The following is a 142,554-nucleotide window of genomic DNA, read 5'->3' as shown; positions in this document are numbered from 1 at the left end:
TCACATAATTATGGAGGCAGACAAGTCCCAAGATTGGTGGATAGCAAGCTGGAGACTCAGGGCAGTCAGTGGTGTACATTCCAGCCCAAAGGCCAGCAGCTCCAGACCCAAGGAGAGCTGACGTTTCAAGTCGAAGTCTGGAGGCTGGACAAGCCCAGGGTGCCGCCAGCAGGCAGCCAGGAGCTCCCTCTTACTCTGCCTTTCCCCTCTGATCAGGTCTCCCACTGATTACAGACAAGCCACCCCATTAGGGAGGGCCACCTGCTTCACTCAGTCCAGATTCAAATGCTAATCTCATCTAGAAAAACGCCCACAGACACACCCAAGGTAAGGTTTGACCAAATGTCTAGGCACCAGGTGGCTAGTCAAGTTGACACCGAAGGCCCTGACTGGGTGGCTCAGTTGGTTAGAGCATCATCTCAGTATGCCAAGGTCACAGGTTCAATCCCCAGTCAGGGCACATACAAGAATCAATCATTAAATGCATCAATAAGCAGAACAGCAAATCCATGTTTCTCTCTCTCTCCCTTCCTCTCTCTCTAAAATCAATCAATCAATAAAAATGTTGAAAAAATTTACATAAAATTACTCATCATAAGATCCAAGAACAGATTCCGGGAGCTCCCTGAGATTTGGGGAGCTCTTTACCTCAGTTGCTCCTTCCTCTGCAGGTCCTCAGGTCTAATCAACTCAGTCTCCCTGAACTCCAGTCTCTGCCTCCAGGACTGCCTGCAGGATTTACAGGTCCAGTGCAAAGAGAAAACCCACGCCCTTTTTGGATATTAAGAATCTCAGGATGGTAACAGCAGAGCATTAACCCAAAGCTCAAGGCCCTTCTACACTCAAGACCCTCTGCAGCTGCGCAGGGCACACACCACAGGCAACAGGCTGGGTGAGCACAGAGCACACAGGTCGCTGCCTTGCTCTCAGAAACCACAGCAGTCAGGATGCTGGTTGTGCAGTGTCTGAAAATAGTTGTTTCTTAGTTTATTCAGTTTCCTAGTTGTTTACAGCAGAAAGGCCAGGCCAGTATGAGCTGCTTCACCATGGCTGGAAGTACAGTTACCTTTTGTGTATTCTTGTGTATTCTTGTGTATTTCATATTCCTGTGCCAGGTACCACGTTAGGCGATTTAATTATTTTTAAAATTATATTTCACAGTAATACAAGAGTGTGTTTGTCTTCTAAAAAATTCAAAATATTACAGCTAATGCTATGGTCCAATCCGATAACCATTCCCCATTCTAGCTCTATGACTGCTTCCCCACTACCTTTCGGGAAGTAACTAACAATGTCAGCTTGATCATCACTGGATCAGGGCCCTTTCTCGGCATTTATCTGCATGTCTCCAAACCCATTAGAATCTCAAAGCCATTCGGCCTACCCAGGACCCAGACGAAAAATGAAGACATGCCCATAAAGAGAGATGTACAATAATGCTCTCTCGGCTTTGCTCATAATCGCCCCAAGCTGAAAACAACCCAAATGCCCATTAACAGGAGGTGAATATATGAATTGTGGATACCTATACAACGGAATTCTGCACGACCATCAAGAAGGGTAAGCTACCACTTGGTACCAGAGCATGTGTGGATCTCACAGACGCGATGACACAGCTAAGGAAGCCAGAAGTATATACCGAGGAGTTAAAGTTCAAGAACAGGTGAAATGAATCAATGGTGGTAGAAGTCTGAATAGTGGTGTACTTATTTGGGTGGGCTGAATGAACTGGAAAGGGCAGGGGACCTGCAGCGGTAATGGAATGTTCCAGATTTTCATCTGGGTGCTGGTTACAAGGGCGAATTCACTCTGTGAATGTTGATTGAGCTGTACACTTAAGATGTGCTTATACAGCCCGGCTTGTGTGGCTCAGTGGTCATGGTTAGATTCCCTGTCAGGGCATGTGCCAGGTTGCAGGCTCGATCCTCAGTGGGGGCGCGTACAGGAGGCAGCCAATGGACAATTCTCTTTCATTATTGATGCTTCTATCTATCACCCCTCTCCCTTCCTCTCTGGAATCAATAAAAATATATTTTTTAAAAAGATGCAGCTATATAAAATAGTATTGAATGTCCATTGGGATTGAAAATTTTAAATAAATAAATGAATAAGAATAATGGTTTTTGACATATTTGAGGATCTAAGATGGATTGTTGTAAACATCCACAGAAAGGGGGTTGCGAGGGCATTCCCCCTCCAGGTAGGCAGTTTCCTTCTTTGTGAATGGGACAATAGCAGATCTCCATAAGAATGTTCCATTAGGACAGCAGTGAGCAGATGCCTGGGAGTGGGAAGGAAGCCCGGTTTACAAATACAATAGAATCCTGGATGGTTTGTTATTTTGTGTCTACTGGGGTAGGCCTCCAGGGGTTCTCTCATCCCCTCCCGCCCGCACCCCCACCCGCACCCCCACTCACACCCCACCTTCAGACTTGCGTGTCTCTTATTTGTCTGCAGGGAAATGGAAGGTGTCCTGAAAAGAAACCCAGCAAGTTCTGGAGGACAGGGTCTGCCTCTGCACCTCTGGTCATGGAGGGAGAGAGGAGGGGCAGGGAGAAGTGGTGGCCAGCGTCCCAGTGTTAACACCCTACAGACCGAGCACTGAGCACTGACCAGACTTCCAGGCCCCAAGGCATGTCCTGACCCTTCAGGACCTTTTACAATCTCTACCCCTCTCCCCCCAAAGTTTTCCCTGTTGATGGGAGTTGGGGGAGGAGGTACTGGGAGTTGATGGAGCAGGTGAAACCAGGGAGATTTGGTGCCAAATTCCACCAGGAAGGTCTTCAACCAGATAACAGAGGAGCGAGGGAGGGGCTGTGGCGGGGACAAGAGCTGAAACCTTCATTGGGTGCTGTGTCCCAGGCCATGGTCACTTGATGAGTTTTTTTTTTTAAGACATTCTTTTTATTTTAATATTTAAAAAAATTTTTTTTAATCCTCACCCAAGGATATTTTTTCCCATTGATTTTTATTTATTTATTTATTTATTTTAAATATATTTTATTGATTTTTTTTTTTTTTACAGAGAGGAAGGGAGAGGGATAGAGAGTCAGAAACATCGATGAGAGAGAAACATTGATCGGCTGCCTCCTGCACAGCCCCCACTGGAGATGTGCCCGCAACCAAGGTACATGCCCTTGACTGGAATCGAACCTGGGACCCTTGAGTCCGCAGGCCGATGCTCTATCCACTGAGCCAAACCAGTCAGGGCTCCCATTGATTTTTAGAGAGAGTGGAAGAGAGAGGGAAAGACAGAAAGAAACATCAATGTGAGAGAAACACATTGATCAGTTGCCTCCTGCACTAGCCCTGACCAGGACCCATGCCAGAGAGGAGCTTGCAACCGAGGTACGTGCCCTTCACCAGAATTGAACCCGGGACCCGTTGGTCCGAAAGTCGACGCTCTATCCACTGAGCCAAACTGGCTAGGGCTCACTTGGTGATTTCTGAACACTGATATAATTTCACCTTCCTGTTTCTTGAGACAGGAACCCTGACCACGCCTATGTCACCAATAAGGACTTCAGTGTTCAGAGAGGGCTGCCCCAGGCCCCAGGTCCAGGACACTGGGTGGAAGCAGAACATGGCATCTTGTATCCAGGATTTGGTACTAACCACTACACTCTCCTGCTTCCTGGGGAAGGGAAGGGCCTCCTGGATGTTCATCCTAACCAATAATAAGCATCAATGAAAGACCCACTGCCTTGGTGCCCATGTGGCTTGGTACGGGCTCTGCAGAGAGGACAGAGTGCTGATGGCCAACCTTGCGTGGCACTGACTATGTCTGTCCCGGGCACTGCCTGTGTATGGCCTCACGGAGCCTCACAGTGGCCCTGTGAGATGGGTCCTGTTAATACCCCACTTACACATGAGGAAAAGGGCTCAGGGTAGTAAGGAGGGAGGTCGGGGCTCGGTCAATGTCAGCTTGCAAATGCTGAGTGCCACCTGGACCAAGGTAGTTGACCCACATGATGAACAGAGCTGTTCAAGTGTGTGGGGCATGTGGTCCCACGGCTCTGGGTTCAAATCCCATCTTCATCCGTCACTAGCAAGTTACATGACCTCTCCATGCCTCAGTTTCTACACATCTCAACACGTGACATCCTCACCCTCTTGGGCTGGGGGAGGGGAAGTGAGGAGCAGAGTCTGCAAAGCCCTTGCTGGGAGCCTGACTTTAAAGGCCGCTTTGTGGTATGTTCAGTGTCCACATGTTTCTGTGGGCACCTGGGAAGGCCTGACTAACTGGTCCCCTCCTGGACGGCCTGTTGGCCACACAGGTCATCTTCTCAAACTGGCCTTCCCAGTCCCCCGGGTCCACAGCGGCCCTCCACCCTGAGACGCTCCGTCTCTGCCCTGACTTGTCTCTTTTGCACCATTCATTCCACAGGTATTTATGGAGGCCTCACCTGTGCCTGGCCCTGTGCTGGGAGCTCAGGGTCAATCAAAACGGCCCAAACCTGCCACCACTAGTGGCTGACAAACCTGGGCAAACAACTACCCCAACACTTACAGAGGCGAAGCTATGAAGAAACAGGGTGTCGTGGGTACAAGGCGGCCTGGCCTCGTCTCGGGGAGCCACAGGTTCCCAGAGGAGGTGACGCTGGAATCATGAGTGCCCTGAAGGACAGAGAGTAGGTCTTTAGAGGAAGCAGAGGGAAGGGGAAGGAGTTCAAGGCCCTGGGGCGTCATGAGCTGGAGCCTAGCCTGGAATTGGAAGTGAAGGTGGAGTCAGGAGCTCAGCCATTCAGTTAATGAACATGCCTCCTGTTACCTAGTGTTTACAAACCAGGGGCCACTCACCTGCAAGGGATGGTGGCATTAGTACATTATAATGAGTAAGAGCGCCCTAGCTTCTCCCCAGAACTAACAGCAAGTAAGTCAGGTAAGTATCCTTGGAGTCCTTTTTCTGTATATTTAAGTTCATATTTTTGCACACAACTTTTATAAATGTTTTAAAAGGAAGATATTAGCCCTAACTAGTTTGGCTCAGTGGATAGAGCATCAGCCTGTAGACTCAAGGGTCCCAGGTTCGATTCCGGTCAAGGGCATGTACCTTGGTTGCGGGCACATTCCCAGTAGGGAGTGTGCAGGAGGCAGCTGATCTATGTTTGTCTCTCATCGATGTTTCTAACTCTCTGTCCCTCTCCCTTCCTCTCTGTAAAAAATCAATAAAATATATTTTAAAAAATAAAAGAAGATAATATTCTTTGCCATCTTGCAGAATTTACCATGTACCAATATTCTTGGCTGCTCTACATTATTCTCTGCAGCTACATCTTTTTTAGAGTCTTCATTGTCTGATGGTGGAGACAGTATGTGATCCGCCACGTCTCCCACACTTTTTGGCCTCTTGGATTTCTTCCCCCGGGAACTGCCGGTTCCTGCCATCCGCCCATGTTCGTGCCGCACTATCTCTTCACTGTCTGTGTCAAGCGATCTTACAGAATTCGTTTTCCAGTTCGGGTCTTGAACCCGCATGGAATTGAAATGTGTGTTTGCATGTGCTTGAGGCTGGAGGGGGAAGACTCAGGTCACAGTTTCCACATGGACAGACTTCCAGCTGATTTCCCCAACAGTTATTTATTTGTTTGTTTGTTTGTTTGTTTGTTTATTTTTAGGAAAAGAAAGGGAGGAGGGGAGAAAAACATGGATCTGTTGTTCCACTTATTTATTCATTCATTGGTTGCTTCTTGTGTGGGCCCTGACCAGGGATCAAACCCACAGCCTTGGCATATCAGAATGATGCTCTAACCAACTGAGCTACCCGGCCAGGGCCCCAACAGCATTTATTTAAAAAACCCTCCCAGGTTGAAGTGCTGCCTTTATCATTTCTTAGATTCCCTGACAGGCATGATGAGTCTGGGACGATTCTCTGATCTGCCTGATAGCTCAACAGACTTTCCTCCGCCAGTACCAGATGGATCGGGAAAAGCTTTCAGCCTTGTTCCCACATGGAACTCCTCTCATTGCCCTGGTCCTTCCCCCAGAGGGAGAGCCTCAGAAGGACAGGGCCTCACCTGTCCCCAGGGGCCTGGTGAGGCCTGCGGAATGGCGGGCTCTCACTGTTGGAGAGAGGACTCCAAGGAGCTGCCCCTCGTAGCTACAAGACCCAGAGCGAAGAAAAGTGGGTGAGTCCACGCCACTGCGGCCTCTGCAGTAGATAGGGAGCCTCAAACGTGAGTCACCCACAGCTTCATTAAGCTGGCAGTTTGGTTTCTGTGGGTCTGGACGGGGGTCTTGAATCTCTAACAAGCTCCCCCAGAGACTCCTTAAACGCCTTTTGGCCTTTGCCAACTTTTCAAAGCTTGCCCGCTCTTCCTCTGGTCTGACTTAAATTCACACAAACACAGAATTGAAAAGGCACCGGTTATTACATGGTGAGACATTATTATTAACTTCCGTTGGGAGTGATAGTCATGTTGCGGTTTAGAGGGTCAGAATAACAAACAAGCATAAAGAGTCTTTATCCGCTAAGGTAGAGACACACTGAAGTATTTCTGTGGGACTGAAAAGCCTAGGGTTCCTTTTAACATGTTGGGCCTGAAAGTGGACAGAGGGATGGGGGAAGCACAGGTGACAGCAAGGGGTTGCTGTTAACCTGGTGCTGGGTCCAGGGAGAAGGGTGGACCCTTGGACCATTCGCTGCTGCTGGGTGTGTTTGAAAGGTTCTGTAATAATAATAACAAATAAAGTGGAAATACAATGGGAGCCTGATTTTCAAGAGAGAAGGCCATTAAGCTAGAGTGGAAGCGGGGTCAAGCACACAATGGCTGCTAGTATTATTCTAATTTACATCATTGTTATTTAAGAGACTGGCAGTCAACAGTTGTGTCTATGTAATGTCCACAATGCATAGGAGATCAGCTTTCAGGAAGGTGTTCATTTTGTGGGCTCCTTCCTTCCTTTTTATTTTTTAGGGGGAGATATGCCTGTTTTGTTCCCATGCTAGTTGGCATTCAATATTATTTTCTATTAGTGGAATATAGGATTTAATTCCTTTCTCCTCCAATGGCCATGCCGAACCACCCAACTTTACTGTAGAAAACTGCTATTAACCTTGTTTCTTACCATGAATGTGCACTGACAAAGGAACAATGACAGGTCCAAGGCACGCAGTGTGTGGTGCTACCTGGAGGGAGGAGGGCAGCTGAGTGGGTGGGGACAGGGCTCTGCATTTTCCCTATTTTATAAATTCCTGTTGGTTGCCTGTTTTAATGTACTTTTCAAAAATTACCCAGTAATGCATGGATCTATTCTGGTTATAACATATTGTGGAAATATGTAAAAATGTACACCTACAGAACACATAGCTGTAGCTTTTCCCCAAAAAGGTAACTTCCTTCCGGAGGTAACCCAGGGGTTTTTCTCTTTGGTAACCCAGGTATTCCTGCCAGGCTCCTTCCTGTGCGGTGGCCTTGCTGCTAGGATGAGTGGAACCCTCGCTCTGCCCAGCAGCCACCGTGATTGCGATGGTTAGATCCTTGGAGTCCCTGTTCTGCACAGTCAAGTAAATACATCTCTGCACACAGCTTTTTGCCATTTCACACAAATCTACCACTAGCAATATTCTTGGCTACTCTGCACCGTGCTCTATTGCCATATCTCATTAAAAATATAGGAGATCAGCTTTAAAAATATCTTTAGACTAGTCCCTTTTATGGGATTTAAATTATCCAATAAGTACAATCGATCATTTTCTTCTGAGGTGGAGGAGGACCAGGAGTTGAAGGGTTGGTTATCCTAGCAGCTGAGAAAATATTCCAGGAGAATCTAGAACTTTTATTGGTGGCAGTGAATCTCTGAGACACCTCCGCCCTAGAAGCATGGTGATTAAGGAAAAGCCTGGGTGGCCCAGCCAGGAGCCCGGTAGGCAAACCACACGGCACCTGAGCCCCGTCTGAGGAGCCCAGTGCGTGGTGGTTTCTCTCCAATCCAGGCGCTAGCTGACCGTGTGAAAGGTGGCTTGTTACTAAAGTTTAGATACAAGCAGCCAAAATGATGAACGCTCTGTTACTCACAGACTCACTGCTACTCTAGACCCAGGATTGGGGCCCCTCCACAGATGAATGGTGGAGACAGGCGTGTCTGTCACTGACACGCAACCATGTTGCCGGAATTTGGAACACACTTAGAAGATTCTCTATGAACCACGTGGAGCTTGTGTCTCTCAGTACATAAAAGCTCTCTCAGTGTAGTTATTAGCATGTCTTAATAATTTTAGGCTCCAAGCAGTAGAATAAGCATTACCCTGTTAATCCACAAATATCTGCTGACCACCTACTATGTGCCTCCCATGATTATAGGCATTGGGCATAGAGCAGTGACTAAACAGCCCTCGTGTCTGCCCCACGGAGCTTCCGGTCTATTGGGGGAGACAGCCTCAGTCAAATACACGGAGCACGTGTGATGTAGGAGGGAAGCTATTCCAGACAAAAGAAACAGGCCACGTCCTGCTATGCGGCGCTAACCTGAAGAATTTCACCTGCCCACTGGCCGCACGACTTTGAACAACAAAACTAACCAATCACTCATCACATGTTTGTCATCTGTAAAGTAGTATCAGTCACAGATCACTTTCAGGGAATGAATGGGGACCACCAAGGCTGGCCAGATGACTGAAACCCCGCTGCCAGCCACAGCCTGGCATGGCTGCCTTTGAAATGCGGACACCCCTTCCCTAATCCTGGGCTCCCATTCCTAAGCCTGCCACAAACCCTAACCCAGACCTTTCTTTCTGGGAGGTGGGATTGGTGATGGTGGCAAATTACACCTATCTGTGCTGTTCCAACATTGGTTACCATAAACGTGTTATTTTTATAAAAATACCAATTTAATTTTGTATTAAATCATCTGTCGTTGGTACAGAGGCAATCAGAAAACATAATAGGGCTAAATAAAGCTTTTGATACCCTGCCCCTATGTGCATATACATGGGGACTTAGCAAATGGTGTAAGGTACAATCTCACATCAGTGAAGAAAGAACATATGATTCAATAAGTGACCTTAAGGAGAGGGAAACATAACTTCTTGTGCCTGAAAGAGTGCACTTATAACAAAAAGCTAGAGGTATAAAGTGATAAAGTAATAAAAAAGGCATAATGTACATGACTTTCACACCAAGCGATGAAGAAAAAACGTTGACAAAATTACTACCTAAAATTTTCAAATGAGATATTTCAGATATTAAAATCCCTCCCAGTGTAGGAAGGAACACATTATAGCAAGTGGCCACCTCAGGCCAACAGAGGCTGGAGAAATTGGGGTTTCCTTATTGCTGACGTAGGATCCATGGGCCCTATGCAGGTCCCAGGCTTGATATAAATTCCAGCTCACTGTTGGCATCCTTCTGCTACTGCGTTCCCCTTCAAGGAGATCCACCCTTGAGGTCCCCCTGTGCTGACACAGGTGCTCTGCTCAGGAAAATGCAAAACTGCTGACGGAGTTGTGGGGGCCCAGCCCTATGCTATATTCTCCACAGCTACCTTTCATTCCTGCCTCCACCCAACCATGTTGGGAGTTCAATTTCCTACCCATTCTACAGATGCGGTCACTGAGGCCCAGGAGAGCCCACGGTGTGGCTCGGAAGCAGGACCCTGGAGAACCGAGAGTAAGAGGAAAAGCCAGATGCTGGCCCAAGTCCTGACCTCAGCAGGCAGGCTCCTCAGGTGGGAGACTGTAAAGGCAGACCCCCTGTGGGAATAACAGAGGGCTGCCTCAGCCCAGGAAAGAGCCAAAGAGCAGGCTGTGCCCCCTGAAAAGTCCTTCCCCTTTCCTGCTGGGAGTTCGCCCATTTACCCTAATTGGCCATCTTCCTAAACTCTAGAACAGTGGTTCTCAAAGCAAGATCCCCCACAGGCGGCCTCTGCAGCAGCTGAGAAGACGTTAGAAATGCAAATGGTTGGTCCCACCCTGGAACTCCGGAATGGAAGCAGCGTGGGTGGTGTGGTGGGTCCCAGCAGCCCTCCCTAGACGCCTTTGCAAGGTCAAGCTCAGGGTCCCTGCTCTGTCTGAAATATAAGGTCTGTAGGCCTCCTCCCCCTCAGCCAGCACTCAGCAGGGGATGGCATACACAGGCTCCTATGAATTAGTCATCATGAGAGGAACCAGCAGTAGGTGCTCCATGACCATGGCTCACAGCTAGCACTGGTGTACCTCGCAGGGGCTGCAGGTTGGGTTCCAGGCCTCCGCGATAAAGCGGTATCACCAAAAAATGAGTTGAATTGTTTTTGCTGTCAGAGGATCTTGCCTTGACTTTGTAAAAACGCAACATCTGTGAAGTGCAGTAGAACGAGGTATGCCTGTAATTCCTCAAATGAACATTTCCTATGTGCTAGGGGTTCCTCAGGGGGGCCCGTCTCCTGCACACCTCAAGGTCAGGCCCCGGGGAGCCTGTAAGGAAAGAAGCCCCCCAGGAGCCTAGGTCAGACAGTGGGAACTTGACCCTGGCTGAGTACAACTGGGGTGTAGGAAGCAAGAGGTGGGGGTGGGTAGGCAAGTGGGCAGTGGGAGACCTAGACGTGAAGTTTCTGCTAAAATAGGTCTGAAAGGCCTATGCTAATATATTTGCACTGATGCATAACAAAACAAGTCGTTTTTATTTTTATTTATTTATTTTAAAAATATATTTTATTGATTTTTTTACAGAGAGGAAGGGAGAGAGATAGAGAGTTAGAAACATCGATGAGAGAGAAACATCGACCAGCTGCCTCCTACACATCTCCTACTGGGGATGTGCCCGCAACCCAGGTACATGCCCTTGACCGGAATCGAACCTGGGACCTTTCAGTCCGCAGACCGACGCTCTATCCACTGAGCCAAACCGGTTTCGGCACAAGTCGTTTTTAATCATAAAAACAAAACATATGTGTGGCCCAGAAAAACAAGAGAATAGAACAGAAGGGCAGAAAATAAAGAGTCGGCTTCTCCATTTCCCAAGCCATTCACTTCCTAATTTTTACATAACTTTACAGTTTTTCAAGTACAGTCATGCGACAGGGATAAGGCCTGAGAAATGCGTCACGAAGCAATTTCATTGTTGTGCGAACATCACGGGGTGCACTTACACCAGCCTCCGTGGGCTAGCCCAGGACACACCGAGGCTGTCCAGCACGGCCTGTTGCTCCTGGGCTACAAGCCTGTGCAGCATGTCACTGCTCAAAACAACACGAGATTAAATCAGGCCCGAGAGACAGTGATGCAATCAAGAGACACGGTAAATGAGATATATGAGGCTGCTGTTGGCGTACAGGACCTAGGGTTATACAGCAAGCTTTTTTCTTTTTAATGAGTAGAAAGAGTACACGCTAATAATAACAAAAGGTATGGTATAGCAAATACATGAACCAACAACATATTTATTATCTTCATCAAGGACTATGTACTATATACATAACTAGATCACCACAAACATGTGAGTCATGTGTTGCAGTGGTATTATGACAGCTAGGATGTCACTAGGCGATAGGAATTTTTCAGCTCCATTACAATCTTATGGGACCAACATCTTTTAAATGTGTGTGTATGTGTGTGTGTATTTAATTGATTTCAGAGAGGAAGGGAAAGGGAGAGACAGATAGAAACATCAATGATGAAAGAGAATCATTGATTGGCTGCCTCCTGTACTCCCCACACTGGGGATCGAGCTTGCAACCCAGGCATGTGCCCTGGCTGGGAATTGAACCGTGACCTCCTGGTTCATAGATTGACTCTCAACCACTGAGCCATGCTGCTGGGCAGGACCACCATCTTATATGCTGCTGGGCTTTGACCAAACATTTATGTGGCACATGACTGTCTTTTATTAATGTGCAAAACCAATGGCCCACTCACTCTAGCATTCTTGTGGCTGGAAGGTCTTCAGAACTGTGTCAAGATGGCTCTGTTCACCAACCATATTTCAGTACAATTTAGTACAAAGGAAGGTACAATGTCCTTCTTTAGAGCTTCAAATAGGGATGAGCTCCTGGGCTCTGAGTCCAAGCAAACCTACGACATTTAGCCCTCACCTTGCACCCTCTTTTCCTGTCTCCTTGGCACCCTCCTAATGAACACTAATCCTCCTACCTCAGTCACTCCCCAACTAAAGAGGCTTCTTTGGACAGCCCCCATGCACTACCCCCTTCATCCCTCTTCTCCCCATCCCTACCCCCCATGAGTGTCCAACCCACCATTTCTTGGCCATCGATTTTTGTCCACACACAGTCCCACTGCCTAGTCCAGCAGCTCCCTGCCCCTTCCCTGTCACTTTCTGTCTGCATTGTTTAAAGTTTTCCTCTGTGTACCTTTAACCTTTCAGAAGCTAATGTCATAGCCACTGATTCATTGAAAGACAATGCAGGGCATATCCACACAAGACTGAGCGAGGCTGGAGGAACATGAGCAGAGTTTGGGTAAATTAAATGAGCACTTACTTACTGGGCAACTGTCCTGTGCCAGACACTGTTGCTAGAATTGGGGGTGGGGGGTGGGCATCGTCTCACAAACATTCCTTTCTCAATCAGCCTGTCTAAAATAGTCTCTTCACGGCCGTTGTCATATCTTACAGCATAGCCATATTCTGAATTGATCTTATGAATGTATTTGTATCATTTACAATCTCAGTAAGAATTTCCACTTCCCCACCTCCTCACCAGCAGTTGAGATCTTCAGACTCATTAATTTGTGCCAATCTGATGAGTGGAAAACAGAATCAGGTTTTAATTTGCATTTCCCCTCATCGTTAGCAAGATTGAGCACCTTCATTACTTTATAGGTCACTTGGTTTTCTTTTCTGTGAACTGCCTGTTCACATCTTTTGTCTGTTCTACTTTCTATTGTCTGTGTCTTATCCCAATGGATAGGTGGTCTTTTCACTTAGGGCACTTTTTTTGCCATTAGGAAACTTTTCTTTTTAATTTTTTTATTTATTGATTTTGAGAGAGAGAGAGAGAGAGAGAGAGAGAGAGAGAAACATTGCTTTGTTTTTCTACTTATTTATGTATTCGTTGATTACTTCTCGTATGTGCCCTGACTGGGGATTGAACCCACAACCTTGGTGTATTGGGCTGATGCTCTAACGAGCTACCTGGCCAGGGCAGGAAACTTTTTTTTTTAATGCAATAAATGCAACATTTTTCTTTTATGGTTTTAGTTATTTTATCTTGATTCAAGAATCTTCCCTACTCTGATATCATGGTGATATTTCCTGTATTCAAGAAGTTTTCAGTTAGCTCTTTAATCCATCTGAAATTTATTTTGTGAAAGACTCATAACAGGAATCTAATTTGTCTTCTTGCAATAGAGCCGGTTTGCAGAACCATTTGTCAATTGATCCATTTCTTCCCTACCGCATACACGTTTCCACAGAAGTGTGGGCCTACTCTGAGCTCTATTCTAGGCCACTAGCCTGACACCACACTGCTTCACTTAGCACAGTGTTAGGGAAGGATGGAAATCTCTTAAGGAAGTTCTCTTTTGTAAAACTTTTTTTTTGGCACTTCTTGATCAAAATAACAAACTTCCAAAGTCTAGAACCCAGACTCTGGAGTCTAAAATCCATAGAGAACAGATGAATGCTAAAATCACCATTACCAAATTTTTCAATCAATATATTAGGCTGTTTGTTTTTTTATTGGCTTCCATTAAATTGAGAGATTAAATTTGAGGAAAATTGACCTTCATGTAAAATGTCCTACTAGTTTTTTAATACATCATTATAAACTTCTCCCCCACATTTTTTGCATCTTTTATTAGATTTATTCCTAATCATTTTTGTTGCTATTGTATAGTATGTCTTTATTTTAACTATATGTCTAGTTCTTATATCCTTATGTACAGAAACTCTATTGATTATTATATCTTTTGATTTTTAAATATTAATCTTTTTGCCCTGATCAATGTGGCTCAGTTGGTTGGAGCTCCTCCCACACACTGGCAGATCTTGGGTTCGATTACCGGTTAGGCACAGAGCTAGGTTTCGGGTTTGATCCCAGGTTGGGGTGCGTGTGGGAGGCAACCAATCAATGTTTCTTTCTCACATTGTTGTGTTTTTCTCTGTTTCAAAAAAAATATCAATGAACATGTCCTCAGGTAAGGATTAATATATATGTAAAATTTTTCACTAGTAATCTTACTGAACTCCTTCACTTGTAATAGTTTGCTCAATCTCCTGGATTTTGGATGTAGTCAGTCATACTACTATTGCATTTTTCATTTCTTTCTTTTTAATCCTTATGCTCTTTCCTTCCTTTTTCTCAGCAGGGATGGGCTTGGCTTAGAAATGGTAAGTGGGGAGCTCTGAGGCTTTTATTAAGGCTGTTTCTATTGGACTTTTGTGCCTTTGCTTGTGTGTTTGGTCTTAGCTATAATAATAAAAGCATAATATGCTAATTAGACCGGACAGCTGAACGATCTTCCAGATGAAGCCGCAGCGGCAGGGGCTGAGGCAGAGGTGGTTAGGGGTGATCAGGCAGGCAGGCAAGAGAGCAGTTAGGGGCAATCAGGCAGGCAGGCAAGAGAGCAGTTAGGGGCAATCAGGCAGGCAGACGAGCAGTTAGAGGCGATCAGACAGGCAGGCGAGCTGTTAGAGGTGATCAGACAGGCAGGCAGAGGCAGTTAAGGGCAATCAGGCAGGCAGGCAAGTCCTTAGGGGTGATCAGTCTGGCAAGCAGGCGAGTGGTTAGGAGCCAGCGGTTCCAGATTGTGAGAGGGATGTCCGAGGGGTCCCAGATTGCAAGAGGGTACAGGCCAGGCTAAGGGTCCCCCTCCCATGCATGAATTTTATGTACTGGGCCTCTAGTTTTTAATAAAATAACTGGTGTTTTTTTCATTATAAAAACAAAATGTGCACATGATCCAAATAAATCCATGTGTTAGGACAAGAAAAGACAGTCTCTGGTCACTGGCCAGGAACTCCAGTGTCACGTTGAATAAAAGCAGCAACAGAGTGAGTTTCAATCTCATTCCTAGATTTAGTGAAACAGTTTCACCATCAAGAATGAAGTTGACTGCATATTGGTGGTGGATACTCTTTGTCAGTTTCAGTTGCTCTTATAGAAGAGATTGTTGATTTGTTTAAACTTGAGTGTGTATGGAATTTTATCAAATGCCTTTTCTGTACCTACTGATAGAATCAAGGAGCCTAAACATGTTTGTTGAATGATTGTCTGTTTTCATCTTCAAAACAACCCAATGAGCCAGGTATTGGTTTCCTCATCTATGAAATGGGCAGATAAGACCCAGGGAGGTTGAGCTTTCGCAAGAACAACCTGCCTGGAGATGTCAGCTCGGAGTCCGAGGGCCCCAGCGTCTGTGATCTGTCTGTCAGCTCTTCATGCGGGCCTGCGACTGAAAGTCAGCGAGCACCAGGCGAGCTCCAAGTATGCGCAGGGTGGAGAGGCGAACGGAAGGGGCCAGAGACACCAGGCCGTTGACTCCTTGCGGACAAAGGTCAGTTTGGATTTTGCATTTCCAGGGCCTGATGTGTTGGGTTCCAAACCTGGCCGCGGAGAGATTTGGAAGTCACCATGGTAACCCGGGGGTCAGTAACTGGTCCACAGAGAGACCCCGTGAAATAGACAGACAGCAGCCTTATGGTTTTAACAGGGTGGCCAGATAAAATGTGGTTAAGTTTGAACTTTGGATAAACGATTAATATCATTCTTAGTAGGAGTAGGTTATACAAATACTGCGTGGGACATAACTTATACTAAAAGAGTGCATTATTTGTCTGACATTCAAATGTAGGGTACCCTATATATTGATTTGCTGTATCTATCCATCTTACCTACGAAGGGTTTTTGACCAAAAAAAAAAAGTTTAACCTGAATCTAATTAAGCCCATAAAGCCCACCTCCAGTTTCTGGAAATAGATAGTGAGTTAAAGGCACCACTAGGGCCCTAGCCGGTTTGGCTCAGTGGATAAAGTGTCAGCCTATGGACGGAAGGTTCCCAGGTTCGATTCCGGTCAAGGGCACATGCCTGGATTGCGAGCTCAATCCCCAGTGTGGGGTGTGCAGGAGGCAGCTGAACAATGAGTTTCTCGAGTCATTGATGTTTCTATCTCTCTCTCCCTCTCCCTTCCTCTCTGAAATAAATAAAAATATATTAAAATAAAATAAAAAGACACCACCAGGGAAGGACAGAGAGACGGGTGCTGGCTGGCACAGGAACGTGTCACCGGCACTGCAGGTGCCCACCGTTGGCCAGTGCCCACCCACCTCAGGAGCAGGTCATGCTGAGGACAGGGTCGAGGCCGCATCTGCTCTCCCCAAATCTCTGTGATTAAAAAATATATGAAAGATAAGCCTACACACAAATTAAGACCAAGTCTTTAGTTTCAGTGCAGTTTTGAGGAGAAAAACGATGAGCAAGGTGTCAGTGGCTGAGGTTGCCTCTTAGTCAGGACTTTCCAGATTGGTGCCTCGGTCGCCTCACCAGCCAAGTGGGGTGACTACCGTGCCCAGAGCTGGTGTGACCAGTGAGTGGAAGGATTCCTGTAGGGAGCTTGGTGAGGGCAGGGCACTGATGTGCCACCCTGTGGGCTACTTGGAGGCCATGGGGAGGGAAAGTTCTCCTCACCCTCCTAGATCTCGGCCTGGGCCTACGAATTAACCTGACGCAAGACAGGTGAGCAGGAGAAACGCGTGCAAGTTCTGTTCAGTTTCCCAGGTACATGGGGCCTTTGTAAGAGAGTGCAGACCCCAAAAGTGACCCTAATAGGGGGCTTTTACCCTTTTCAGACAGAAATGATACCTCGGTGAAGAAATGACGAGACACAGGGTTAGCGTGAGTACCTGTGGAGAAGCGATGAGGAGCCATGGGGAAGGGCTAGTGGGAGATAAAGGCGAAGTCAGCAGGTTTGTTTGTGCTGATTTATTTCAGCGTCTGCTTCCAGTTTCTGGAACATTCTCTTCCTGATGCAGGGAATGTTCTTTCTCATGGGAAATTTTATGGCCTGGTTTTAGGTAGAGACGGGAGGTCAGGCAGCCCTTCCTGTACCTGTCTCTCAGGTGCCTTCAGCTCAAAATAACGAATATGGCACAGCGGCCATTTTAGGGTGGAATGTCCTAAACCCCTTAAAGGATTCACATGTTTCTGTGGGAAGCCACGTGTGCCAATAAAGATATTGTTAAAGAAAGTCATTGCTAAGAAGCTTTCAGAACTTTTCACACACACCCTGGATGGTTATAATGGAAACAACCCAAATGTCCCTCAGCAGATAAATAAACAAATGTGGTCCAGCCATGCAGTGGAATAGTACTGAAAAAGGAAGGGTGGCTCCCGGCTGCAATGCAGATGGACCCCAAAACCATCATATTAAGTGAAAAAGGCCAGTTACAAAAGAGCACATACTATATGATCCCGTGTATATGAAATACCCAGAGTAGGCAAATGCACAGAGTGACTGCCTAATGGGCCCAGGGTTCCCCTTCCAGGTGATGAGCATGTTTCGGAACTAAATAGAAGTGATGGTTGTACCGCATTGTGAATGTACCAAATGCCACTGAATCGTACACTTTAAAATGGTGAATTAAAAAAAAGGTTAAAAAATGGTGAATTTTATGTTATATGAATTTACCTCAATTTAAAAAATGGTATATCAATATAATATATTTATATCGATTTTAAGAACCTGCAAAAGAGGTATCAATAACTCCACAGGAAATAAAAGAATAAAAATATGAAAGGGAAGAAAAACTTTAAATTCAAGACCATTTATCTGTGGGGAGGATGTGGCGGGGGGGCATTCATTGGTGGAGATGCACCCAGGGCTTCTCCTGTGTCCTCTTAAAGATTATCATAATAATAATAATAATTATATAGATAGATAGATATAGATACCTATATAACTATATCTATATCTATATCTATCTATCTATCTATCTATCTATCTATCTATCTATCTATCTAAATCTATATCTATATAAATTGATTAAGAGAGAAAGGAAAAGGGAGATTCTGTTGTGCCACTTATTATGCGTCCGTTGGTTGTTTCTTGTATGTGCCCTGTCAGGGATAGGACCTGCAGCCTTGGTGTAGCTGGATGACGCTCTAACCAATGAGCTGCCCGGCCAGGGCTCTCCTCTCCTGTGTCCTCTTATGAGCTGGGGGCTGAGCACACAGGAGGTCGTGGTGTCTAATGTGCCCCTTTCTGGCTTCATGCCTGAAACATTTCACATTTGCAATTCTTATGCAGGGAAATGTACCAGCCTTTCCCTTTAAATGAGGTGTCACTTAAAAAATGTCTTTGACTAATATTATTTTGAATAATTCTTTCTCTGCTATTTCCCGGAGCCCCCTTGAGCTGTCTGCTTTTCCTTTTGCTAGTACCAGATGATTGTACTTTTTGGTCAAAAATTGGAAGAATTATTACAAAAAATATATATGTTTATAGTAAACAAAGTTGAAACAACAAATAAAGGGTGCGATTTCTCACTCCCTACCTAATCCCACTTCCCAGAGGTCTGGGTCAGGGTTCACAGAGGGATTAGGGAACAAGAGGCTGGCGGAGGGCCAGCATTTCAAAGGCAGCCTGGGCTGCCCGCAATTCCATGGAGCTTCTGGGTGGTCCTGACCCTTTCACCGGAGAGGAGGACCTGCCAGACTGGCTGCTTCCGCCAACCTGAATGCCACGCCTCGTGCTCCCTTCGTCCATTCCATGGGCGTCCGTGCACACTCCCCTCGGCCAGGCCAGGGCTTGGTCAGTGTCAGAGCCAGTGAGATGCTGAGCTGGACCTGGATGGAGGCAGTCGGCCCTCATGCCTGGGACTGTCCACGTGTGTATGGGGATGGGGGTGGGGACCATGGGGTCCCACTGCCTTGCATTCAAATCGCATCTTCATCCCACACTAGCAAGCTACATAACCTCGCCATGCCTCAGTTTCCACACATCTAACAGAAATGACATTCTCAGGCTCTTGGTCGGGGAGGGCGAGTGAGAAGCAAAGCCCTTGGTGGGAGCCCTGACCCTAAAAGGTCACTTCGTGGTGTGCTCAGTGCCCCCGAGCTCCTGGGCATCAGCATGGGAGAAGCCCAGATTAGTGGCCCATCTCCTATGAGCTTGGGTGACCCGTGTCACCTTCTCAAACTGGCCTCCCCAGCCACCCGCTCCCCATCGTCCTCCACCCTGTGACCCCCACTTCCACCCCAGCTGTCTCTCCGCATCCTCATTCCACGAGCATTCATGGCGCACGTGTTACGTGCCAGAGCTATTCCAGGCATTAGGGACAGACACAACAGTATGCAACGCGCACTCACATTTCCGTCCTCCTGAAAGGCCCTAACACATAAGCGAGTCAGATATTCACAGCCTCAGAAGACATGGGGCCAAGGAGAAAATGAGGACTAATCAGGCAGGTGAGAGGGTGGGGACAGTCGCCAGCTAGAGCCAGAGGTGGCCAGGAGGACCTCCCACTAGGGATGTGAGCTGTCACAATTTTTGGTGCATCCCTGATTTCTCATTTTCTTATTTATTTCGTGTTGGTCGATGTCAACACCTCCACTGCCTACCACAGAAAGGAGCCCAGGAGGTGGGGGCCCTGGCGTTGGTCAGCCCTATCCCCAGGAATTACCTCAGTCCCCAAACTCAATCCCACCACTCTGTATTTATTCACAGGATTGTATGGGAAGTCCCCACTCTCTAGAACTCAGATTTAAAAAAAAAAAAAAGATGGTAAAGTTGAAAAATTTGGAAACTTGCTGATACCCACTCAGGAGAACTTCATTCAAATAACCTACAGCACCGTGCGCATGTCCTCAGCGCCCCTACTTTGGCCTCAGGAAGAACAAGTGGACTGTGGCAGTCAGGAGGGCGGGTGCCCGGATTTCAGGGATGGTGACAATTAGCTAATGCACCCGATTGAGGCTCATGGTGCTGTTACCTGTGTGAGTATCTTTACGGTCCACGGGACCCGGATGCCAGCCATCTGTCTGGACAATGATGCCGTAGCATAGGTGCTCCTTTCTGGAGAGAAGGGTAATTGTATACTTTATCAGACAAGGCACAAGGCATTTTTGAGAATGAAAGGGGGTGATGTTAGTCATTTCCTCAGCTCCGGAGAGGAGACCTGGTCACCGGCCACCCGAGGCCAGTGGTCGGCAAACTCATTAGTCAACAGAGCCAAATATCAACAGTACAACGATTGAAATTTCTTTTGAGAGCCAAATTTTTTAAACTTAAACTATATAGGTAGGTACATTGTTATTAACTTAATTAGGGTACTCCTAAGGCTTAGGAAGAGCCACACTCAAGGGGCCAAAGAGCCGCATGTGGCTCGGGAGCCGCAGTTTGCCGACCATGGCCCTAGGCCATGGCTCAGGCAGGGGTGGGGGTGGGGCGATTCTGCCTCCAGGGGACAAATAGCAGTCAGTGTCCAGAGACATTTTGGTTGTCTCATCTAGGGAGAGGGGTTGCTGCAGACACCAAGTGGGGAGTCTAGGCCATGCTGCCCAACATGCCAGGAGCACAGGCTGACCCGCCTATGACCAGGAGTTACCCGGTCCCCGGCGTCAGCAGTGGCGAGGCTGGGAAACTGGCCTTCGGTTTCTCAACCTGGTTTCAGACCTTGCAGGGAGCTCTGGCCAAACAGCAACGCTTGTTTTGCTGTCTCCTGCCCAGTCCCTGATGTCATCTTCCACTGTCTCGTTACTTTCTGAGAAGGGAGGCATTCCTTTGTATGATACCCTGATGTGTGTGCGTCATGGCCCCTCCCCCCCTTAATGGACCCTTCGGTTATTCCAGTTCTTCCTGCTGTTCCCGAGAGAGATAAAAGCTCGTGCACCTGTTGGCCCCATGTGTCTCAGAGGATGAGGTTCCAGGAATTGAAACTGCTGAGTCATGGGATCTGCTGGGATTGTCTTAAACTTTCCTATCAGGGCAGAAGTTTTAATACCGGGACCACCTGTGACCGTCCTCTAAATATATACTATCTGTGGGTTTAGTTCCTCATGGGACACCCCTGTCAGGAAGACCAAGGCAGAAAGCATTCCTTAATCTGTTGCATTAACAGCAGGCGCTATTTTATCGGGGCCAAGAAATCCCACCTGATTGGATGGTGATAATCTTGTAAAGGCCAAGCCCGAAGTATGGTAATTACAGAAGAAAATCCAGTTTGTTGGGGACATTTGTGGTGAGGCCTCGCCCACGGTATAAACCACACCTGAGCGCCCCCTGCCTGCGCACAGTCCATCTCACTTCCTGTGTCCCCAGCTGCCGAAGGGGGTGCTCCTCAAAGCTGCTTCTGGGGGAGACAATGAAGAATGCCATTTCTCCCCAAGTCCTAGGCGTCTCCAGGGACCCGTGATGAGGGTGGAAGCAGGTATTGTCGGTCCCTGACTGCACGCCTGCGGGCTGGGGCGAGGGGCCCTTCCAGACTTTGGGGTGGCACATTTGAGGCTGAGTCTCGGAAAAGCTGCCTTGCACGCAGACACCCCCTTTCCTGAACACATACACGGGGGCAGGCTGAGCATGTGTGTAAACGACCCTGACCTCCCCACTGTCCGAGGCACTGCTGTCCAGCCATGACTGAGACTGACCTCGTTTGGAGTCCCATGGGACCCCCGGTCTAATGGGACAAGGGCTGAATTTTTAAAATCACACCAACATATAGTTACAGAGTGTAGCACTGTGTGGGGGTGGGGTGGGGGCCACTCCAGGCAGGAGGAATAGCACTGGGCCTGCTGAGCACTTTAACCTGGAGCACTCCCTCCTCAGCAGTGTGGCCTGAGCCGGCCACCTAACCCTCTGAGCCTCCCCGTCTCCCACAGAGAAATTATAACCGCAGTTTCACTGCTTTACACTACGCCTGTATAATGTATCATCTACAGAAGGACCCCTTTGAGGATAATAAAAGGGCACTGTTAATAAAGATTCCGAGAGGGCAGGCGAGGACCAGGTCTGCTGTGGGCAAAAGGATCCTCTCCACCCGCCTCCACCGCAGGGTATGAAGCGTTGTCCTGATTTTACAGCTGAAGAAACAGGCCCTGCTCCTGAGTTTACCTGCCTGCCTTCACCCAGGAAGTAGGTGGGGGAGCCAGGACTTTTATGGGGGAACTTTTTAAAAAATATATATTTATTGATTTCAGAGAGGAAGGGAGAGGGAGAGAGAGAAACATCAATGATGAGAGAGAATCATTGATTGGCTGCCTCCTGCGCACCCCCAACTGGGGATCGAGCCTGCAACCCAGGCATGTGCCCGTGACCAGAATCAAACCTGGGACCCTTCGGTCCGCAGTCCGATGCTCTATCCACTAAGCCAAACCAGCTAGGGCATATAGGGGAACTTTTGACTCCTAAATGGAAGAGGGGAATTATTAGGCTATACTACTGTTGGGTTGAAATACTTGCCTTTAGGGTTGTTGGAACTGCCAAAATGTATTCAACTCGTCTGGCCTGTAGGAGGCACTAAAAAAAGGGGAACTATTATTACTGTAACTGTGAGAACTCAGACCAACATAATCGCCCTGTTAAGCAATACAGTCCCGGGATCTGGCAAAAGTCACCTCTGCTGTTCCAGGAAATACCTGCCTCTGGAAGATAAGATTATGCATCAGCTCTCACTTCAAAACCTCACTCCCTGGGCCCACCATTCCAAAGCTCTTAGGTCAGAAGCTGTCCAGTCCTGACCAGTTCCTGACCAGTTCCTGGCCTGACATGACCTGCTTTTAAATCACCGGGTAGGCCCTAAAACCCTACACACAGCATTCCCTCGTCCCTCTAATGACCTTTCTCGAGGAAGGCCTAATAAACCCAGCTTCGATGGATCAACAGGTTTTTCTGGGGGCGTCAAATCAATGGAATTAAGGCCTGGGAAGGCATTCAGAAATGATGTTTGTAATTCTACAAACTGGAAATCACCAAGTGTGGTAGATCTAGGAACGGCCTCCAAAAGTTGTCTGCGCCCAAACCCCGGGGGCCTGTGCATGTGACCTGACGTGGCGCAAGGGGCTTGCAGGTGTGAGTAAGTGAAGCCTGAGGCAGGGTGAGTATCCTGGATTAGCCAGGTGGGTCCAATGTCATGGATCCTAAGGGCCCATGTCAGAGAAAGGCAAGAGGGCCAGAGTCTGGTGGCAGCGGCAGCTCTGCAGATGGAGGAAGGGGCCCCAAGCCAAGGAATGCGGGCCCCCAGAAGCTGGACATGGCAAGAAAATGGGTATTCCTTGGAAGCTTCAGAAGGAACACAGCCCTGCCCACCCATTTCAGACTCTGCCTTCCAGAGCTGTAAGAGAATACATCCGTGTTGTTTTAAGTCGCTGTTGTTTACGTTGCAGGGATCAAACCCGCAACCCTGGCCTATTGGGACAATGCCCTAACCAACTGAGCTACCTGGCCAGGGCCTGACAGTTCATGTATTAATTCACACAACCGGTTGCATATACTGCAAAAGTGATTTCCATGAAGTACATTGCATGTTTGTCTAAGTGGCTGTATCTATATATGGTCTGTTTTGCATGAGCATGAAGCAAGGTGCAGAAGGACACAGGCCAGGCAGAGAGGAAGAGAGGGTCTGGGTGGTTAGTTTTCCTTCCCTCCCCAGCTTCTGCCCCCCCCCCCGCCTCCCCCATCCTGCCCCCCCTCCCCAGCTCCTGCCCCTCCCCCTCCTCAGCTCCTGGCCCCCCTCCCCAGCTCCTGCCCCTCCCTTCCTTCCCCTCCCCTTCCTCCTCCTTTTGCATTACTCCACGGGATTGCATAAAATACCTCCGAGAAGGAGAAAGGCAGTCCAGTTAGCAACAGGAACAACAAGAAAGTTCATGGGGGGGAGGGGTAGGAAGGGTGGGTAAGGAAAAGGGGTTTGAAACCCAAGTTCCATGTCTTAATAGAAAAAGAAGGAAATTCTATAAAGTAGGTCTGGACAGGAGATTCTCCAGTAAGTTACACTGCATCTCTCTCTCTCTCTCTCTCTCTCTCTCTCTCTCTCTCTCTCTCTCTCTCTCTCCAGGCACACACGCACGCAAGCAGCCCTGTTTCTAGGTACAATTTCTAAACCTAGATCCTGGGAAGATGGGTTGCAGGAGGCTGTGAAGGCCGGGACACTGTGGGCCAAACATGCTGTTCCTGGGTTCCTGGTTCCTCTTGAGGAGCGACCAGCATTTCCATCAGATCTTCCTTAGGAGGGTCTGACCCCCACCACCCCTCGCCCCCCACCCCCGCCCCTGGCCTCAGATCTGGAAGGTCCTGAGGCAGCTGAAGCCCCAGGGTCCCCATCTTCTCCGACTCTCACTATTTCCTCTCAGATGCGGACTCCCGCTTGGTCTAGGCATCATTGCTGCTTCTCAGATGGGGATGGGTCACCCAGCCAGTTATACCTTTTTCTTTTGTCAGATCGGCAAAGAATATATATATATATATATATATTGGTGTGCCACAGGACTTTAGTAGTTTGTGTGTGCCAGGAGGCGGAAAGGGTTGAAAATCGTTGCATTGCAGTGTAAAGAAGAGCTCTCTCCTCCTCTTATTTATGTCAGTGTGACTCAAGAACTCCTATTTGACTCAGCGGGTTGTAATTCATTTCTGTCATTCCTTATTTTGAAGTTCAAGGTGACCCAGATTTGGAAGTGGGAGTCCATTCAAACTGAGTTCAGTGGCTTTTGTATTACTGTATTAGTCTTGAAGACCTTTCTTACTTGGTTGCATAAAAAGAAGTTCCAGGAGCATCTTGTTCTTTTCTGCCCTAGCCCTACAACCATACAGGACTCTGCAGTCCTGGTTTCTTTTAGTGCAGAGTGGTATTTAGAAATTTAGACACCAAGATCTGGGTGCTAGGTGTGCTCATTGCTACTGGGATGGCTGCTCCCAGGCCATCTTCGTAACAAGATAGGAAATTGTGTGTGTATTTGCATACTTATTTGCATATTTATTTCTATATTTACATTGAAAAACATGTATTCATATCAACCCTTCCAATGCTAATTCAGTTTCATTTTTTAACTTGGTTTTTAGAGAGAGGAAGCGAGAGAGAGAGAGAGAGAGAGAGAGAGAGAGAGAGAGAGAGAGAGAGAAGAGAGAGAGAGAAATATTGATGAGAGAGAGAAACATCAATTGGTTGCCTCCTGCATATACCCCAACCAGGGATCAAACCCACAACCTAAGTATGTGTCCTGACCGGGAATTGAACTTACAACCTTTTGGTGTATGGGACGAGGCTCCAAACAATGGAAGCATCTGGCCAGGCTGTTGTTCAACTTATTCATGCATTCATTGGTTGCTTCTCCAATGTACCCTGATTAGGGATCGAACTTGCAACCTTAGTGTATGGGACTGACACTCTGAGTTACCTGGCCAGGGCCCCTCCTTTCATGTTTGGATCTCCTTTCTCTAATGGTAAGAAACATGGATCATGTTATTCTCAATATAGCTACATATTTTCTTGATCCTTTGTGTACAGGAAACCCAAATCACTAGGCTTCTGTTCTCACACATCCTCCTCAGGTGAACATCAACTGCTGGCTGTTACTCCACCATGTCCAAGGGCCTCCACACCAGGGCTCCATCCTCATGGATACTCTACATATTTAGTTCCATTGGACTTGGTGACACTTGATGTAAGATTTTTAAAAAATTTATCTTTATTATTGACAGTATTACAGATGTCCCCCCTTATTTCCCTATTGACCCCTTCTCCTCCCCACTCCGGCCCCCTCCCCAGGCCTTCACCACACTATTGTCTGCATCCATGGGTTATATATTCTTTGGTAGATCTCTTCCCACCCCCACCCCCTTCCCTCTGAGAATCCTTAGTCTGTTGCATGCTTCCATGTCTCTAGATCTATTTTGTTTCTCAGTTTCTTTTGTTCATTAGATTTCTTCATGTATGGTTTTTGAATCTATGTTCATAAGTTATATTGGCCATTTTTTTTTTTGCTGTTGTAGCCAAGAATGAGTTTATTAGTCAAGGAGATGGCGCTATGCCCGGAGTCAGCGGTGAGCAAATGCTCAAAGACCTGGCTGTTGGCCATGGTTTTTGGTTTTGGTTTTGGTTTTGGTTTTGGAGAATTTCTATGAGTTTATTTGAGCCAAACTGCTGACATATGCTGGGAAGCAAGATCACAAATGTTCCTGGCCATGGTTTTAATTTCTCACAGGTTCTTCTCTGATATTATACCAAGGCCAGTCTAGCCTCATAAAATGAGCTGGGCAGCTTTTTTTCATTTTTTTATCCTCCAGAACAATGTAAGGGTTAGCTGAGTTTTGGTAGAAGTTTCTTATGAAATCACTAGGGTCCTATGGGTCTCTGGATGTTGAACTACTGATACAACCAAATGGAGACAGGCCTGTTGTAGTCCTCGCAAGTGATTTTGAAAGGTTATGTTTTTCCAGAAATTCGTCAGTTTCTTCTAATTCTTCAACCTTATTGGTATAAAGCTGCTTCCAGGGTTATCTTATTTTATAACCTCTATAGTATCTGTATGTAACTCTTTTCATTACTAAAATTTATATTTTCTTTTCCCCCCATCTGTATAATAAAAGCTTAAGTGACCATTAAGGTGGAACGACCAGAATGACTGGTCGCCATGACGTGCAATGACCAGCAAGGGGCAGATGCTCAATGCAGGAGCTGCCCCCTGGTAGTCAGTGTGCTCCCACAGGGGGAGCGCTGCTCAGCCAGAAGCCAGGCTCATGGCTCATGACTGGTGAGCACAGTGGCGGTGGCGGGAGCCTTTCCCACCTCCACAGCTGCACTAAGGAGCAGCGAGCCAAGTGGTAAGGAGCAGTGAGCAGGCGGGAAGTAAGGAGTGAGGGGTCCCAGACTGCGAGAGGGATGTCCGACTGCCGGCTCCCCAGTGGGCCTAAGCAAGCCTGCAGTCAGACATCACCTGAGGGATCCCGGACTGTGAGAGGGTCTAGGGTGGGCTGAGGGACACCTCCCCCCCGCCCCCCAGTGTATGAATTTCATGCACTGGGCCTCTAGTAAGTAATATAATCAGGGTTTTATCTATCGGCTTTTATTTTTGAATACCAATTTTTAGTTTGTTGATATCTGAGTTGATTCTAATTCATTTTTATTATTTTACTAGAGGCCCAGTGCACAAAATTCATGCACACTGGGTGGGAGGAAGTCCCTCAGCCCGGCCTGCACCTTCTTGCAATTCAGGATCTCTCGGGAGATGTCCAACTGCTGGTCCTAAACTGGCAGTCAGACATCCCTCTTGCAATCCAGGACCGCTGGCTCCTAACCACTCGCCTGCTTGCCTTCCTGATCGCCCCTAACCACCTCTGCCTCAGCTCCCACTGCTGCAGCTTCGTCTGGAAGGACATCGGAATGATGTCCGGAAGGTCGTTTAGCTGTCTGGTCTAATTAGCATATTACACTTTTATTATTATAGATCATTCTCTTTCTCCCAATTTCTTTGAGTTTACTCTGATGTCTTTCTCTAATTTGTTGCATTGGACACTTGGCTCATTAATTTTAGTCTCCTTTCCTCATTATATATGTTCATTTAAAGACATGTTTCCCTTTAGGCACTACCTTTTAACAAGGTAGGGTTTTCATTGTTGTTCAGTTATATTTTCTCATTTATATTGTGATTTCCTCTTCAAGTCATGAATTATTTAGGAATTTGTCTTTAAATTTCCAAGCATATAGAATGTTTTGGTTTTCATTATGTGTTGCATATAAAAATACTAAAATCTGATCACAAGGACAAAGTAAATAATTTGTTCCTAGCAAAATTCAATTGTAAAATCCTTTTTCATTTATACCAAATAAAATGTTTTTATTTATTTTTTAAAATATATTTTTATTGATTTCAGAGAGGAAGGGACAAGGAGAGAGAGATAGAAGCATCAATGATGAGAGAGAATCATTGCTCTGCTGCCTCCTTCACGCCCCACACTGGGGAATCAAGCCCGCAACTGGGCATGTGTCCTGACCAGGAATCAAATTGTGAACTCCTGGTTCATAGGTTGACGCTCAACCACTGAGCCATGCCAGCTGGGCCCCAATAAAATATTTTTAATGTGTGCAGTGGATGCATTTTTATATGATTTATAGTTTGTGAGGTGGCACTAACTAGCATGTGAATACCTGAGCCCTACAAACACCTTCAGCTGGACTCTGGAGATGGACAGACAGCTGAGACTGACAGGAGGTGCTGTGGGAAGTGAAAGATGACCCCTGGTTCCAAGGGACCTAGAGACAGTGGGCACCAGGAAGAAAGCACCCAAAGTTATCATCCCTCATCCGCATTTTTCACCATTGGCAGACTTCCTCCGGGCCCAGCCCGTTCTGTCTGTTCTCCAGGCTTAGTTAGAAAACTTCCGAGGAAACATAAAACAATGGCAGAATCAAATGGGGACTTTCCTGTCCATGGGGTTGAGGACACAGTGAGCAGATGACCCAAGGTACAGTCTCTGAGTGGACAGCAGGTAACCGGCAGCTGGAAGGTCAGGGAAGGTCAGCTTGTGGTTTGAGACCTGCCTCTGTTGGGAGGTTCAGGACCAAGGAGCCTCAGACGGCGTCTGCCCCCCGGCCATGCCCTCCCGGGCTCTCCAGGACTCCTGGGCAGGCTTTTGTTTCCCATTAAATGAGTGGTTGCCATGTCCCTCAGGGATTGGGGTATTTCCAACAAGGGATGTCCCTGCCCCTCTTCCCACGGGTGTACTGTTAGGGGGAGGAAGAAACCCCCAGAGGCCCTCACTGTCACTCCTTCCCAGCCCTAGAGGCCTCGTTCCTTGGATCCTAAGTAGGTGGGTGCCAGCAGCTGAGTGTGGGTGGGACAGAGGGGGCCTCCCTGCGTGTCAGCCCTGGGGCAGGAGCATATGGCTGCCATTTGTATCATTTATTCCATTTCTCAAAAAGCGATGAGTGAGGATAATCGATTTGCTCCAGATCCCAGAGTAAATCTAAGTAAACTCTGGAGACAGGCCCCTTAGGAGAACACGTCCTCCTCACCAGCTCTTTGTAGCACCCCCTCCCCAGAGGCCAAAGCTGCTGGTGGCGCTGGGCCCTGTGGTGGCCGTGAACCAGTCGCTAGAGTTGAGTGGAGATGGTTCAACTCTAGACCCAGCACTCACTAGCCTGGTGCACTCCCATCATCTCCCTGTGCCTCGGTCTCCTCGTCTGTGAAATGGAAAGATGCCATTGCAAGGCTGCTGGGAAGAGGAAACGGATGATGAGCAAGGGCATGGCCCATGATCCTCCGGGGAGAGTAGGTATTCGGTCCTGATGAGACAAAGGGCCGAGATAGCAGCTGCACAGTTTGCTGGGATGGAACAGCCGCTGGCAGCGGTGAGGGGCCTGGGCAGGCCCCATCCTCTATCCCTGCACCTCAGTGTCTGCTTCTGTGGAGTGGCAGGATGTTGGGCACAGTCTCCACGCAATGCCAGCAACTCGGCACACCTGGGCGCTGCCGGGGGCACTGAGTCCCACTCGCAGGTTCTCGGGGTACCTCTCCATCCACCTGAAGAAGGACTTGGCTTGCAAAGGGCCATTCCTGAACCCCATGTGGGGTGCCCACCTGGGACCCTCTGCCCTGCAGAGTCCTCCCCTGAGGGCAGAGCTCTGGGCTCACTGCCGGACCTGCTGAACGAGGAGCGGCAAGTCGCACTCTGCCACCTGAGCCTTGAAAACTCTGACTCCTCGTTTCTTCTCCCTAAGTTCCAGCTTCTTCTCCTCTGAAAATAGGAGGTCCCACCTGCTGACCCCCACAGCCCTTCCAGTGCTAAACATCCAAACCACCCAGGCCCCTCACTTTCTTGTTTTAGGCTAACACTGAAGAAAAGTGCTCTTATATCAATGTCAGAAAACAAAACCCGTCAGCCACACTCAGGAGACCTGGCCAGCCTGTGACCGCCTCAGGCTCCTTTCTCACCGGGTCTTTACCCGGAGAGATGAGAGCATTGCTCCGTCCACAATTCAGAGAAGAAAACGAAGTACTGACCAGTGAATAGAGCCAGTGGACTAAAGGGTCCTGGGTTTGATTCTGGTCAAGGACAGGTACCTCAGTTGAGAGTTGAGGCAACCAATTGATGTGTCTCTCTCACATCGATGTTTCTCTCTCTGTCTCTCTCTCTTCCTTCCACTCTCTTTAAAAATTAATGGAGTCCTAGCTGGTTTGGCTCAGTGGATAGAGCACTGGCCTGCAGACTGAAGGGTCCAGGATTCGATTCCGGCCAAGGTCACATGCCCAGGTTGTGGGCTCAGTCCCTAGTAAGGGGTGTGTAGGAGGCAGCCGGTCCATGAATATCTCTCATTATTGATGTTTCTATCTCTCTCTCCCTCTTCCTTCCTCTCTGAATCAATAAAAATATATTTAAAAATAAATAAATGGAAAAATATCCTGGGATGAGGATTAACAAAAAGAAAAAAAAGTAAACAGAGTTCTCTTTGATCATGGCTGGGAGTGGTCAAACCAGGACTTGAACGAGGCCTTTAGACCCCAGACTCTGGTGGGACAACAGACTGGGGTCCAAACCCTGGTTCCACCGCTGTGGGAGCACTGGAAACCAAGGTGGGAAGGACATAGTCCCCAGGTTTGACCACAAGATGGCGAGCCGACTCTGGGCCCTGCCATTAGCGGGGAGCAGGGCTCAGTTGGTGTCACAAATATGTGTTGACACTGACACCTTACTTTCTCCAGTTCCCAATCTGGTTCTCCAGAGGTTTGCTGTGATCTTTAAAACAAACAAACAAACAAACAAACAAACAAACAAACAAACAAACAGGCAATCAAAGCAGGTGGGGTGTTTTAAGAACTTCTCACCTTACTGACCCCTACTTTCTTCCATCCTGAGGGTAGTCTGCCTACTCGTGACCACTGCCCGTGAGCAAGGGCTCAGCTGGACCCACTGAGAGGCTCAGAAGAGGAGCCCTGGGTGCTCTAGGAACTCTGCCATCTGGTCAACCTACGGTCCATGATTCACAGAGTGAAGCTGTGCCTGGTCTATGGGTGCTGATAAAATTAACCCCTGGAGACTAGAACATGAAACGTAGACTCTGGTTTGAGAGTAATTTCATTCATGCCTTCATTCATCAATATTGATCCAGCCCCTACACTCGGTTACAACCAATAGTGATGCCACAGGGTGTCAAAAATATGCTATAGTGCTCTGGCAGGGTAGCACAGTTAGAGTATTGTCCCAATTTGCCAAGGTTGTGGGTTCAATCCCTGGTCAGGCACTTCCAAGAATCAGCCAATGAATGCATAAACAAGTGGAACAACAAATTGATGCTTCTCTCTTTCTCTCTGCCTTCCTCTCTCTCTCTAAAATCAATACATTTTTAAAAACACTATAGCCTGCCTCCTACCCACTAGAGCCCTCAAGCCATCCAAAATAACAATAATAATAATAATATAAATAAAACAAAATTAGCCAAGGGTGTGTTTAAAATTCCAGAAGGTGGTGTTTTAATATGTGAAAGGCAGTAACCAATTCTTTAATTTGTCATTGGAATAATGGACCACCCATTAGGAAGAAAAAAGAATGGTTTCTATAAAAACCCAGTGAAGTATCTCTCTTTGGATGCTGTCCTCAACACGTCTGTTTATCTGTAACGAAGATGAAAAATAGAAAGAGGACGTGCCTGCCATGCAGACACGGCTTTCCTAATCCCTCCTCAGGGAAGAAAGGAGCTATGACTCAGCTTTTTTGATCTGATTTGATTTTGTTTTGTTTTGTGGAGAATGAGTCAGGGAAGGCTTTCTGGAGGAAGTGACATCTAAACTAAGCCAAGGGTAGAAGGATTAGCAGTAGCCAACCAGAACTGGGGAGTAGGGGAGGGGAGGGCTCCCCAAGAGGGAGCAGCAAGTGCAAAGGCCTGGAAGGGAAAGAACGATCTGGGACCTGAGAGCCTGTCAGTGACTGGAGACCGAGTGGGCGCTCACTAGCCCGTGGGGGCGGCACTGCAGGCTGGAGAGGCGGGGAGCAGCCAGGGCTGAAGGGCTGTGTAACCGAGTGAAGTGCATTAGACTTCTTGGGAGCAGTGGAGAGCATGAGATGGTTTTCAGCAAGAGATCTGATTCAGTTTTCCTTCTAGAAAAATCTCAACAGCAGCAATATGAGAAACAAGGGCTAGTGATTACTTAGGAGGTCTTCAGAGCGCCCAGGTGGGAGATGACGGTGGCCTAGCCTAGGGTATAAAAGTGATGATGAAGAAAGTGAGATCTGAAGACAGAGAAACAGCAATCAGACTATTAATCCCCAGAGGAAAAGTAGGGAGGGAAGGGGTAAGGGGAAGAGATCAACCAAAGGACTGGTATGCATGCATATAAGCCAAACCAATGGACATAGACAACGGGGGGATGAGAGCATGAGTGGGGGGGAGGAAGGATGGGGGTTAATGGGGGGGGGGGAATGAGGACACATTTGTAATTCCTTAACTAACAAAGATTTTAAAGATTAAAAAAAAGTGAGATCTTTGTTAACAAACATCACCCTGATAAATTCAATATTTTTTTTTTAAAAAAGAACAAAAAGAAAGAGGAGACTGAGATCTGAGGACATCTGGGAGCAGAGTTGACCGTGGGTGGCTACCTGGGTGGGAGGGTCAAAGGAGGAGAATGAAGGGACTGAGGGTGAGGACTTGGGGGTCTGTGTTGAGGGGCGCAGACTGCCATTTCCATAGCTGGAGACTGGGGGGACGTAGGTAGGGAGACAATGTAAAGTTTCATTATGCACACGTTCAGTATGGAATGCCCAAGCGACGTTCTAATGAGGGCGTCGTGCAGCAATGGAACCGTGAGGTGACCACGAGACTGGAGGCCTAAAGGGGAGGGTCCTCAGCCGCCTGATGGTGTTTGAAACCACGGTGATGAAGGAGACCACCCTGTGAGCATCCGGCTACGAAAGGTACCATGCTGGGCCCGACAGTTAGAGGCAGGAAGAGCGAGGATGAGGACAGGAGTGGCGGGGACGAGGCAAGAAGACCATGAGCATGTCACCGAAGGAGAGCGAGGAGAGTGGTCAGCTGTGTCAAGTACAGCTAAGAAGCCCCATCACATGAAGACTTGAACATGTCATGTCCGTGACCATGACCTTGGCAAGAGCAAATTCAGGGGGGCACCGAAGCCAGACTGAAGTGGGCTAGAGAATGGGAGTGCAGGCAATGGAGAAGTTTGTCTCTGAAGGGCGGCGGAGAAAGGAGGGTGGGAGGGAGGGCACTGGTGTCCCCCGCAGGAGTCAGAGGGTGTCTGTTCTTGTTCCAACATAGGAGCAGTCCTGTGGGCTGATGAGAAGCGACGGTGGGGAGAAAGGGAAATTCAGGACTTGAAGTCCTTGAGAAGGTAAAACAGTGGAGACGGGCCTCTGTGAAAGCAGGTTTGTGTCTCCTTAAACCAGGGAGATGAAGAGCAGAAGGGAGCACAAGGGGAGGAGCGAGCTGCGGCGACAGCGGGACCGCACCCTTGGGCACTGGGATGGGGAACAGAAGTCTCTTGGCAAGATGTGGCTTGTCTCCAAGGTCTGAGGCAACTGGCCCAAGAGGTGAGTCGTCTTGGCCTGGAACGGAGACCCCACCCATACAAATGCCCTGGCTCAAAGCTCACATTGGCAGCCTGGCTCACTTCCTGGTGGAGGCTGCACACAGCGGGAGCTCCACCCAGCCAGAGGCGATCCAAAAGAGCCCGGAGAAAGTTGTTACCAAGGGAATTCTTTAGCAAGACTTCAGGTCTTGTTTCTGCAGAGAGGAGATGAGAAATTGACAAAGGGCCTTAATCCTCCCTTAATCCTGCCCAATGCCAGCCCTGCTCACACGCCTGCCCTGCTCAGTTAGGTGCTTATGCAAAGACAGCACTGACTCAGGTGTCTAAAGAAGACAGGGAGGGAAGAAAGAGGAAGATTCCTTAATGTCAAGGTGTTTCAAGGGGAGAAGCTTCCAGAGTGACTGTCCCATCCTTCCACGTATAGCCACGCTCTGTGCAGGCTGAGGCTCGGGTGGCACTGCCGGCATGGCCCCTTGGCCTCAGCTGGGCTCAGCAATGCCTGAATCCTGGCACAATGCCCCTTGAACTCCACATCGGCAATAAGTATTACAACTTCCATCTTTTAAGCACCAAGGTCAGGAGCTTGAATGCTTCCCAACAACTCTAGAATTGCCTCTTGTGTTGGGTGGACCTTCAGGGGAAAGAGTGGGCTGAGCTAACATTAGGTTCAGGGTGGTATGGTGGCTACGCGAGTCCTGCTAGCTGTCGCTCTTAGTGAAGGACCTACCTCCTAGGATTGTTATGAGGTAGAAATGAGTTCATGCTCAAAAGTACACAGAGCGCACCAGCACTGCGCTGTGTTCTATTTGGTTATTGTTATTTGGGGGTCACCTCTCTACCTCTCCATCTCCATCAGCACCCCCATATCAAGCCACCCACATAGGCATAAAAAGAAAGTGCTTTCTAAGACAACACTGCTTTATGGTAATTTCCTATATTCCTTGTTTGTTACTCACCACTCCTATCCCCTCCTGCTCTTACCCATAGAATTTCAGGAACTATCAGTCTGGTTTTTGTTTTTGCTGTTATCATTATATTAAATTAAAATAATGTTGAGTCAAAGCAAGAGCTATTAGATTCCCAGTCAGGGCACATACCCAGGTTGCAGGTTTGATCCCCAGGTTTGTGGTGCATACAGGAGGTAACTGATAGATGTTTCTCTCTCCCTTCCTCTCTCTCTCTCTCTCTCTCTCTCTCTCTCTCTCAAAAAAAAAAAAAAAAAAAGACATATCACTTCTGTGATTCCAAGGGGTTAGAAGCTATGTGCCTAGAACTTGGATAGAGACCAAATATATATTTTTTATTACATCACAGCATCTTAAAATGAGTAAGGAGGTATTTGGAAGAATCATTTATGTACCCAGAATGCTGTAGGCAGGAGGCATATTGGTATTCTCTCTACTTGCCTCTTCCATGTGACCCAAGCTGAGCCAATCATAGCGCTTCGCTGGGATTTGCCAACTTGAAATCTTGTAGTTCCAACCTTCTACCCTTCAGGGAAAAAGCCTTATAAATCTGACTGGGTTAAATTCTAAGGCGCTGAACAAATATGATTTACTAATGGGCCAGATCACTGTCACTTGAAATGGCAGCTCCTGACCCCAGCATGGGGTTTTCATGGTCTGCATCCTTGCTTTTCATCTTTTGACATAATTCATCCCCGGTGGCCAGGTGAAGGCTGAAGGGCAGTTGGCAATTTCCTTATTTGTAAACTAGTGGCCCGGTGCACAAAATTTGTGCCTGGGGGTGGGGTGTTTCTCATCCTGGCCTGAACCCTCTCCAATCTGGGATCCCTCTCTCAATCCGCGGGACTTCTGGATCCTAACAGCTCACCTGCCTGCCTGCCTGATCACCCCTAACCACTCTGCCTGCTGGCCTGATTGTCCCCAACTGCCCTCCCCCACTGGCCTGCTAGCCCCCAACTGCCCCCCCTGCTGGCCTGCTTGCCCTCAACTGCCTCCCATGCTGGCCTGATCACCCCTAACTGCCTCTACCACCATGGCTTTGTCCAGAAGGATGTCCGGAAGGTCTCCCAGTCTAATTACCATATTACCCTTTTATTAGTATAGATACTCTGTATTAGAGCTCTGCCCAAAGCTCCATTAATACCAATGAAGCTGACTTTTAATTTGCTTTTGCCTCTGGTGTTGGGTGGACCTTAAAGGGAAAGAGTGGGCTGAGCTAAAATAAGATTCAGGTGTTCCTAAAATGACATTCTCAACATGCTCCCTGCAAATTCCTTTGGGGAGAAACACTGCTCCCTGAATCCATCATTTGATTCAGCATAGCTGTCAATCACAGCAGCCCATACTCTTGGCCACTGAGAAGTACATAACCCAGAACTGGCCAATCACAGTGCCTCACTTCACTAACCACAGTGATTAGTCAAGGAGTGGGACATGTGACTCAAGGGGAGCCAATCAGAGTCCTTGGAATTGGAGGAGAAAGAGATTTGCCTTTGAGGCAGAGGCACTGGAAGACGCTTCCCAGATGAGAGCAACTGAATCGGAACTTCGGGTGAGGAAGCAGGCGGAAATCTATGTTTTTTCATCAGCAGCCTTGGTGGTTCTCATGTGCCTTGCCTGGGCCGCCCCCAGAACCAGGAGCCACTGATTGATGATACAGAGAAGCCTACTTATAAAATGAGGAATTCCATCAGCTGCCAGAATCTTTCTCTTATAAGGTACTGAACAGCCATGTATTCCAGGATTGCTTGACTTTCCTTCTTGTTCTCTTTCTACTGAACAAATAATTTTTTAAAGCTTGCACGGCAGTTGCATTATGTATTTCTCCGTGTATATTTTGCTATGACAAAAAACAATATTTCAGCTGTTTTTAATGGCTCTGGGGTGGCTCTGGGTCTTCGAACGCACCTCACATGGAGAATGGCTGATGAGGCCCAGGGTTGTGTTCAGTTGTGTGCTCATGCGGAGGAGGTGAAAGTGGCCCCGCTTGCAGCCAGAGCAGTGAAGATGGCTTTGCTGAAAACCAGACAAAAACGTTCTCAACTGAACAGGAGGGGGGCCCGGAGAGGGCACAGGCAAGGCCACACAATGACGTGAAAATAAACACCCTCTTTCCTAACACGAGTGCTTGCTGACTTGCCAATGTCAGTTCCCACCTGCTTCACTCCAGTCCAGTCCTGCTTGAATCACCGGGAAGACAGTCGATGGTCAAATTGTTCCACTTCTTGACAGTGTCCTTCCAGAACTGGTCCCGTGTCTCCCATCTCTCCCAATCACCCAGCACAAGCTCATGTTCCCTCCGTCCTCCCCTCCCAAGACTCTCCCAAAGGCATCTCTGGGTGCTTGCCCCTCGGCCTTGCCGCCACAGCCGACCAAGCTCACCTCTATGCAGATCTGGTTGGTGGGCTTCAACACAGAACATACACTAACTATTCAGTGTCATTACAGTAACAGACTCACAACTCAAATTGGCTTAAAATCTGGGGATGTCTCCTGACACAAGAAGTGCAGAGGCAGGGCAGGCACGAGGCACGGGGCTCCTGCTCTATTCCTGACTCTCTGGGCTCCACCCTCTGCCCCACATCTGTCTCCTCTTCAGGTCCCAGGCATCCTTTCTGGTCAGCAGGAAGAACAGCCGGGGCCTCTTGTGCTGAGAGTCTCATTTAGGAGGAAGGAAACCTTCCCAGAAGTCCCTTAGCCAACATCTGCCCCCTTATCTCATTGCCCATAACTGTATTCGTGCTCGGGTCTGAGAGGGAAAGGAGGTGACATAGCAACCTCAGGTTGGCCAAGCTTCAGTCCCTCACGGCACCTGCTCCGAAAGGGGGCCAGGGCAAAATCGGGGGCTCTTAGGAAAGGGGAAGAGAAGGAACGCATACTGAGTAGCACCCTATGGTGCCTGTTACTCTACTAACGAGGGTTGGAAAAGTGGGTCCTGCAATGTTATTCGTGTTTACGTCCCTGGACGTGGGCGGTGGCTGTGGTTTGTTGGCCCCGTCTAAGAGTTCTCAATTATTCTCAATGACCACAGATCATTTTATGATAAAAAATAAAATTGCAAATGTTTAAAAACACACACCAAAGTCCCCCCAAAATTCTCAAAGGTGATGCTATGAATGTGGAAAATGAGCGAACCATGGCCTCTGCTTTTTCGGGCTTTATCAGCTCATCTGAAAGTCGGGCGGGAGGTGCCATCTGCACGTGGGGTGCTTGACATGACACATGCAGGGGCCTAACCGGCTGGAGAAGTTTTGCTTTCACACCTGGCTACATTTGCAATGTGATTTTTTATTGTAAAATGATCTACGGTCATTAGAGAATAATTGGAAAATCTTAGACTGGACAAACCAACCAACCGGTACGAGAAACACTCTCATGGCTCAGGAGGAGAAAGGCTCACATTTATCAAGTGCAAATGCTACCTAGAAGCTTGGCAGAAGCCCAAGGTTATGGAGCACAGAGATTGTAAGACCTCTTTTATAGAAAAAGAAAAGCCGAAGAGGCAACACTTTCTAAACAATGGACTTCCCCACGGGCCCCCAAGGGATTTGAGGTGACAAAGAGCCCGTGTCATTTGCAAATCCAAGAAGAGTTTCTACCTAAGAATAGTACAGCAGGGAGACCAGGAGAGCTCCTGGAAACCAGAAAAACTGGCCTCCGGGTGTTGAGTCCTCCTCCCTACCTTGTTGATTCTGCAGGAAGACCCCTCCCCCTAGTCCAGCTTGATGTATAATGACCCCAGGCAAGGAGGGCGCCTTTGCTCCCAATAGGCCCAGCTGTAAACTGTAATTAAGGGGGGGGGGGGAGATTTCAAGGAGCTGAAAAATAGCTCAATGTGGATGGGACCCGGTTGCAGGGACTATCTCAGGACAGGCTCAACGAGATTCCTCAGCAGGTGGCCTGCTAATTTATGGGTTTGCAAAGCTTCGAGATCTTGGGTCAGGAAAAATGATTTAGAAAATATTTTTTAGCCTCTCAGAGCTTAGAGAGCAGGGCTGGGCTGGGAGAGCAGCCAGGGAGGCTTTGGGGACACGTCCCATTGCTCCCCAAATTCAGAAGGTGTCTTCCCCTGGCAAACTCAGTTTCACGGACATTTGCCAGGGAAATGAGTGCCCTCCGTGGAGCAGCTTTGGAAACGCTGGTGGGAGAGAAGCCACGTGCAGTCATTGAAAATGGTGGTAAGGGAGGGTTTTAAGGGCTCACGAGAGAGAGATGTTCTTGGTACATGATGGGGTTGGCAAACGTTTTCTGGAAAGGGCCAGATAGAAATTTTAGGCTTTGCGGTTTATATGATCTCAGAAGCAGCCACTGGCAATATGCAAATATATGGCTGCTGTCGCTACTAAATCAGAACTGAGTCGTTGTGGCAGAGACCAGACGGCCCGCAAAGCCCAAAATGTTTACTACTTCTGGGCAACTCCAGAAAAGGCGCGTGGACCTCTGAGTATGTTGGGTGGATTACAAGGAACTCAGGACGAGCAGCCTCCTTGGAGAATCCCTACCCTGTAATTATTGTCAAGACGAGAGAATCGACTCAGAGATCAAACCACCAGCCACCACCACTTGGACCAGGGGTCCTGGCAGGTGTCCTTTCAGGGGACACGCGGAGACCTGGGGCCGGGAGACCGTGGATGTGCCGTGCGCGCCCTGAGATGTTGGTTCACGTCCCCCTGCTGTAGCTAAGCTCTAAGCTTGTCTCCCTTGGGGCCCTCCCTGACCTGGTCCCACCTATATCTGAGCCTGAACCCCATGCTCCAGGCTTTCACCTCACATCCCCACAAGGGCCCTCACTTCCCTTCTCCAAGTCCAGGGCCCCAAGTTGACCCACCCTGGCCAAGGGTGGGTCATGTGACTGACACCTAAGCCAGTCAGCACTCTGCTCTACCATAGCCATAGCGATTGATAGGATGAGCGGATGCTCTAGAAAGAGCCAGTCACAGGCTGTGAGACCATCGACAAGGAAGCTGAAGGAAGATCGCCAAGCTCCCCAGAGCATCTCGCAAACACAGGGAAGCCGGCCGTGGAGAGAGACCAGATCCCGAGGACAGCACGGGGTGACCTGTGTCCTCAGCACCACTCTCCCCACTTTGAACTTCCAGTTATTTGAGACGATGAAATTTTCATTCTGTTTGGTCATATTTGGGTTGCAGCTAAGAGTTTGAACCAATATGCTTTGCCTTCAGTTCTCGAAACATCACATGCAATTCTTTCTGCCCAGAACGCCCTTCCCAGCGTGAGTCACTTGGCTCGCCCCTGCTCCTTCTCTAGGGCTGAGCTCAGATGGCAGCCACCTCCTCCAGGAAGCTCTCCTGACCCCCCGACCACCGTGCCCGGCTTGTTTGGCCTCTCCATCTTGGTGTTGGCATGAAACAGTCTGTGTACTGGTTTCTAACTGTGTTCAGGTAGTGACACCCATTTATGTCTCTGTACCCCCTACTGTCCTGGAGTAGTCACAGGACAGTGACACAGACACAGACACAGACTTTTTTTTTTTCTTTTTTAATTGATGTCAGAGAGGAAGGGAAAGGGAGAGAGAGAAAGAAACATCAATGATGAGAGAGAATTCTTGATCGGCTGCCTCCGGCACACCCTACACTGGGGATTGAGCCCGTAACCCAGGCATGTGACAGGGAACAGAACCATGACCTCCTGGTTCACAGGTGGGTGCCCAACCACTGGGCCACGCTGCTGGGCCACAGACAGACTTTGGAGACCGACAGACACGGGTTCAAATCCTAGTGTTGCAGCTCACCAGCGGTTTGGCTCCAGGCAAAGTAACAGCCAGCTGCTTCCTCCTCTGTGAAAACGGACAGGGATGCTAACAACGTCCTCATCACAGCTGTCATGTCACTGTGCAAAGTGCTTAAGACGGTAGGAGATTTTTAGTTGTTGTTGTTTTTTTATTCACCTAGAGTACTTTGTAAGTAGAGATGGTCTGTAGCTAATTTAGGCCAGAAAGGAATATATTTGGGAAGACTAAAAATGTCAAAGGAAAAGGAAGACCTCCCTAACCGGCCTCAGACAGGACACAGGCCAGGTATCGCCAGGTGAGGAGCGATCTTGTCAGGGGCTCATAGAGCTGCCGGTGGGTTTGCCTGGGCTCAAGAGTCAGACCTGAAGAGGAGCAGGACCACGGCCAAAAACCCCACCAAGAGGAGGGCAGTGGCCCTGGCCGGACAGCTCAGTTGGTTGGAGCATCATCCTGATAGGCCAAGGTTGCAGGTTTGAGCCTCAGTTAGGGCACATACAAGAAGCAACCAATGAATGCATACATAAATGGACCAACAAATTGATCTCTCTCTCTCTCTCTCTCTCTCTCTCTCTCAAATCAATTTAAAAAAAAAGAGGGCAGTGCAGGTGATGGAGAGGGAAGGGGAGAGAGGAGGCTCAGAAGAAGTGTTTGGCTGCTCTTAGAAAATAGATACCTGCAAACAAAAACCCAATGTCAGTGCCTCCCCCTCTCAGCAGCAGCCAGAGGCCCCCGGGGTGCCCTCCGGGACCCGGTCTGTGTCTCCCCTTCAGGCCTGGCTTCCAGGGCCACCCACGCCATCAGGCTCTCACCTCTTCGCTTTGGCATGAACTTAAATTTTTTTTTTACGGAAGCCAAGACATAGAAACAGCCTCAGTGTCCACTGCTGGATGAGTGGATGAAGGAAGGTGGGATGTATAGTCGATGGAATACTACTCAGTCTTCAAAAGGGAGGAAACCCTGCCTTAGCGACATGGGTGGACCTTGGGGGCATTGTGCTAAGTGAAGAAGTCAGAGAGAGAAAGACAAGTACCAAGCGACCTCACTTAGATGGGAATCTGAAAACACGGAACTCAGACACAGAGCTCAGATGGTGGGGGAGGCACACGGGGGAGGGGTCAAAAGGTACAAACTTCTAGTTATAAGATCAGTAAGTTCCGGGGGTATAACGTACAGCACACTGACTATAGTTAACGTATTTGTATTGTATATTTGAAAGTTGTCAAGAGAGCAGACCTTAAAAGTTCACATTACAAGAAAAAAATTGTAAGTGTGTAGAGGTGATGGATATTAACCAACCTTACTGTGGTGATCATTGTGCAATCTTTACTGACATCAGATCATTCTGTTGCAATGAATACAAAGTCCTATGTCAGCTCATCTTAACAAAATGGGACAAAAGTAGGGATCATGTTTTTAAGTTGCTCCAGACAGAGTCGGGTCCCGGCCGCAGCTGCAGCGGCTCCCTCTTCTCAGGCTCTCACGCTGTCTCCTTGGCTTCCGGAAGCATGGCCTCCGGTGTGGCTGCCTCTGCCGGCGTCACCGAGTGTTCAGTGACATGAAGGTGCGCGCGTCCCTGGCACAGGGAGGTGAAGACGAGCGAGAAGGGCTGCTCTCCTGCCCGAGTGAAGACGGGAAGGACGTCATTCCGGAGGAGGCATGGAGATCCTGGTGGGTGATGTGGGCCAGACAGGAGACCCCGATGCCACCTTCGTCAAGACGCTGCCGGACAAAGACTGTCACTTGCGCCCTGTATGACACGACCCATGAGACTGAGGAGAGCAAGGGGACCTGGGGTTTACCTCCTGGGCCCCCGAGTCTGCACCCCTTAAGAGCAAAATTACCTATGCCAGTCCCAAGGCTGCCACCAAGGAGAAGCTGACTGGATCAAGCAGGAGTCACAGGCTCCGAGGTCAAAGATGCTGCCCTCTGGCAGAGAAACTGGGGGGCAGTGCTGTCACCTCCCTGAAGGGCAAGCCTTCTTGAGACCCCAGCCCCTGCCTGGAGCATCTGGCAGCCCCAGGCCTGCCTGTGTGTGGGGGTGCAGGCTGCCTCCCTCTTGCCAGACCCCAGGGCTGGGGGGATCCCAGCAGGGGGAGGGCAATCCCTTCACCCAGTTACCAAACAGCCGCCACCCCCTAGACCTCCCTCCTCCCTCCACCCCTGAGGGTTCTGGCCTCCCAAATAGCTCTGATCTTCTGATTCCTCTTGGGTTGAAGCAGACCAAGTCCCCCCACCCCAGGCACCAGGAGGGCCTGTATTTTTTTTTAATGACACCCCTACTTCCCTCCTGTTTCCCCCCGCCACCCCTTTCCATGCTGCCAACTTCTAACCACAATGGTGACTCTGTGCTTGTCTGTTTAGTTCTGTATGTAGATGGAATGTTGTGGAGATGAGCCCTCCCTGGGCTGCCTGGTTCCTCCCCTTTCTACCTGGGCGTGGCCACTTCTGGAAGCAGGACCAGTGAGGGGCCCTTCATTTAAAAAAAGAAAATAAAAAGAAAAGAAAAGAAAGAAAAACAATAAAAAGCCTCACTTAACTAAAGGGGGGGGAAAGTTTCTCTGGACACATAGAACAAGTACATAATGTAAATATAAATACTAGTATAAATATAAATATACAAAGTCACATAATGTATAGTGACTGTATCCTATGATTTTGGATCTTTTGGAGTCATTTTTCATTCTTTTTTGGCTTGGGTGCCTTCACCTCTTCTCTCCTCTTCCCTTTTTGTTAACTCCCCACCCTAACAAGTCGCCCAGGTTAACCAGCTAACATTCTGTATTTTCCTGTGAACACAGATACCTGTGTGAATGGCCCTTTCTGCATTGTGTTCTAACTTGGGATTCCATTACACATTCTTGCATCTTTCCCCCACTTAACACTACGTTGTGGAAATAGCTCAGGGTCAGTTGATAGCTCCCCTTCATTCTGCTTGTGAGCTGCAGAGTATTCCAAGACGCCACATTCTGTTTATAGAGTTCTGTCCCTGCAAAACCCCCAAATGCCTACACTAGCTGTTAAAAGCACACTCCCTCGGTTCCAGAAAAACACAAAGCAACACCTTCCCTATACCCTAGCAATAAACACCTAGGAATAAAAATAAGAAAAAATGTTCATTCACAACAGCGACTGAAACAATAAAATAGAAATAAATGTAATTAAGAAAGGCAGGGTGCTTTATGAGGAAAACAGTGATCTCTTCCTAAATGACATGACACAGAACCAGCAGGAGAATACCATGTCCTTCAGTGAGAGAAAGGAAAAATTATGATAGAAACGGAGTACAATTCTAATTCCAATCCCAGGAAGACTTCCTTCTCGGAGGGAGATGCTGCGAGTTGAACTGTATCTTTTAAGAAGATCCGCGGAGTCCTATTCCCCAGCATTTGCAAATCTGACCTTATTTGGGAATGGGTCTTGAGGTCATATGCAGCGGGCCGGCCTTACTCCAGGACCACGGTGTCCTTATGAGAAAAGGAGGGAGCAAGAGGGGAGCCCCAGGAGGACAGGGCCAAGGCTCTCTGGCAGCCCCCCCCCCCCCCCCCAGCAGGCTGGAGAAAGATGGACCACCCCAGCCTGCAGGGGTGTGGCTCTCCAGAAGCCCTTGCTTTAAGAAGCATGAGAGCCTGAGCCGGTTTGGCTCAGTGGATAGAGCCTTGGCCTGTGGACTGAAGGGTCCTGGGTTTGATTCCAGTCAAGGGCACATGTGCAGGTTGCAGGCTCGTCCCCAGTAGGAGCGATTCTCATCATTGATGTTTCTATCTCTCTCTTCCTCTCCCTTCCTCTCTGAAATCAATAAAAATATATTAAAAAAAAAAAAAGAAGTGTGAGAGAATAAAAGGCTGTTGTTTTGGCCACCCAGGTTGGGGTACTTTGTGATGAATGGAACACAGGTGGAATTAAAGAACTGCCCAATGAATAAAGTCCTGACTCAGATGAGCAGATAAAAGTGTCCTTTGCCAGAAGAGAGGAATGCTTGTAAAAGTCTCCCAAACTGCAAAAATAAGAACCAGCGAGCAGAAGGGTTCACGGGTGCACCCCGCGGGGCTGGGAGGGCGTCTTGGCGGAACCAGCGAGTTTGGAGAAGAGGCTCCCCCCTCCAGTACCCCATTCCCCCACCTGCGCCAACCTCTCCTTTTTACGCGAAAGATTCAGAGGGCGACAAGGTTGGTCGCGCGGACGCTCAAAACACAGACCGCTGTGGCCAAGAGGAGCGGGCATCTCGGGCACCACTTGGGGTTTCCTCCCTGGAAAAGACGAGAACTCCCCTCTCCCTCCCCCTCCGCGCGGGGGGCCCGGGTCCCAGGGCCCCGACTCAGCGGCAGCAGGGCCGCCCCAGCCACTCCTCCATCTGCTGCCCCATGTGCAGCGGAGATTCCCATAAAGCGGCGCCCTCGGAGCGCACGCAGGGGAGGCAGAGGGAGCAGGCGCGCGCACGGAGGGGACCAGAGCGCTGCGGGGCGCAGGCAGGAAGCGGGGCGATGGGACCGCCAGCCCCTGGGAGGGAGCCAGGAGATGCACACCACCCGAAGCCCCTCCATGGCCACGTGCATACACACGGTGGTCTGTCCCACGAGGGATCATCGCTCAGCTGTAGGAAGGAATGGAGCCCTGCCACAGACACAAAAGGCCGCACCCCTAGGATTTCCTTTATAGAAAATGCCTGGAAGAGGCAAATCTACAGAGACTAGAGTAGGTGAGTGGTGGTCAGGGGCTGGAGATGGGGATGGGAGTGATTGCTGATGGGTACGAGGCTTCTATCTGAGGTGATGAAAACGCTTAAAATGGCCTGGTCAGGTAGCTCAGTGGTTGGAGCGTCCTCCCCAGACACCAAGGTTGATCCCTGGTCGGGGCACATACAAGAATCAACCAGTGAGTGGATACATAAGTGGAACAACAAATCAACGTCTCTCTCTCTCTCTCTCTCTCTCTCTCTCTCTCTCTCTCTCTCTCTCTCCCCCTCTCTCTCCCTCTAAAAAGCCATCAATAAATAAACATTTTAAATTCACTGTGAATGTATAAAACATATCGCTGATTTGCACACTGCGAGTGAATTGCATGGTGTGCGAATTGTATCTGGATGAAGTTGTTACAAAGAGCAGGTGGGAGCTGAGAGGTTCAGACAAGGCCTCCTGTGGAGATGACCCTTATTCAGACCGAGTGACAGCAAGTACGGCTTCCAGGATGTTCTAGTTCTCCTTTGCCAAGGTGGTGTCTGTGTCCACCCAACAGCGGGCAGAGGCAGGCGGGCTGCCAGACAACATGCCAGGTGGCAGATGAATCTGAATTTCAGACGAGGACGAATACATTTTTAGTGTAAGGACATCTCAAACATGGCATGGGATATACCGACTCCAAAAATTAGTCATTGTCTGCCTGAAATTCAAACCTAAGTGGGCATCCTGTATTTTTTGTGGCTAAAGTCCCAAAACTGGAACTAGCAGAATCTAGAACAGCAGTTCTCAACCTGTGGGTCGCGACCACTTTGGCGGTCGAACGACCCTTTCACAGGGGTCGCCTAAGACCATCCTGCATATCAGATATTTACATTACGATTCATAACAGTAGCAACATGACAGTTATGAAGTAGCAACGAAAACAATTTTATGGTTGGGTCACAACATGAGGAACTGTATTTAAAGGGCCAGAAGGTTGAGAACCACTGATCTAGAATGAGCTTTGGATTCGAAGCCTCATCCAAATGTGCTTCAGGTGTGTGACCTCAGACGCCCTAGTCACCCTCTGTGGCCGGTCACCGGTAGCTCTGTGACTGGGTGACCCGCCCGGGTGTCTGGATTTTCACCCCACAGCCGGGGCAAACAGTGGCTGGTGCTGGGACATCGTGTCCCTCCAGGGCCTATTAGGAGAGACTGCTGACCAATACGTGGACCGTGATTCCGACACCTCTCACAGTCTCCCCAGAGACCCAAGACCCAGTGGTCTGGATAGTGAGTGTTGGGGTACATGCAGCCAAGCGAGCATTGCTGTTTGATTTCTAAATACAGGCAGGCTTTGGGCTGTGAGGGAGTTTTTGCATTTTAAGTAATGACCCGGTGTCTTCAGAAAAGATTACAAGATGATCAGTTGACTGTCTGAAGGCAGGAAAATATGTCATATGTAGCACTCATAAGATTCAAAATTTTTAACCCTTTATCAAGGGACATTGTTTCCTTGGGCATCCACAGCGCAGCTTTTTGTTTTGTTTTTTTAAAATATATTTTATTGATTTTTTACAGAGAGGAAGGGGGAGGAATAGAGAATTGAAATCATCGATGAGAGAGAAACATCCATCAGCTGCCTCCTGCACACCCGCTACTGGGGATGTGCCCACAACCAAGGCACATGCCCTTGACCGGAATCGAACCAGGGACCCTTCAGTCCGCAGGCCGACCCTCCATCCACTGAGCCAAACCGGTTAGGGCCACAGCGCAGTTTTCAGTGTAATAATAGTGTTATTGCTAAGCGCCTACTGTGTGCCAGGCATTGTGCTAGGGCTTCCTGGTGATACTTGGTTGACTCTTTCCAGTGACCCTGCTCTGTCACCCCTTTGCAAACCCACTGTCGAGATTCAGAGGTTAAGGAACCTGTCCAGCGTAACACAGCTGGCTAGAGGCAGCGCCGGGTTTAGGAAGGCAGGACCCCCAGATTCTAACTTCTGTGCCCATAACCACTGCCCCACACAGCCACAGCAACAGCCCACTTCCTGTCTGTCCTGTGGCGAAGCCTTGTGCCTCCGTGACGCTGGCCTGGGGGGGAGCTGCGTCCATCACTCCTCACCCCTGGGTGGCACGTCTCTCCCACAGTGCACAGGGGGTACCCCCAACCCCCCTGCACAGTGGCTGTCGCTACCTCCTGTGTAGGCCCCTCTCACCCACACCAGAGAGGTGTTCCCGGACAGCCCCCGAGTCAGTGGGAGAGGCTGTCCCCAACCTCGGTCCTTGTCTTCTCATATAAATTAATTTATACGAGAGACCTTGACTGCGTTGTGAAAGCCAATTTACTAAAGCAATGAAAGCATGCCCCTTTATTGGAAAAAGCAAAGCAAGCAAACCCATGCATCTGGCTTATGAAGCACAGGCGAGCTCTCAGCTCATCTGGAGAGCAGGTTGGGGGGTCTGAGGCGTTATATGCCCACCCCCCCCTCCCGTCTACAGGTCTCACAGTTCCTCTGCTGAATAGTTTGGTGGAGATTAGTTCTAAGGCCCCTTTTTTGCTTTGTTGTGGCCTTCCCAGGACTCACCTGGCAGCTTTATCTCACCCAGCCTCGGGACTGCTGACTTCTCTTTCCCCTTCTCTTTCTGCATCCCCTCATTAGGGAGGTGTTTTTGTTTGCTTGCCTTTTGTTTTTAAATATTTTTTTTATTGATTTCAGAGAGAAAGACAGAAACATCCATGATGAGAGAGAATTCTTGATCGGCTGCCTCCTGCACGCCCCCTCCAGGGGATTGAGCCTGAAATCTGGGCATGTGCGTTGACCGGAAATTGAACCATGACCTCCTGGTTCATAGGTTGACACTCAACCACTGAGCCACGCCTGGGAGGTTTCCTAACCATTTGCTCTTGTGTCCCTGGCTGGGGAAGAGAATGGTTTGTTAGTTACAAGCTGGCTGCAAATTGCCCACACTCTTCGGCCTTTATTTAACTTCCCTGTCTCAGTTTTCCTGTTCCTCCTGCCCTGGAATCCTGTAACACCTAGTCCCTCCTCTGCGGATCCTCCCAGCTCCACCCAGGGCAGGAACCAGGGGCTGAGAGGGTGATGGGAGACCATGGGGCCGGGAGAAGGGAATCTCCCTTCCCCCACCCACTGTCATCCTGTGACATCAGGCCTCTGCACGGAACTGTCCCGCTTGCTGTCCTGTTGGGTGAGGGACTTGAGAATATGCCTGTTAAACAGCAGGTGACATACGGGGTTATGTCGTAACCTGGGAGACAGACACGGAACTTGAAGGACAGGCCTGGTGTCGCCACACAGGCCCCTGTGCTCAGATGTTATGTTTGTGAAATGCATGGATTTTGAATAAGAGGCCCCAGATATGCAGCTTGTCCTCCTGGAAGGAATGAGGAACCTTCTGTCCTTTTAAAATTGTCACTGAAGCTGCAGATAAGATAAAACCTGCAGGGAAAGAATGTGGCCTTCCCCCTTTCCTGGCTGCTAACTCCTGGTTTGGCAACACTGGCTGCTGGCTGGCCCTCTCTCGAATTTGGGGCATTGAAGGATACAAAGAGTAGTTATGAGGTGGAAGGCAGATTCTCTGGCCCCCCATGTCACCTCCATTTCACTGATGACGAAATGGAAATTCAAGAAGGTGGGTCACTAGTTCTGGTTCTCATGGCAGGAAGCAAGAGAGCCAGTGACCCCTGCCTGACTCTGGAGCCCAAAGCTCTTTGCCAGAACAGCTGTAAGTTTAATTCACAGGCCCCATGCACTGCACCTAACAGGGTAGCAGAGAAGTTTTTCCTCTGCAACAGGAATCAGGCCATAGTTGGTCTTTTGCATTTCGCTTCTTTCACTGAGCATCCTATATAATAAAGCCCTAATATGCAAATCAACTGAATGGCGGAATGACAGGTCACTATGACATGCACTGATCACCAGGGGGCAGACCCTCAACGCAGGAGCTGCCCCTGGTGATCAGTGCACTCCCACAGGGGTAGCACCGCTCAGCCAGAAGCCGGGCTCACAGCTGGCGAGCGCAGTGGCAGTGGAGGGAGCTTCTCTGCCTCTGTGGCAGCGTTAAGGATTCCTTGGGGGATGTCAGCCTGCCCACTTAGGCTCCTGGAATGGGCTTAAGCCAGCAGGCGGACATCCCCCAAGGGGTCCTGGACTGCAAGAGGGCACTGGCTAATGTCGTGCACCAGGCCTCTGGTAATAAAGGTTCAATCAGTTTGTAGTATAAGCCAGCCTCCATTCCTTTTTATGGCTTAATAATATTCCAATGTGTGGACACACCACTTTTATCCATCTATCAGCTGATGGACATTGGGCTTGTTTCCACTTTGTGCTACTATGAACAACAGTACTATGAACATTCATGTGCAAGTTTTGTGTGGACACGTTTCATTTTTCGTGGGTAAACACCTAGGAGTGGAATATGGTGACTGTATGTTCAACATTCTGAGGAAATGCTGGAACCTTTTTCAAAAGCAACTGCATAATTTCACATTCACACTAGCGACGTGTGGGGGTCCCAATGTCCCCACATCCTCACCAACACCTGCTGTTGTCTGTCCTTATGGTTCCAGCCATGCTAGTGAGGGTGAGCAGGTCTTGGGGCTTTGATTTGCATTTCCCTCTTGGCATCTTTCACACACTATTGGCCATCTGTGTATCTACTCTGAAGTGTCTACTTAAGTCTTTTATCCATCTTTAATTGGGTTACTTGCCTTTTTATTGTTGAGCTGTAAGTTTCTGTATGTTCTTTATATGTTCTTGGTGTGGGCCTCTTTGGGTTCCTCTTGTTTGGGAACTCTGTGTGCTTCTTGGATTTGTAAGTCTATTTCTTTCACCAGGTAGGGGAAGTTTTCGGTCATTGTTTCTTTTTAAATATATTTTTATTGATTTCAGAGAGGAAGGCAAAAGGAGAGAGAGAGAGAACATCAATGATGAGAGAGAACCATTGATTGGCTGCCTCCAGCAGGCCCCACACTGGATGTCAAGCCCACAACCCAGGCATATGCCCTGACCAGGAATTGAACCATGACCTCTGGTTCATAGGTCAATGCTCAATCACTGAGCCACGCCAGTTGGGCCTGTCATTATTTATTCAAATAGGTTTTCTTTTCTTATATTTAAAAAAAAATTTATATTCTTTATTGTTGAAAGTATTACATATGTCCCCCCTTTTCCCCATTGACCTCCTCCAGCCTCCCACCTCCCACCCCAGGCCTTCAGCACCCTATTGTCTGTGTCCATGAGTTATGTACATATGCATATAAGGTCTTCAGTTGATGTCTCAAACAGGTTTTCAATATCTTGCTCCCTCTCTTCTCCTTCTGGCGCCCCCATAATGAGAATGTTGGTATGCTTAAAATTGCCCCAGAGGCTCCTTACATTATCTTTATATTTTTGGATTCTTTTTTTCATTTTGCTCTTCTGATTGGGTGTTTTTGCTTGCTCATATTCCAACTCGTTGATTTGATTCTCAGAATCCTCTCCTCTACTGTTGAATCCCAGGCTCAATGTGCTTTCTTCTTTACTTCTCTAGTTGTGGGACTTCCATTTCAACCAGCTTTCAGGCGGTTCTGAGTGATGGCTGTTGTAGATTTTAGTTGTAATTTTGAGGTGGTTGTGGGAGGTGTTGCGTACTGGTGTTTACCCAGGTCGCCATGTTGGTTCCCACTGTGCCGGGTATTTTTAAGGCTGAGTAATATTCCACTGCATGTGTCGAGCACATTTTGTTTGTCGAGTCACCATCTGTGGGCAGCTGGGTTGCTTCTACTTCTTGGCTGTTGTGAGTCATGCCAGGTATAAGCACATCTCTTTGAGACCGTTTTTAACTCTCTTGGGTCTGTACCCAAATGTGGCATTGTTGGGTCTAGCAGTAATTCTGGCTTTAAGTTTTTGAGGAAGCTCCATACTTCTTCATAGTGGCTCCACCATTTTGCATTCCCACTGAGTCCACCAGGTCCCAGTACTCCACATCCCCGCCCACACTTGGTATTTTCTGTTTTTGTGATAGTCGTCTCTTGTGGGCGTGAGAGGGTATCACAGTGCGGTGCACGTTTGCATCGACTCCCACCACATGCTCATGGAGTAATGCCTGCTGGGTATGGGCCGAGCGATGAGCAGATAAATGGCCCAATGGAGGAAGAATGAATGAGTCAGTGGGAGATGGTGTTTCTGGAAAAACAAGGTCAGGTGAGGTGGCTGCTGACAGCACTGGTCGAAGTGAGATCAAAACGCCAGGAGTGTCTGCCTGGCGTCTGGAACCACACACACACCTGGGAGGGCACTGATCCGGAAGTTGCCCCCCACCCCCCCCCCCCCCCCCCCCGGGCAGGGCTGCTTCCTGAGTGCCAGGAGTGGGCTCGGGTGGGGAAGCCTCAGTCCCCAGAGCCCTCACCCTGGAGGGGAGCAAGGGAGGGGCTGGCGTGGTGAGCGCAGCCTTGAAGGAGTTGAAGGAGGGGGTGCAGGAGGCGTGAGAGGGAGAGGGGCGCAAGGTGATAATGGGGCTGGCTGTGGTGGGGGACACGGCCCTGGCCCTGCCCTCAGGAAGCTGAGTCTCTCATTTGCTGCCTCCCAAATCCCCCTCCCATTCACCCACCTCTGCTCATGGCCAGGTCGCTGTCAACTTTCGGGCAGGTCACCCTGGGCGCCTGTGATGGCGCGGAGATGCCCCAGAAGGAGCCTGCCTCCGCCCCAGTCCTGCCCCCACCACGGCCCCTTCTTTCTCATCCGATTTCCTTTTTATAGGTTTTCAAAATGGAGCTACAGCTAATTTAAAAACAATTGTTATTGATTTTTTTAAGAGAGAAAAGAAAGAGAGAGAGAGAGAGAGAGAGAGAGAAACATCGATGTGAGAGAGAAACATTGACGTTTGCCTTCTGCACACACCAGGACCAGGAAACGAACCTACAGCCTGTGCACGTGCCCTGACCAGGAATCAAACCAGTGACCTTTTGGTGAATGAACAACTGAGCCACGAGCCAGGGCACATCTAATTCTTTATGTCCTGAGTAACATGTGGGACTGCACTCGCTCTGAGGAAGACTGCAGCCTGTGAAAGGGAAACTCTTAAGAGGGCAGGATCACGGCTCTCATTCAACACAAAATGATTATGTGTCGCAGATTCTATAACTTCAACTGCCACCTTCTTTTTCTCAAGGGCCCCTGAAGCAAAATCTTTTTCAAAACTCATTGTTCTTTGTGATGGGCTGTGCCTGCCACCTAGTGGCAATCTCTGGTCACTGCAAGCTACACTTTTTTTTTAATATATATTTTATTGATTTTTTACAGAGAGGAAGGGAGAGAGATAGAGAGTTAGAAACATCGATGAGAGAGAAACACCGATCAGCCGCCTCCTGCACATCTCCTACTGGGGATGTGCCCGCAACCAGGTACATGCCCTTGACCGGAATCGAACCTGGGACCTTTCAGTCTGCAGGCCGACGCTCTATCCACTGAGCCAAACCGGCTTCGGCAGCTACACCTTTTAAGATAGATGTATCCCGCCATCTCTCCACACATGGGTTTGGAGATCTGTTTTGGTTTCCTGGTGAGAATGCAAATTGGTGTAGCCCTTTGAAGTGTGGCAACACTAACAAAAGTACATGTGCACGTGCCTTTCCACCTAGGAGTCCCACCTCTAGGCCTCTGCCCTGAGAATAACACTGACCACACAAAAATTCTTATGCACAAGGTTATACTCATTACTAGAGCCAGGTGAACGAATTCGTGCATGGAGAGGGGGCAGAGAGGGACCGCGGGAGGTTGGCTGCTGGCTCTGAGGAGGGAGCTGGCCCTCGGTTTTCCTGGGAAAGGGGCCACATCTGCCTCCACCCACTCTCGGTTCCCCTTCCCAGCCCAGGGCCCAAAGGCCCCAGTGGGGTTGGAAGAGGAGGCCAATGGTCACCAGGCTGGGCACAGAAGGAACAGATGCCAGACACCAACGCTGCCCCACCACTGTGTGCTTCCCCGCCTCAACCCCCCCGCCCCCCCCCCATCCTTCCCTCGCCACTGTGTCTCCACCTTGGTGGGCAGGCGGCCCTGGGGAAGGGAGAGGACTGGAGTGAGACAAACCCTTTGTCGAAGGCTGGCTTTCAATAGATTGCAGCGAGGGAGCTGCTCTGCTGTGTATGAAACTCCAACCCAGAAGCAGATGGCCTACAAATGGTTTAGCAACAGGGGCCGATGGGGGCTGGCCGGCTGGGGGGAGGGACCGCAGGTGGTTGGCTATGGTAGCGGACTCATCACCAGGGGAAGCTTCTGTGTTGAGTGTCTGCCCCCTGGTGGTCAGTGCACGTCATAGCGACCGGTCAACCGGTCGTTCTGTCATTCTGGTCATTCTGGTTGTTCTGGTCCTAACGGTTGCTTAAGCTTTTCTGTATATAGATGTGCCATTTCAAACTATTGGAAACTTCCTGAATGTCTGCGCAGAAGAGAGTCCATTCACCCAGTGGAGTCTCTGTGGCCAGAAGAAAGAAAAAAATTCAGGGAGGATGAAACAGAAGGCTCGAGGGGCAGAGGTGGAGGAGGAAGGGACAGGGGGGGCGCGGGACCTGTGGGCCAGGGGGGCGCTGCCTGCCACCCAAGGTCAGCGGGAAGGCACAGGCTGAAGCCTAGGACAGTCACTCACATTGTGGTTTCCTGCAAGTTACACACACTCCTCGGTTCACTGTGTCTCCCTCACTGGACTCTACGTGAATCTCATTGTGAAACGTTGGCCACGAATCCAAAATCTAAAAAAAATTACTGGGAGCGGCAGTTATGTAAGATGTGACCCCTGGGGGAACTGGGGGAAGTGGGGAAACTGGGGGAATTGAGGGAACTGGGGGGAACTGGGGGAACTAGAGCAGTGGTCGGCAAACTCATTAGTCAGCAGAGCCAAATATCAACAGTACAACGATTGAAATGTCTTTTGAGAGCCAAATTTTTTAAACTTAAGCTATATAGGTAGGTACATTGCTATTAACTTAATTAGGGTACCCCTAAGCTGGCCTTTGCTGAAAACGTCCTCAATCTGATTGAGGTACATTCCCTGAGGTCGACTCCTTCCAACTCTCCCATCCACACTCGTCTTTTTTTTTTTTTTTTTTTTTTGGCTGGGTGCAGTGAACTTTATTGATGGTGCACGACAGAGCAGGGCTCCCTGGGCCCCTCCCCTTCTCCGGGGGTCTGGGATGGAAACGGTGGTCAGGAGATTCTCAGTGTGTCAGGGGTTCGATCTGGGGTGGGGACTCCCCAGCAGCGGAGGGCCTCTCTTCCTCTCGCTGGGGCTGGTGGTCCGGGGGACTCTTACTCCTTGGAGGCCATGTGGACCATAAGGTCCACCACCCTGTTGCTGTAGCCGAATTCATTGTCATACCAGGAAACAAGCTTGACAAAGTGGTCATTGAGGGCAATGCCAGCCCCAGCATCAAAGGTGGAGAAGTGGGTGTCACTGTTAAAGTCGCAGGAGACCACCTGGTCCTCAGTATAGCCCAGGATGCCCTTGAGGGGGCCCTCTGATGCCTGCTTCACTACCTTCTTGATATCATCGTAGTTGGCAGCTTTCTCCAGACGGCAAGTCAGATCCACCACTGACACATTGGGGGTGGGGACGCGGAAGGCCATGCCAGTGAGCTTCCCATTCAGCTCAGGGATGACCTTGCCCACAGCCTTGGCAGCGCCAGTAGAAGCAGGGATGATGTTCTGGGCAGCCCCTCGGCCACCACGCCACAGCTTCCCAGAGGGGCCATCCACGGTCTTCTGGGTGGCGGTGATGGCATGGACTGTGGTCATGAGTCCCTCCACGATGCCAAAGTTGTCATGGATGACCTTGGCCAGGGGGGCCAAGCAGTTGGTGGTGCAGGAGGCATTGCTGACAATCTTGAGGGAGTTGTCATACTTGCCATGGTTCACACCCATCACAAACATGGGGGCGTCCGCAGAAGGGGCAGAGATGATGACCCTCTTGGCCCCGCCCTTCAAGTGAGCCCCAGCCTTCTCCATGGTAGTGAAGACACCGGTGGACTCCACAACATACTCGGCACCAGCATCACCCCATTTGATGTTGGCGGGATCTCGCTCCTGGAAGATGGAGATGGACTTCCCGTTGATGACCAGCTTCCCGTTCTCAGCCTTGACTGTGCCCTTGAACTTGCCATGAGTAGAGTCATACTGGAACATGTAGACCATGTAGTTGAGGTCAATGAAGGGGTCATTGATGGCGACAATATCCACTTTGCCAGAGTTAAAAGCAGCCCTGGTGACCAGGCGCCCAATGCGGCCAAATCCGTTCACTCCGACCTTCACCATCGTGTCTCAGGGTTGTGGCTGCTGGCCCAGCGAGGAGGAGAGGCTGTCTGACGCACAGGGGAGCAGAGAGCCCACACTCGTCTTGTATACTTGTTTCAGATAGACGAGTGTGGATGGGAGACTTGGAAGGGGTTGGCCTCAGCGAACGTACCTCAAAACATTGTACCTCCCCGCGCTGTGTATCCCAAGGCCTCACTGCGCCGATATCCCCGTCGCCTGACCAACCGACACCCCCCACGTCTTCTAACGCCACTTCTTCAAATTAGACTCACCCAGACTGAAATCCGACTTCTGCGCATGGGCCACGAAGTTTCAATCGCACTGTACGTGCGCCGCACGTGGTATTCTGTAGAAGAGCCACACTCAAGGGGCCAAAGAGCCGCATGTGGCTCGTGAACCAGTTTTCCAAACACTGAACTAGGGGAACTGGGGGAATTGGGGGAACTGGGGGAACTGGGGGCAACAGGGGGAATTGGGGGAAGTGGGGGAGGGTACAAGGAGGTTCTCTCTGTCTTAGCCCCTTACCTGTGGACAATGTGACCAGAAACCCGTGGATGCCTGACACCATGGATAGTGCCGAACCCTATTCGTACTGTCCTTTTCCCATGCATAAGACCCGTGATGAAGTTTAATTTATAAATTAGTCACAGAGGCTACAAAATAGAGCCTCTGCTAAGAAAATAGAGCAATTATCACAATTCACTGTGATGAGTCCATTGAGATATCTCTCTCTCTCACTCTCTCTCTCTCTCTCTCTCTCTCTCTCTCTCTCTCTCTCTCTCTCTCTCTGTATCTACTGTCCTGCGCTCACCCTGCTTCTTGGTGAGGTGATAACGTGCCCAGGTGGGGAGAGGTGTTTGCAATTTGAGGTGCGACAGCAACACCAGCGCTGATTCCTTTGTCCGTCACAGTCTCAGGCAGGGCTAGAGGCCCGTTCTGGCGTAGAGCTTAGCAACCTCAGCCTGCGAGGCTTCTCCTCATTAGGTCGAGAACTTTCCTCTTTTCACTGAGAGCAGCTCTTCCTGGCTTCTCTGTGGCATCTTTGGGGCCGTTAGCAAGTAAAACGAGGGTGACGAACCCGGGCACCTCCAAGGCCCACAGTGGGCCTGACACCCAGGTGGCGGCCGCGTGGCTGATGCGGGAGTGACCACAGCGTGGACACGGGGCACAGGACGAGTCACGTGGACATCATGCGACTTCATCACAGCTGCTCAGAGCAGCCGCAACTTAAAACTAACGACTTGTTCATTTCTGGAGTTTTCCATTCGGTGTTTTTACACGGCTCCGGATCGTCTAAAACCATGGGAAGCAGAAGTGTACTATGTTTGCCACTTTGCATGACTCTATTTCAGAATAAAAAGTGAAATAAATGACGTGGGCCTAGTAACCACGGGAGGGGAGGTGTGGTCACAGAGCCAGCGGCCTGGGAGCTCTGGTTGGAAGGAACTGGCGCTCCCCTTGATTCAAGGCCGCCCGCCCTGTGGTCCACCTCCTGGCCTGAGGCCCCGAGACCAGGGAAGAGGGGGATGGGCGTGGCCCGGGCCTGGGGACAGCGGTGGGCAGGCTGTGTGTGTGTGTGGCAGGGGGGCAGGGGGAGGAAGGGGGGGGGACGTGTCTGCATGCTGCACCCATTTCTATTGCTGTATAATAAATACCACAAACTCAGTGGCTGAAATGACACCCACTTATGGTCTCAGTTCCTGTGGGTCAGGAGACAAGCAGGTCAGGGGTCAATCCAGGGGTCAGCTGGGGCTGGGCCCACCTCCTGGGGCCTCCTCCAGGCCACTGGTTTGGGTGGGTGCCTGGTTTTCCTAGATGCTGACGGGAGACCACTCTCAGGTCCCAAAGGTGGCCCTCACGTCCTTGCCCTGTGACCCTCCCCCTCAAAAGTGGCATCTGCTTCTTCCCGGCCACCAGGAGGCTGTCTTGGCCCCGAGGGAGCCCCTTGTAATGCAATGTAATCACTGGAGTGGCCATCCCTTCAGTCACAGCAGCTGCCCACACTCAGGGGAGAGACAGACAAGGCCTGTGGCCCTGGGGCCATCTGAGAAGTTTGCCCCCACCCTCACCCAGGTATGTGTCACCGTCCTCCATGCTGCTTCGGTAGGGTCCCCATGAAGCCCCATCCCCTTCGTCTCTCCAGCTGGGTCTGCCTCAGGTTTCCGTCCTCAGGCCCTGGGGTCTCGCCCTGAGGTGCCCCCCCCCCCCCCCCCCCGAGAGCAGAGCGTGGCGGAGGTGATGGAGAAGCGGGACTCCATGGCCCTATAGCGCGAGGAAGCATTCTGCCAACTGCCTGAGTGAGCCCCTCGGGGACACGTCCGCGTGGCCACTGCAGTGACCGCTGGAACCAGGAGCGTGGGGCATTCGGAGTTGCATTTATGCTCTGACAGCAGAAGTGGGGAGCTTTGTGGCGCTCTAGCTCCTGAGCCTCCTCTCATGCATTTTTGTGTGAAAACATCGCGTGACACTGACTGGGCTGAGAGCAGGACTTCCCAGGCGGAGTGTGTCCTGCAGAGCGGAGTATTAGGCTAGAGAGCGTGGGGTCACTCTGTCACTCCTCACCCGAGGGCATTTCCCACTGATGTTTAGAGGGAGCAGAAGGGAGGGGGAGAGACAGAGAGAGAAAGAGACACATCGATTGGTTGCCTCCTGCACGTGCCCCAACTGGGGCTGGGGATCAAGCCAGCAACTGAGGTATGAATCGAACCCAGGACCCTTCAGTCTGCAGGCCGGTGCTTTTCCTGGTTGCGAACATAATACATGAGGGTAGCATGTGCAAGGGGGTGGCAAGCTTCTCCTGTAAAGGGCTGGTTAGTAAATATTTTCAGCTTCCGGGTCATGCGATTTCTGTGCAATAATTGAATCCATCACTTAGTGCGAAAGCAGCACAAGCGATATGTGGATGATGCGAGTGGCGTGTGCTTATGACCACTCAAATTTGAATTTCATATCCTGAAATATTACTCATTCTTTAATTTTTTCCCCCCAACCATTAAAAACTATAAAAACCATTTTTATCTTCAGGGCCCTAAAAAAGCAACCCGCAGGCTGGCTTTGGCCTGTGAGCCATGCTTTTTTGGTGACCACTGACTTTTAATTCTTATTATTTTTTATTAAAAAATATTTTTATTGATTTCAGGGAGGAAGGGAGAGGGAGAGACATAGGAACATCAATGATGAGAGAGAATCATTGATCAGCTGCCTCCTGCATGCCCCACACTGGGGATTGAGCCTGCAACCCAGGCATGTGCCCTGACGGGAATTGAACCGTGACCTCCTGGTTTACAGGCCGATGCTTAACCACTGAGCAACACCAGCTGGGCACCACTGGCTTTTTAGATGGTCTCTATTCTAATCTAAAATCTGTCCCATGTTGAATTCACAGGCTAAAACCAAAGTATTGTGTGCTTACTTGAGTTTCTTCAGAGTGTCCTGTGAAAATAACTCACAGGAGTCTCATTCGCTTGAAAACAGTAAGAACCCAGAAATAATCTCAGTTCCTTCCGTTCTCCCCTATCCTGTAATCGAGGTCAAGTGTTCAGGGACCACTTTTCAAAGACGAGTAACATTGACACGAGGGAGCAGACAGGCAGCTTTCATTAGAGGCCTAACTCCTACACTCACGTGGGACAGATGCTGAAGACGTTGTTCAAACAGTGGGAATGAACTTTTTTGGGGGTAAAATATGTTTTTATTGATTATTAGAGAGAGAGAGGAAGAGAGACGGGGAGAGAGAGAGAAAAACATTGATGAGAGAGAAACACCTTTAAATGGCTGCCAACCAGGGACCAAACCCACAACCTGGGAACATGCCCTGACCAGGAACGGACCTGGGGACCTTTGGGTGCATGGGAGGACGCCCGACCAAGCCACACCAGCCAGGGCGGGACTTAGCCTTCTGTAGTGGGAAGGAAGGTGGAAGGAAGGGAATTGCCCTGGGTCCTCAGCTGCTCCTCTGGCCCTGCACGGCGCATCTATAAATAGTCAGGGTGGCCTGCAGAAGGGGTCATAAGCCAACTTAACAGCTGTATTAAGCACATGTACTTCCCATTAGCCATAGTAACATGCCAAAACATCCATATTTTAATAGGTACTATAAAGAACATTCATAGCAAGTAATTGACAGAGCCCTGGTTAGTATGAATCAATTCTCCATTTTCTTAATTCAATTGGACATATGTAACTGCTAATTGGTAGAAGACAGTCAATGCTTCATGAGCTAAAATGAATAAGACTTTTGGGGGTAAGAAAATCAAGTGATTCTAGAAACCATCATCCGCCACACACACACACACACACAAATTCAATCATTTTATTACACCCATCATTAGAGTTGTCCTTTATAATGTAATCAATTATAAGATAATCAGTTCCATCATTTGCACAAATAGCTAATATAAAGACAGCAAGTATGGAAATGATATTAACACCCCAAATTTCCTAAACCTTGTTCTCCGGCCCTGGCCCCTTGGCCAAGCGTCTCACCACCACAACCCTGGAGGAAGCAAGAAAGGCCAAAAAACAAAACCTTCATGGCCACGCCCATGGCTACTGGCCTCACATTTATTTTTTCAGGTTTAAGCGAAGAGGGGAAAATATCTCAGATTTGAGATTTTTCTTCAGAACAGTTTTATTAGTTTGCATATGGTGTGTCTACCCTCGACTTTCCTGTCCTACTTTGACACACAAATCCAGTTATTCGTAGTCTTCTTCGCCCCATATTTCGTAGATGGTAACATTGTTATGTGGGTCTGCAGGCCTCTCAAAGTTCTGCCCCTTGTAGTCACCGGCAGTTGCCACGGCGACTTTCAGATTCCGCACCTTGGACATGAACTGCACGAGGTCCATCTCGAGCTGGTTTAAGGTCTGCAGTGCGTAGTCTTTGCTGGGGTTAGCACACTGGTTCTTCTTCGGTGCAGCACGAACCAAAGAGCCTCGAGGGCCAGGAGGGGTCTTTTCCTGTCAACAAAGATGTGCGGAGTGAATAACACCGTCGGCTTTGGGGACTTGGGACACAGGTCCAGGAGACGTGGGCTCACGTAACAGAAGGTCCTAGCGTTGCTCTAGTCCAGAGACTGGCAAACTATTGCCCAAGGGCCAATGTGGCCCACCATCTGTTATCATAAATAAAGTTTTATTGGAACACAGCCCTGCTCATTCACACACATACTGTCTAGGGCCGTGGTCAGCAAACTGCGGCTCACGAGCCACATGAGGCTCTTTGGCCCCTTGAGTGTGGCTCTTCCTAAGCCTTAGGAGTACCCTAATTAATAACAATGTACCTACCTATATAGTTTAAGTTAAAAAAATTTGGCTCTCAAAAGAAATTTCAATTGTTGTACTGTTGATATTTGGCTCTGCTGACTAATGAGTTTGCCGACCACTGGCTAGGGCTGCTTTCAGACTAAAGTGGCAGAGTTGAGTCACTCACTGCAACGCTGAAAACATCTAGTGTCTGGGCCTCTACAGAGAGGCTTGCCAGCCCCTCTGGTCGGTTTGGACACAGCCCAGGGAGGTGTGGGGGTCCGTCTGGTAGAGAATAAGCGGCCATTTTCTGTCTCGTTCCCCATCATGGAGATGATTGGCTGCTGCAGGCAGGGGCTATCACCTTTTCACACCTCTATCCCTTTACAAAGTTCTCTACCTTTACTGGGGATAATGCTATCAACTGCATTCGACTCAGCAACTTGTAAGAAGTCAACCGCTAGGGAAATTAAACCTCGGGCGGCGAATCTGGCTCTGGGAATGATTTCGACCCCAAACACACCAAGTTCTTGAATCTATCCTCATTGAACAAACTCATTGAACAGGCTAAATAACAAGCCAAGGTTTCCTTCAACCAGTAACCAGAAGCTGGTCTCCAATGTACTCCCAGCCGTGGTGGGTCTGGGCTCCATCAGGAAAGGACTGGCCAGCGTCTCCCAGGACCACGGTGGTTACTTTGCATTAAAATCCCTTCTACTCTACCATCCTGCCTGGACCACCCCCATGTCTCGGAGTCGGAGATTTCTGAGGGGGCAGCAACCTGGGATAAAGCATGGAGCCGTCCTTACCTTCATCTTTTCACGGTCTCTTCGAAACTTGAGAATTAGATACAGTATAACAATAAAAAAGAACCAGAGCCACTTGCTGACGAGCCAGCCTGGGGTGTGCTCTGGTAGGTTCTGCCTAATTCGGAAGTGCCCTCCGCAAGGCACCTTTCCGGGGGGTGCTTTGACATTCTCCCTCAGAGAAGAAAACATAAAGGCGTAGCCGCAAGATAGGCATATGGGCAGGAACAGGGTCCATTTCAGGGTCCGCATGGTGAGCAGGGGTGGGGGAGGAGGCTGCTCATGGTGGGTCTGTCTGCCCTCGCACCTGGACTCTGAGTGCTGGGGCTGAGCCGGGTTGATGTCACAGAGGCCCCGGCCAGGAGCGGCTCCGGCCATTGTGATGGCAGCAGGGAGGCCAGTGAGGCCAGGGCCTGGAAGGAGGATGTAGGGGGCTGGAGGCATTCCGAGCAGGCCGTCAACAAGAGAGGGTGGATGGTGCTTGCCATGTCCTTGCTAGCCTTTCTGACGCCCTGGTGCTGTGTTGGCCGAGGCCTGCCTGCCTTTGTGTTTCGTTTGTTGAGTTCAGATGCCGTGTCACATGTGGGGCATGTGCCCTGTGGAGCTGAGCCCAGTGAGAAAGACATTAAACCAGAGGCACCCAGGCCAGAGCCTCAGTGGTTGGAGGTCGTCCCGTAACCAAAGGTTGTGGGTTTAATTCCTGGTCAGGGCACATACCTAGGTTGTGGGTTCGAGCCCTGGTCGGGGTGCGTACGGGAGGCAACTGATGGATGTTTCTGTCACACATTGATGTTTCTCTCTCTCAAATCAATAAAAACATATCCTCAGGTGAGGACTAAAAACAAAAATTAAACATTAGGAACCATTGGCTTACATTGTTTCTAAAAATAATTATTTGCAGGATTTAATGTTGGGGTTGGGGGGAGGGTCTTTTTAAAACTTGGATTTCTGGCTCCTTTTGAAAACGTTAGATCTGAAAACACTGGTCCTAGTAGGAATGCCTTCTAGGTGGTCACGCTCTCTCCAGCCCCCGCCAGTCCCCACCGCCTCACTCACTGCTTTCACCTGGGTGCAGGCCTTGGGCGAATACGGGTGTAATTTATTAAACGGTGATTGGAGCAGGGAGTGTTGACTAGAGCAGGGTCAGGTGACACAGGAAGGCTTTCCTGAAAAAGGCATTTGGGTTGAGTTTGAAGACTGATCAGGAGGGAACTGGCACCTGACAGGGGCAAGGGCCGAGGTGAGCACACAGCCTGAAGGTAGCGAGGCCGATGCGTGGAGTATAGCTGGGGCTCTTTGGCCAGTGAATGACACGAAACAGGAAAGCCGTTAACAGTACACAAGGCTTGTCCCTGTCCCCTGGTCACCTGGCTCACTTATTCCCCAGAAACCAACCTTCTGCTGAGTATGATCAAAGGTCCACTGGGAACTTCAAGCTGTGCTGAGCTCTGGGCAGCGGCAAAGGTTCTGTGAGACAGTCTGGCACCAGAGGGGTCAGAGAGCAAGGCTGTGCCCTCACTGCTCCCCCAGGGGCAGCGTGCTGTCTGCAGGGGTGGGCCTTCCTGCAGGCGACACCTGGCAGCAGGGAAGCAGCTGGCCTGGTCTCTATGGCTGTGGCTGGAGGGTGTGCCGTGACCCTCAGGGGCTCATCCTTGCCACCTTGTCTGTTCCTAGTCCCTCCTCACATGGCACCTGTGGGAGAGGCATCCCTGTGCTCTGGGCCACACCTGCGGAGTATTCTGAGGTGCCCCCAGGGGTGTGTGCCCCATGTTATAGCTCTAATATTTGGTGGTTAGGGGGACTGCAGGAAGGGACAAACAGCCTTGATTTAGAGATGACCTCAAACCACAGAAACACTGAGGAAGTTCTGTCCCACGTGAGTTTTGTTACCAGGAAATGTTTATGAATAGTATTTAAAGACAGGAATTGACACCACCATGGCGTGAGTCCTGGCGCTCAACTTTCTTACAAAACATGAGTGGGAGACAGAACAGAAATACAGACCGAGGAGAGGAAAGGCAGACTTGCTCTACTTTTGTATCAAATGCCAGGTGCCCAACTTGATCTCTTCTATCTTCAAAGAAGCGATAAACTAGGGACGCCCCTCCCCCAGTTCTCGGCCAGGGTCCCAGCCTCTCAGTGCTCCTGCAAACACCTGTGGGCAGAGTGCGGCCGCAGCTCCTTCCTTCTATTTAATTCACTGCTGGCAGCAAAACCTTGGATTTTAGTCAAAATGAGCCAAGCACACACCCATGAGGCATCTGGAATCTTTAATGGTTTCGAGCCTGGGAAGTACAGCCAGCACGGCTTGGGGGCCAGGACGGAGAACTGAGCCGGGAGAGGGTGGCGCGGTCACTGGGTGCGAGTCACCTACATGCCTCAGGCAGGAGTGGCCACTGGCACCAAGGTCTGGGGGACACCTTGATGACACGGTGCAGGCCCCCTGCACAGCCAGCGCCCACACGCCGGCCTCCAGGAGCCGGACGCAGCCTGCGCGGGGCGCAGTCGGGGCTCAGAAGCAGTAGGATGTGTGGGTGACCCAGTGGGCCGACTCCTCCTTGGAGCGCTTGGCGGAGCTGTGGGTCGTGAAGAGGGACTTGTAAGCCTCGGACTCCTCGCTGTGGGCGATGGACCTCTTCGTGGCGCCGCAGGGAGGCTTCCCCGCTTTCCCAGAAGAGCTCCCATTAGCTGTTGGGAAAAGGAAAAGCCAGGTACTTTATGGCTGGAACTAAAGATCATTCCAAACAGCACGTTCTCGAAGGGAGAAAAGTAAGCCTGCTCCTTCCGGGAATTTCCCTCCTCCTCCCTTTATCACAGGGGTCCTCAAACTTTTTAAACAGGGGGCCAGTTCACTGTCCCTCAGACCGTTGGAGGGCCGGACTATAGTTTAAAAAAAAACTATGAACAAATTCCTACGCACACTGCACAGATCTTATTTTGAAGTAAAAAAGCAAAATGGGAACAAATACAATATTTGTATTTGCAGGTGGCCCGCGGGCCGTAGTTTGAGGACCCCTGCTTTATCATCTCAGTCACCGCCTCCTAGAGACAGACGAAGCTACGGCGTTTAAAATCACACTAACCACTCAACTTCTTGCCTCGAGCCCACACTGACCCCTGCCCACGAGGGTGTGGGATGGCCTGTTTGACGGCTGAATCAGAGGCAGTGGGAGGCTCAGTGAGCTCCCCCCCTCCCCCCGGGGCTACTACATGGAGAGCAGGGGTCAAACCCATAACCACTGTGGCTGCTACTTACAACGCGAGGTCAGACATGCTCGTACCTAACCAGTCTGTATTTTCCTTTTTGTGAAATAAATAGTGTTTTGCTTTTTAGTTAAAGGTAGCAGGTTTCAGGAGAAATGCGTTGAATTCTGGACTATTTGCTGAATGGCTTTCAGAACTTGGCCGAAAGGCAGGTGGGGGAGGGAGGCTCTGAGCGCTGGGTGGGGTGCACACAAACCCAGCCCCCGCCCCACGCTGAACCCCAGCCCTCTACCCAGTCTCTGGGATTCCAGGCCCAGGTCGGGCAGCCTCGTGAGCCTGGCACCAAGCGCACGCTCCACAGGTCAAGTGAACATCAGCAATTGTGCCCAGACCCGTCCATCCCGACAGGCTCCTGCTCTGGGGTCTGGAAGTGTTTCTAGTCCCCAAGAGAGCTCAGCGCATGACCGAGACAGGACTTGGGATGAACCTTAGTTTTTGAGTTCAGGCCAATAAAGCTGTGACGTGACCCCAGGGCCCAGCTTTCTGAGCAGCCGCTGCGGCTCCGTGGGACCCACCTGTGCTTCTGGGAGCTGGGCTGACTTTCTTCTCCCGGGAGTCAAGGCTGGAGGCCTCAGGCTTTCCCGTGTTCATTCCGGACGGCCCTGCGGACTCTGTAAGAGAAGCAAAGTAAGAGAAGCAGACCTCCCAGGGCGCAAAGACCGCCCCGCCGCCTGCTTTGCGAGCAGCACCTACCTTCACTGGCCGCCGGGTGCGAGACAGACTCTGCCGCCTTGGCCTTCTTTGTTTTCTGCAGGGAGAGGAAGTGGAGATCAAGCCATGCGGTGCACTAAGGGCGGGTCTCATTTGAAGACAACCCCAGGCGCCATTTATTCCAGACCCGGACCCCCTGCGCGTGGCCCAGTCATGTCCTCTGCCTCACTCAAGAACATCTCTATAGAGAGCTGCTTACGTTCACGTTCCAGAAATCACATTCGCAACATTTTGGCAGTTTTCAGTGGTAAGTCAACGTGACTGGTGACTGCTGTCCACAAAGGAGCAGCTAACTGAACGATCCAGCCCGCACAAGCACCCAGTGGGCTTCTCCGGGCGCTCACACCGCCTTCCTGTTTGCTCGCTGATCCACGAGGGCTGAGGCTGTGCTGAAGGACACTGGGCCGGTCCTCCCGCCTCGGGATTACTGCCATTAAGATGTCCAGGCACTAGGATTCTGTCGCTCCTAATTTTTAAAATGCAACGAACCACTCTAAAACCGCATGGCTGTGCTAGAACCGACTCAATCACAGGAGAAATAGGACTTTGTTCATTCAGAGAATTTCCTTTAAAAATGCCATTTTCCTAAGTAGCCAAAAGATGGCGCTACAGACACACAGCCTAACCATCCAGAAGGTTCCGCTCACTAGACAACGTGGGAGAAGGAACTTTCTCGGGCAGGAGCCCTGAACTTACAATGCACACGTGCACGTGACCTGTAACACTCGTATACGACGTAAAAACCCGAGACAAGAGCGAGCCCTTCAAAACAGAGAGAGGCAGCTGCTGAGCTCTGAGCCCTCGGCTCACGCAGAGCTCATGTGAAAGGACAGCACTGGGTCGGGAGGAGCTGCCAGCCGCCTCCTGCTGGAGTGTCTGAGGAAGTGTCCGGTGTCCGGTAGCAGCAACCAGAGCTCCGGTGAGCACCTCTCGGAGAGGGCGGAGAGGGCATGGGCGTCCCGGGAAGCCTGGGACAGACGCGACAACTCACTGAAGTCAAGTGTCCGCCACCACGCGGACATCTCCGGAGCTCGGGTACCTTCTGGAGCCCCGAGGGCGGGGAAGGCTAGGGGGCAGCTCCAGGTGCTCCAGGTGCTGTTGGAGGGGCTGCACCTGGTGGCCGGGGGTGGGCACAGGCTCCTGGGGGCCCAGGTGTCCAGGCGACTCCTGGACACTCAGGTCTGGGCAGCGGGCTCTTCGGATGTGCTGGGGTAATGGCGATTTTCCTTGATTTCACAAGTTATGAACCCTGGTTCCAGGACCCTCATGGGGCCCCAAATCCAAGGATACTCAAGTCCTTTATGCAAAATGGCATTTACATAGAGAGCATTTACGCGTGACCTACATGAGCACAGACGCTACGGCAGGGTGTGCCTACACATCACTTCATTCCTGTGGATCCAGCACAGCGCTCAGCGTGTGGCAAATTTAAGTTTTGTTTTTTGGAACTTTCTGGGATCACCCCCCACCCCCAAATAATTTTGATTCCTGGTTGGTTGAATCCCCTGATGAAAACCCGCTGATACGGAGGGTTGATGGGTCTCTTCTAAAATCAGTGAGAGCAGCAACTGTGATGGCTCAGCTTGTGGTGCTGTCACCCTCCTGACAACGCTTGTCCCTGACAGGCCCTGCTCCCACCCACCCACCCCACCCCACCCCACCCCACCCACCCACCCACCCAGACAGGCCCTGCTTCCACCCTGTGCAGTCACTGAAGACGCTGAGCGAGGAAGAGAAGCGCTGTGCCCACCCCACAGCAAGGGTGCAGCAGAGCCAGGCTGGACTGTCCAGTGCCCAGGCCCTGCCAGGTTGTAAACAGGCCTCAGACCCTGCCAACCCCCAGCAGCCACTGCAAGGCAGGGAGAGGAGCAGCAGGGGAGGGACACAGGACCCTTACCTTCCCCAGCCTCGCTCTCAGCCTCCTCTCCTCCATTCTGCTCCTGAGTGTGTCCACGTCCTCCTTGGTGCCATTAAGCACGATGACGTCATCTTCCTGGAAGGCGGCCCCACACTGGAGAGAGCAAGACAGACAGAGTCCATGACCAGGGGGCAGCCGCCCCTCCGCCCCCTCAGCCCAGCCACAGCCCCTGGGGCCGTGGGGAGATTCCCGCGGTCCCACCTGCACCTTTGGCTTAGCCAGCTCCGACCACTGGCTATTTACTGTGTTCTGTCTCCGAAACCCATCACTCTGGGGTCAGCTCCTGCTCTAGGGCGGGTCTCATGACTGAAGAGACCGTCCTTTGACCCACAAATCCTGAGGTCGGTGCCACAGAGAAGGTATAAGAACGACAGCCCTAGCTGGTTTGCTCAGTGGATAGAGCGTCAGCCTGCGGACTGAAGGGTCCCAGGTTCAATTTCGGTCAGGGCACATGCCCTGGTTGGGGGCTCGATCACCAGTGGGGGGCGTGCAGGTAGCAGCCTATCAGTGATTCTCATCATTGATGTTTCTATCTCTCTCTCCCTCTCCCTTCCTCTCTAAAATCAATAAAGTATATATTTTTAAAAAAGAATGATGAGAGGTCCCAATACAGCATCCAGCCAGGACTGCCTGGACGAAAAGGAGCCTTTTCTGGCCATCACGCAGGGAGGCCTGCGGGGGAGGGGCAGCCCGTTCTGCGGGAGGAGGCCTGGGACACCCCATGCTGAGGGAGACAGGGGCAAAGCCTTCTGCTGGGGGGGGGGGGGTGTCCTCCTTGGAGGGGAACGAAAGGGACCCGCAGGAACAGAGTCAGGGGGTAGCTAAGGCCCCGGGGCTGGGCTGGGTGCAGGAAGCCGCAGAGGCAGGTGCCCCTTGGTTCCAGCAGCCCGCACTCGCCCTCCCTGGCACTCGGCTTCCTGTGGCTTCTTCCCGCTCCGAGCTGCCCCTTTCCTGGCTGAGTAATGAGGGCAGTGGTGGGCTGTGAAACAACGCCCTCAAAGCACTTCACCCTGAATAGAGTTACAATGTGAACCAATTCTATTCTGAGGACCATCCCTGGACAGCACTTCTGCTACTGAAGATTCTAGCACCTTAAAAAGGAACGGGTGTGAACCCCACCCTAAGGCAACTCTGGTGACTGCTGCTGAGAGAGTCTACAGCACCTCCCCACCCGTCTCCAGGGGGCTGAGTGTCTAGTCTTCAAACCATTGTTCATGCTTGGGAGCCAGTTAATTTCCCGCGCGCGTGCGGCCCACAGAGGCTGCTGCGTGGAGGGCTGAGGGGTTACGGACGTGTCTACAGGCAATGACCGTGCACCAAGCCCCGACGTGCTCTCCCTCACACACACACCACCCTGGAAACCACCTGTGATTTCAGGGACACACGAGAGGCTGGGGCACGGATGGAGACGCGGGTCTGGTGGACAGAGATCCTATCTGCTCTGTAACACGAGAACGGCCACTCTCTCTGCAGCCTTTAAAATAAGTAAATATTCCAAATAGAATTTTTTGTGGGGAGAAACAGTAGTTCCAACACCCAGAGGACTGTACTTTCTATGAGCTGCCCGTTCCCACCTGGAGAATAACACTTAACTTTCTTGGAAATGAATTTGGTGACAGAGTCACACGTGTAACACACTTTCACTATGGCCACTAAGCTGACTGCACAAGACAGAGAGAAACACCACCACCACCAAGAAGCAGGGCTCGGAAATGTTTGCAAACCGAGTGGTGCTCACGCTATTTAAAAAGGGAAACCCGCCAGGCCCTGCAGGTGGCCTCCATGGGAATCTCCCACCCTGCCAGACACAGCGAGCCCGAGGCTTCAGCCTGAGGCTGGCCCGACTACCCTGAACGCTCGGGGAGGCAATGACCAAAGAGCTACTACTGCGCACCGATTTCTAAATGTCAGCGTGAACCTGAGCCGGAACTGTGAACACAGCACTAACAGAGCTGAGGGGAGGGCGGCAGGCCAGCACCCCACCCCCACGTGCCTGTCTCTATCAGGGAGCGAAACACACGTAGCCCACGCTTCACCCCGCAGGACAGTGCGCTACACATGAGACGTATCTTCTTTCATCATTGAAACGACTGAAAATACCCAATCCCAGGGGCTCTGGGCTTACAAGGGTGGAATGTGTCCGTGAAGTGGGGCTAACACTCTGTGGTGGGACCCGGATGTTTCACGTTGGCCGTCGGCTTAAAAGAAAAACCAAGACAACAAACCCAAACCTTCCGACCTCTCTCACACTGAAGCTACAGTACAGCACCAGCCTAGCGAAGGGCAGCACAGGGAGAGGAGGAGCTGGCCGTGTTTGCGCAGCTTCTCAGAGCGGTTCACGTACCTCAAAATGTTTCCTGTGTTCACATTGGTGCAAAGGCCCCAAAGACGCATAAGGCTGCTGTGCAGACCCTGGCGAACTGTTCTGAAATATCTCATTTCACTGGAGAGAGAAGGTGGCACACCCTGGCTTTATAAGACGACAGGCAGACAGTAACTGTATGACGATCTAGTCCATTCCAAATTCCAACGGAAGTATGTCATTAATCTTTGTGACAGGATTTTCCAATCAAAACCAACAAGGAAGTCACACACTACAAGGGAAGCAATGGAGTGACAAACATCACTCCTGGAGCAGGCCAACCAGCAAACATGAAATCCAAGACAAGCAAAGTCGTCCCGATCCGCCCTAAAGGAAATACTGTGTCTCCAAACAAAGGACTCAAAGAGCCACCCTGTAACACGACAATTTATTCTGGAAGCCTTCCCATGTACTAACGAGGAAGTCTGTGCAGTTTGCACTGACCGATGTCTGTGCAGAGACATGCTTGAGTGGTCCAAAGATATCCGCAGCCCCGAGCGACACTTCTGGGTGACCCTGACCGCCGGGAAGGTGAGGACAGCCCAGCAGTACGCTGTGTTAGAGCACGGGCGGCCACAGCTGATTCCTAACTGAGGTTCTCTCTCTCAGCTCCTTTATGCGGCTGGGCCGACAGACAGCTCTCTATCTGCCAGACCTGCCACTTGGGGAGCACAGGAGGGGATTTCAGGGTCTGAAGTTGGCTGAGTGCCCTGTGCCCAAACCACCTGGCTGCTTTTGTTCCCTCTCCAGGAAGAAGCACTCACATCAAACGGAGCCTTTTGAAAATTCTAAATGCAAATATTTGGAAGGTTCTCCATCCACTTAATAAACTAGTGAATCCCTGCTAGTGCTGGGCATTGTGTTAGGGGCTCCTTAAGAATGAAAAATAGTTATTAAATGTGTTTGATGGCAAGTATGACAGTTGAGATAGGCTCTCTGGGAGGCCTAGGGAAGCGCCCCCTGCTCCCCTTGCCCCCCACGCAAGGGGTCTTGTTGTCTCTCTGTGGAAAGCTGGCTGGCTCCTATGGGCCCTGGTTTCCACTTGAACAGCTAAGTTCCTCAGTCCAGATGACAGCACAATCAACGGATCCAGGAGAAACCAGTCGGGACTTTCCTATAATTTCTCACATCCACAGAACATCCCATTTTCCAAATCACCTCAGAGGGTTTAGAGCAGCGGTTCTCAACCTGTGGGTCGCAACCCCTTTTGGGGGTCGAAAACACAGGGATCGCCTAAGACCATCGGAAAACACATATATAATTACATATTGTTTTTGTGATTAATCACTATGCTTTATGTTTAATTTGTAACAATGAAAATACATCCTGCATATCAGATATTTACATGATGATTCATAATAGTAGCAAAATTACAGTTATGAAGTAGCAACGAAAATAATGTTATGTTGGGGGTCACCACAACATGAGGAACTGTATGAAAGGGTCGTGGCATTAGGAAGGTTGAGAACCACTGCCCTACGTGCACAAGCAGCACAGAAAGTCAGGGCTGTTGGCATCAATAATAAAGTAATGATTCGGAATCATTACAGTGGCACCTGAATAAAATTAGTTGCTGTAAGTCTTAAAACCACCACTCCCAAGGCGTGAACAGTTCAGGAAGTTCTGGCTATCGCACTGTGTCCTCACACTGCTCACCTTTACACCCATGCTCCCAGCTGGGAGGTGCACTGTTCCTCACACTGCTTGCCTTCACACCCACGCTCCCAGCTGGGAGGTGCACTGTTCCTCACACTGCTTGCCTTCACACCCACGCTCCCAGCTGGGAGGTGCACTGTGCCCTCACACTGCTCATCTTCACACCCACGCTCCCAGCTGGGAGGTGCACTGTGCCCTCACACTGCTCCCCTTCACACCCACGCTCCCGGGTGGGAGGTGCACTGTGCCCTCACACTGCTCGCCTTCACACCCAGGCTCCCAGCTGGGAGGTGCATTGCACTGTGTCCTCACACTGCTCCCCTTCACACCCACGCTCCCGGCTGGGAGGTGCACTGTGTCCTCACACTGCTCATCTTCACACCCAGGCTCCCAGCTGGGAGGTGCACTGTGTCCTCACACTGCTCGCCTTCACACCCACGCTCCCAGCTGGGAGGTGCACTGTGCCCTCACACTGCTCGCCTTCACACCCAGGCTCCCAGCTGGGAGGTGCACTGTGTCCTCACACTGCTCGCCTTCACACCCACGCTCCCAGCTGGGAGGTGCACTGTGCCCTCACACTGCTCGCCTTCACACCCACGCTCTCAGTTGGGAGGTGCACTGTGCCCTCACACTGCTCCCTTCACACCCACGCTCCCGGCTGGGAGGTGCACTGTGCCCTCACACTGCTCGCCTTCACACCCACGCTCCCAGCTGGGAGGTGCACTGTGCCCTCACACTGCTCGCCTTCACACCCCCGCTCCCAGTTGGGAGGTGCACTGTGCCCTCACACTGCTCCCTTCACACCCACGCTCCCGGCTGGGAGATGCACTGTGTCCTCACACTGCTCGCCTTCACACCCACGCTCCCAGCTGGGAGGTGCATTGCACTGTGCCCTCACACTGCTCGCCTTCACACCCAGGCTCCCAGCTGCGAGGTGCATTGCACTGTGTCCTCACACTGCTTGCCTTCACACCCACGCTCCCAGCTGGGAGGTGCACTGTTCCTCACACTGCTTGCCTTCACACCCACGCTCCCAGCTGGGAGGTGCACTGTGTCCTCACACTGCTCGCCTTCACACCCACGCTACAAAATGGACAGAAGGTCCTGGCAGAGGAGCTGAGCTCACTCCTCTGTGCACTGGAGGAGATCACAGACCCTCCGCTACCTCCTCGCTGCCACCCCTCTCCCCCAGTTGGCAGGAGGATTGAGAGAGAAGGAAGAGCTGAGCGCAGGGTCAGGCACATAAAACAGACTCCTGAGTTCATCTTGAAGGACTCCAAGCAGCACTGGATTCTGTTTACATCAAACACTTTGCAAAACCAATAAAGGACTGAAACCATGACTCACAAAAATCAGCGCAATTCTTATGCACTTACCCACAACCAAGAAAAAACTTACATCTTCACGGAATTTAAAACAGCTGCTATCAGCATTTAGATTTTACCAGGCAAACGAGTCTCATTACATCTCCCTGTGCTCATGACTAGCTAAAACCCCACAGTATTCCCTTAGAGGGGCCATCAAACATTTCAGATCACTAACAAAAAGAAGAAAAACTTTCCTTCCATCGTAAATTCAAGATTCAGCGTAAAAGTCCCCATCAAAGCAATCATGGACTTCATAGTTATTTGACCCCCGGGGAAGCAGAGAGGCCTCACAGATGACCTTGGAAGTAGGGTCACTTTTGTGCGTGAATGTAAACTGACACGGGACAAGGCAGCTGAGTTTTGGGGTTTCCTTTTGCAGGCTGCTAAGTCCAGACAGCTGTGTACATGGGCCAGGAGACGTGCTGAGGACCAGTCAATTGCCTGCTCTGCTTGCCCACAAATTCGAGTCCTCGACAGACCCACTGGGGTGACGTGCTGGCAGAGGTGGCGGAGACCGAAGGTACTGCGGCAGGCGAGGCTGTCGTGGAACCACACTGGCGTCAACAGCACAGTCATTTTCACATGAGCTGAACCACTGGGCTGGGAGCTGTAAGGAGTGTTTGCTTTCTTCTTCATATCACTTGTTTCCTTGACTTGAAATAAGAAAATATTCAACCAAAGAAGAAAGATGGGAAAATGATCCTTTGATACCAGTTACTCCACAAGCAAATCTAGAAAAATGCTCTTTTAAAATATCAACGGCATATTTCACAGGCCTAGAACGAACTCTCCAAAAATTCATCTGGAATAAAAAAAGACCCCGAATAGCTGCAGCGATCCTGAGAAAGAACAAAGTAGGTGGGATCTCAATACCAGATATCAAGCTGTATTACAAAGCCACTGTTCTCAAAACTGCCTGGTACTGGCACAAGAACAGACATATAGATCAATGGAATAGAATAGAGAGCCCAGAAATCGGCCCGAAACAATATGCTCAATTAATATTTGACAAAGGAGGCAAGAACATATAATGGAGTAAAGATAGTCTCTTCAATAAATGGTGTTGGGAAAATTGGACGGATACATGCAAGAAAATGAAACTAGACCACCAACTTACACCATACACAAAAATAAACTCAAAATGGATAAATGACTTAAATGTATGACGGGAAACCATAAAAATACTAGAAGAATCCAAAGGCAACAAAATCTCAGACATATGCCGAAGCAATTTCTTCACCGATACAGCTCCTAGGGCATTGGAAACTAAAGAGAAAATAAACAAATGGGACTACATCAAAATAAAAAGCTTCTGCACAGCAAAAGAAACCATCAACAAAACAACAAGAAAGCCCAATGCGTGGGAAAACATATTTGCCAATGTTATATCTGATAAGGGCCTAATCTCCAAAATTTATAGGGAACTCATACAACTTAACAAAAGGAAGATAAACAATCCAATCAAAAAATGGGCAAAGGACCTAAATAGACACCTTTCAAAAGAGGACATTCAGAAAGCCAAGAGACATATGAAAACATGCTCCAAGTCACTAATCATCCGAGAGATGCAAATCAAAACGACAATGGGGTACCATCTCACACCTGTCAGACTGGCTATCATCAACAAATCAACAAATGACAAGTGCTGGAGAGGATGTGGAGAAAAAGGAACACTCATGCACTGCTGGTGGGAATGCAGACTGGTGCAGCCACTATGGAAGACAGTATGGAGTTTCCTCAAAAAACTAAAAATGGAACTCCCATTTGACCCTGTGATCTCACTTCTAGGAATATATCCCAAGAAACCAGAAACACCAATCAGAAAGGATATATGCACCCCTATGTTCATAGCAGCACAATTCACCATAGCTAAGATCTGGAAACAGCCTAAGTGCCCATCAGTAGATGAATGGATTAGAAAACTGTGGTACATCTACACGATGGAATACTATGCTGCTGTAAAAAAGAAGGAACTCTTACCATTTGCAACGGCATGGATGGAACTGGAGAGCATTATGCTAAGTGAAATAAGCCAGTCAATGAATGAAAAACACCACATGATCTCACTCACTCATGGATAATAAAGACCATTATAAACTTATGAACAAAAATAGATACAGAGGCAGAGCTGCCTCGAACAGACTGTCAAACTATAGCTGGAAGGCCGGGGAGGGTTGAGGGGTGGGGGTGGGGGGGGGGGGGTAAGAGATCAACCGAAGGACTTGTATGCATGCATATAAGCATAACCAATGGACATAAGACAGTGGGGTTAGGGAAGGCCGGGGGATTGTTAAGGGCGGGAAAAAAAGGAGACATATGTAATACTCTTTGTAATACTTTAAGCAATAAAACAATTAAAGAAAAAGAAAAATGCTCTTGACAAGGCTCTACTATCAATTGTAGGCCACTTTTATAGCTATGAGAAAGAAATCACAAGAAATACATTGCTATGGACTGTATCTTAAAGGCAATGTATTAATGAGTAATTAATTAATTAATGTGTAGATAATTTCTCCAGCCTTCTAGGAACAGAACCTTCCTGCTAACTATTAGTTTCCCTAGAGGTTAAAGTTTAAGGCTGCCTGTGCTGGACATTATGCAATTCCCTGAGGTTTAATGTTCACAGAGACCATGAAGACAGCAGAAAGCTAAAATAAAATAACCTGGAGACCAGAGAGGAAACTAGAATTCACTGACCACTTTTGAAAATATATCCTCTTCCCAAACACTTTCTCTCTTTTCCACCCCACACCCCCCAATCCCCATGAAAATATTAAAAAAACAAAAACAAAAGAAAAACCCCCAACCAGTATGGGTGTAAATTTTTGTTTTCTTCTGACTTTAAAACACCCACACACCCCACTCACCTATCACAGAGACTAAAGAAATGAAGCCAGAGAGCCAGCAAGTCAAATGCTCCTGGTCATACCTCTATAAGCTAGAAAATCCCAGGTGTCTTGCTAAAATACAGATGATTTGGCAAGACTATGGAGGGGCCTGGGAATATGCCTTTCTCAAAAAAGAGTGAATTAAACCTCCCGGGCGACGTCCATATCACAGGACCATGGATCATGCTCTGAGTAACAAGTACATAATTTACTTTGCAAACTGTAATTACTCCAGTGTGTTTCCTCTTGTTACAAGAAGGAAGGAACACAGTGGGGAATACAATTGATATTTTGGCTAGTGATTTGTTTATAGTGAACACAAAAAAAACCTAGCAACTACACCTCTTTGGACCGTGTTTGCTGACATCAAGTGTGGGTTTAGAACACGATGGGTTTAGAACACAGAGGTAGCTACTTCAAACCCGTCAGTCTCTCCTAGTTAACTGAACAGCAAATGCAGAGGGAACTGCAGAATGAAAAGTAGAGAAATGCACACTCTGAGTATCACTGAGGTTCCTGACATCTGGCTTATGACACTGGTTCCTCTGAATTTCAGACCTTACCTAAAAAATGAAAATTTCTTTTAGGCTTTGACACTGTGACTATCTCACTCATTCACCTTTTCACAATGCACTACAGTTCCTGAAACGGTGCCATCATTCTTCCTTTTGGCAGAGTTGGCAGGAATGGCTGGTCTTCACTGCCTCTTCCTGGGCATCCAGCCAGACTACATTTCCCAGACTCCCTTGCAGTTAAGTGTGGCCACATGACTGAGTTCTGGCCAATGGAATGCGAACAGAAGTGATGAGCACCAGGGCCAGGACTGGCCCACTGAAACCTCCTAAGCTAAATGCTCCCTTCTGAGTCCCCATCAATCAACTGAGTGGAGAACACTCCAAACACCAGAGGAGGCCCGAGCTACAGGACAGCAGGAGCTGGAGTCCTGAAGTTTCCCTCAGAAGAGAGCTGGCCAACCACAATCTTTCACTGTGTTGCCCACTGGTTGTCTCAGCAGTGAGCCAGCCCTGAGACACTTCGTATTAATAAACTTTAGAGACTTTGAATTGCAAGTGTGAGTTTGATTCCTGATGACAAGTATACAAAGTTGTCACTTAATTTCCTCATTTAAAAGGGTTATTGTTTGGAAGTTGGGTCTAAAGAAAAAGTGTCTGAGAATTTACTATAATTCCTTCATTTTACATATTAGAATGTCAAGCCCAGAGAGGTGCGTGAGCCACAACCGATATACCAGGCTCTCAATACTGGTTTCGTGAATGAATGAGTGACTCCCACCCACGTATGCCAGTGAATGTCCCATGTTCTATGCTTTTGTAAACTCTTGAGTGTTTTTGGTTGAACTGTGCCTCCCCTACCCTCCATCGCTTCAAATGTTGAAGTCAGTCAGAATGTGACCGTTGGAAATCAAGTCACTGTACATGTCATTAGTCATACTAATCTAGTATGGCTGGTGTCCTCAAAAAAAGGGGGGAGATATGGGTATAGAGAGGGACTCCAAAGAGGAAAGGCCACAAGAGGAGACGCAGGGACAGGCGGCCATCTGAAGTCAGGGAGAGAGGTCTGAGACAGCTCCTTCCCTCCCAGCCTCAGAGGAACCACCCTGCAGACACACAATTTCCTGACTACACCGACTGCAGACCTCCAGTCTCCAAACTGTGACTGGAAGCCACCCAGTTTGCAATGCCTTGTATGGCTGCCCTAGCGAGCTAAAGGGTAGAGTACTCCATCTAGTTAAGCAAAGGCAGTATCTATGTAGATTACATAAGAGAAAAGTGCTTATCTTGCTCTTCTGGCAACAGATTTATGTTTAAGATACTTTCCTCCCTGAGACACTCCTGAGTTGAGCCAGCGTCCTGTCTGCCTGCAGAAGGCCCCTCAGGAGACAGATGTAGCTGGAGCTCCCATCCTCACCTGGTCTCTCCTTGTGCAACCCTGACACAGTCAGGTGCCCTTTCCTCTGCTTCCTCCCCTTCCCTTGAAGTGCTCAAGGTGCGGACTTTCAAGTTTGCTGGTGTTCGGTGAAATTTCTCAAGCACCAACAGAAGGATTTCAGAGTTCCCTTGTAATATTGCCTTTTCATGACATACTGTCAACTTCTCCATAAAGCTCTGTTATGTATGCTTGTCAATGTGGTTACATTATGTGTGGGTTCAGCCAATGCAAAGGAAGACCGCCTGATCCAGGAGACGGTCACCATTATGGTAGAAGGAAAAATGTTTGATTGCTTTAGGTCAGAGTCCCCCCAAATTGGCAGCCCATTAGAATTACTCTGAGAACCCTAAAATAAAAGAAGTCTACACCCACCTAAGACTTTGGTGTAAGGGTCTGAGATGGGGAATGGGAACTTGACAAACTACAGTGGTGATTCTACAGAGAAAGCCTAGTTTAGGAACTACTGATTTAGGATATTTCGCTTTTGTAATACATTTCAGCTTAATTTTCCACCTCTCCTATTTACATTCTTTCAAGCAGACGTCCTGAGTGTACTCGGAAATGCGTGTAACAACATCACACACACTACTTGGTACACACACATCTGAACACACCAGATGCAAAGTGCCTCTCCTGCCCCTGGAGCACACACCAGCTGAGTTCCCTGAGTTCCCGCTCCTTCACAGCGCTTCCCACAGGCTCCCTTTTCATACCTGCTGTCAAATTTCTTGCCTCAGTGGCTCCCTACCACATTCCCACCTGGACGTGCTCCTGGGTCAGGCACTCAAAGTTTCCACCACCCAGTCTACTCACTTCTCTGGCCTGTCGCCCTGCCCCCCAGTCCTGCCCCACTGTGTGGCTACACCTTGTGCCCCATCTCCTTGGGCTGCCTGGGCTTCTCCCCCAGTGGGGCTGCTCTTCCTTTTCCTCTTCTTCAAAACACCCTCCAACTCTTCCACCCTATCCCCTCCCCCACTATCATTTGCAAGAGCATATCACAAATTTCAGGCATTTCCCTGCCACATTACTGTCAGTATCTTAGCATTTTTTCTTTAAATCTACCCATTGTTTCTACTTAAATTTACTTTAAAAGTTAACTTTATATTCCTGTCATAAGAATTAAAGAAACAGCATTCCTTGCGATAAATATAAAATAAGCATAAAAATGCAGAGACCACAAAACAGTCCCACTGGAGCCTGCCTGCCACAGCTCTGAGCGTGGGTCCTCTCTCTGAGGAGCTCGACGGGCAGAGGCGCTGGAACACACTAGGGCAGAGACTTTCTCCTCCAGCCAGCAGACGCCAGAAGGAGCGACGAAGTGGGAGTTACTTCTGGTGCTGTCTGCGGTCCTGTCCGTGGACCGCCCCACACCGCCCTCCTCCCACCACAGGCAGGTCCTGTCCCGTTCTCTGGGCAAGTCTGACTGAGGAGAAACGGGCCCGGCCCTCAAGGCCTAGAACAAACACCTCCTCCTCCATAAAGCCAATTCTCATCAGCTCTGTCAAAAGGAAGTTCTCTGGCCCCTGGCCTCCAATGGCATCCTTACCATCAGTTTGGTACCTGGCCTCAAGCAACAAGGCAGAACAGGACTTTTCAGGGACATATGCTCCTGCAGGACTTGTCTCCAAGAGCACAGGGGCTGTCGCCACGTCCATGTTTCCCTTGGACACTCGTCCATCATTGTTAATATCGGAGATGTTGCAAGTACATTCCGGAATGTACTTTCTCAACTTTTCTTGTAAAAGCTTAATGGGACAGATTCTAAATTATCCGATGGCTTTATTCATAATCACCCCACAATGACTTCTTCCTACCGATGACCTTTTGCTTGTCTTTGCATCCTAAATAAATAGACTCACCAGTGTGTCCTCCTCTACATCTGGCTTCTTTAATAGAGGGACCATTTTAAGAAGAATGGCCATCTGGCCTAGCTTAAAGCTGCCTTGTGGCTTCCCGCTGCTCCAGCGTGGCTGCCTGGGCCCTATGTGGCGTGACCCCTGCCCGACCCTCCAATCTCACCTACTTCTCCTCTCTGTCCCCATCCTCCACCACACTTTCTGTTCCTTAAACCACCAAAGGCCTCTGTCACTTCTGAGCTTTTGAACTTTGTTTGGCTGCCTCCTCTGCACCCCTCAGGTCTTCGCTCAAACGTCGAGGTACCTTTGCTGACCCACTAAGGTGGCCTCTCTCCCTATGGGACATCACCCCGTGTTTCTTTCCTAGCATTTGTCACCATTGATGCTGCCTTGCTCAGTTATTTGAGTGTCTATCTCTCAAACTGGATGGTGGGTTCCATGCAAACAGGGGCTCTCAGTCTTATCCACCATGAGAGCCAGCGAACAGCGCTGGCCCCACCAGCTGTTCAACAAAAGCTGCTGAAGGAGAGGTGTTCACCGGAGAGAGAAACAGTGCAGGGAGGCCTCACAGGGTTAACACGGGTGAAAATACAGACCAGAGCCATTGGCATCCATGACACTAAACTAAATGCCAGGCTTCCCAAGGGCCAGCAGAACACCAGAGACAAACGTTCCAGCTACAGCAGTAACAGGCGGAAGCACAGCCGTCAGCATCTCCTTCACGTGCGCTGAGCAGGCACGCACCCAGGTAAAGCGCTTGCTCACTCGTCTAAGCACCTACTGAGCACTGGATGTGCCTGGAGAGAACCAGCCCTCAGACACGCCAGGAGGGCAGAGGATTCTCAGGGCAGTGGAAAGACTGTGTGGCACTATGATGACGATGACACGTGCCATTATACATCTCTCCAAACCCACAGAATACACAACACCGAGTGACCCCTAATGTAAACTGTGGACTCTGGGTAATGCCAGTGTGCCCCTGGGGGTTCATACTTTAACGAATGTGCCACTCTGGTGGGGATGTTGGTAACAGGGAAGACTATGCACATGTGTATGGGCAGGGCAGAGGGAATATGGGAAATCACTTACTTTCCTCATAATTTTACTAACCCTAAAAATACTCTAAAAAAATAAAGTCCTATTTAAAAAAAAAAGAAGAGGAAAACCTCACAGTCCAGTGGGGAAGCCACCACATAGCTGAGGTCAGTGGGATCACACAGCGCAGGGAACGGTGATCACTCTGGACAAAGGTTCCCAGGAAGGACCCTCCAGGCTGGCAGGGCAGAGGGAACAAGGCACAGCGTGCTCTGAGCTGGCAGCAGCAGGGACATGGAAGCACAGACCCAGCTTCCAGCAGTGACAAGCTACGGGAGGCTTGTAAACAGAGAAACACTAACTAGATCCACGCTTCAGAAAGAAGTGGAGGACACTGAAATCACATGTGGAGGGCAGGACCCCACGCCATCTGTTTCCTCAGCCACTGAGAAGAGCCGACACATGTCACCCACTCACCGTGTGACAGACTTCTGCTCGTATCTCCTTCAAGGCTCGTTCAGAAAACACGCAGCCACAGCAGCGCAGGAAGCAAAACCTGGAGGAAAAATGTGATATGGAGAATGACTTACATGAAAATTTAAAAATTATTACCCACACTATCAATGGACATGTGTTCAGTTTACTCAAAGGCCAAGAACTACAAAGAAAAATGGTTCCATTTGATTATATTTATATATATATAAATTAAAACCACACAGTCCGCAGTCCCATCCCCACACCCTTGCTATAAGCCTTTAGAATAAAGTCTCTCCTATAGATAAAAATAAATAAATACATTTTTAAAAGTACTACAAAAAGCAGAATAAAAAGACAAAAAACAGAATAGGAACTCAGAAAAAAATATTTTAAATACATATGTGATTCAGAGTTTATGAATATTAAAAGAGGTACTGAAAAACAGTAACAGCCTGGCTGGTGTAGCTCAGTGATTAAGCGTCAACCTATGAACCAGGAGGTCACAGTTCGATTCCCAGTCAGGGCACATGCTTGCGTTGTGGGCTCGATCCCCAGTAGGGGGCCTGCAGGAGGCAGCCAATCAATGATTCTCTCTCATCACTGATGTTTCTCTCTCTCTCCCTCTCCCTCTCCCTTCTTCTCTGAAATCAACAAAAAAAAATTATTAAAAAAGCAATAATAAACAATAAAATAAAAAAATGGACAAAGGCCAGTAACATGTGGCTCACAGAAGAAATATAAATGTCCAACACACATAACAGACGCTTAAACTCAACAGTTAAAGAAATGCTCTTCAGAACAGTGACAGAATGCTTTCCCTCTCAGGCCGAAATGGATTCTGGGGGACGGTAATGTGTGGCAAGTGTGAGGAAACAGCACTAGTGGGCCGGGCGTACAATGCGGCCCACACACAGGAGGACGGTCTGACAGTGTCGGGTAAAGCGTCGAGCTCCAGAACCTCCTTGTGCTTACGGAGCTGGTAGTACAGACAGCACTGCCCGGGACAGGGAAGCCGAGGAGCCACCTGAACGGTCACGGGTAGGGGATGGCGGACAAGCGATGAGCACTCAGGCAGCTCCTACAAAGAATAAGGTGACTCTGCAAGGCCATGAAAACAAGTTCAAATCCAAGAAGTAGGAAAAAAAGTTACAAACTGTGTAATCTGACTCTACGCAGAGGTGGAGGGAAGCATGGCATGTTGGCGCTGGGAGGGTCTGCAGGGCCATTAAACAGTAAACAGCTAATAAAGCTGCTCTGGGGGCGAGGATTGGGGGAAACGGGCAAAAGCACTTTCACATTTTACTTTACATATTCCTCTAAAATCACCACAGAAGGTTCTCCAGTTTCCTAGGGGTTATAGCAGCTGCAGACTGCCCTAACAAAACCCGACTCATAACACTGTACTAAGTTCACTAAATGTTGTTTAGGACCAAAAAAAATCCTATTTCATGGATGCTTACTAATTATTAGTAATTGAGGAAATTATTTGTTAAACAAAGGCTCAACTTTTTATTGTACAACTAATAAATTTATATTTTTCTATATATTTAAATCTTTACTATACGAACTTTACTAAACAGACAGACAAATCGACTTTCTTGTGCAAAAGCCCTATTAATAGGAGGGCAGAGCCGAACAGGGGAAGCCCAATTACCTGGGAAGTGAGAGAAGAGCAAAGGAAGGGAAAAACTGGGAGAAGCTACAACCAGAGCAACAGCTCCCGGTAATCCCTGCTCGAGACCCTGGAGCTGTGTTTGCTTCTGCGAAGTTCCTCTTTTGGGGTGAACCATGGCTTTTTTAAAAAGAAGTGGGAAGCTAGACACAAAAGGTTACACACTCTATGCTTCTATATTTATACTAGAGGCCCGATGCACGAAATTCGTGCAAGAGTAGGCCCTCACAGCACCAGCTTCATCTGGAAGGTCATCTGAATGGTAGTTCCGCTGTTCGGCCATTCAGTTGATTTGCATATTACGCTTTTATTATTATAGATGGAATATCCAGAACAGGTAAAACTGTTGAGACAGAAGCAGGTAGGTGATTGCCAGGAGCTAAAAGGAGGGGGATTAGGTACATGAGTCTGGTTCCCGAATAGTTCCTACTTGACCCAAATGGTGAATGTTAGCTTTTATTTTATTATTTTCCAGCTTTATTTAGGTGTAATTGAGGACTAGGAATTGTGCATATTTAAGGTGTACAACCTGATGATCTGATGCATGTCTACACTGTAAAATGATCAGCACAGCAGGCTGAGTAACAACCGCTACATGCTGAAGTTTGAGAGCGAGGCTGAGAAGATTTACATTCAGACTACTTGAAGAAGAACAGAATCCTCGGCTATTCCGCCTCAGCAGAGGTGATGCTCTCTGGCATAGCTGGCCACACACAGCACATACGTCTGTTAGACGAATGTATACAAATGTGCCAGAAAGCCCCAGACAAAATGTGGTTGTTTACAGCTCAGTAAAAGTTTCACTTACTTGAGATGCTTTCTTCCCCCTTTCCTGAATAAAAGTAGTAAAAATTACTACTTTTCAACATGTAATGTGTTACATGGAAGATTCTGTCTAGACGACCAGCTATTGAAAATATTTCTAAATGGTGGGAAAAGAGTTTAGAGCTTTGGCTTAGAGACTCCCTATACAAAGACACCTACAGAGTCAATCAACATTCATATTTTTTAAGGGAGAAATACACAAGGCACTTACATTTTCAATATAAATCTCAACCTTGCCGAAACCGGTTTGGCTCAGTGGATAGAGCGTCGGCCTGCGGACTGAAAGGTCCCAGGTTTGATTCCGGTCAGGGGCATGTACCTGGGTTGCGGGCACATCCCCAGTGGGGAGTGTGCAGGAGGCAGCTGGTCGATGTTTCTCTCTCATCGATGTTTCTAGCTCTCTATCTCTCTCCTTTCCTCTCTGTAAAAACTCAATAAAATATATTAAAAAAAAAAAAAAAAAAAAATAAATCTCAACCTTAAGATTTCTGGTACTCTAGCTAGAGTATTTTGGGCTACAAATTCAAATCAAGTAATTATCAGCTGGGCCTTCAGCTGACCGACCAACCACATATTCTGTAACACTGTACCCACTGAGTAATTTTTAGCAATGACGAGGAAATGGGATGTTTGATAGGAAACATCTGCCCTTTGCTTTCTTTCCCATAGGAAGAGATCAGATAACCCAACCCAAGTCTCATAAGCATCACTTGCCCTAGCTGGTTTGGCTCAGTGGGTAGAGCGTCAGCCGGCGGACTGAAGAGTCCCAGGTTCAATTCCTGTTAAGGGCACATGCCTGGGTTGCGGGGTCACTCCCCAGCAGGGGGCGTGAAGGAGGCAGCAGAGCAATGATTCTCTCTCATCACTGATGTTTCTATCTCTCTCTTCCTCTCTGAAATCAATAAAAATATATTTTTTTAAAAAAGCATCACGAGAGAAATGTTTAAAATCCCTCTTTACTGCAGGTTCTCCTGCTCTCGAGAACAAAGGTGAGTGCACTTGGACGCCACATCAGTGGACTTGGCTGACAGGGCATGAACCATCCAAACCGAAGAGCACCTTACAGAGTCTGTGTGATCATGAGGCCGAGGCACGAGCCCCACAGCACCAGGTCACTTCAGCAGACTGACCTGTGCCGGCCATTCATCTCCAAGCCCACGACCGGGCAGATGAAACGTGCGCGCTGGAGGTCATCATGCTTGTCTCCTTTTGTGTTTCCTTTATCCCCTTCCCAGGCGGGATTGTCGGAAAGCCTTAGTTCTGTCACATTCTGTGAAAAACCATACATATTTTAAGAATTCATTTGATAAGTGGATCACCCTTCCCTTAATACCACCTAAGTCAGTGGTTCTCAACCTTCTGGCCCTTTAAACACAGTTCCTCATGTTGTGACCCAACCATAAAATTATTTTCGTTGCTACTTCATAACTGTAATGTTGCTACTGTTATGAATCGTAATGTAAATATCTGATATACAGGATTGTCTTAGGCGACCCCTGTGAAAGGGTCGTTCGACCGCCAAAGGGGTCGCGACCCAAAGGTTGAGAACCACTGAAACAGAGAAATTGTTATTCTAGTCCCTTCCCATTCAAACCTCTTTTCCCTACCTACTTTCCTGTGGCCATCAATTAACATGGCTATAAAGTTAAATCATAAATTGTGACAGAAAACATGATTTTTAAAATTCACTAGCAAATAAGTTAGTTAATTTCTATTTCACAAACATTTACTATTTAAGGAAAAGTAACTTCTGACATGCAAAATTACTCCACAGAGAAAGCTTTATAGTAATTTCATACAGAAAGGACTCTTTCCCTGCACATCAATCCTCACTGAGGCTATTCCGTATCACTAACTACCATGTTTACTCCATAGCTGGGGAGACAGTAAAATCTGAGGCCATGGTCTAATGCAGCCGTGGGCAAACTACGGCCCGTGGGCTGGATCCAGCCCGTTTGAAATGAATAAAACTAAAAAAAAAAGACCATACCCTTTTATGTAATGATGTTTACTTTGAATTTATATTAGTTCACACAAACACTCCATCCATGCTTTTGTTCCGGCCCTCCGGTCCAGTTTAAGAACCCATTGTGGCCCTCGAGTCAAAAAGTTTGCCCACCCCTGGTCTAATGAATCCATGGCAAATATTAGCCAGAGAATACTCTCATATTCCAAGACCTAGCCATTCAGGTTTTCAAAAAATTCAACTTTACAAGGAGTGACTTAGCCAAACTTTAGCACTTGAGGCATTTTCCACATTTAACCGCACCACTGATTTCAACACTCTGGAGAGCAGTGAGCACCTCAGCAGGAAAGCCACCACGCAGTCGGCGTCCTGGTTTACAGCAAAGATGTGTCCCATCAAGTTCTCTGCTCTGGGCATTTGTGGACTATTGGCTGACAGTAATGACAACCTTGTACGTGTGCATTGCTTTCTTTGAATCACTTTGTCTTTACAGTTCAGACTTTTGGAAGAGGGTTTTTTGGAGAATTAAAATGAAAAGTTCAAGCACATACATTGAGTACTGGTTTAGTATAGAACTGCATAAATAAATTTCAATGAGAATCACATTTTTGAGAAATTATGTTATCATGGGTCTTTTAGAAGTGAATACTCTTCCCAAGGCAAAAGATGACAAAAATCAGCATGGTTATTTCTATATCACCATGATTAGGTACATTTCAAAATTACTGATTTGCCTGAAATAAACATATCCTGTATCCTGTAATCATTCCAAGAATTCAAACAAAAAGCCTATTATAATAATAAAACATTTAAAAAGAAAGAGACTAAAAGAAAATACCCAAAGTCTTAGATGAGGAGTCAGGGGCTCTGGTCCTGGTTTAGCCTCACTAACTGGCCATGTGCCTCAGGAGGTATTTATAGTGAGGGTGAGCCGAAGTGTTTGACAGCTTGATGGTTCTCAAATGCTTCGCTACTTTTCTAATTTTTCTCCCACTGACCAAATTTGAAAATTTTGTCCTCTCAACAAACTTCCTTTACTACAAACCTTGTTTTTCCACTTTCATGAAAGAATTTTAACTGCCAATCAGAACTTCTAGTCAGCAAGAGATAACCACAATGATTTAACAGTGGTCTACCTATAAAATTCTCTAATTCTATAAAAGTGTCTTTCAAATAAAAAATTCAAGTAGCTGAGTTTTAACTACAAAAATAAGGCATCCCAATGTTTATACAGCACACTGAGAGGTTTTTTAAAAAATATTTTTATCTTTTCGTTAATCCTCACCCGAAGATATTTTTTCATTAATTTTTAGGAAGAGTCAAAGAGAGAGGGAAAGACAGAGAGAAACACAATGATTGGCTGCATCCTGCACGCACCCCAACCAGGGCCCAGGCTGGGGAGGAGCCTTCCACCAATGTACGTGCCCTTGACTGGAACTGAGCCCGGGACCCTTTGGTCCGTAGGCTGATGCTCTAGCCACTGGGCCAATCTGGCTGGGGCACACTGAGAGTTTTCAAAGCTCTCTCATGCATATTAAATCATAACAGATTTATAATGCAGAAAGTACAGGCGTGGGACCTTCCGGCTTAAGCTTTAAGTGACCACCCAAAATCACACCTTTGTTAGCTGGCTGGGTGGGACTGAAATCCCAAATATTTAAGTTCAGTCTATAATGTACATGAATTCTGTAAGATAAACCTCAACCACAGAGACCCTTGGAGCACTTCAGAATCACCTGTGTTACCTTAATGTTTTTAATGTGAGACGCTGCCTTCGCAAGGGCTTTTTCGGAAGATTTGTCCAGTAGAAACTCAATGACAGCATCTTTGTTATAAAGTCTGCAACAATAAAGATTAGTCAAAACATTCTGGCAACAATTAACCTTCACACGAAGGATGAAGACTATATTGAGTACAATCCAAAGTCATTTTACATTTGATAACAGAAATGCCCAGCCTTATTCAAAAGGTAAGTGTAATCCTCTCTCAACTATTTCCAGAACATACAAAGAAAGAAACTAGTTTAAAATCAAGTGCTCACACTGGCAGTCTGAGGGCTGAATGTGACCTTAACAAGGATTTCAAAAATTGGGAAATTTAATATAAAAGTACATATTTTCAACTTTTCCTGGATGAAAATATAAAATCAGAAGTTCTAGAGCCACCTGGCTCACATTCTTGAACTGCAACTGGCTGGAACTGAGTAGCAGCTATCCCTGTAGATGGGACATGAACTCTCCAGTTTCCCCCAGTTCCCATCATTCCCTAATGACTCACATGGCTCCTTCGTGTGTTTATGTTTATAACTCAGCTATTAATCTCCGAGTTTTCAATCCATGGATTAAATAAACCAAAGTGAACAAGTTTGCACAGAATTATGTTCACAGGGAATGATAACCTAGGTTTCACAAATTTGCTTGTGGTAATTCACATTTGATCAATCAAGAACTGCATTTACACATTAAAATTCTTTTAAAAATCATTTAATAAAAACTCATCTCAACTAAGAAACCATACCTGCCAAGTTCACAGGCAACTATTGGTCGCCTTAGTATTTCTTGACTTAGAGCACAATAGTTCCATAGAGCCACCAGTTCAGCATCTTTGTCAACCTACAAAGAGAAAAAAAATCTTTTTAATTAATTTTCACCTCTGAAAGACATGATCCACAGATCTCCACATAAAGGCTTATACAGTAATATCACACTATGATGATTTTTGGTTTTCACAAAGATAATGACACAAAAGTTGGGATGTAAAAAGTCATAGTAATCAATACTATGTGAAATAAAGTCCCCTGTAAACACGACACCTATGACAAAACAGTTTACCTCGCATTATTATATTGCCTATGTAGGCTACATATAAATATAATATTTGCATCTTAACAGTAAGTTAGGGAAGCCATCCAGAAAAAGCAAACAGTCCAGTTTCACTTCTAACAATGGGAAAGGCTCCAAAGTTTTAGCAGAATATAAGGATGGAAAACTGAGAAGACAGGCATTATTATTTATAAATTTAGCACAAAGACTATTTAATTCTGCATAAAATCACCAATTTAACAGAAGTGTTTTTTGCAGACTGTTCACCAGGGGGCATATCAAATCCTTAACCACAGTATGAAAATGCAGATGTAAGACCATAACCTTCTAATGATAGTTTTACCTATATAATATTCCATGTCCCACTCTTTCCCCCTCCTAAAATGCCAAACCTGAATAATGTAACAAGATGGCACATTTGGGAGAAAAGAGAAATAGAAAAATAAAAACATTCCTTTAAAGTTGATTTTTTTGAAGCAACTACTGTGTCTGCTGTGCTAAGTGGTATAACTTAATCTTTTAATCCTCATAAAACCTATGATTCAGTATTTTTACCTTTGTTCCTGAGGAAAGTGAGGCACCAAAAGGTCACCGAGCAAATAGATGAAGGAGCTAGGATAAGAGTGGGCTGGCTCCAGAGACCATGCTTTTAATCACCGCTGTCTATTATTTCAAACCGAACCAAACCAAACCCACATTCCCGCAACTGTTATTCTATCCATACCCCGGATCCAAAGCTACACGTTGGCAATTTAAATAGCTTTTATCAAAATTCGCACTGTAGTGGAGCACAAGTCAAATACTGCCTGAGCCTTCTACTATCAAAAAGCAATGACTAGGCTTAACTTTGAAAACCTGAGCACATGAATGGGATTCTTGGTTCCATTACCCACGGGATGTGAAATCTTGGTCATGTTACTGACTCAATTTCCCGGTCAGTAGTATGGAAATGACATATGATGTGATCAATTACCTGTGCGCATTAGGAACTCTTTATATTGTTTTTAGTGTGCTAGGAACTGTGCTACTTACAGAGCGGGAGAAGGGACAGACTGCCACCGGAAGCTCACTGTCCCCGAGACCGACGTCAACCAGCCATGAACGCGGTTACAGGGGGCGGTATGGTTTTAAGAAGGACCTGCCTCACGGGGATAAGGGGACGTTCTGGGAGGACTGCCCCGAGAAATGAGTTAGTGTATACAAAGCCCGATAAACAGTACCCATTCGCGTCACTGTTACGAAGGCAGACAGGCTTCAAACCCTGGCGCTGTCCCTAGCCTCGCAACTTTCTCCTTTTCACTCTCAAGTTCCATGTCTGCACAGTGAGGATGATGGCAGTACGGACCGATGTGAGAATTGCAAAAGACACCCCATATTAAGGGTACTTCCGGGTGAGTGGCAATAGCAAGCACGCAATAAAGGTCCCTTATTAATCCTGTTTTAATTTTGAATTCTCCACAAGGGATGAGCGCAGCTGCGTCTGAACCCGCTGGCCCCACCCCACCTCTCCTCGCTCCCCGGGGGCCCCGCCAACCCCAGTCCCCACCGGGCCCCAGTCACTGACCTTCTCAACCTTCTTGGGCCCCTTCACCAGTTCGTGCCTCTTGGGGATTGTTCCCCCGTCGCAGCCCATCGCAAGCCGGGTGTCAGAGTCAACAACAGTCCCGGACAGAGCCAACTTCCGGAGTCTTTGGCGATTGCTTAAGTCACTTCCGGCGCGCCGCTATGACGCAACACGCCTGTCTTGACGCAGCGGGGTGGGGCCGTTGCCAAATCTCGGTTGCCATGGAGAGCGTCGCTAGGCGCTGGGCGTGGCCCCGCAGCATGGGCTGCTTAAGGCTGGCTGGGCAAAGTAGGATGCTCTGTGTTTCCCCCACGCCCGCCGCGGCCCGCCCCTTCCTCTTTCTGGTGGGCGCTGGATTTCTGCTGCGCCCTCGTGATCGCTCGCCCTGGCACCGGGGGCGCGGCAGACTCAGGAGCACCCTGCTCTTAGCTTCTGTCCCTCTCTAGCCTGTGTGCCTCTGTGAGCGCCTTGCGGGAAATGGCTGCTTTTATTAATGCAGTTAGTGATGCATATGAATGTAATCTATTATTCAGTTTACATGTATCTGTTTAGAAAAAGAAGGCATCTTTGTTGAGCACCAACTGGTACTTAAGCACTCACAGCAAATCCTGTGAAATTATGTTATAGGTGATTCTGGGGAGTAAGATCCTTTATCTAAAGCCTGGAACTTTCTGATAGTCTCATGCATATTGTATATATATGTGTGTGTATATATACATATATACATATATACATATATACATATATACATATATACATATATATACACACTTTGCGTACAGTTTGGACACGTATGTTTTTCATTCACAGCCTCCTGAAGTCTGAAAAATACTTATTAAAAAGCAGGTAGAGTTAACAGACAGATAAGAGTATGAAAGGTACACTGATGTTTAATGCCCTTTCCTGAGACCGACATCAACCAACCATGAACACCATATAGTATTTCCAAGAGACAGGCTGCACTGTATCTATAAGGAGAACTCAAATCCCTTGCAAAACCCCTGCTAACATTCATGATTGTCGGCTCTCATGCTCTGGATTGTCGGCTCTCACGCTCTGGACCGTCTCTATTTGTCCCATTAGTTATAAATATTAGGAGAAAGCCTACCCACGGCAAGGAGGGTGGAAGTTACAATTGGATGTTACCAGGTTAGCCAAGGTGAAGCATCAAAAAGCTGTAACTATTTCCCACTTGGGAACAGAAAATATGTGCATATGAAAACTTCCAGGGCTCTAAGATGGTGTTCTGTTACTGCAGCTAATGGGAGTGAAAATAAACTAAATCCTTTAATCAGTTGCTCTCTCATTGGCTTTCGGTTTGTTTTTATGCCAACTGCAAGAATTGTAAAGTCCATGAGGGTAGGAACTTTGTTATATTCCCTGTTGCATCCTCAGCACCTAGAAGAATCTTTGGCAGACTCAATAGCCATTTCCTCCATGAATCAAAAGAAAGTACAGAATCATTCAGAAAGGAGCCACACACTCAGGCTGCCCCTGAAACAGATTAACTACTGTTCAAATCCGTCTACAGGTGAGGGAACAGAAGCCTGGAAAGATCAAATGACTCGTTTAAGGTCACACAGCTAGTAAGTGAGAGCTGGGAATGGGTTCCAAGATTTTTTGTTGCCCTCAATAGGACAGAAAATCAGACACAGAAGAGAATAAACCCAAGGATCTTTAGACAGACTCTAAAACCAGTGGTCTTTTGGGGCAACTAACTCAACCCCTCACCGAGTTCATTTGGGGAAGAAAAATAAAAACAGCTGCTCTTTCTAGGACAATGCCCTGGCGATTGGGAGGCACCCTTTCCTTCTGTGTTCACAACCATCTCAGGAGGTAGGGGCTAAAATGCCTTCCTTTTTCCTAGTGACACACCCAAGACTCGGGTGTAGAAGGTGTCCCAGGGCCAGGGACACACAGCCGTGAATAGGAGTCACAGGTGAGGGGCTTTCTCGAATGAGCCACGTTCCTTGACCTCTGCCCCAGAAGTGCTGGGGACACTCATCAGGGCTGCCTGCGTGGGCACCGAGGTGGGGCAGCTAAATGTTTCTTCTCTTCCTCCCTGGTTTCCCCTTTTAGAATACTGGTCTCTAGGCAACTCTATGCCATAGACGATACACAGCGAACACGTCTCCATGATTTATTACCATCGACAGCAACTGCTTGGTGTGGAGAGCAGCTGCGCGCCAGGCACTGTGCTTTGTGCTTCACTTGATTGGAGCCATCCTGCCCGCCCAGCCACGCTGGGAAGCCAGTGCCGTCACCTGCCCTTCTTTCTGCTGCCTTTGTTGAGTGAACTAATAATGGCTATTACTTTACAAGGATCCTGGGTGACAGCATTGCCCCAGTGCAGCTGTGGATTTGAAGGATGGGAAGAGGAAGGAAACCATGAAATTAAAGAGAAAAGCATCATCCTTGAGCAAACCAGTATTTCTTAACATTTTGGGGGTCACTGGACCTGTTGGAGACTGTGATGAAAACTTCAGACTTATTCTCCCCAAATACCCATGAGTACCTAGGAAACTTTGCTACAGTTTATACATGTATGTATTTCATTCCCAGGCTCCTGAGGCCCAGGCTAAGAACCCAGTGCTTAACATGCTTCTACTCTGCCCGGGTAGCTCAGTTGGTCAGTGTCGGCCCGATACGCCAAGGTTACGGGTTCATCCCCAGTCAAGGCACAGACAAAATCAATCAATGAATGCATAAGTAAGTGAATCAACAAATCAATGTTCCTTGCTCTCGCTCTAGATCTTTCAAATCAATTTTTAAAAAAGAGAAAGAAATGCTTCTAGGGCCGGTTAACAATAGTTTCCCGACTATTTCAGACTTCTGAACTGTGGCGGGTTTCATTTCCTGTTGGCTCTGCCCATGTGCTCTTCCATGGCTGCAGTTTACAATTCTGTCTGGAAAAAGCTAACATGCAGAGTAACACATTTTAAGAGTTAGCATAAGAAAACAACAACTAGGGGTTAGGATTCTTTAAGAATTTCACAACCATCCTCTTAGGAGGATGTCCCAAAGAGGTTTAAAGGAAAACGAAATGGAAAATTGAGGTGATTACCAAGATAATGCAAGACAAAATTCACTCTTTTTTTTAAAAATATATTTTATTGATTTTTTACAGAGAGGAAGGGAGAGAGATAGAGAGTTAGAAACATCGATGGGAGAGAAACATCGATCAGCCGCCTCCTGCACATCTCCCACTGGGGATGTGCCCGCAGCCCAGGTACATGCCCTTGACCGGAATCGAACCCGGGACCCCTCAGTCCGCAGGCCGACGCTCTATCCACTGAGCCAAACCGGTTTCGGCCAAAATTCACTCTTTTTTAAAAATATTTTTTATTGATATCAGAGAGGAAAGGAGAGGGAGAGAGAGAGAGAAACATGATGAGAGAGAATCATTGATGGGCTGCCTCCTGCACGCCCACACTGAGGAGAGAGCTGGCAACCCAGGTATTGAACCGTGACTTCCTAATTCATAGGTCAACGCTCAACCACTGAGCCATGCCAGCCGGGCCAAAATTCGCTCTTCAAGTGCAATGTTAGGGAAATGCTACAAGGATTCCAGAAATGGACAGTTTTACGTGAACTGGCCCTGGCCACCCCTCCGGCCACTTTCTGTCCCTGGCCCCATCCAGCCACCTTGATGGTCCTCCTTTTGCTCCTCCTCAGGTGCCCTTCCACTTCCGGGCCCTTGGTTGCTATTCCCTCCCAAGAACACTCTTCCCCGGATTGAAATAAAAGAAGAGGCTGAGCAAATGTCTACACAAACAGGCAGCCTTTGCAAATAGGCAGCTTTTGGAGACCTGGGAAGGACGCTCATTTAAAAAAAATGTTTTTAAAAAGTTACCACAAAAAACAAAAAAGTTACCACAAACCAGAACACTACCCCCCCCCCCCCGGCCCCGGCCCCGTGCCCCGTGCTTGTCACATGGAAGATCTCTTAACGAGGCCCCTCACCACTTCCATCCTCCTGATGAAATGTAACTTAATTGAGGTCAGGCTGCTACCGCCACCACCACCAGCACAGCACCTACCATTTCCTCCTCCCTTGAGAGGAAACAGTACAGAATTCTGGGCAGTAAAGAAAGACAAAAATTCAGCAAAATGATGCTAACAGCTAAAAAAATGTGATCTCATTCTACTTTAAAGTTTTCAGAAGTAATTATCCTATTGGATTAATCAGTGCGAACTCATCCCATAACTGCTGGCTTTCAAAAAAGGGAAGGAAACACATTTAGCTAAGAGCAGCAGTTTTCATGATTTATTTTCTTGGTTTTTTTTAAACTTAAATTCTTTATTGTTTAAAGTATTACATATGTCTCCCTTTCCCCCCATTGACTTCTCCCCAGCTCCCCCCCCCACCAGCACATGCCCTCAACACCCTACTGTCTATGTCCATTGGTCATGTTCATATGTATACATGCAAGTCCTTTGGTTGATCTCTTACCTGCCCCCACCCCCCACCGCCCCTCCCGCCTTCCCTCTTAGGTTGCATGGTCTGTTCGATGTTTCTATGACTCTGGCTCTATTTTTGTTCATCAGTTTATGTTGTTCATTATATTCCACAAATGAGTGAAAAAATCATGTGGTACTTAACTTTCTCTGACTGGTTTATTTCGCTTAGCATAATGCTCTCCAGTTCCATCCATGCTGTTGCAAATGGTAAGAGTTCCTTCTTTTTTACAGCAGCATAGTATTCCATCGTGTAGATGTACCACGGTTTTTTAATCCACTCATCTGCTGATGGGCACTTAGGCTGTTTCCAAATCTTAGCTATGGTAAATTGTGCTGCTATGAACATAGGGGTGCATATATCCTTTCCAATTGGTGTTCCTGGTTTCTTGGGATATATTCCCAGAAGTGGGATTACTGGGTCAAATGGGAGTTCCATTTTTAACTTTTTGAGGAAACTCCATATTGTTCTCCACAGTGGCTGCACCAGTCTGCATTCCCACCAGCAGTGCACGAGGGTTCCTTTTTCTCCACATCCTTGCCAGCACTTGTCATTTGTTGATTTGTTGATGATAGCCATTCTGACAGGTGTGAGGTGGTACCTCATTGTCGTTTTGATTTGCATCTCTCAGATGATTAGCGACTTTGAGCATGTTTTCATATGTCTCTTGGCCTTCTGTGTGTCTGTTTAGGTCCTTTGCCCATTTTTTGATTGGTTGTTTATCTTCCTTTTGTTAAATTATATGAGTTCCCTGTAAATTATGGAGCTTAAAACCCTTATCAGAGATAACATTGGTAAATATGTTCTCCCATGCAATGGGCTCTCGTTCTGTTGATTGTGCCGTGCCAGCACAGCCAAGGGTTTGGTGAGCCTGAGGGGTGGTGGCGAAGGATGTAGAAAAGACAGACAGAGAGAATAAGCTGGGTCTAGGTGGATCTTCCTGTGCCTGGCTGAGGCCACAGAGAGAGATCCAGATGGCAAGCTGAGCCTTTATTTTATAGCCAGAGGTAAACAAGGTAGTGGTCACCATAGTTACAATGTTCTTATGAGTTTCACTTGTTTTGGCAACACTTGCTGCACCCCCCTCAGCCCATTAGCTACCCAGATAAGATCTAAGGAACCATAAAGTCAAGTTTAATTATGTTAAGAGGGCTGTGCCTTCTAAGCTGGGACTTGTTTGTGGCTTGGCCAACAGGTCAGTCCGAGGCTTAACCCTATAGCCGCTCCCTACAGTTGATGGTTTCTTTTGCTGTGCAGAACTTTGTATTTTGATGTAGTCCCATTTGTTTATTTTCTCTTTAGTTTCCATTGTCTTAGGAGCTTTATCAGTAAAGCTATTGCTCGACATATGTCTGATATTTTTCTGCCTGTGGATTCTTCTAAAATTTTTAAAGTTTCTCGTCTTATGTTTAAGTCCTTTATCCATTTTGAGTTTATTTTTGTGTATGGTGTAAGTTGGTGGTCTAGTTTCATTTTTTTTTTTTTTGCATGTATCTGTCCAATTTTCCCAACACCATTTACTGAAGAGACTGTTTTGACTCCATTGTATGCTCTTGCCTCCTTTGTCAAATATTAATTGAGTTTAATAGCTTGGGTCAATTTCTGGGTTTTCTGTTCTGTTCCATTGGTCTATATCAGTGATGGCAAACCTATGACACATGTATCAGAGGTGACACGCGAACTCATTTTTTTTGGTTGATTTTTCTTTGTTAAATGGCATTTAAATATATCAAATAAATATCAAAAATATAAATCTTTGTTTTACCATGGTTGCAAATATCAAAAAATTTCTATATGTGTTAAGTTAGGGTTTTTCAAAATGCTGACACACTGGGCTCAAAAGGTTCACCATCACTGGTCTATATGTCTGTTCTTGTGCCAGTACCACGCTGCTTTGATTACAATGGCTTTGTAATATAGCTTGATATCTGGTATTGTGATCCCTCCAACTTTGTTTTTCTTTCTCAGGATTACTGTGGCTATTTGGGGTCTTCTTTTTATTCCATATGAATTTTTGGAGAATTTGTTCTAGGTCTGTGAAATATGCCATTGGTATTTTAATGGGGATTGCGTTGATCTATAGATTGCTATGGGTAGTATGGACATTTTAATGATGTCAGTTCTACCAATCCATGAACACGGTATATTCTTCCATTTGTTTATGTCTTCCTCTATCTCTTTTTCAACATCCTGTAGTTTTCTGAGCACAGGTCTTTTACTTCAGTTAAGTTTATTCCTAGGTATCTTAATTTTTTTGTTGCAAAAAATTATTTTTTTAGTTTCTTTTTCTGCGAATTCATTATCCTATATAATAAAAGCTTAATATGCTAAGTGTCCGGTTGTCCATTCAACCAATCAAGTGTAATATGCTAATGATATGTTAAGGCTGCTCAACTGCTTTCTGTGATGTGCATGCACTGATCACCAGCGGGCAGACGCTCTGACTGGTAGGTTAGCTTGCTGCTGGGGTCCAGCAGATCAGGACTGAGTGAGATGGGTTGGACACATCCTGGAGCCCTCCCGCGGTCCCTCCCCAGCTGGCCAACCTCCTGTGTCCCTCCCTGGCCCTGATCGTGCACCGGTGGGGTCCCTCAGCCTGGCTTGTCCCTCTCACAATCCTGGATCCCTCAGGGGATGTCAGAGAGCCAGTTTCAGCCCAATCCTGCAGGCAAGACCGAGGGACCCCACTGGTGCACGAATTTGTGCACCAGGCCTCTAGTTGGTGTATAAGAAAGCCATAGATTTCTGGGTGTTAATTTTGTATCCTGCTACATTGCTGAATTCATTTATTAAGTCTAGTAGTTTTTTGATGGAGTCTTTAGGGTTTTCTATGTACAGTATCATGTCATCTGCAAATAATGTCAGTTTTACTTCTCCTTTTCCAATTTGGGCGTCTTTTATTTCTTCTTCTTGTCTGATCACTATGGCTAGCACTTCCAATACTATGGGAAACAGGAGTGGTGAAAGTGGGCATCCCTGTCTTGTCCCTGTTCTTAGGGGAAATGGTTTTAGTTTTTGCCCATTGAGTATGATGTTGGCTGTACGTTTGTCATATAAGGCTCTTATTATGTTGAAAGTTTTTATCAGGAAAGGGTGTTGGATTTTGTCAAATGCTTTTTCTGCATCAATTGATATGATTATGTGATTTTTGTATCTCAGTTAGTTTATGTGATGTATCACATTTATTGATTTGCAGATATTGTACCAGCCTTGCATCCCCAGAATAAATCCCACTTGGTCATGGTGTATGATCTTTCTAATGTAATGCTGAATCTGATTTTCTAGAATTTTGTTGAGGATTTTGGCATCTATGTTCATCAAGGATATTGGCCTGTAAGTCTCTTTCTTTGTAGTATCTTTATCTGGTTTTGGGATTAGGGTAATGCTGGCTTCATAGAAGGAGCTTTGAAGTGTGTCTTCCTCTTGAATATTTTGGAATAGTCTGAGAAGGATAGGTTCTTTGAATATTTGGTAAAACTTCCCTGTGAAGCTACCTAGTCCAGGGCTTTTGTTTGTTGGAAGTTTTTTTTTTTTAATTAAATGTTTATTGTTCAGATTATTACAGTTGTTCCCCCCCCCATAGCTCCCCTCCACCTGTTTCCCACTCCACCCTCTGCCCTCACCAGCCCCCCACTGTCCTCATCCATAGGTGCACAATTTTTGTTCAGTCTCTTCCCGCATCCCCCACACCCCTTTCGCTGCCAAGAATAGTCAGTCCACTCCCTTTCTATGCCTCTGATTCTATTATAATCACCAGTTCATTCTGTTCATCAGATTATTTATTCACTTGATTTTTGGATTTACTTGTTGATAGATGTGTATTTGTTGTTCACAGTTTGTATCTTTACCTTTTCCTTCTTCTTCCTCTTCTTAAAGGATACCTTTCAGCATTTCATATAATACTGGTTTGGTGGTGATGAACTCCTTTAGCTTTTTCTTATCTGTGAAGTTCTTTATCTGACCTTCAATTCTGAATGATAGCTTTGCTGGATAAAGTAATCTTGGTTGTAGGTTCTTGGTATTCATCACTTTGAATATTTCTTGCCACTCCCTTTTGGCCTGCAAAGTTTCTGTTGAGAAATCAGCTGACAGTCGTATGGGTACTCCCTTGTAGGTAACTGACTGTCTTTCTCTTGTTGCTTTTAAGATTCTCTTTTTGTATTTTGCTCTTGGCATTTTAATTATGATGTGTCTTGGTGTGGTCCTCTTTGGATTCCTTTTGTTTGGGGTTCTCTGCACATCCTGGACTTGTAAGTCTATTTCTTTCACCAGGTAGGGGAAGTTTTCTGTCATTATTTCTTCAAATAGGTTTTCAATATCTTGCTCTCCCTCTTCTTCTGGCACCCCTATAATTCGGATGTTGGTACGCTTGAAGCTGTCCCAGAGGCTCCTTACACTATCTTCGTATTTTTGGATTCTTTTTTCATTTTGCTTTTCTGGTTGGGTGTTTTTTGCTTCTTCGTATTTCGAATCTTTGACTTGATTCTTGCGATCCTCTAGTCTGCTGTTGGGAGTCTGTATAATATTCTTTATTTCAGTCAGTGTATGCTTAATTTCTAGTTGGTCCTTTATCACAACCTCGAGGGTTTCATTAGATTTCTTGAGGGTCTCATTAAGTTTATCAGCGGTTTCTAGAAAATTCTTGAAAAACCTTAAAAGTGTGGTTTTGAACTCTATATCCAGTAGTTTGCTTTCCTCCATTTCTGTCATTTGTGACCTGTTCCTTTGTCTCTGCATTTTTTTGTGCTTTGCTGTGTTGATATAGTGGCTTTGTGTGCTAGGTGTCCTATAGGGCCCAGTGGCTCAGCCTCCCCAATTACCTGAGGTGGACACTCTTGGTGCACCACCTTGTGGGCTTTGTGCACAGTCTTGTTTTAGTTAAGCCTTTATTGTTGTAGGTAACACTGGGAGGGATTGACCTCCAGGCCAATTGGCTGTGAGAATCAGCTGTGTCTGCAGTGGGAGAACTTCTATGCTGGAGACACCCCTCCAGGGCAAGACTTGCTTCAATGGGGCTTTGGTGCTCACTGAGTCTGCCCCCTGAGTGTGTCCTTTATGGATCCAAGGAGCTGCAATCTAGATGGTCCCACTCTGACCACTGGGCACACTGGCTCCTGGATCTCTAAGGAGGTGCGAATCTAGCCTCTGCCTGAGGCTATCCAGCAGGAGCCAGCTGTGACACAATGGAAGTTGCCCTGGGGCCTTGGGCCAACTGCAGTTTGTTAGGTAATTATCAGATTGCAAAGGGCCACTCCTTTCATATGCAAAAGCCTCTGTGGCTTGGGCGGGGTGGGGTCCCAGGGAATCAACAGGGCAGAAGGAGCAGTTATGGCTGCTCTCAGTCCTGCCCTCAGAGGCCCTGCTTCTCAGTGTCCCAGCAATCGCCTCAAGCACACCCGAGAGAAAGCTGCCCTCGAGTTCCAACCGATGCCAGACAGTCCAGTTTCTCCCATGTGAGTCTGGGTCCCCAGAGACTCACCCGGAACTGGAGCTCAGAGCTTGAGACTCCCTCCCGATTGAAAAATACAACCGTGTCCTCAGCCGCTAGCCCTCTCCGCATGTGCCTCTGTACCTCTATATTTTACTTCCGCACCGCACCTCCTCTGAGTCTTGGTATGCTTTTCTCTTTCCTTCTAGTTGTAGAATTTCCACTCAGCCAGCCTTCCTGTGGTTTTGGATCATGTCCGTTCCATCTTTTAGTTGTATTTTTGAAGTGGTTGTGAGAGGCAGCAACCTCCGGTGTTTACCTATGCCGCCATCTTGGTTTCCTCAAGCTGTGTTTTCTGTTGGAAGTTTTTGATTACTATTTCAACTTCATTAGTAGTTATTGGCCTATTTTGTTTTTTTAAAAAATATATTTTATTGATTTTCCACAGAGAGGAAGGGAGAGAGATAGAGAGTTAGAAACATCGATGAGAGAGAAACATCAATCAGCAACTCAGGTACATGCCCTTGACTGGAATCGAACCTGGGACCTTTCAGTCTGCAGGCCAACGCTCTATCCACTGAGCCAAACTGGTTTTGGCGATTCAGGTTTTTTTTTAATCCTTCCTGATTGAGTTTTGGAAGCTTGTATTTTTCTAGGAATATGTCCATTTTGTCTAGGTTGTCCATTTTGTTGGAGTAGAGTTGTTCATAGTATTTTTTTTTTATAATCCTTTGTATGTCTGTAGGGTCAGTTGCTACTTCACCTCTTTCATTTCTTATTTTGTTTATTTGGGTCCTCACTCTTTGTTTCTTGGTGAGCCTGGCTAGAGGTTCATCAATCTTATTTATCCTTTCATAGAACCAGCTCTTGGTTTTATTGATCTTTTGTATTGTTGTTTTGGTCTCTATGTCGTTTATTTCCACTCTGATCTTCATTATATCCTTCCTTCTGCTTACTCTGGTCTTTTCTTGTTGCTCTCTTTCTAATTCTTTAAGTTGTAGGGTTAGATAAATTTTTTTTTTCTTGTTTTGTTGAGGTAGGCCTGTAGAAATGTGAAGTTCCCTCTCAGGACTGCTTTCACTGTGTCCCCTAGATTTTGGATTGTTGTGTTTTCATTGTCATTTGTTTCCAGGATGCTTTTTATTTCTCCTTTGATCTCTTTGGTAACCAAATCATTGTTTAATAGCATGCTATTTAGCCTCCAAGTGGTTGATTTTTTTTTCATTGTTTTTATTGTAGTTGATTTTTCAGTTTTGATGATTTAAAACCCAACAGCTTTGTACTTAGTCAGCAAAGGTCCTTGGTTTGAACTCATCTAAAAAAAAACCTATGTAATGTAGATATATCTCTACATATATTTATATCTATTTGTGTACATGCAAACATATATAGTGTCCTGAAACCAATAGGGACCAGTTCACTACCCATTAGGGACTAGATCACTTCTGAAGGACTAAATGAGTTAAAATATCTAAGCAATAAAACAGTGTCTGGAACATAGCAATCACTTCACATTTGTGCTGTTGAGATTACTATGTGGAAAAGATCATTTTTCCCACGGGAGTAAACCATTCCTGGTGCTCCCTGCACCCACCCCTCCTTCTGACAGCTTTCCCGACTCTGCTAGAAGCTCCTGTTGCGACAGTCCTCCAGGGTCTCCTGAGTTTGTGCACGTCTTCTGAGCAGAGGCACTGATGGCATTTGGTCTGGATTTGTAGCAAAGACCCTTGGAAGACAGACCATGTCTCCTCCGGAGCAGAAGGGCAGGTTTGTTTGCTGCCCCAAATAATCTGTCTCCTCTGAGGCCAAGCTTGGCCAGGTTTGTGCAGATCCTGTTGTAGAAGATTGGGGTTTCCTATGCTCAGGGTTCTTTGTGTGCACAGCATCACATGCACCCAGGGGACTTCTGGGGGTAGAAGGCATGTAAATACGAAATATAAGCTCTTGTGATGCTGTGAGAAAAGTCCTTTGTCCCTGTGCCTGGCAGGCCTGACCCCATCCTCAGAAGGATCATAGGATATTAGGACATCTTGGCAAGGTTGGCCTTGGGTTGTTGGATAGGAACTTGGACCTGGGGAGGGTTTCCACCATCCCCAGGGTTGACAAGAATGGCCCAGTGTGTCGAAACTCATTGCACAAACAATGTGACTCGTGCTGAACACTTGCTTTCCTTCTGAGGGTTTGGAACTTTGGTACATGCCTCACAGAAGCTGCTGACATGATCAGGCCCAATACAAACCCTGGGTGCCGGTTTCTCATGAGCTTCCCGGCCGGTGGCACTTCACCTGTGTTGTCACAACTCGTTACCTGGGGAAAGAAAGGCTGTCCCCTGTGGCCACTGGGAGAGGACTCCTGGCAGCTTCAGCCTGGTTTCCTCTGCACTCACCCCCCGCCTTTTCCCTTCCCACATCTTTTCACTGTGATAGATCATAGCCAGGAGTCTGACTATACGCTGAGTCCTGCAAATCCTCCTCATGAATCTTTGAACCTGGGAGTGGTCTTGGGGACCCCCGACATAGTCTCTGACCCCAGAATCTCATGTCTTCTGTCTGCATCCATGACACTGGGGTGGGCTAATATTCATTTGAAGCGGGGGGCGGGGGCTAGAGGGAATCTCAGACATTTCACAGTTCTTGACAGAGACACCTCTTTGCCTTTCTGTCAGGACACGAGTGTGTGTGTGTGTGTGTGTGGGGGGGGTGCGTAGGGGAGAATTCCAGGTCTAGGACCACTTGGGCATTACATGCCACAAACCAAGAACATGGGCCACCACCTTGCAATCATGAGCGTTAACTCAGAGAAACCAGGACTAACAAAGTGGGCCTTGTAGATACTGTTCACCCAAAACAAGACGGTCTTGGTTTAAAAAAATATTTGTATTGATTTAAAAACATTTCATTGATTTTTTTTAGAGAAAAAGAAAGGGAGAGGGAGAGAGAAAGAGAAACATCTATGTGAGAGATAGGCTGCTTCCTGACGCACGCCAGGGGTCGAGCCTGCAACCCGGGCAAGTGCCCTGACCAGGAATCGAACCAGCAACATTTTGGTGCATAAGACGACCAACTGAGCCATACTGGCTAGGGCTAAAACCAGCCGGTCTTGAAGGCAGTCGGCACGTGGGTGATTTTAAGATACTTCAGTCAATAAATTTCCTTTACTGCTTAAGAGGGATTGAATATGGGTTTTGATCACTTGCAGCAGGAATCCTAACTGATACGGGTCACAGCTGCTCAGAGAAGGTGGATCTCCCCGTTCTTGTGTACCAAGCCTCGCCCAGTGGGCTCTTTCTTCAGGAACCCCGAGACTAAGAGCAAAAATAACCAGCTCCCCGCAGCCAACAATTTAAAAGCACCTACTGAACGCAGAGCAGCAGGCAGGAACTGAACCTGGTTCCACTTCAGGTGACTACCAGCCTGGAGATGCTGCTTTGTGGCTGAGATGCGTATAGAAACATGGACCTTCACTTAACGTGAAGTAGGGATGGTGTAACCATAGCAACATGAGCTAAAGACCCAGCTGCTAGGAGAAGAGGAGGTGGTTTGATGCAAGGGAGCTCCAAGCCACGTTCAGATCTGTGCCTGGAGATGGGTGTCCTGTCTGTCCCCACACACTTCCTGCCTGGACCACAACGAGGGACGGCTCTGCTTTTCCCGCGCTAGCCTTGTGCACCAGAACTTGGCCTCGACTCCATCCCTCTGCACACTCTAGGGAGATGCATTTGAATAACAAAAGCACTGGAGACTGCTTTGGTACCAGGATCCGAGTAACACGGATCAAAGACTTTTCCAAGGAAAGCCTTGGTGCAAAGGATGTTTCATGATTATATCTACATGATACTATAAATGGTAATGCTGTAAATGTTGAGGTACAAACCTTTGCTGATTGAGCATCCTGAATTTATCAACACAGACTCCACAGTGTACAAAATAAATTAACAGGGAACCCAACAGAACAGGCTATGTTGCAAGTATAATATGCATCTTTAACTCGGTGAAGACCAAATAGCAAATATAAATATATATTTGGTGTAAGACACAGATACATAATGTGTACCAATCTCACAGAATCAATTCCATCAAAAATGAAATACCAATGACCTTATCTAACGGATGCGACCGTTACTCATTTGGAAATAAGTCTCTCCTTGCCACCCTTTCTTTTCTCCCCAGCACCTGACATACAGGATATGTATTTCTCTGTCACTGTGTTCTCTGTCTCCCCTCTCTGTCTCCCCATAGACTGTAAGCTCCCTGAGGGCGAGGTTTCCGATGAATTTACTGCTACATGAGCAGCACCTGCAATTGCACATCTAGTAGGTGTCCAATAAATAAATACTGAATGAATTTAAAACAGGCACACATTTAACCAGTACAAAAATCAGTTTCTACAATGTCACTTCATACACCGACCTTACATCATGAACACTTAGCAAGGTCCTTACTCAACACCCGTCTCTCTCCCCTGACTGTGGGACAAGTCAATGTCCTGGGGTTGCCTAGGCTTCGGGCACGTGGCTCTTCTGCCCATTGGTGTACCCCTCCCCTCTCGGGCTGGCTTTCCCCTTAAGACAAGAGTCGCGCAGAAGGGAGGGAGGGAGGCTCAGTCCAACGACCCCCTGAATTGCCTCGCGTGTTGCTCCAGCTTGTCGGCCTCGGCCCGGAGGTGCGCCAGCGCGGCGGGGCTGGGGCACTGCAGCACGGCACGCTTGGTGGCCAGCGCCAGGTCCTTGAGCAGGCTGCACAGGTGGCTGCTGCCGTGGAGGATCTCGTTGCGCGCGTCCCTGTCCTGCGTCTCCCTGCACAGCGTGTCCACCAGCTTCTGCCCAATGGTGATGACCAGCTTGCTCTGCGTCACGAGAATCTCGGGGGGCTGGCTGTGGTGAAGGCTGCTGTGGAGGACGCCCATGGCCTTGAAGAGTGCCCCGAAATAGAGCCGGCAGTGTTCTGAGAGGTGGGCCTTCTTCCCTGGGTCCTGCTGCACAGGGGAGCTGAGGTCCTAGGGGAGGGAAGAGAGAGCAGCGGATAAGAGACGGATTCCGCCAACAGGCTGTGCTTGGCCCCTTGTCCAGCTTTTGCTTGGTTTGGTAGACTTTTGATAAGAAAAGGTCGTTTTGTCTGGGAAGCCCCATAGCGCAACATTTGCCTAACTAATTAATGTTTATGTTTTCAAAGCACTGTTATATAAAAATTATGATATATGCAATCTCATGAATTGCATTATATATAATCTCCCATATTTTATACAAATATATAAAATCTTACTCAATTCTATCAACAAACCCTTAGAAGAAACACATTGGTAATGACCAAATTTACAACTTTCAAAAAATGCAAGAAAACTTGATGGTGAGATTAAAATGTTTCCTCAAAGAACAGATTTTAAAGGATTTAAAAACTTTTCTAACTCCAGTATCAGAGGTAGGACCTGACCCTCAAAAATTTTCAGAAGAAATCTAAGTATGCTGACATGCCTGCCTTAACATGAAAATATTTCTCGTGTGCCCGCCTGGTGTGGCTCAGTGGTTGAGCAAAAGCTATGAACTAGGAGGTCACGGTTCAATTCCCAGTCAAAGCACATGCACAGATTGCAGGTTCGATCCGTGGTGTGGGGTGTGCAGGAGGCAGCCAATCAATGATTCTCTGTCATCACTGATGCTTCTCTCTCTCTCTCTCCCTCTCCTTTCCTCTCTGAAATCAATAAAAAATATATTAAAAAAAACATTTCTCTTGCTTGCTAATAAGGTTTTATCTATAGTTTCACTTCCATTCATTTTATTTTCTGGACTATGGAACCAGTGTCCCCCTAAAGTAGTGGTTCTCAAGCTTCTGGCCCTTTAAATACAGCTCCTCATGTTGTGACCTAACCATAAAATTATTTTCGTTGCTAGAGAAACCAAGATGGCGGCATAGGTAAACACCAGAAATTGCTGCCTCCCACAACAACTTCAAAAATACAGCTAAAAGACAAAACGGACATCATTCAGAACTACAGGAAGGCTGGCTGAGTGGAAATTCTACAACTAGAAGGAAAGAGAAAAGCACACTGAGACTCAGAGGAGGTGCAGAAGTAAAGTGCAGAGGTACGGAGGCGCACGTGGAGAGGGCTGGCAACTGAGGACGCAGCTGTCTTTTTGAATCGGGAGGGAGTCACAAGCCCCCGACTGCTCTGAACTCCAGTTCCGGGAAGTCTCTGGGAACCCAGACTCATACGGGGAGAAACTGGACTGTCTGGCAGCAGGCAGAACTCGGAACTCGAGGGCGGCTTTCTCTCAGAGCTGCTTGCAGCGATTACCGGGACACTGAGATGCGGGGCCCCTTAGGGCAGGGCTGAGGATCAGCCATAGCTCTTTGCTCTACCCTGTTGATTCCCTGAGACCTTGCCCCACCCAAGCTGTGCATAGGGGCTTTTGCATATGAAAGGCCTGGACCTTTGCAATATGAAAATTACCTAACAAACTGCAGCTGGGCTAGACAGACCCAGAACTTCCAAGAGAAGACCCAAGGATCTACAGCAGCTTGCATTGCTTCACAGCTGGGCCTCATCTGGGCACCTTCAACCCCAAACAAGAAGGGGAATCTGTAGAACTCTTCCTAGCTCCTGCTGGGTAGCCTCAGGCAGAGGCTAAATTAGTACCTCCTTAGAGATCCAAGAGCCAGTGTACCCAGTGGTCAGAGTGGGACCATCCAGATTACAACTCCTCATATCCATAAGGGACACACTCAGGGGGCAGACTCAGTGAGCACCAAAGCCCCACTGAAGCAAGTCTTGCCCCAGAAGGGTGTCTTCAGCACAGAAGTTCTCCCACTGTAGACACAGCTGATTCTCAAAGACAATTGGCCTGGAGGTCAATTCCTCCCAGTGATACCTACAACAATCAAGGCTTAACTACAACAAGACTGTGCACAAAGACCACAAAGGGGTGCACCAAGAATATCCACCTCAGGTAATTGGGGAGGCTGAGCCACTAGGCCCTACAGGACACCTAGCACACAAAGCCACTCTACCAACACAGGGAAGCATAAAAAATGTGGAGACAAAGAAACAGGTCACAAATGACAGAAATGGAGGAAAGCAGACTACTGAATATAGAGTTCAAAACCACACTTTTAAGGTTTTTCAAGAATTTTCTAGAAACTGCTGATAAATTTAGTGAGACCCTGGAGGCTATGAAAAAAGACCAACTAGAAATTAAGCATACACTGACTGAAATAAAGAATAATATACAGAGATCCAACAGCAGACTAGAGGATCGCAAGAATCAAGTCAAAGATTTGAAATACGAAGAAGCAAAAAACACCCAACCAGAAAAGCAAAAAGAAAAAAAGAATCCAAAAATATGAAGATAGTGTAAGGAGCCTCTGGGACAGCTTCAGGCATACCAACATCCGAATTATAGGGATGCCAGAAGAAGAGAGAGAGCAAGATATTGAAAACCTATTTGAAGAAATAATGACAGAAAACTTGCCCTACCTGGTGAAAGAAATAGACTTACAAGTCCAGGAAGCGCAGAGAACCCCAAACAAAAGGAATCCAAACAGGACCACACCAAGACACATCATAATTAAAATGCCAAGAGCAAAAGACAAAGAGAGAATCTTAAAAGCAGCAAGAGAAAGACAGTCAGTTACCTACAAGGGAGTACCCATACGACTGTCAGCTGATTTCTCAACAGAAACTTTGCAGGCCAGAAGGGAGTGGCAAGAAATATTCAAAGTGATGAATACCAAGAACCTACAACCAAGATTACTTTACCCAGCAAAGCTATCATGTAGAATTGAAGGTCAGATAAAGAGCTTCACAGATAAGAAAAAGCTAAAGGAGTTCATCACCACAAAACCAGTATTATATGAAATGCTGAAAGGTATTCTTTAAGAAGAGAAAGAAGAAGAAAAAGGTAAAGATAAAAATTATGAATAGCAAATACATATCTATCAACAAGTGAATCTAAAAATCAAGTGAATAAAAAATCTGATGATCAGAGTAAACTGGTGAATATAATCGAATCAGGGGCATAGAAAGGGAGTGGACTGACAATTCTTGGGGGGAAAGGGGTGTGGGGGGTAGGAAGAGACTGGACAAAAATCGTACACCTATGGATGAGGACAGTGGGAGGGGTAAGGGCAGAGGGTGGGGTGAGAACTGAGTGGAGGAGAGCTATGGGGGGAAAAAAGAGGACCAACTGTAATAATCTGAACAATAAAGATTTAATTATAAAAATAAACAAACAACAAAAAAATTATTTTCATTGCTACTTCATAACTGTAACGTTGCTACTGTTATGAATCGTAATGTAAATATCTGATATGCAGGATGGTCTTAGGCGACCCCTGTGAAAGGGTCGTTCGACCGCCAAAGGGGTCGCGACCCACAGGTTGAGAACCGCTGCCCTAAAGCCTACCCACTGTGGAACGATTTCAGCATCTAACTTAGTGGCGACCACTCAGGGGAACATTTGAAAGCCCCATTGCTAGGTAGTAAGTGAGGAGAGTGAGGCTCCCTGAAGAAAAAGGCTGCCTAGAGTCTTTCAATGAGAAAAATAAAGAGCTGGAGTCAGTGAAGTCTGAAACTCATTCTTCCTGTTAAACTGCATCCTGAAACTCTCCTCGACCTATGACCTCAAAATGCACAGTCCAGGAGCACTCACAGGGTGCGATGGTCTGACTGTGTCCTCCCCAAATTCATATGTTGAAACTCCCCTCTCCAATATGAAGGGACGAGGAGATCGTGCCTTTGGGATGTGACTAGGACTAGGTGAAGCCATGCAGTGGGGCCCCATGGGTGGGATCAGGGCCCTTGTAGGAATCCAGAGGGCACAGCGCAAAGGCAGGCTGCAGCCTGGCAGGGAGCTGTTCCAGAACCTGACCACGCTGGTGCCCTGATCTCAAACTCCTAGCTTCAGAATGGCGAGAAATACGTGTCTGTTGTTTATAAGCCACTCCATCGACAGGACTTTGTTACAGCAGCACACAGGGACTAAGATAGACAGGTAAAGGGACGGAAAGATCGGGGTGCTGGCTGAGGCAGATCTCTGGGGGCAGGGAGCACGAGGAGGATGCAGCAGAGGCTGGAATGAGGAGCAACAATCCACGCTGGAATGTCAGCATCTTCGCTTGAAAGTGTTAACTGTAGGTAAGTAAGAATGTGCCACGGTTCTCATCCTGGGGCGTTGGAACGGGGGATTTTCCTGATTATCTATCACACCGACCAGGGAGCTCTGCAGGCGGGCAGAGGCAGCGCTGGGGGTGCTGAGTGTCCACCCACACAACGGCCAGCGGTGCCCCCCACCCTGAGAGGCACTGTCCGTCTAAAGCAGTCGTTTCCCATGTCGCCCCTGGACCTGCTGCATCAGCTTCACCGGGAACTTGTTAGAAAAGAATTCTCGGTCCCACCCAGACCTCCTCTGTGTGTGTGTTGGGGGGTAGGGGGTGGAGGAGGGGAGGGGGGAGGAGCCTGTGATACACTCTCCAGTCTGAGAGGCCTGGTCTAAGGCTTACTTCATGCTGAAGAAAAGAGCAAGGATTTCAGGCCCAAAGAGAGGTGTTGGAGGCTCCGGGAACGTGGATCAGGAGGCTGGGGTCTGGTCCTTGTTTACCTCTGAGCAGTGTCCACATGGCTGGACACCAATGCCCTCCTCCTCCCGCCCCGCCCCAGCCAGCGAGGTCGGGCTGGCTCACTGCGTCCCAGGCTTCAGCGATTCAAAGAAAACCTTCACCAGTTAAGCTCTTCCTGGCTTCCTCTTAACACCAATTTGCTTAATCTTTGTCTTTAAATGGATCCACTTATATTAATTTAAAGGGAACTTTTTAAACTGTTAAAAGGAAAACTGCTGTCATTTGCCACCAAGAAAAGGTCATCAATAAAAATAAGCACAATGGGCCCTGACCGGTTTGGCTCAGTGGATAGTGCGTTGGTCTGTGGACTGAAGAGTCCCAGGTTCGATTCTGGTCAAGGGCATGTGCCTTGGTTGCGGGCACATCCCCAGTAGGAGGTGTGCAGGAGGCAGCTGATGGATGTTTCTCTCTCATCCATGTTTCTAATTCTCTATCCCTCTCCCTTCCTCTCTGTAAAAAAATCAATAAAAAATATTTTTAAAAAAGCACAATGAGCCTTGGCTGGTGTTGCCCACTGGTTAGAGCATTGGCCTGTGCACTGAAGGACCACAGATTCGATTCCCAGTCAAGGGCACCTGCCTGGGTTGCAGGTTTGATCCCTGGCCCAGGTCGGGGTGGGTACAGGAGGCAAGCAATCAATGTGTCTCTCACATCAATGTCTCTCTTTTTCTCTCTCCCCCTCCCTCCTACCCTTCCACTCTCTCTAAAAATCAATGGAAAAAAATATCCTCAGGTGATTTTTTATTTTGTTATTAACAAAACAAAATAGTGGGAGGAAGAAAGGGAAACATATGTAATACTCTTTGTAATACTTTAAGCAATAAAAAATAAATAAAAACAAACAAAATAAAACAAAACAAAAAGCACAATGATAACACCTTTGATTAAAAAAAAAGAAAGAACATCAAATGTCAAAAAGTGTTGAAGAAAAATAAATAAAAGCCAATCTAGAAAGAACCAAAACGGCTTTTCAGCTGTAACCAGAAGCCGAAAAAGAGAATGTCAAAGGGAGCATGCGCCCTGGACTCTGCCCTGCGGTGCCGCCCATGACGAGGGGCAGAGCCCTGCGCCCTCTCAGGAGTGGCTGAAGATCCCGGTCCCCACCCTGCGCTCCACCGGTCCACCTCCAGGGGCCCTTCCACCGTAACAAGGAAAAACCATCACAAAACCCAAGTCTCCTGCCAGTGTCATGGCTACAATGTTGAATGATTCACAGCAGGAAACGGAAACGTCTCCCAGAGAAAGCAGCTGATGGGAAGTGTGGGAGGGTGGTCATTCTCGCTTACCTGTGTTTCTAAGTCTTTGTTTTCATCCAATCTTTGTTCCAGGATGGGTTTTGCTTTCTCTTCCCGGTTAGGCAACTTCTGAAAAAGACAATCCCTCTGAATCACCCCCTGGAATGGGTGTTATAAGGCTGGCCAGCTCTTTCAGCCCACTTTGAAATCGAGCACTCCGCTTCATGCTTTTGTTCTGTGAACTGAAGCCTTTTGCAACAAGGACACTCTGGCCACCCAAGGGCTGAATTGTGTCTACGATATGGCCTAGCATAATGACACACAGGCCCTTTTAAAAAATATTTATTTATTTGGGAAATGCAAAATACCCAAATTTCTAGCTTGTCTAGAATGTGTTGCGGCTCTTACACCACAAGGCATTTTAGCAGAAAACCAAGGTACCAAGACTGAGCCCCAAAGCGCCAAGTTACCTGGGCCACACGGCCGCAGGGACCTGCAGTTCCTGAACCAGACACTCTTTCCATAGCATCTGAGCTCAGGCAGCAGAGTTTTCTAAGAGCAACTGGAGTCTGGAGGCTGCTGAGACCACACACGATTTGGAAGAGTGTTTACACTCCCTTTTTCCATTCATAAGAAACACACTGACCATGACTAAATTCATAACTTTCAAAAAAAATGCAAAAAAACCTTGATGGTGAAATTAAGAAATTTACTCATAGAATGGACTTCAAAAGGCTTTTAAAGTCCTTTCTCATCTTAGTGTCAGAGGTAAAACCCAAATCCCCAAATTTCCAGAAGACATCCTATCTGCCTTAACATTAAAATGTTTAACTGACTTCTTTCTAAGGTTTCATCTAGAATTTTACTTGCAGGAATTTGTCTCCCAAAGCCTATCCAGTCCCTGGAAGACGCTCAGCACCTGACTTTCCGGCGACCACGCCAGGTCCACGTGGAGAGCCCTTCAGGCTGCACCGCTCAGAACCCGGACTCACCTTCTCACAGGCACCGGCCCAGCTTTTCCCGAGCAGCTCGGGGCAGGGCCCGCTCTCCCGATGCTGAGGACGAGGCGCGCTCCGCTGGTAGGACTCCGTTTCCCTCCGGGGAAGCTGGATGCCTTTCGCCAGCTTGAATTCCGTCTTGGGGGCCCACGGTGGGGTCTCTTCCTTCTCACCATTCTGCTTGAAGAGGAGCCTCCCGTTGGCAATGACGATGGAGGTGAACCTCTTGATGTCTTCCGGAACCATCCTTGCCACCATGACAAACCTCTCCAGGTCATCCAGGCTGCTCTGGGCTTTGTCTGTCACAAGGACGTCCAGGGACCAGTGGCAGCCCTCCAGGCTCTCCTTGGTTTCCAGCAGGATGTGGTAGGAGTTGGAGATCGTCTGCAGCTGGTCCCTAATTCTGGCCTGAAGGCTACTGCTGGGGAGGTTCCCGGCGGCCCCGCAGACTCCGCGGGCGAAATCCAGAAATTCTCTCAGGGACTCTTCGATGAGGTCGGCGGCCCTGCGGATGGCGTCGATGTTGGCCTCCAGAGAGTCTCTGAGCCTCCAGTTCCTGCTGACGAAGAGCATCAGGCCGGCCACCGAGCTGGCCACCTTCTGCTGGAGAGCCGTCGCCGTGCCCTTGGCCAAGGCATGGTCCAAGGAGAGCTCCTTTGCCGACTCCTCCGAGGAGGAGCTGCACGAGGAGTCGGTGGACATGGAGGAGCAGGAAGACGTGATGCTGGCCCTGCTGTCAGAGCTGTTCACGGACAGTCTGTCCGGCTCAGGGGAGGGCCAGGTGGCCTGTCTGGAGAGGCATGCGCAGTGAGGGTCCGAGGTCTCCCCTGAAGCCCCGTTGGCGTCCCCCGGCTCTTTCCCAGCCCGAGGGGCGCTGGGCACAGGGATAGGGATGTCATAGATGTTGGGCTTGGTGTTCTGCTGCTCCACTCGGGGAATCAGAAAGTTCAAGGGGACCTTGTAGCTGACACCCCCATCGGAAGGGCGGGCGTCCCCGGGGCAGGCGGGGACTTCTGGAAGGCTGGGGTTCTGCACGGGCACATTTCCACGCAGGTGTGGGGCGAGGGACCGCGCTCTGCTGTTCGGAGGACTGTGGAAACTGGACATGGACCTGGAGAGGGAGTGGGACCCCGGTTCTTCCACAAAGCCGGTAACACAGACATTTCTCACATCCGCTTTTGCTGGAGACACTGGAGTGTCATAAATCCACTCTGATTTCTGGGGGTTTGGCAATGTTTTGTAGCAGGCTCTGCCCAGGGCAACTGTTGCTGTCACGGGAGCACTCTGTCGCTGTGGAGAACCGCGAAGTCACCCAGGTTAGTAGCAACGAAAAGAGGTGGGGCACCTCATTCGATACATGTGCGATGTTTACCACCCCTCCCCCTGCCATTGTCTCTCCAGGCCCTTCACAGCCTGGCTCCACTCTCCTGAGAGCCTCTCTTCCTGCTGCCATCACGCTCCCCTCACCTGCCCCACCTCCCTGTAGGCCCAGCTGCCAGGCTGCTTACCTTTCCCCGGACCCAGAATGGCCACTTTATACCGAGATATTTACTTTTGCCCAAACTGTCCCCCTGCTCTAAACGCCTCCCAACCCTTCCTTTTCCATCTAACAAACTCCTATGCATCCTGCACGACACTGCTGAGATGCCAGCCCTCCTGTACGGCCTTCCCTGGTCACCTTGGGCGTCTGAGTATCGACTGCAGACATGTGACAGGATCCAGGACCCACGGGGATGACACAGATCTCAGGTTAAGGTGTTTCCCCGACATACAAATCAAAACCCACTTAAACACAGCACAGCTCTGAGGCCTAAGATAATCCGAAGCATTTCTCTAAGGCAGGCTGAGCTCCTACTCTGCCCAGCACCGTCCTGGGTGCCTCCCAGGGGTCTCCATGCTCACCAGGAGTCTGCAATGGACACGGAGGTTGCAGAGGTGAGAGACTTATCCCCCCCACACGGACGCCCTGCTTCCGAACCACGGCAGCGAGGGGCTCCGAGACATGAGGTCTGCCCCGAGGAGCTGGCATGGCACGCCATGGCCGAGCTAACACATGGCCTGGAGGCCTGCAGCTCTGCTGCACTGGATCTCAGCACCAGTCATACTTACGCTGGGTTGGCCGGCCGGGGCACCGAGTTCTGCCTTTCGGGGGCTGGCGGGGATGTCATATAACTGCTGCGTCCCCGGCTTCTGGGAAAGACCACAAAGCAGGACCACGTGGGTTTTTCCTTCCTGAAGCCTGAGCCATCGCAGCTCTCCCATGCCCGTGCTTATTCCAAACGCAAACACAAACCGCTGAGGATGTGGGGCCTGGGCCATGGAGCTCTGTGGTGGGTTTACATGCTGCAGTGGGCTACATGCTGCAGCCCCAGGAGCTCGGATGGGCTGACACGTGAGGGGACTTGTCCTCTGATTACAGGAGGCATGCCTTACAAATTTGACGTACCAGTTACAAACAATTAAGTTTTTAAAAAAATCTAAAATTTTATCCCCCAGAAGTAATCAATGCTAATATAACCAATGATGATGTTAATACTCTGATGTACAGAGTGGGGCAAAAGTAGGCTTTCAGCCCTGACTGGTTTGCCTCAGTGAATAGAATGTTGGCCTGCGGACTGAAAGGTCCCAGGTTCGATTCCAGTCAAGGGCATGTACCTTAGTTGCGGGCACATCCCCAGTAGGAGGTGTGCAGGAGGCAGCTGATCGATGTTTCTAACTCTCTATCCCTCTCCCTTCCTCTCTGTAAAAAGTCAATAAAATATATTTTTTTAAAAAGTAGGCTTACAACCCAGCCAGTATAGCTCAGTGGTTGAGCATCGACCTATGAACCAGGAGGTCACAGTTCGATTCCTGGTCAGGGCACACGCCCGGGTTGTGGGCTCAATCCCCGGTGTGGGGTGTGCAGGAGGCAGCCAGTGGATGCTTTTTTCTCATCATTCATGTTTCTATCTCTCCTTCTCTCTTCCTCTCTCAGAAATCAATAAAAACATATTTTTTAAATAAAGTTGGCAGACAGTTGTTCATATGGAAAACAATAAAATAATTAATACATAATAATACAAGGACAAACTCTTTCGTGTATTCACAACTGTAAACCCTGTGTACCTTTCAAAATATTATCCCTAAAATGCGTCTCTGTCTCTGCACATGTAAGCGTGTGTGCATAGACATAAGTGTCTGTTACAAATGAGAAGCAGAAGTTTCAGAGATGCTCAGCTCTCCGTCATAACATTCTGAGCGGGTCTGGCTCCCTGGCGGAAGCTGGATTCTGAGCGGGGCCAGGAACAGGCAGACACTCCGGAGGTCGTCCCTGTGACCCCGAGAGGCCCCCGGGGGAGCAGGGCCAGGGTCAAGGCTCACCTTCAAGGCAGAGGGGCCGCGGCTCTGGGCGGGCACATCGTATAGAGCGAGCAACGAGGCCTGGGCCGGTCTGGGAATCGGGACGATGGCCTTGGGGAGAAAAAGAGCCGAGGGAAAGGCAAGGTCACCCCGAGGACTCCAACACACCACGCCCCACCCCCCGCCCCCAGCTGTCCAGGGCGGTTCTGACTGCTGCTCCCCGTGACCCCAGTGGCAGTCGTTAAGGAGCATATCTGAGAAGCATGGTCTCGAAAGGCTTAGGAGGGAGCTCCAGGAACTAGTGGGTCGGAGAGCGATTTCATCAGGAGATCTCACCCTTCTCACTTGAAACACGAGATTGCCTTCTCTGAACTTAAACCAAAATCAGATACGTTCTTCATTTGGTGACTCTAACAAGTCAGGCCAGTGCACGGTATTAAGGAAGTTGGAATAAAAAGTAAAACACAGCTCAAGGCAGTGGTTTCCCAGGGGGAAGTGGCCAGGAGAAGGCGTGAGGGGCTTTGTTCTCTTACTTTTTTGTTTTGCTTTTAGTTTTGTTCTGTTTCTTGATCTGAATCCTGGTAACTGAGCTGTACCTTTAGGATTTGTAGGTTAAACTTCAATTTTAAAAAATGAATGCAAAGAGGAGATAGTGTTGCCGCAGAGTCAGGTAAATGCAGGTGGAGGGTGTGCGGGGGTTGCGCCCTGGGTGTTGGCAGCAGGGACGCAGACAGACATGCAGACCAACAAGGACACTTTAATCTCAGTGTCCACCGGCCGTGTGGCCCTGGATGGCCCTCTTCCCTCTCTAGGAATCAGTTTCCTCATTTGTAAAACGAAGGGCAGTTCTACCCTAAGGGTCCACAGAGGCGCCTTCCAGCCATCGAGACTCTTGATGCTGACACACAGTTCCTCTGCTGGGCCGACGTGCGAAAAGTGGCGTCTCCACCATCTGGCTCATTGTTGGCCAGCCTGAACCTGGAGATCGCTGACCAGATGTAGGGGAGTCTGTGAGATGGGTCCCCTGGCCTTGTTCTAGCAATGACCGCTTCTGCTCAGGGCGTGTTCCTGGGCAGCCTCCGATGCAGGGCTAACCACCGGATTACACAAGTGGGAGATGTCGGCTGCTCTGTGGGTGGGGGGGACTCCTAACTGGTTATCTGTCCCTGGCTTCTGTTCCTTCCTTCTTGTGTAGAAGCAGCAGCAAAATTACTTAGAATCACCTAACAGTGCAACTGGAGGTGATCCTAGAAATGATCGGTCTGCAGCTCCCGTGACACAGAGGGAGAGAGAGAAGCGGGGAGGGGCGTTGTGACGTCTGTGATGGCCCAGGTGGGCAGGTCAACCAGGACTCCTGATCCCGAGCCCCACACGGGCTCTCCAAGACCCCCCAGCACAGAGGCAATAACAAGAGGGCGGTGGTGGTGGACAGGCAGCCGCGGAGGGAACCTCAGCGGGAATGAAAGGAAGAAAAGTTCCCCGGGGGTTTACGGGGTCCACCTCAAGAGGCCTGGCGAGGAGCCCCTGGTTTCTGAATTCCCCGTTGGCAGCTGTGGTTTCTGTCTGATTCCGCAGCCCACACGGGCCGGGGCTCTCACCGCGGACACTCTGCACTCAAGGACAAAGCTCAGAGCGCGTGCCCTGGCCCTTTCCTGTTGAGACAGCACACCCACCCTCCCTGTTCCACCAGGTGTCAGGCTAGAAGTGCAAGTCCACGGTTAGAAAGCCTTGTGTTGTGTCTGGTCGCTCCAACCATTCAACAACATTCACGGGGCAGCATGTTGGGTGTTAGGGACACCTGGTGACCTGTGGGCATCCCTGCTGCTTTCCTTTTGGGAAGGGGAAATGGCTTTCGTTTTTTTCCCTTTCTTTTGTCTCTTTGAAAAGAAAAATTAACTTCAGCACAGGCCCCGTGCTTTTCCTGAGGCAGGTGGGTGTGCCAGGCCCCGTCCAGGCCATTTCCCAGCTGTTCCAGAGGAGGACCTGGGTCCACCCCAGAGGCTGCTGCAGGGCCCAGCCAGCTTCCTGGGGGTTTGCAGCCGGTGCCCAGGGGCAGCTGTTCTGTGGGACAGCTGTCTGCTTCTCTGCCTGGCAGCTCAGGGAGTCAGAAAGTCTGAAGTATTCAAAGCCTTTTAAGGAGTCAGCACCTCCCTGTTTGCAGATGGTGCTGGGAGCTGGTGTGCGGAGGCCTGTGTCGCAAGCATGACGATCCTGGGTCCCCAGCACCTCCATGGGGAGTGGACGTTCCCGGACACCGGCCTTGTCAGGCCCTCTGCCCAGAGTTGTGCCAGGCGGACTGTCGCTGGAGCTGAAAGCAAAGGCACGGTGGCAGGGAACATCACCGTGCCTGCAGACCTTGCAAATTTGTTCTGTGTTCTCAGCACCTCATGAAGGCGCGGGCTTGGGGAAAATAGCGCATTATCTTTCTCCTTTTTTGTTTTCATTCCTTCCCTTCTTTAATTTTTTTTTCACTCTGCATTTACTGGGTGCTTCTTTTTGTCTTTTAAAAAAACTCCCATTTAAAAAGAATTTCAGGTGTAATGAACACTCTGTGCTATAACACACGTCAACTTCCTAATCTCTCAGTTCGTGAAATATTTACAGGTGCCCACCCCAGGCCGGCCACGGTCCTGGGCTGGGGACATAGGAGTGAATAAAATAAAGGGCCCTGCTTAAGGCCCTCTTTCACTTTCTCCTCGGCCAATCCCACTTCCTAAGGGTAACCACTGGTGGCGTGCATTTTTTCCAATGTGTGAGCACACACCACACACACACACCACACACACCACACTCACACACACACACCACACACCACACACCACACACACCACACTCACACACACACACCACACACACACACACACCCCACACACCACACCACACACACACACACACACACACACACACACACACCATACCACCCACCCACACCCACACACACACCACACACACACACACACACACACACCACACACACACACCACACACACACACACACCCCACACCCCACACCACACACACACACACACATACACACACCACACACACCACACACACACACACACCACACACACACACACCCCACACACCACACCACACACACACACACACACACACACACACACACACCACACACACACACACCATACCACCCACCCACACCCACACACACACCACACACACACCACACACACACACACACACCACACACACACACACACCCCACACACCACACCACACACACACACACACACACACACACACACACACACACCACACACCACACACACACACACCATACACCACACACACACACACCACACACACACACACCACACACACACACACACACACACACACACACACACACACCACACACACCGAATTTAATTTTTAGCTTTTGTTTGCTTGGTTTTTATTTGAATGGCTCTTCATTCCCCTATATAAACACCTCGGAGAACTACTACATCTTTTTTGTTGTTGTTAATCCTCACTAAAGATATTTTTTCCATTGATTTTTAGAGAGAGTAGGAGGGAGAGAGCGGGAAAGAGAAAGAGAGAGAGAGGGAGAAGAGAAAAGAGAGAGAGAGAGACATTGATCGGTTGCTTCCCGCAACCCCCGACCAGGCCCGGGGAGCAACCCTGAACCCCAGGCACGGGCCCTTGACTGGGAATTGAACCTGTGACCCTTCGGTCTGTAGGTTGGTGCTCTACTGAGCACCGGCCAGGACAAACTACTTCCTCTTTTGTTCACAACTGCATGCTAGTTTGTTGCAGGAGTATGAACATTTATGAACCATCTCCTATTAACAAACACTTAGGCAGCTTCGATTTTTCCTTATGACTAATAATGCTACAGTGGCATGGGCTCCCCATCCAGATATATCTTTGCCTTCTTGTGGATTTCTGTAGCAATTCTGGAAGTAAAATTTCTGGGTTGAAGGGAATATATATTTTAAAGCTGATGAGTAATTTCCTGCCTTCGAACCCATAAAAATCCAGCCCCTCCATTCATCACTGGCTGTCCTACCATTCCCACCTCGGGTGAAAACGGCCACCACGCATGCCCACAGCACTTTGTGGCACAGCTGGACTAAACGTGCAGTTTCCCACCACGTGTGGGTGCCTGGAGAGCTGGGGCATCGCAGGTGGGAAGGCCACTAAGTGGGGGCTAAACCCAAGTTCACCTCATCACACCGACAGTCTGGGTCCCATTTGCTTTGATGGGCACCAGTGATTGAAGGGTGGTCCCGCCCCTGGGTGTCACACATCACTACCCCTACCCCTTCCTTCCTCCCTCCCTTCCTTCCTTCCTTCCTTCCTTCCTTCCTTCCTTCCTTCCTTCCTTCCTTCCTTCCTTCCTTTTTTATTGTCTAAAATTTTACATTGTCTCCTTTTCCCCCAATTGACCCCCTCCCCCATTCCTTCCCAGCCCGGGCAGCCCCCACCACCCAGGGTCTGTGTCCATTGGTTATGCTGATATGCATGAATACAAGTCCTTTGGTTGCTCTCTAACCCGCCCTCCCCTACCATTTGTCTCTGGATCCATCTATGCCCTACCTCTTTCATTTGGAAATATGCTCACCTGTTTCGAAAAGCTTGGCATCTTTTCACAGACGATTCTGGCGCTGGCAGGTGGGTCAGGGAATTCGTAGACTTGGACTGTGTGTGGCGGGGGGCCCGCCACCCAGCTCTTCATCGGCTCGTACACAGGGCCTGGAGGTGGGGGGCTCAGCAGGGTGGGCACCTGGGAGGCCTCCTTGGAGCTGGCGCGAGCTTCCTCCAGGGGTCTCAGGAAAGGGGGACAGGGACTGTCTGCGGGGGCCTCCGAGAGGATTTGGAGGCGGTTGGCAGGGGCCAGGCCTTGCCTCCCGTGGAGCAAACACCTCCACCAGCCCTCGCTTTCCGGCACGTGTTGTTCTAGAATGGTCAGGATGTCTCCTTTGCAGAAAGCCAGCTCGTCAGAGCAGTCCGGGTCGTTGTTATAAAGTGCCCTGGCCAAGAGCGCCTGGGGGTGAGAAGGGAGAAAGAATTCATTGTTGTTACCGCTGCCATCCACCCTTGCACCGATACCGCTCAGTCAGGCACGTTGGAGCCCTTCACAATTGCTATTTTATCTCCTTTCCTCGTCCCCAGAGGCTCCGGTCCCTGCTCTTTGCCTGATCCGTTCCTACTCATCCTTGGGGTCTCAGGTGACATGTCACATCCGCAGGGAAGTCTGACCTGCACCCTGAGACCAGGTCCAAGCTCCCTAACATGCCCTCACGGCCCTGGCAGTTACATAGCTGAGTGACTTCCCGGCTGTGTGTCCTTGAGCAAATTGGCTACTCTCTTTGGGCCTCAGTTTCCTTGTCGGCAGAATGAGAATAACAGTAACTATCTTACTCTACTGTGTTCTTGTGAGAATTAAATGGATTGATGTGTATAAAGCTCATTGAAGTGCAAGTACTTAGGAAGTGCACAGTAAAGCTAGCCTGTTACTATCATAATTATTATATCGTTCTTTGTCTGGTTCTTGTTATTTTTCTCCTGAATTGGACTGGAAGTCCCATGTCTGCTGGGACCATATCTCGCTTATTTGCTGCTCTTGTCCCCAGAGGCAAGCCTGGACCGGTGCATAGGGAGGTGCTAAAAAAAGTTCATTAATGAATGAATGATGAAACTAGGACTCAGCGGGTTAGTGACTTGTCTATGGTGACACAGCCAGGATGCAATCCAGTCTGTTTCCCTAATTCTCAGAGACCTGATCTTTCCATAAGCTACACACTCCTAAAAAAATAAAAAAAATCACCTTGTTGCCACAGCAGCGATGGCTAAGCTCCCTTCTCCTTAGAACTTTGTGCTGTAATTAAATGAAGGTAGTTTGTTTCTGTGGGGTTAATATAATCATTCCTTATATATCAATGCATGTTTATTACAGGAGAATTAGGGTATATAGGTCCCAGCGCACAGTAGGTGCTCGATGGCTACCTGGTGCGTTGATGGGTGGATAAGGGTGAGTCATGTGATGCCCCAAAGTCAGGTCTTTGGAGGGAAAGTGACACATGGCACCAGATGACAGCTCTTATTTCTATGGAGAGGAGGGAAGCAGGACGCTGTCCGTGGCACTCGGCCCTCCCTCCAGGTGGCCTTCAGTGACAATGGCCACTGCGATGTCCAGAAGATGGGCCTCAGCCTGGCTAGTCCCCACACTCAGCTCCTGTCCCTCGAATGTGCTGTGAGCAGGTTTCAAGGGAGCATGGGGCTCCGCTTGAAGACTCCAGCAGAGACAAAGCATTTGGAGGGAACAGGGCTTTCGAATCGTATCAAGAGTATGGGCTAGCCCTAACCAGTTTGGCTCAGTGGATAGAGCGTCGGCCTGCAGACTGAAGGGTTCCAGGTTCGATTCCGGTCAAGGGCATGTACATTGGTTGCAGGCACATCCCCAGGAAGGGGTGTGCAGGAGGCAGCTGATCCATGTTTCTCTCTCATCAATGTTTCTAACTCTCTATCCCTCTCCCTTCCTCTCCGTAAAAAATCAATAAAATATATTAAAAACAAAAGAGTATGGGTTAGAGTTCAAGACAAGTGAAGTTACATGCTACTTTACAATTTTTTCCAGTGAAATAGGCAAATACTTTGTGTTCGGTAGGAGAAGATATCCTGGAAGATTATGGTTTATTACCTTGTCAGACTTTAACCAAATTTGTACGTAGCCCTGCAACTCTATCCTAAAGTTCCTTTATTAACTGTCTACAGACACCAAGACCCTCGATGCTCTTTGACCCGGTTTTCACATTTGTCTGGTTCCCTCGTTAATCAGTTAAACAAAACCTTTGACATGAGTTCGTTTTCTATTTGCACAAGAGTTGCGATTTTACCTTTTGGAAAATTACACATTGCCCACATCGGGAAGAAAGGGAACACAAAAGCACAGTTTCCTAACTCCCACGAGTACATAGCACAGCCCACGCTCTGAGATGGCTCTCGGGCGTCTGTGTGCCTTCAGGCGGAGCCGCGGCTGCGAGGCGCAGGTGCTCGGAAGCGTGCGGCCTGGCATCGGCTTCACTGGCGGGTTTGCCTGTTGTGAAAGGCAGGGGTGCTTTTCCAGAGAACAATGGGCTTGTGCGGTCACCCACCCTGTGGGCACCCACAGCTGTCTAAGACGGGCAGCAACAGCCTTACTCTGGAGACACGGTAGACTTTGCACCTTCGGCCTGCTGTCTTAAGAGCAGCCCACGCCTTGAGAATGTAAACTCCCAGCGAAGGAAAAACCCTGAATATGCTGCAGTAACGTGATTCCTTCTGGTATGGTATTTTCCTACACCTGGCAGGGACTGCCTCTGGGCACCTCATGCAACCAATGAATGTCTCAGAGTTTTAATAACAAAGACCATCAAACTTTATGTTACAAAGCAAAGAATTAAACACGTGTGAGAAGTCCTGGGGTGTTACCTAGAAAGAGGAGATAACAGTGGATTCGATTGAGTGGGGACCTGTTTTGTGTTGGGTACATGGAAGTCATTATACCCATTAATCCTCAGAAGCCTCAGAGGTTTTCTTAGCTCCATTTTACAGATGAGGAAACTGAGGATCAAATGACTTGTCTATGGTGACTTGGACTCTGCTCTCCTCACATACATTACTGCATCCTTCCCCTGATAATCCATGCTCCAGACACCAGCCAGGATGATATTTTATGACATATACTAGAGGCCCAGTGCATGAAATTCGTGCACAGATGGGTCCCTAGGCCTGGCCAGCAATCAGGGCCAATCAGGTTCCCTGCCTCTCTGCCTCCGCCCCTCCTCCTTCCCTCATCTCCCAAATCTGCTGCCACCTACTTCCGGTTCCCTGTCCCAACACGGGGCCCGGCCCCGATTGGGTGATCAGGACCTGCCGTCTGGGGGGAGGGACCGGGAGGTTGGCCAGCAGCCCCCACTGGCAATTGGGGCCTATAGGCTGGGGGCAGCTCCTGCATTGAGCGTCTGCCCCCTGGTGGTCAGTGTGCATCATAGTGACCGGTTGTTCCAGTCATTCTGGTCGTTCCGTTGTAACGGTCCCTTAGGCTTTTATATCTATAACTAGAGGCCCGGTGCACAAATTTTTATATCTATAACTAGAGGCCCGGTGGGGAGAGGGGGTCCCTCAGCCCGGTCTGTGCCCTCTCGCAGTCTGGGACCCCTTGGGAGATAACGACCTGCTGGCTTAGGCCTGCTCCCAGGTGGCAGAGGGCAGGCCCAATCCCTAGGTGCAGCCCCTGGACGGGCTCAGAGCAGGGCCGATTGGGGAGTTGGAGTGCCACCCCGTCATGCACAGAGCAGGGCAGATTGGGAGGTTGTGATGCCACCCTCAGTCACGCTCAGGGTAGGGCCAATTGGGGGGTTGGGGCACCACCCCCTGTCACACTCAAGGCAGGGTCGATGGGCAGGTTGCGGCGCCACCCCCTGTCACTCACAGAGCAGGGCCCATCAGAGGGTTGGGGTGCTGCCCCCGTCACACACAGAGCAGGGCCCATCAGGGGGTTGGGGCACCGCCCTCTATCACCCACAGAGCAGGGCCGATCAGGGGGTTGGGCGCCGCCACTCTCACACTCAGGGCAGGGCCGATGGGGAGGTTATGGCTCTATCCCATCACACACAGAGCAGGGCCCGTGGGGGGGGGGGGGATTGGGGAGCTCCCCCCTATCAGGCACAGAGCAGGGCTGCTCAGGGGGTTGGGGCCCCGCCCCCTGTCACACACAGAACCGCAGGGCGATCAGGGGGTTTGGGCGCTGCCCCCTGTCACGCTGATCCCGGTGCCGGGAGGCATATTACCCTTTTACTATATAGGGTAGAGGCCTGGTACATGGGTGGGGCCGGCTGGTTTGCCCTGAAGGGTGTCCTGGATCAGGGTGGGGGTCCCCACTGGGGTGCCTGGCCAATCTGGGGGAGGGGCTGAGGGCTGTTTTCAGGCTGGGAGTGACTGAAGTTCCCAACCGCTCCTTTTTTTCTTTCTTTTTTTTTTTTTTATTCTGGGCCAGCTTTACCTTGAGGCTTGGCTCCAGCTCTTAGGCCTCCTTGCAGCTGAAAGTAGGTTTCTGGCCTTTGCTTACAATGTTGCGAATCTGCTGGCTGAAGTCCGGCGGTATTTGTTACAATGTTTCTTAAACTGCCCGCTCAGAGGCCTGGAGCCGCAGGCGGGGAACGTTGGTTTCCTCCAACGATCCTCTGTCACTGAGGCAACCAAGCCTCATGTTAGTTTCAAGCTGCCTGGCTGCCCTGACAGTTAATTTGCATATCTCTCTGATTAGCCAATGAAAAGGGTAGCGGTCGTACGCCAATTACCATGTTTCTCTTTTATTAGTGTAGATAATAAAAGCATAATAAGCTAATTAGACTGGACGTCCTTCTGCACGACCTTCCAGACAAAGCTGGGGCTGTGAGGGAAGCTCAGGTCCCAGGTGCCAGAGGGAAGCTGGTGCCGGCAGCCGGGGGAAGGAAGGCCTACTGTTGTGGGCCTCTAGTATATAGATAACAGCGGTTGACCTCTTGTTTAAAAACCTTCAGTTGCTTAGAACAAAACCTGAACTCCCCGCCTGATTGCCCTGCCCGGCCCGCTACTCCTGGTAATTTCCCGCCAGCCACATTGCTTTCTTACTTTGCTCAGACACACTGATAAGCTTGTGTCCACCCCAGGACCTTTGTTCCTGCTACTCTTTCTGCCCAGAACTATTTCCTTCAGATCTTTGCATGACTAGCTCCTCCTCCGGATGTCAGCTCAGGAGCTGCCTCCTGCAGAGGCCATCCCTGACCACCACAAGGCTACACTCCTCCTCCCCATCCTCGCGGGACTGAGAGCTGGTAATTCTCTAGGCCAGCAGTGTGGGATGAACAAGAAAAGAGCAGCAAACGTTCATTGTCCTCTGTATGGACAACACATGGACACAATCGACAAGCCTCAGCAAAGGAACCTCCTAACAATCACAATTGCCTCTGTATTTTTCAATAAGGTGTTAATTTAGAAACATTTGTATAAATATTTGAGATGAAAAATGATATATATTTATATTCTTATTCCCTGTGGACACACAGCTAGTTAGATCTGGGTACCATGGGAGAAACCTTCTTAACCAATTTCCCCCCAAAAGGGCATTTCCTCCAAATGCCCACTTCATATGACAGCTGGGAGAGGAGAAAGGAAAATGAATAAACACATGGAAGGCAGAAGGGGAGGGAGCTTAGGGAAACAAAGGCAAAGAAGAGGCTCCCTGTTTTCATGGGGACGCTCGCCTCCCCGGGGAGGCCTTCACACACCTGCCGGATGCAATGTGCTCACCTCTGCTGAATCAGCGATCAGCTCTGGGGGTAATGAGCTATACTTGGAAAATCCTGGGATCCATTCATCCATTCATTCACGCATTCATTCATTCATCAAGATCATACTGAGCAGCTACTCTGTACCCGCTGCTGTGCTGGAGATATGGTGGTGCACAAAACGGTTCCTGATCTCACCCCAATGCCCATTCCAGTGGAGGACACTCACTCTAATAAAAAATAAATACACTGGCAAAGCAGAAATACTGTAGATACAGTTCACCCTTGAACAATGTAGGGGTCAGGGTGCCCGCCCCATTAAAATTACACACATAACTTTTAACTCCCCCAAAACTTAACTACTAATAGCCTACTGTTGAGCAGAAGAAGCGTTTCTGCTAACACAGTCAATGAACACATATTTTTTTTATTGTGTATATTATGCAGTGTTCTTATAACAAAGTAAGCTGCGGAAAAGGAACTGTTTTTGGGAAAACACTGGTCCATTATTCATTGAAAACAATCTGCCCATAAGTGGATGCCAACTGTATAGGGCTTCTGCTTCTCGTAAAAGCAATGAAGGAAAACACGAGAAGCTATGAGAAACTGTGGGTGCAGTTGGGAAGTGATGATGGGCGAGGGCTTAGGGAGAGTTACCTGGGAATGGGGCCGTGGGAGTGGGAACTGGGGGTGAGTAGGAACTTGATCAAGGGTGGGAGAGAGAGGAAATGTGGGAGAGCGGAGTGAGTGTGAGTGTGTGTGAAGTGGGCAGTGGGGAGTTAAAGGAACTGAAAGATGAGCAGGCTGCTGCAGAGACGTCCACAGGGACCTGGGGCTCGATTTCTGTGTTGGCTGCTGTTTATATCTGGCTGCTGGGATGGGGTCAGAGGGAAGTCAGGACGAGTCAGGGCCCGGTTGAGGGCCATGCCCAGGGCTCAGCTGAGGATGGATTCAGGGTGGCTGTTGGGAGGAGGTGGTGAAAGTTGCACGTGACCTTGGAGGTGAGTCTTGTGAGATGGGCAAGGTGAAACAGGAGGAGAAACTCACAGGGGATCCGACAAGGAGGAAGCAGAGGGACAGGATCTCTACTCTGTCTTCCGCAGTGGCTCACCCACCCGCAGCCACTGCTGGGTCGTGTCCAGGACCGCAGGCTGCTCCCAGGCGCGGCTCAGTCTGCCCTCTCCTGCTGCTTCCCTCTGTCCCTCCCGGGGTCAGATCAGCCCCGGGCCCAGGCTCGCTGCTCCCTCTTTTCACAGTGCTCCCCTTCCAACCCTGTACTCCTCAGATCAAAGGCTGCTGCCGGGGATAGGAGCACGGACATCCTCAGATGGTTCCCATCAGTCACCAAATGCTATCATTTCTGTGGCCAATCATCTCGCACGGTCACAGCTCCCAGCAGGAAGCAGTCAATGACAAGCCACCCAAACAAGAGACCGTGGGGAGTGGAGGGCCCTGGGGCAAGTGAGTGCTGGGCCCCTGCTCTCTACATCATGGAACCCCAATGTTAACCAGACGGACATTTTCCTCCTATTAAAATCCCTTGAAAAAGTCTGTGTTAGGCATTTTAACTTCCTTCTCACAGATTCCATGACTGACTTGCAAGAATTTCTTGTCCGTCTCAGGGGAAGGCGGCAGAAGTGTTCACATTCTCCCAGGAGGACCACGGGAGAGTAGCTATAGATAAATCACAACGTTCTTAAACGCACACCCTGCAACTAGTTCAAATCCTCCGCTGCCTGGAACTGTGAACCCCGCAAGTCCCCCAGGCAGCCTTTGCTTTGAGATCAGTGAACTAATCGCGATGTATCTTTCTTCCCAGGGTGGCTGGGCCCAGCCTGGAACCCCAGGAGTCGGTGCAGAAGCCAGAAAGCTCTCTGATCATCTGTGAAGACAGCCTTCTCCCCTGGAATGTGCTGGGATGCGTTTCATGTTATGAAAATACAAGGGCAGGCTCGGGAAGATCAAAGCACACAGAATGCTGCAATGTGTCGGCTTGTGGATGTTTCCTTTTTTTTTAAAAGCTCATCATGTTTTAAAAAGAAAAAAAAAAGAAGTTCCAAGAACATAAGAAAAATTCCCTCACCACCTCCATTTTCCCACCCACATTTTCCAAAAAGGGGAAGGAAGACAGAGGAAGGGCAGCTCAGAGGAAGACACAGAGAATCTACATGATTTCGAAGGGTAGCAGTGTTCTGTGAAGTAACCTGGGGCAAGTGGAGAGAGCGGTAGGCACTTACTAAGGAGTCGCAGCAAAGGCCTGGGAAGGATCTGGGCTTTGCAAACCCCCCACACTGAAGACTTCTTATCTACCTACTGTCGGTGTCAGCTGGATTATTTTCCTATAAATTAATCCAAGAGCAACTACATCCCCTCTAGCCTTTCGGATGGATACTGAGTCAGGCACCGTGGTAGTTTAGTTGCTGACTATTTAGCCGATGCCTTGTTAATAAGGAGGCCTTACAGTTTAAACTCAGTCAGGGATTGCGATAATTGGCATTGATCATCTCACTTGAGATTCACTGTCCCTTGAAGCAGGTACTGATACTAATATCCTATTTAAGAGGTGAGGAAGCTAGCACAGGAGAGGGCGGGGGTGAGTAAGTACCCTGAGGTTGCTCCGAGAGAAAGGGACAGAACCAGGATTGGAACATGGGCCGTTCTGACTCCAGAGTCGGCTCTTTTCGCCTACAAATCAGTGTTTAGACTCCACCGTGGATGGCAACGGACGAGCGCGTGACAGGGTGTGCCGCTGGAGAGAGGGATGGCAAGTGGCTAAAAACATTTTAGCTCACTTGGTTCAGTTGTGGGTTTATTTACCAGAATTTAATTCTGCACCAAAATTCAGGAAATAACCTAAATGAATAATGATATCTTTGTATAAAGGAATACTATACAGCCCTGAAAAAAGAATAAGGTAGAGTTTTCATGAGCAGACCTAGAACAATGTAAAAATAGAGTATGCACTTAAAAAAAAAGCAAGATGAGAAACTGTGTGTATCACATGCCTTCATTTGTGCTTTTATGAATGTAGCATCTTTCTGGAAGGTTTACATAAGCCACTGGTTCTCCCCCTCTGGCCGGGGAACCAGAGGCCAGGACACTAGAGATCTGGGATTAAAGGAAAACATGCTTTCAGTCTGTGTTCACTGGTGCAGTTTAAATCGTGTAAACCACGTGCACGTGTTCTGCTTTTCCAATATAAAAATCTAGTTTTTAATAAGGATGCTTTCCTGTTGGAAGAACACGGCTTCCGCGTTGGTGGCCTGAAGCTCTGAGGGGTCACTGCCGCTTATGCCCAACCCACTCCCAGGCTCGATAGACGGGAACCCGAGTTCCCGGCCAGTCTTAACCTTGGCAGAGGGCACTTGGCACACAGAGGCACCTCGCACCTGGGAAACCCTCTTGAACTTCAGGGCAACTCACACCGCGGACACAGCTCCCTTGGCCCACCGTCAGAGGACCTGCGCCAATCCCGCCCGGGAGATGCTGAGAAGTGCCCACAGCTTTTCAGAAGCTGCTGACCTTGTGTGTTCCTCTCTCCAGCTCCAGAGCAGGGCCCGCCTGAGACACACAGAGAGGCAGCGAGGGCCGTGGGAGGGGGATTCAGCAGGAGCTCCCTGCAGGCGCCCCGGGAACCACAGGAGCTGGACATGGGCTGAACGTCCAGGCCAACGGGAGGCGCGCTGCCCTTCCCACCGCCCCGCCGCCTCCCTTTGGCCACTGCACAGATCTGGGTCCTGCACTAACAGCGGACCAGACGGGAGGGCCTCCCCTGCGGAGACATGCTGCCAGCATGGAAAATTAGGCGCAGGGCACCGGAGCTGTGTCGCACGTGGGTGACATGGGGGGAGGCGGCGGGCGTGACCCGTTGCTCCTTTCCTGGCACGTGGGTGTTGTGAGGTCTGCGGGTGAGATGGCAACACCACACGACCTGCCACCTCCTCTCCCTTCTCGCCTCGTCTATCACTCATCTTCTCTCTTTTCCTCCATCTCACCGTCTTCCTTCTGCCCCTCCCTCTCCCCTCCCTCCTCCTAAGCCGTCTCCCTCTGACACAGTGTCCAAGAAAGAAGCGCGACCTTGACTTGTTTTCCTTGTGATTGCAGCTTTCCATAGCAGCGTTTAAAAGTAGAATTCCACAAGTGACAGGAGCCACGTCGCTTCAGACAGCAGCGCGGCGTGTCTCATTGTCACAGCGGGCCCTGGGGTTTGCAAATCTATTAAGTGACTTCCCTCACGCGTGTCCGGCTGATGGGCAGAGGGAATCCGTGTGCAGGGCTGTGGCCTTGACACAGCCCTCCTCCCCCCCCCCCCCCCCCCCCCCCCCCCGCCATCTGCGCTTCATTCTCACAGTTTTTATAATGAGGTGACAGCTAATAAGTTCTTGTATCACCTCCAACAGAAGAGGAGCTGCTGCTCTTGGAGCTGTTTTGAAACAACAGAGCAGAGATTTACATGAGAGAAAACTGCTGGGTTTTGCGGCCGACCCTGAGTTGCCAGAGAGGCTGGGAACACCGAGTTCTCCTTTTGGAAAAGTGGAAACATTTTAGAACGAGAGGCTCCAGAGTGTGCAGGAAACGGTCGAAGTCATGGAGCTGAAATGCCCTTTCCCCAGTTACTTTTATATGTAAAGTAGCATTTAAGCGAAACGAGAAAAACGTAACTGAGTAGAATATAACTTTTTAAACATAATATAAATTCTCTCTTTTTCATTTCAAAACCTGGAACATTAACAACTTTCAATTATTGCCACTGGTGTGAAATAATTTGGGAAACATCTTAACCTACTACTTCCCTAAACTTAAGGGGGAAAATCAAGAAATACCAAGTAATGGGCTCCTTCCCCCCGCTAACTCAGAGTCCCAAGCAGGACGTGGACGCCAGAGGAGAGAAACCCAGATACTCACATTCACCTTCATCCTTTAAAGACATTATTCGTAAAGGTGATTGCTCCATGACCTGGGAAACTCTGGCAGGGGCACCTTCTGCGGCAGCTGAGCGGGAGTGCCGGGAGGCCCAGGGCTAAAACACTTGTGCCCAAGTGTGATCCTCCGCAGCTGTCCTTACGGGCGTCTGGGCGGAAGCCAGCGGCCACGGGGAGGGATGGGGTCGGTTCATAACACACTCCCTGGACGTTCCCGACCACCCCCTCCCCTCCATCTGGGTGCAAATGGCCACTGAGGCGAATTTATCTACAGGCACTGGGGACAACGAAGTGAATAAACCTGGAGAACTTGGAAATGAGATGCGATCCGAGAGAAAAAGAAAAATGTGAACACCTCTACAAGTGACCCTGGATTCCGCGAACAAGCACAACCCTTAACTGATTTCTCCACCCTCACTTTGCACGGGGACCCCTCCTGGATTCGTGCTGGTGGTTCCGGTGAAAAGGCCCCACATTGAGGGACTTCCGCGGCCACAGAAAGCGCTGCCCACTCGCGAAACTTTGAGGAAGAGGCTATGGCCAGAAAAATTCCCAAGCCACCCACTGGCAATGAGCCGTGTTCTTCCCTGATGCCTCAATACTGCGGTTTTCCAGCAGGTTTGGGTCTTGACCAGATCATCTTGTTGGAATGAACACCCTCCTCCTGTTCGTGGGGAGCTCGCGGAAATGCGCTGTCAGGGCCTCAGAGATTCCACGGTCGCTTGCTAACCCCACTGCGTGTCTGACAATGTGCGCTGGGGCGACGGGGTGAGCCAGGCGCTTGATCTAAGCTCAGGACTGAGGTGATGCCACAGGAGAGATGGCCCGGGCCTTGATTGAGGCATCTGGATGTGGCCCATGGTGGCCCATGTTCTACCAAACCGTCTTCTGCAGCCCGCAGTGCCCTGGACCGCAGCGTGTCTCTCCACCGCCGCCTCCCCCAGGTCCACTCCTCGCAGCAGCCGAGTGCCTGGGTCACTGTTTAAAATACTTGGTTGGAAAGAGGAGGTGCAGGCAGTGCTGCACGAGAGCGAGGCCAGTGGTTGAGGATTCGCTCTTTGCTTGCGAGAAACTCATGGAGGGAGGAGGGCGAGTAACCGTTTCCTCCTCTGAAAGTGAGGCAGCGTCCAGGGCCCCATCCAGCCGCAGCTGCCGACATTCTATGTTTCCCTTCTTACTCTGTCTCTCCATTCTCGAAAGCCATCAGAGGGAGTAAAGAAAGTCTCAGGTAGGCCCTTCTCCTTCCTCATTTCCTTTCCCTCCTTCTTCTTTTTTTGAAGGGAAAGGAGAGGAAAGGCATGAGACAATAGAAAGTGCTGTGTGTTACTGGATTGGCCGTAAACAATCATACCAGCCCCACCTAGGAGAAAGCTTTGTCTAACACTGTTGGTTTTTTTGGTGTTAATCCTCACGAGCCTAGGATATGTCTCCATTGATTTTTAGAGAGAGTAGAAGGGAGGGGAAGAGACAGAGAGAGAGAAACGTACATGTGAGAGAGGCACATCAGTTGGTTGCCTCCTGCACGTGCCCTGGCCACGGCCAGGGATCAAGCCTGCAGCCGAGGTATATACCCTTGACCGCAATGGAATCGGGACCCTTCAGCCTGCAAGCTGACGCTCTATCCACTGAGCCTAACTGGCCATGGCTAAGACTGTGTTTTTTCAACTTCATGCATCTTTAACTACATCCATGTGCCATCTGTACATTTTTTAAACTTAAAATATTAAATTAAGCTAATAAAAACAACACATGTCCCCGAAGCAGTGTTCTGTATGAAACTGCAGGTCTGCTGAGTTGTTCTGGCTTTTTCTAATGGGAATGAGAATACATAACTGACCATCAGGCTGGGTGGCTCAGTGGGTTGGAATGTCGTTCCATGCACTGAAGGGTCGTGGGTTTGATTCCCAGTCAGGACACATACCCAGGTTTTAGGTTCGATCCCCCATTGGGGCGCGTGCGAGAGGCAACATAGATGTCTCTCACCTCCATGTTTCGGTCTCTCTCTCCCTTTCCCTTCCTCTCTCTCTAGAATCAATAGAGCAGCACATCCTCAGGTGAGGATTTTTAAATATTAAAATATATAATTAACCTTGAAAACTGTTCTACCTGACCGTGTACCGCACCTAAAGTCATCCTGGGTGTCCCTGTCGGGTGTGATTTTTCCATCTGATTGGGTAGGAGGAATCTGAAGCCACTTCAGGGATTGCAGAGAGGAATGAAGGCCCAGCTTGCGCACAGAATCCTCTCTCCCCCGGGGTCATTTTTAGGGGCATCGGGCAAGCGAGGGGCCACGCTGGTATTAAGCTCTATTCTGTTGGCGTGAATTGATTCCAGCTCACTGGGCTTATTCACCTTGTCAGTGGGCGGCAGATCAGCGCCTCGCCTGCCTCACCTGGACGCGGCAGGAGGTTAGAGAGCAGCTGTGAGCCACTGGCCCTGCCGCCTCCAGTCGCTGAGCCCTCGCTTTGGGAACAGGGTGCAGGAGAGAAGCAGCTAGACACACTCTGCTAGTAAGACTCCTGCGCCCTTCCAGGCGAGTTTAAATTCTGAGCCTGAGAGAACATTGCACAAGGCACATCTTCCTTTCTAATATGACCAAGGGAGAGGGGCCACTGCTTCCTTTCCTTCGGAAGACGGATCCCTGGCCAGTAGTTAAACAAAAGCTGCTCTCGACTCTCAGGAGCAGCAACAGTAAAGAGAGGAGCTCAGGGACGTTGGCTAACATACAGCTGGAGGAGGGAGCGCGATGAGCCGTGGGCTCCGCTGTGAGGAACTCCTCATGGTCCCTGTGGGCTGCGCGGAGGAGGGGAGGACTAAGAGCCTGCGAGCCTCCAGGTAGAGGCCCCAGGCCCGGAGGACATCCGGACTCGGACTGTGTGTACCAACAGCCTCTCCCATCAAGCCAACAAGCGGCTCATGAGCAATGCATTTGGAAATGGTTCCTAAAATGTTCGCTTCCCCTTTCTGCACCTCAGGCTGGTGCCTAGAATCTCACTGGCCGCGGCCTCTGTTCGCAGCCTCCCACTTTCCTCTGCAGTTATTTCCTCTCCAGGCCGCGGTCATTTCCACCCTTAGTCATCACAGTTCCAAAATGACCAGCTACGTTTCTGTGGTCACTTCCCTGTTTCCATGATCCTGGGGGCGATGTTCCTTTGAAGAGTTTGCAGCAGACTTAACTCTTGGGGTGGGATGGTGCTCTATTTAGCTTTTTTTTTTTATTTTTTTAAAGAGTGAGCTCGAGTACATACAGTGTTAAGAGAATAAAGGTGATTATGGGGGGAAGAATAATGTGCTGTAAGGGACACCTTACTAACTCTCATGACAAGGTATTAAGTGCCGAGAGGGTGAGACTCCTTTGTCCTCTGTGGCATTAAGAATGGTGCCTGGGCCCTGGCTGGTTTGGCTCAGTGGATAGAATGTCAGCCTGTGGACTGAAGGGTTCCAGGTTTGATTCCAGTGAAGGGCACATGCCCGGGTTGCAGGCTCGACCCCCCAGTGTGGGGCGTGTAGGAGGCAGCTGGTCAATGATTCTCTCTAATCATTGATGTTTCTCTCTCTTCCTTTCCCTTCCTCTCTGAATCAATAAAAAATATCTTAAAAAAGAAAAAGAAGAACAGTGCCGGGCACAGGGTAGGCCCTCACTATCTGCGGAAGGAATGCAAGGCATACTGTCTTAACAGAAACAGAAATAAGGTTGGTGGTGGTGGTGCGGGGGTGGGCAGGAAGGGGAACAGTTTCTAAAAAATAAAATAAAAAGGTAGCTAGCACACGTTGTTAAATACATGCTATTATACCTTCCTTTACTATTGTTTCTGCTCACATCTCCTGACCAGCTCAAACACCAAACGTTTTATTTTTTTTCAAAAGAGAGAGCAAACGGTTCTTCTCCGTGTTCACTGAGCACAGCCTGGGACCACCCACAATGGACAAGGAAGGCACCTGCACGCCTCCTGATCCCTGTCCTGCTTCTGCTCTTCCCCGCCCACAGCCCTCTGGTTGCATAGCAGCCTGAGTAAGCGCTCACAAACACAAATCAGATCATGTCATCTCCTGCTTTAAATAGACTGGTGGCTTCCTTTGCAATTAGAATGCACTTCTGAGTTCTTACAAGGCTGACCCTGCTTGCCCGAGACCTCATTTCTGGCCATTCTCTCCCCTTGTGTACTCTGCTCCAACGACACTGACCTTGTTATGGATACTCTACTCTGCTGAATCCACTCCTGCCTCAGGCCTTTGCATTTGCTGTTCCCTCTACTTGCTCCTTTCCCATCACTCAGGTCTCCAGAGAAGCCCTTTTCTGTCCATTACCTCTATCAGGTCACCTTGTTTTATTTTCTTTAAGGCGTTTTTCACCACCTGAAATCATTGTGCCCATTTAGTCTTTTGTTGACTTTATATGTCCCCACGGAATGTCTGCTCTGTGTTGATCACCCAAACCTCCAAGCCCAATAACTATGTGTGAGTGATGGCTATAACGGACAGTGAGTTGTGTTTTCTAGCTGGGTATTATGCCTGGGATATTCTGCCTTGGGAAGTGGATGAAGGGATGAAGCCATAGGTCCTCGTGACCTTGACTTCAATTGCAAAAGCTCAAATCCAAGGCCACATCTGACCACGGGGGAAGGAAGGGGCCTTTCCTCAGAAATCTAGGCTCCGTGGAAGTTCAGGCTGGGGCCAGGTAGGGTCAGAGGGCTGAGAGTCACGGATGACGACTGATAACTAGGAAGTTCCTGCCTCTGGACGGGCTGTGTCAGAAGGGGCTCCATCTGTACTTCCTATAACAGTGATGGCGAACCTTTTGAGCTTGGCGTGTCAGCATTTTGAAAAACCCTAACTTAACTCTGGTGCCGTGTCACATATAGAAATTTTTTGATATTTGCAACCATAGTAAAACAAAGACTTATATTTTTGATATTTATTTTATATATTTAAATGCCATTTAATAAAGAAAAATCAACCAAAAAAATGAGCTCGCGTGTCACCTCTGACACGCGTGTCATAGGTTCGCCATCACTGTCCTATAACCTCCCATTCATTCACACACAACCCAACGCAAGGTGCTTACTGAGTACCTACAATGTGCAGACACTGCTCTAGGCACCGAGATTCAGCACTGACCAGGAAAGCCCAGTGTCCCTCATGGAGCTGACCTTCCAGAAGGGAGACAAATTCAGATCCTGGTGAGTGAAGACAAGATGGTGGGCGAGAGAGGAGCACTCCATGCAGGGCCTTGTGGGCCACGGTGAGTTAGTTTTCCGCGCTCGGTCCCACAGACCTTTCTTGGACAAAGACTGACTTTAAAATGTTTTGCTTGCTATCTCAGAGCTGCTATAGGTCAAGGGGAGGCTGACAGGGCTCCTCCTCACAGAAGAAGCACCTCAGTAATCCTCCTTCAAGTCCTGGACATTTGCCCCAGTGAGATAAGATGTCTGTGCAAAAAGATCAAGATTGCCTCTAATGGGGTGTGTGCGTGGACACACACACACACACACACACACACTCAGACAAAAATCACTTTTCCAATGACCAAAAATCCAAAACAAGGACTTCCATACAATAAAGTCACTCATTCACCTTGTGTTTTAGACCTAATTTTGTAGCATTTCTGCATTGGCGTTGAACAGGGAAGCCATCAGCTACAGTCCAACAAGCCCGTGAGCGACAGGCGAGATTTACCCCCTTGCCACGTGTAATGATGCCTATCTTAGTTGCAATCATACCGTTTGAGGCCGGCGTTTCCTATCACTAACATCATGTCTATTCTTCCATTTGTCCCCTTGTTTTTTATAAGACAACTGGGGGGAAATATAATAAAAGTCAATTCTACAAATCTGCTCCACACTAAGGTGGAAGCTCTGCCGACGTGGAACTGTTGGTTGGCAACAGCAACATCAGGGAACAGCTGAAACAGCAGTCGTTGCCACCATCTGGTGCACGCAGCCCAGTCAGGATCAGAAGGGCCATCTGGCTGCCCCAGGATGCGAGGGTGGCTGTAAAGCCCAAGGCATCACTCCCATAGGACAGCCCTTTTAAGCACTGCATTACCATATAAACAGCAATTGAACAAGTCAGGCATTAAAATTAATCAGGTGCCCTGGGCTGTGTGGCTCAGTGATTGAGAATCGACCCATAAACCAGAAGGTCACAGTTCGATTCCTGGTCAGGGCACTTGCTTGGGTTGTGGGCTTGATCCCCAGTAGGGGGATTGGCAAGTCAATGTGCAGGAGGCAGCTGATCAATGAGTCTCTCTCGTCATTGATGTTTCTATCTCTCCCTCTCCCTTCCTCTCTCTAAATTAATAAAAAAAACATATTAAAAAGGAAAACTAACGAAATGGATCAATGGTTAACATGCATGCAACTCTAACATGCACTTTTCATTGCAAAAGGCAAGAAGCTCAACCCTTTTCAGTAACTGCTCATGTCTGTGAACAGCCTTTAGAGATATATTATCTTCTCTGTGCTTTGACAGTTGTGCAGGTGCACCCAGGAAACTGTGCCCTGAGTGTGTCCCTGGACTAGGATCAAGACTCCACCATTGGGCGGAGTAGCCGGCATGAGCTGAGACATTATGCATCCAAGAGAGACATGGGTTGGCCACTATGACCTGTCAATCAAATCTGGAAGACTGATCTGAGAGTGAAGAATGAGTTTATATTTTTAAAGTGTTTGTTGTGAAAACAAAGAAGAAAATGCAACAGAGATTGTAGGTGGCCCACAGAGCATAAAATACCATCTGGGTCATTAGGAAAAGTTTGCCAGCTGCTGGTCTGAGGGTCGGGAGAGAGTGAGCTGGTTAAGAGCCGAGGTCTGGGTTCCGTCTGCCTGGGTCTGACTCCTGGCATTCCACTCACTAGCGTGTGGCCTTGGCAAGTCAATGAACCCTACTTTCCTCGTCTGTAAAATGGGGTTAAAATAACACCTCTGCTTCCTGAAGATGTGAGGATGTAATGGAACGTGCAGCAGGCCTGGTGGATGGACAGCCAGAAAGTGACAGTTATTATTATCTCTATAATATTCATAATAGGGCTTTATGGCGATGCTGGGAGCATCAAGTATAAGTTATATGCACACATACATGTTAATTGCAAATTACCAAGTGCTATAGAGATTACCTAGGCAGAATAGATGGCACATAAGAAATCTAAATCATAAAACATCTGGGTTAGTAAAAAAAAAATTGATGTTATGAAAAAAATAAAAAGCAGTGCGTTATTCTTGATTAAAGATGACAGAGAGCTGACAAACAACACAGCATGTGGTCTTGGAAAAACACACACACACACAAATAACAGCCAAAAAAGCCAGAAAGGGTATTTTTTGGAAAATGTGAATGTGGGTTGAATGTTAGGATGGAATTATTAGATGGTAAGTTGTCTTGGATGTGACACTGATATTGGAGTTGTGTAGGAGAATGTCCTTGTTTTTAGCAGATGTGGGGAAGTGTCATTATAGGTGCAACTTGTTTTCAAATGGTTGACAATAACTGTGTGCCAGTATCTAAACATCTATATATATAAAAGCCTAACATGCAAACTCCCTTGGGAGTTTGACCGACTGGAAGTTCAATTGCTCGCTCGCTATGATGTGCACTGACAACCAGGGGGTGGCACGGAATGAAGGAAGGCCCCGGCCAGCAGCCAGCAGACACTAGGGACACTACCCGTGCATGAATTTCGTGCACTGGGCCTCTAGTATAAAATAAATGCTGGAATTGGTGAATCTCAGTCAAGGATATGCAGGGGTTTACTAAATTATTATTTTCCCCATGGTTAAAATATTTTCTTTTTCTTATATATTTTATTGATATTTTACAGAGAGGAAGGGAGAGGGATGGAGAGCTAGAAACATCGATGAGAGAGAAACATCAATCAGCTGCCTCCTGCACACCTCCCACTGAGGATGTGCCCGCAACCAAGGTACATGCCTTTGTCTGGAATCAAACCTGGGACCCTTCAGTCCGCAGGCCGACGCTCTATCCACTGAGCCAAACCGGTTAGGGCTTAAAACATTTTCAAAGACAATAGTTGTGTACAATATTCTAGCTAAGATATTTTCACATGACCTGCATACGAGAGGATGTCCTGCGTTACTCAGCTATACATTCCACTAATGACACCTAGTTATTAGAATAATAAGTGACATGTACTTAATCCATATAAGAAGACTCGCCACTTAATGTTCCATTTCCTTATTTTCCTGTTCTACTTATATTTTTTTCAAGGTGTACCAAAGTAACCCTTGAGCTTCACTTTCCTTGTATCTGAGCAAGCTTATTTTTTTGTAGTCATTTCTACTCCCTAAATAGTGACTTTTTTTGATTCAAGTCCCAGCCTGGAGCTCCGCTCACACAGGTCAGTGCCAAAGTTAACGTGAAGGTAGCAGGGGGAGCACCCGCCCAGGGTGGGGCAGGAGCGCAGGGTCCTCAGGACACTTGGGAGTGACACTGAGTGTGCTCGGGGTCCCGAGAAGGGAGAGGTCGGCTGAGCTGAGGTCTCACTCGCTCACGAAGTTTGTTAGAAGGTGAATGGACACAAAGGGATAGACTGTGTTACCAACCCCAGAAGCTGGTTTCCGCTAGAAAGTAATTTTCATCCGAGTCAGACTGGTAAGGAGCTTGAAGTACTTTCTACACTTAAATGGACATGAAACCTTCCCATCGCAAACTTACATGTTACGAGTACACACTAAACTCAGAACAAAAACTGGTCGCTGCCGGCTGTTTGCCCCCTGCCCGCTCAGAAGGCCCCCATCACTCACCTTGGGCGCCCCTTCCATGCCGCTCGCTCCTCTCATGTTGGGTGAAACAGTCGCTCTGAGCGCCACGGCCGATACTGCCCGCTCCGGAGGCGGCTTACGCAATGTCACTGCATGCTCCGGGCAGGTTCTCAGAAATGGAATTCTGTGGAGCTGACAGCACGGGAAATTGTCAAGCAGACTCTCCCAGCAGCCCCCTTTCTGGAAAGCAGGCTAAGAGAAAAATGAAAGGGTGAAGGAGGGGGGACCAGAAATCCTGGCCACACTTGCTCCTCAGTGCCCGAACGGCTCACTTCGCTTATAAATAGAGATTGTCATACATTCACTGTGTGAAACCACAAAAGAAAAAACCCACCAACACTCTTCTGCTTTGTAGGTGGAAGTTCCTACTTTGAAAAGCTCAGAGCGTGAGCGCATAGCATGCTTATCCCTCGAACACTGTGGATCAGCCCACACCAAGCAGACCAAGCTCTTTTCTCCGATTAGAGGCCACGGGCCCAACTTTCTGAGAGCGGTCCGTGTTCCCCCTCCCTGCCCCTAACACTGTCCTGTGACGGCCAGGAGAAAACAAGTCCGGGGACGGCCCTAAAGGACCTTGTCCCCGCGGCTCTCCCCACTTGGGGCCATGCTTCTCCCTGCCCTGACCCCATGCCCACCTCCTGGTCTTTGCACCCAACAGTTGATGGTCACCTTTCCTGGGTGCTGACTGCACCTGGCTATGCTGAGCCCATAGCAATAGAATTATATTGTCTGTTAAGTCCCACCAACCCACCCTTCCACCTCCAAGGAGCCTCCTCTCTGCTCCCTTCCGGTGATGACACACTGGCTGTGGGCTGCTTGCCCAGTGTGCAGTCCCCACAAGTCTGAGCACCCGGAAGGAGCTGCCACGAAAATAGCGGACCGACTTCTGGCGGAGACAATCCATATTTTAAATTGTTATCGTTGTTGAAAGTTCACTTCCTGGACCAAGTAACTGATGTGTTGCTGACGGGAGCTGACAACAAGGAAGGAACAGTGACCCTACAGAATGAAGGGAGATGGGCAGGCTGAAGCGGAGGTGGGTGGAGAGGGCAGAGATGGGGAAGGGGGGTCATTTCGGAAAGGCTGCAGGAGGAAGGCAAGGTGAGAAGCCAGGCGGGCAGATCAGTTTAGAGGCAGAGCTTGTGTCTGGTTGGGACACCATTAACATGCAAACTGGGGGAAAATGATGGAATTAGCAAGTTCCATTTAAGGAAAACAAGCAGACTCATCTGAAAGAGCAGTGAGTCATACAGGCTGAGGTTACAACAGTGGGGGCTAGCGGAAGTTCTTTGATCCTACTAGTCTTACAGATAAGAGCGTTAGAATAGCAGAATATCATACTGCAATGCGGGTGGCTGGTGACACTTGCAGGGCAAAGGGCACCCGAAACAGCCGATGTCTTGGATTAAATGTTGGTGTGTCTTGTTCCTGCTTCTTCTGGCTCTGTCAGGGGCTGGCGGGGGGCGGGGGTGGGGGAGGGAGGGGAACATAGGCAGCGTTGAGGGGGAAGATGCAGCTGAGCCCTCCAGACAGTGGAGGTTCAGGTTTCTGGTGGGAATCCATGAATCCTACACTCGATGCTTCCCTGCATATACCCACGGGGGAAAATTCCAGAGTGGAGGGGCTCAGTCCAAATGTCCCTTATCTACAACTCACCATTTTCTAAAACAAAAGTCACACATCCCTCACTCTTGGGGAGAGAGCGAGAGATAGAGATTTGGCCAAAAAACCAAACTGGTTTCTTCAATAAATAAACTGCAAAGGAGGAAAAAAGACAAAGGTGAAATCTGAAGATTAAGAGACTTAAAAGACACATCAACTCACAATCTATGGGCATTTGGATTCCAATTCAAAACAAATCATTGATAAGGAAATTTGAACACCGGTACTAGATATGTGATATTAGGTAATTGATGTTACTATTTTAAGGTGTAATGATGCTAGAAATTGTGCTTAAAAAAGGCTTATCTCTGAGATAGATACTGAAATACTTACAGAGAAAGTATTTCTGAAATTGGCTTTAAAATAATTCAAGAAAGGAGAAGTGAATAGAGGTATAGGTAAAACAAGATTGGCAATGAGCTGAAAATTGGGGAGTCTGAGTGATGGGTATATGGGGATTCATTGTTCTATACTGTTGACATTCAATTAAAATAATGCTTTATTAAGATATAATTCACACACTACAAATTCACCCTTTGAGAGTACAATTCAGTATTTTTTTTTTTAGTATATTCACAGAGTTGTGCAACCATCACCACTATTCAATTTCAGAACATCACCCCCAAAAGAAACCCCATACCCCTTAGCAGTCACTCCTCATTCTCCTCTCCCCGAGCCTCTGGCAACCACTGCTTCTATTGCATTATAGAACTTTTGTATATATTTGGAAAAAGTATAAAAGGATAGACAAATGTGCTCAAGACCACACGGTAAAGTGACAGAGATAAAATCTGAACCCAAGGCTCCTGGGAAAGAAAAAGGCCCACTTCAACCCATGCAAGTTCTCACGGTCCCCATCACCTTAGCAAATGCCTAATACTAGCTCTTCCCCAAACTGAAGGGCTGACCCAAGTTCACCATACAGATCAGAATGCTCCAGTTTGCATGCCTTTTCTTAGGAAAAACCACCTTGACCAAAAAGCAAAACCAAGACACAAAATAATAGGATTTGGCCCTGAAATGAACCCCTGCACAGAAACTATGCAGTAGTTTGTGAACGAGAGGGGCTTGACGTCTCACCCTGATATTTGGTCACTGGCATTTTTCAGAATGAAAGGCCTTACACACTTTGTTGTAATCCACTCGTATTTACTTCTTAAGGCAAGTGAGTCTGTTGTGTGTTCAAATATTGCGAGAGCTGATCATTCTAGGAAGTTGGCCAGCTCTCGCAATATCCTGCTAACAAGGCTGAAACAGCTCGAGTTCAAGAGAACCAAGTAGGTGAGACTCCAATGAGGTAATTATTTCCCCTCTTGACAAATTTGCCACTGAGAACAGGATTTGGCATTAATTTTTCTTTTCTGAACCTAGTGAGTCTGATCACTTCCATAGCTCAGTAAATGTGCAGGAAGATTGCTTTTATTTACAGAACTTGCTTTTAAATGCTCTCATGTGGACCTGCAACTCTCAAGCTCCTGGAGCAGTGACCGTGGGACACTGGGCACTCGATACCTGCTTATTACTTTTTAAAATTTTTATTGATGTCAGAGAGGGAGGAGAGACAGAAACATCAATGATGGGAGTCATTGATTACCTGACTCCTGCACGCCTCCTACTGGGGATCGAGCCTACAACTTGGGAATGTGCTCTGACCGGAATCAAACCATGACCTCCTGGTTCATAGGTCAACCACTGAGCCACACCAGCTGGGCTCAATACTGCTTATTAAAATACAGCGGACACCAGCATTAAAGGCGTGGCAGGAAACACCAGACTGCATTGCTTTGAAACCATCTGATTAGCTGGCAGATTTGAACCTTGTGAAGGTAAATAAAAAATGGTTCTTTTGGTCAAACTCGAATTGCATAAGCTGCCAACAAATGCCCCTACCTCCCTTAGCGTAGGGATAAAGCAGGATGGCTGAGACCCCGTGGCTACCATAATTACTAGTGGTAACTCACTGTACTAGCCTTAATTTTGATCCCAAGGTTGAGAGGGAAAAGGAATCAGAGCAAGACTTGGAACAAAAAGCGAAGGGATTGCTGTGGGTGTGCAGTGGTCATGGGACTGGGGGAAAGGCTGAACGTCAGCCGAGAACGAGGAAAAGCAGGACAGAAAGTGTTGCCAGAGGCAAGCAGTCCTGCAGGCTGAGGGAGAGGGAAGGGCAGCTTCGCCCGAGGGTGCAGGGAAAGGGGCTGCAGGACAGGCACTGGCCAAGGAGCGAGAGGCAAAGGATAAAAGCTGCAGAAACAGGGCGAAAGCATGAAGTGCGAAAGCTACGGGAATTGAAATGTTTCTAACAGCTGTTTGGGTTGTTCCAATCTGCTTGGTCACTTCTGAAGTGTCTTGATCCTCGGTCCCATTTTGATTCCTTGTTGTGGTTCTTCAAACATACG

The 142,554-nt window shown here is 48.7% G+C and overlaps 4 protein-coding genes, 1 long non-coding RNA gene and 1 pseudogene across 7 annotated transcripts; 1 reads left to right on the top strand and 5 right to left on the bottom strand.

Moving 5' to 3' along the window:
• Positions 1 to 41,551: 41,551 nt before the first annotated feature.
• Positions 41,552 to 42,578, top strand: LOC118662501 (annotated as a pseudogene).
• Positions 42,579 to 53,875: 11,297 nt separating this feature from the next.
• Positions 53,876 to 55,152, bottom strand: LOC118663422 (glyceraldehyde-3-phosphate dehydrogenase-like). The gene has a single exon (XM_036322999.1). It carries the CDS (start codon positions 55,068 to 55,070, stop codon positions 54,069 to 54,071), a length of 1,002 nt encoding a protein of 333 aa, XP_036178892.1. The 5' UTR covers positions 55,071 to 55,152; the 3' UTR covers positions 53,876 to 54,068.
• Positions 55,153 to 58,611: 3,459 nt separating this feature from the next.
• On the bottom strand, positions 58,612 to 63,241 carry LOC118662797 (protein FAM209B-like). The gene is made up of 2 exons (XM_036321685.1): positions 61,124 to 63,241; positions 58,612 to 60,029 (listed from the first exon to the last, which is right to left on the bottom strand). The coding sequence occupies exons 1-2, from the start codon at positions 61,562 to 61,564 to the stop codon at positions 59,766 to 59,768; spliced, it is 705 nt and encodes a 234-aa protein (XP_036177578.1). The 5' UTR covers positions 61,565 to 63,241; the 3' UTR covers positions 58,612 to 59,765.
• A 134-nt stretch (positions 63,242 to 63,375) lies between these two features.
• RTF2 (replication termination factor 2) lies at positions 63,376 to 89,609 on the bottom strand. Of its 2 annotated transcripts, XM_036321683.1 has the most exons (9): positions 89,454 to 89,608; positions 87,585 to 87,679; positions 86,813 to 86,906; positions 84,232 to 84,371; positions 80,605 to 80,683; positions 66,993 to 67,106; positions 65,078 to 65,132; positions 64,900 to 64,995; positions 63,376 to 63,808 (listed from the first exon to the last, which is right to left on the bottom strand). In XM_036321683.1, exons 1-9 carry the CDS (start codon positions 89,520 to 89,522, stop codon positions 63,633 to 63,635), a joined length of 918 nt encoding a protein of 305 aa, XP_036177576.1. In that variant the 5' UTR covers positions 89,523 to 89,608; the 3' UTR covers positions 63,376 to 63,632. The 2 variants fall into 2 exon arrangements, with proteins under 2 accessions (XP_036177576.1, XP_036177577.1); XM_036321684.1 differs by lacking the exon at positions 66,993 to 67,106 and having other exon boundaries at positions 89,454 to 89,609.
• Positions 83,269 to 83,935, bottom strand: LOC118662798. Its single transcript, XR_004969889.1, has 2 exons — positions 83,580 to 83,935; positions 83,269 to 83,333 (listed from the first exon to the last, which is right to left on the bottom strand). It is a non-coding gene; the product is annotated as an uncharacterized LOC118662798 (long non-coding RNA).
• Positions 89,610 to 102,229: 12,620 nt separating the features above from the next.
• CASS4 (Cas scaffold protein family member 4) lies at positions 102,230 to 138,768 on the bottom strand. 2 transcript variants are annotated; one of them, XM_036323382.1, is made up of 7 exons: positions 138,479 to 138,768; positions 119,109 to 119,531; positions 114,545 to 114,634; positions 113,294 to 113,374; positions 111,179 to 112,474; positions 110,238 to 110,315; positions 102,230 to 104,335 (listed from the first exon to the last, which is right to left on the bottom strand). In XM_036323382.1, the coding sequence occupies exons 1-7, from the start codon at positions 138,512 to 138,514 to the stop codon at positions 103,940 to 103,942; spliced, it is 2,400 nt and encodes a 799-aa protein (XP_036179275.1). In that variant the 5' UTR covers positions 138,515 to 138,768; the 3' UTR covers positions 102,230 to 103,939. The 2 variants fall into 2 exon arrangements, with proteins under 2 accessions (XP_036179275.1, XP_036179276.1); XM_036323383.1 differs by lacking the exon at positions 113,294 to 113,374.
• Between the last annotated feature and the right edge of the window lie 3,786 nt (positions 138,769 to 142,554).

Source organism: Myotis myotis, unplaced genomic scaffold, assembly GCF_014108235.1.
Source record: "Myotis myotis isolate mMyoMyo1 unplaced genomic scaffold, mMyoMyo1.p scaffold_m19_p_9, whole genome shotgun sequence".
Classification (NCBI taxonomy): Eukaryota; Metazoa; Chordata; class Mammalia; order Chiroptera; family Vespertilionidae; genus Myotis; species Myotis myotis.
The sequence above is the reverse complement of the archived record's forward strand: the minus strand, read 5'-3'. Positions and strand labels throughout refer to the sequence as shown.

Coding starts and splice junctions, on each gene's coding strand:
- CASS4 (XM_036323382.1), bottom strand. CDS start 138,514: ATGAGAGGAGCGAGCGGCATGGAAGGGGCGCCCAAG. Junction 113,375..114,544: donor GCGGCCCCTCTGCCTTGAAG/GTGAGCCTTGAC, acceptor GGTCTTTCCCAG/AAGCCGGGGACGCAGCAGTT. Junction 104,336..110,237: donor ACAAAGACTTAGAAACACAG/GTAAGCGAGAAT, acceptor TCCCTCCCCTAG/GACCTCAGCTCCCCTGTGCA.
- LOC118663422 (XM_036322999.1), bottom strand. CDS start 55,070: ATGGTGAAGGTCGGAGTGAACGGATTTGGCCGCATTGGGCGCCTGGTC.
- RTF2 (XM_036321683.1), bottom strand. CDS start 89,522: ATGGGCTGCGACGGGGGAACAATCCCCAAGAGGCACGAACTGGTGAAG. Junction 87,680..89,453: donor GGCCCAAGAAGGTTGAGAAG/GTCAGTGACTGG, acceptor TTCTCTTTGTAG/GTTGACAAAGATGCTGAACT. Junction 67,107..80,604: donor GAGCAGAAGTCTGTCACACG/GTGAGTGGGTGA, acceptor TGCTCTCTCCAG/TGTGGGGCCGCCTTCCAGGA.
- LOC118662797 (XM_036321685.1), bottom strand. CDS start 61,564: ATGCCTCCAGCCCCCTACATCCTCCTTCCAGGCCCTGGCCTCACTGGC. Junction 60,030..61,123: donor GAGACCGTGAAAAGATGAAG/GTAAGGACGGCT, acceptor CTTTGTTGACAG/GAAAAGACCCCTCCTGGCCC.